At 45.8% G+C, this 144179-nt stretch overlaps 2 protein-coding genes, 2 long non-coding RNA genes and 1 pseudogene across 6 annotated transcripts; 4 read left to right on the top strand and 1 right to left on the bottom strand.

Annotated features, from left to right (window-relative positions):
- The first annotated feature begins 11100 nt into the window (after window positions 1–11100).
- On the top strand, window positions 11101–37891 carry FAM174B (family with sequence similarity 174 member B). The gene is made up of 3 exons (XM_084641876.1): window positions 11101–11451; window positions 24122–24253; window positions 33058–37891. The coding sequence occupies exons 1-3, from the start codon at window positions 11156–11158 to the stop codon at window positions 33059–33061; spliced, it is 432 nt and encodes a 143-aa protein (XP_084498002.1). The 5' UTR covers window positions 11101–11155; the 3' UTR covers window positions 33062–37891.
- A 27399-nt stretch (window positions 37892–65290) lies between these two features.
- LOC311527229 (F-actin-capping protein subunit alpha-1 pseudogene) lies at window positions 65291–66408 on the top strand (annotated as a pseudogene). The gene has a single exon. The product of its transcript is annotated as an F-actin-capping protein subunit alpha-1 pseudogene (transcript).
- A 7754-nt stretch (window positions 66409–74162) lies between these two features.
- ST8SIA2 (ST8 alpha-N-acetyl-neuraminide alpha-2,8-sialyltransferase 2) lies at window positions 74163–114850 on the bottom strand. 2 transcript variants are annotated; one of them, XM_084641204.1, is made up of 7 exons: window positions 114521–114850; window positions 99055–99117; window positions 96729–96854; window positions 95879–96136; window positions 89077–89370; window positions 78509–78551; window positions 74163–76797 (listed from the first exon to the last, which is right to left on the bottom strand). In XM_084641204.1, the coding sequence occupies exons 1-7, from the start codon at window positions 114619–114621 to the stop codon at window positions 76642–76644; spliced, it is 1041 nt and encodes a 346-aa protein (XP_084497330.1). In that variant the 5' UTR covers window positions 114622–114850; the 3' UTR covers window positions 74163–76641. The 2 variants fall into 2 exon arrangements, with proteins under 2 accessions (XP_084497330.1, XP_084497329.1); XM_084641203.1 differs by lacking the exon at window positions 78509–78551.
- Window positions 114340–126803, top strand: LOC311527335. Its single transcript, XR_014713312.1, has 3 exons — window positions 114340–114580; window positions 123158–123246; window positions 125012–126803. It is a non-coding gene; the product is annotated as an uncharacterized lncRNA (long non-coding RNA).
- A 153-nt stretch (window positions 126804–126956) lies between these two features.
- Window positions 126957–136261, top strand: LOC311527336. The gene is made up of 3 exons (XR_014713313.1): window positions 126957–127700; window positions 134823–135598; window positions 135991–136261. It is a non-coding gene; the product is annotated as an uncharacterized lncRNA (long non-coding RNA).
- The last annotated feature ends 7918 nt before the right edge of the window (window positions 136262–144179 follow it).

Below are 144179 nucleotides of genomic sequence, written 5' to 3'. Positions count from 1 at the left end.
AGGCTAAGGATAGGAACAGCAAGGGATACTGAAGGTCAGGATTGAGAAGTATGGGCAGATCTGGGCAGGATCTAAAGGTTGAGACTGAGGTGCGTTAGCACAACTGTGGGGAGGAAGCTTGCTTTATGCTTGGCTCTAAGAAGAACCATTAGTCCTTCGCTTTCATGAGCATTAAAATCACCCTCAAACATATTTTGGAGGGAGGAAGGGAAAAGACCAGTAAAGTCTTATGGACGAGACATCTTTCATCTCTAATGCTCCGGCTGCAATAAATCTGTTATCAGTGCAGCACCGCAAAACCATTCTTGCCTGTGGGATGCGAGCTATGGTGACAGCAGGTGTTTAGCACCAGGCAGGCAAGCTCTTTAGAACAAACCTTATTTGAAGTGCTTCCTTCTGGAAATCATCAGCTGTAGTGGGTTTGATGCTGAAAATGTTTTAGCTGGCATTTCAGACAACAAAAATAACGGGTAGGCAGAAACTGCAGCCACCAGAGGATGGTGTAAGTGGCAATTTGTGTAGTGAAAAGCTACATTTATGTAGCTGATTTAAAGGTGACCTGTTTGTGCCCCTCATTTTTGTAGTGGTTAAAGGAAACCTGAAAGTTTAGTAAGAAAAGAAAGTCTGTCTCTTATATTAGGACTATCAAGACTTGTCTCCCTTATTTTTGCTACAAAGCTTTAGAACGGAAGTGGGAGCTTTCTTAGAGCTTAAGTGAGGAAGACTTGAATCTTCCACAAAGAAAGTTTTTCTCCCAAGCGTTTGCCAGTTTTTTGAGTTAAATAGAAGCTAACAATGAGTTTTAAGCAGTCTAACTAAAAATCCTTTCCCAGTGGGTCACTTTTTATTCCCTTGATTCTGGTGATGTCATAATACCACTAGATCTCCATCCATCCATAGAGATGTCCAGCAATAAGCAGATTGAGCAAGACTTGATATTTCTAATATCAAAGCAGACAAATCCGTCTCCCCACTTTAAAACAAAAAAATCAACAACAAACCACAGTGCAGGCCTCTCTTTGCTGCAATGAGGTAATATTAAGCCTTGTGCACACTGGGGATTTCAGCTATTGGTGGCTGGCCACAGGTGCAAATTGTGGCTCATAGCACTTTCCGCTATCTATCCTAGGGGTGGGCATTTGTGCAGCTATGCTGGTGTCTATCCAACAATGGCTGACATTGGGACAAATCTGTAGACAAGCCCTCAGAGCCCATTAACTTTAATCTCCTGAGTGTCCCCAGGTCCTGTATGGGGGGGGGGGGAGAGGGGCATGCACCTGGAGTGCTGTGCCAGGTGGTTTAGAGGCCCTGCCACTCTAGTGAAATATCAGCACATCATAGTGATGCCATTGCTTGAGTGGCATCTGTACACATGGTTTGATTAACAAAGGGCTAAACAGTATGCCACTACTGTTAAAGGGGAGAACCCTGATGGCCCAGTGCCTGTCACAGGCCTTCCTGTCTCACCCTGTGCCCAGTTAGTCTGGTACTGGGGGTCCTGCTAGCTGTATGGGATGAGGTGCTGGCAGGTTCCTATTTATTATAATAATACCTAGCTCATACATAGCACTTAAGAACATAAGAACAGCCATACTGGGTCAGACCAATCGTCCTTCTAGCCCAGTATCCTGTCTTCCAACAGTGGGCTGGTGCCACATGCTTCAGAGAGAGTGAACAGAACAGGGCAATTTATCAAAGCCATCCCCTATCATCCAGTCCCAATTTCTAGCAGTCAGAGGTGTGAGGACACTCAGATCATGGGGTTGTGTCCCTGACCATCTTGGTTTATAGCCATGGATGGACCTACCCTCTATGAACATATCTAATAATTTTGTGAACCCAGTTACACTTTTGACCTTCACAACATCCCCTGACAATGAATTCCACAGGTCGACTGTGCATTGCATGAAGAGGTGCTTCCTTATATTTATTTTAAACCTGCTGCCTATTAATTTAACTGGGTGACCCACGGTTCATGTGAAGGGGTAAATAACACTTAATTAGTCACTTTCTCCACACCATTCATGATTTTATAGACCTCTATCATATGCCTTCGTAGTTGTCTCTTTTCCAAGATGAACAATCCCAGTCTTTCTAATCTCTCCTCATATGGAAGCTGTTCCATCCTCATAATTATTTTTGTTGCCCTTCTCTGTCCTTTTTCCAATTCTATCTCTTTTGAGATAGGGCAACCAGAATTGCATGCAGTATTCAAAGTGTGGGCGTACCATAGCTTTATTTAGTGGCATTAGCTTTGGACTTAACTATCTTCAGTAATTTTGTATCGTCTGAAAATTTTGCCACCTCACTGTTTACCCCTTTTTCTAAATCATTGGTGAAGATGTAGAACAGCACGAGTCCAAGTAGAAATCCTTGGGGGAATCCAACTAGTTACTTCTCTCAACCATGAAAACTGACCGTTTATTTCTACCCTTTGTTTCCTATCTTTTAACCAATTATAGATCCATGAGAGGACTTTCCCTCTTATCCCATGACAGCTTACTTTGCTTAAGAGCCTTTGGTGCAGGACCTTGTCAAAGGCTTTCTGAAAGTCCAGTGGATCACCCTTGTTGACAAGTTTGTTGACCCCCTCAAAGAATTCTAGTAGGTTCATAAGGCATGGTTTCTGCTTACAAAAGCCGTGTTGACTCTTCCCTAGCATATCATGTTTATCTGGGTGTCTGATAATTCGCATACAAAAACCCAGCACTCTGTAACTAACATATCCTGGAGCAGGTACAGTCTCAGAGGGAAGAGCACCACCTATTGTGTCAGAAGCACCACTGCCTGCAGCTCATAGTTGTTCCACTATGTTCTTGTTCAAAACACTGCTTTGCCCTGACTCTGTTTAGTTCAGAACAAGATGACATGGCAGCAGATCAAGTATTAGTTCAGCTAATCCAACAGTCAGTACAAAAATAGGGTTAAAATGCAATTCTGTTCTTCATATCCAGGTCGTTTGTAATTCTGGATAGAGTCCTGCTACTTGGCAGTCACTATACCATCATCAATAAACTGTCAAGCCATCCGAGGCTGCAAGATTAGCAGCTATGGTGCTGGTTCGTTTATTCTATGCAGCTGAGATGAAGAAAAACAGTCTAAGGACACGATCTGCAAATTATCTAAAACATGATGTGAATTATTTGTCAGTTTCATTCAGGTGGCACTTAACCAGGCCAGACTGTACTTACTGCATGAATAGCCAGAGAAGCAGTGGAAAGGAAAGTCATAATCGGTTTTTGTGTTCTTAGATTATTGTTATCCAGACTAAACAAAGATTTCTGCTTTTATTGGTGTTCTCCCTTTGCCTGCATTTTAGGCTTGACTATTACACTGTGACGTTGTCTCCACAGAAGGAACCTGTCAAAGAGAGACTCTCTGTACCCCTAAATTTTAATGCTCCTCCTGACCTTTATTGAAGAGAAACCTGCCATTCTATTTTATTATCGACTTTGGTTGCAAGACTTTTGCGGGCTGCAACACAGGCTGTAAAGAGCGAGGCATGCTTATGGGGTTATATAAAACTATAATACCAAAATACTATGTTAACTTGGAATGTATGAAGGATTAAACTCTTCCAAATCTAGCTGGAGTTGCAGATTGCACTGTTTCATTGCCAAGGACGCTGGCCCAGATCCTTAAAGGTATCTAGGCTCCTAGCTTACATTCCAGTTAGGAAGTTAGGAGTCTAAATACCTTTGAGGATCTGGGCCATTGACCCCAGGTTAGCAACAAGATCTCACAATGGACCTCAGGTCACATCTGAGCTATCAGTCTGGATGGACTCTTACTTGACTCTTAGTTGAAGATCATGCTGTATGTAATTGGAAAGAGGATTAATCTCTAAATTTGCAATATGGTCTCTGATGTGGCCTGTGTGAACTCAGTGTCCTGACAATTTGACCATCTTTGATATGCTCATTCCTTGGATTTGTACCAATGTGGAGTTTGATCCGGTCCTCGTTTAACAAAGCTGGTCTTCCCATAGCTCTATTACATTTTACTGCCTGGTGCACTGGAAGACTGGTCTTTGAACAGATTTCTTCTTTTGTAAGGGCTTCACTGCACTTCTGCATTGATTTCCGTTTGCTGCACAGAAATGAGTACTCATTGAACAACAGTGGACTTGTTTTCCCCACTTTGAGAAGGGGGATGATAATGGTGCCCTAGCTCACAATGGGCTTCTGAGGATTGATTAGTTGAGGGCTGCAAAGCCTTTTGAACATGAAAAGTGCTTCCACCCTATGGGAACCAAATCCTCCAACCAACCCTCATCTCAACTAGCTGTTCAGGGCATGGGGCTGGCGTGTAGGAGGAAGGCTGAGAGGGAAAAGTCTACCCACAGAACATGGTGCTCCACGGCTGAAGTAGCACTGTGGAGATCCACCCAGCCTTGACTCTGGGGATTCAGCCAGTTGTGGATCCTCTGTCCTTTCTCTGCACGGCCCCCTCCAAATCCTGCCCCACCCTGGGCAGCAGCATTGTCGCAGTGGTGCCGCCAGGGAGCCATCGGAGGGCCTGGAGCAGTGGGCAGGGTTAGTTCTGTGTATCTCAAACGACATTGCTTTTTCTGTACAGGATGTGCCAGCTTTCCATCAATATGGAAATCTCCTGTTCTCAGAAGTAATCCCATATGTAATTATGTTATCGTTATTTAACTTCTTTCGATAGCCTCAGAGTGTGTGTGGTGCTTTACAGAAGGCACAATAGCTAGGTTTTTAAATGATGCTGAACAGGTGTGCACTGGTAGAACAGCTCAGCAGGGAGGGGAAAAAAACCCTGTAATCAGCAAGGTCTTTTCTTCATGGGTTAGTGTTTATAACAAGAAAGTAAAGTAAGTAAAGTATCCTCAGAAAGGAAACCAAGAACTTTCCATATGGTCTGATGAGTATAGAGACCTTCCTTCCTAATAGCATTTTCCCCTGCTGTCTCCAAAGCAGCCACTTTATAACCCTTCCCCTCAGCACCTGTAAGGGGGAAATTAAACTGGGATTATTAACCCCTTGTTCACTGAAGACAAGTTAGCAGCCCTGTGCCCTGTTAGAACATGGAAAGCCATTTATTAGTTAAAATTGAAAATAAGAAACAATTTGCCCATTCTTCTCTTTGACGAGCTGAACCCAGATAGCACTACTGAGCTGGAGACAGATTCTTCAGACAAGATGTTTATTTCAGAAGGGCTCAGACTCCCACTGGCTCTTATTTATTTCTGTTCCCTTCAGAACAGACCATGTGACGTCATTGATGGCAATTGCGAAATCACAAATTCCAGAACAGGAACCAGGAACACTTTCCAAATGAGGCGAATGGTATTTGAAATAGCAGCAAATCAGCCATGAGAAAAAAACCTTGGAAGCTGCATAAAATAAATGAGGGAGCTTTCCAAAGCTGTCTTGTATTAATGATTCTTCATTGCAAAGGCACTTACCCCCAAATTGCCCAGCATCCTGCAAACAAAGAGCTAGGATTGCAAAGCCAATTCAAAATTCAGGGACGGTATTTTCAGTTTGTTTATATGGCACCAATCCATAAAGATTTGCTAGGCAGCTTATAATACAATACAGTTGTAAAACACTTGTTACATTCAGAACATGAAATAATCAATAAAAGGCCTTCTGAAATAAAAGCACTTGCCCCCACCCCCGCACAGTTGCTGATCTGTAGGAGGGGAAAGGGAAAGAGTATAAAAAGGCCATTTTGGTACAAGCAAGTGCTTTCCCAGCAAAGGACCATCAGCTCATTTCACACACAACCCAGAGTTGGAAGGATGGTCCAATAGTTACGGTACCAGACCAGAACACCCAGATTTAATTCCATACCTCACTACACACTGCCTTTGTGACCTGGCAAAATTACTTTATCTCTTAGTTCCCCACATGTAAAGTAAGGATAGCAATTCTCTACAGGGTTATTGGTTTGGCTTTTTAGCCATCCAGTGAGCAAGATGTTACATTAAATACCTTGTGTCAGCTCATAACAAAAATGGAGCTGGGTTTAGATATTATTTCTCTTAAGATTCAGTCACTTGAGATTTCTGTGGAACAGACAGGGAAACAACCCAACCTGTCCTAATGAAGGAATAAGATCAAATTCAATTGGAATTGGAATAGTTCCTTTGCATTATCCAATATGCTGGCACAGAATAACGTCCTACTGCTTTGCAGAATGGAGACCCTGGAGAATAAACATTGGGCCACCAGGCACCAAATAACATGCTTAAAGGCAGCACAGAGGGAGATGATCCTCTTCTTTCTACTTTGTCAAAACAACTAGTGGAATTACTGAGTGAGAAATTCAACCTCATATTATCCATCCAAAGGATGTGCAGTCATGGAGTGCTGGGTTCAAGCCCTGCCCCATCTGCTTGAGGCTAGTGTCTGGCAGCAGGCACAAGGAAGCACATGCTGATTTCCTCATGGCAACATGAAGGGCCTGATCCAGCGTCCATTGACGTCTGTGGAAAGATTCCTGTTGACCTCAGTGGCCTTTGGATCAGACTCTAAGCCCAGTTCCTGCACATTCTCTACAAGCACTCCAAAGCTTTCTGCACTGGCCCAGCTCTGCATGTCTGCCCACCTCCCAGAGCTCTTTCCAAAAGCTACAGTCTGACCTATGTGTTCCTTGTGGTTCATGGGGCTGAGATGACTGGACAAATGAATTACCTCTCCTCTACCAGGACTCATTTCCAGACTCAATTGGTGGTGTGGGTTTCCAGGCAGGACTGGATCAGAGATTCACTGGGTGCAAGGAAAGAATATACAACAAATCACAAGAAACCAGCCGACTGCAAAATGAGCACTGGAAACGGAGGCCAGTGAGTCCCAGCTAGATATGGAAGCTGATCATTGGGGGGACATGAAAGAGATCATTGGAAGGACAAAGGTAAAATGGAGTTAACTACATTCCACAACCGGATAACAACTTCATTGTCTTCATTCTACAGCAAGATCCCACTTCAATCGCGTCAGCACAGCCCAACAACAAAAAATTACTTCATAAAACTGCCAAAAGCAAACAAGGAGAATCTCAAGCTACATCTTTTCCATGCCGCCTGCAATACATTTAACACTACATGCATGGGCATGACTGTGCCTTGTCTAACAGAGGAACTCAGTGGTGACATTGTGTATTAATGTGCCCTACTGGCTTTAAGCTCAGGTTTTAGGAGATGGAAGCATCTGGCAGGTGAACAGTAAAAGGAACGAAAATTAAACAATAGCAACAAAAAACAAACAGGGGAACAGGTGGCAGAGGCATTGTCAATATCATGGGACAGATCCTGGATCTCCAGCTGGCTGCTTTATTGTTCTCAGGTAGCAGAAAACTGGAGGTGACAGTAGCACAAGAATGGATGATACAGAGGAACCTAGATCAATGCCCTAGCACCATACTACAAACCCTGCAGCAAATCTGCAGAAGAATATTTCAGGAATAAACCTGCTTCAATTGCAATTGGTTTGCAAGCAATTTTGTAATTTGTTATATTCTTTAATCTTAGGTTTTCTATTACATTTGTTTTTACAAAAGCTAAATTGCTGCTGACAGTGCCCCTTTAAACTTCTGCACCAGGACAGCAGTAGCAATAGAAGAGTGAAATGGAGGGTAAGGACTTATGTACAATGCTACCCTGTCCCTGTGGTCTAGAGATGTTTGCCCGGCCCACCCTGTCTTACTCCACCTAAAAGCAGGAATGACTGTGGTTCAGTATGGTTAACCTTTCCTTTCAAAGCTATTCACATAAGCCAGAAACACTGGGGATAAATTCAATGTGACGCATCCGCTGGTCCCATCATTGCTCCCACTTCTTTGTCTGAGTGTTGTGCACTTCGGCCCCAGTCCTGCCCTTGACTCTGCCTGGGCGCAGGGATCCACGTCTATGGAATCATTGCAGGATCAAGGCCTGAGTTTATGAGCACTTACGAGCAGGAACCCATCTAACTGTAGGTTTGTAAAACACCTAGCACGATTTTGGGCGTTGAATAAACAAGGACTATTAGCGTAGATTCTTCAGGTCAGGGCCTGTCTCTTACTGTGTGTAGGTCCAGTGCTCAGCACCACTGGCCTCTGATCGCAGCTGTATAATGAATAATATAAAAATAGTCAATAGAGATTTTTAAAAGGAATTTACTACCTAACCCCTGGGTTATGCTTCTACTGGCTTGTTTTACTGAATGAAGCTGTTGTTTGTGATGGTGACAGTCCCCCTCTTACCCGCTTGTCCTTCCCCAAAAGCCCAGTGTGGCAGTGACCCATACTCTGCTAGAATCATTGGATACAGCTTCTTGAAGAGTCCACCAGGAAGAGCCAGCTGAAGGAGAAAAACATGCCATACTCCCGTCCCTCTAGATGAGCATGGTACATCGAACCCAGGCGTAGAGCTGCTGCTGTTGCATAAAGAACAGGGTGTGTAGCTTGACAGTTTAAGTGAACAGCATTGAAACTTTAATGTAACAATGCCGTGGGGCAGTTTGCTCTGACAGAACCCAGCTAACATAGTAGGGGATGGGGCACTTCTTTGTCATGAGATACAGTTTGGTACTCTGCATCCTGTGATACAAGCTAGAGGCTGTCACACTGGAAACCCCACATCCCTTACTCTTGCCTATAGAGGAGCACTGCATTTCATGAAAAACAACAGTATCAGACAAAGGGAAATCTGAGGTGGGGCAGCAGCTGGGCTGGGCCCAGCCCTGGGGTCATTGTTTACAAACAATAAATCGTGCAAGGGCTGCTCACACAAACGTTTCGGAAAAGTCTGCATCACCATTTTGACCTCCTGTCCAGATGGTTTGTTTTTTTGGCTACAGAGAGACAAACTGGGGCCCCACATCAGAAACTGAGAAATTGTTACAAAGGCAAGTAGCGAGAAGCAGATGGAACAATGACCAATTCAAACAATTCGGGGGCCTTTTGCCCATTACATACGTCAGTACTTCCTCATCCTGCAGAAATTCCCATAAAAACACAATGTGTCTTTATCATAGAGTGGGTGGCATTTGATACAGCATTCTGATTGGCTGGAAAGGTCTATAAAAACAGGCATTATTTCATTGCTGCATCTCAGCTGTAACCCCTGTGGGATACTGCATAGGGTTAAAGATCAGTATCTCTGTTTGGCACAGTGCCGTGACACCCACTTTTAAATATTACACTGACACACTAACCTTAGAAAGTTGTCATGGCATCATAAAGCCTAATAGGAAAAGTCTCTCTTTTCTTCATTCAGTGACAGCTCCCTCCCTCCTTCCCAAACATATGACATGTACAGAAAATGTACATGTCATAAACAGGATGTTTTTCGATGCGGCCCAAGCTTTTAGGAAACCTGCCCAGCTGCTGTGAATGGTGAATTGCAAAACATTTGAAATAATAATGATAACAGAAACAGTTTCAAGGGCTAGCTCCTGCACCCGCCCAGAGCTCCACGAAGTACATGGGTGCTGTGGCTCGCCTGCACAGAATCATTTGCAGGATCGAGCCTCATGATTCCAAATGAGAATGCGAAGATGTGCCTTTAAAAAACCCTACGCATGTACTGAAAATCATCTTGTCCCTCATTTACTTGCAATGGCGTGACCTGCAGCTGTTGCTGAGGAAGTACAGGCATTCCGAACTCCACACTTAGCAAGTAGTGGTTCCCCGGTATGTGTATGTACTAGTGGTTACTATCACAGCCTTTAACCCACTAAACCTTGCCAGGCAGGAAGTGCTTTTGGCACTCTCTAAACAATTAAGCATGTGAGTAACTTTATTCTCATAAGCAGGTCCAGATGGTTCAATACCTCCATTCTGCAAGCAGCCCCCCTTTCCCCCCATACTTATTAGGTGGGTAAGCAAGTAGACATGGCAGACTCCCACAATATCTTCCTCCCATTATACAGAGCGGTTCTGGAACAATTTTTAGTGTGGGGTGCTGAGAGCCACTGAACCAAACTGTAAATTCTGTATATAAGGGAAATCACTTCAAGTCAGGGGGTGCTGCAGCACCCCCAGTACCCATAATTCCAGCACCTATGACTATACTTCCTTGGTCTTTTCTCCCTTTGAGAGAGACAGAGCACGAATTGGAAGAGCAACTAGAAAGGAGAAAATGGGAGGGAGTCTTGGTCAGTCCAGTGGCTTCTGCAAAAATATCCTGTGAACCCCCTGCCAACCTTGGAATTGAGGCCATGAAAAGGGAACCCGGAGTGGGGCAGGGTCCAGCAAACAGACAAAGGTATTTGGGGGCAAAGGAGGTACACAGGAGAGCTCAAAGGGGTATGGGGTGTACAGGACAGGAAAGATCTGCATGGCAGTCTGTACTATTTCTTTAAAACTGAACCAGGAGGCCAAGCAGGTGGGTTGCAGGAGGCTCTAAGCAGCTCTGCACAGACTGGGTAGTTTAAGGATAATTCTATTCTTAATGCTAAGTTCCTTGTTCAGTGTTAGAAAAAAGTGGCTGTCTCTGGGATGTGTTACTATTGGCACGTGACAGGATGCCAGGCGCTGACCCAGCATCAATAAGAGAACAACTCTTCCCCAGGGAGAGAAGGCACGTGTGAGAGGTGTTACTCACTGGGGGCCTGGCTTATTACAAGCCCCCGTAGCTATTGTTTTAGCTTGGGAAGGTGCTGGGATAACAGGAGCACATTATATAGGGCTGCCAACCCTCCAGGACTGTGCTGGACTCTCCAGGAATTACAGATTAATCTTTAATGGAAGATTATGTCATGTCATGAAACCTCCAGGAATAGGTGCAACCAAAACTGGCACCCCAAACTTTACACCAAAGGCCCCTGTAGCCCGGTGGTGGGGGCAGGCCTGAGCCTGGGGCTCCCTGCAGCTGATGGGGGTGGATGTGAGGGGTCAGTCTGCAGTTTGGCTGGGAGCTGTAGAACCGGGGTCAGGGGTCCCTCCCAGGGCAGTGTCTATGCTGGGGGGGTGTAGGCACGCGGGGGGGGTCCCCCCAAGGCTGGTTCTCTCTCTCCCCTCCCCGGGCTGTATAGCCGCCCCCTTTCACCCGGGCCCTGCGAGGGCTGTGAGTGTAGGAGGCAGGGCGGGGGCTGGCCGTGCAGGGCGGGGGCGGACCCGGCCGGGAGGCGGCGTCGTCGCGGCTCCCAGAGCCGAGGGCCGGGCGCGGTGTCGCAGGCGGAGTGGAGCCCGGAGCCCGGGCAGGATGCGCCTCGCCGGCCCGCCGCCGCCGCTGCTGCTGCTGCTGCTGCTCCTGGCCGCGCTCCCCGTCCGGGGCCGCCGGGAGCCCCCCGCGCCGGGGCCGCCACGGGCCGCGCCGGGCCCCGCCAACGCCACCCGGCCGCCGCCGGAGCCGCTGGGCGCCCCCGGGAACCACAGCGGCGCCCAGGTCAGCCTGCTGCCCGCGCTGCTCCGGGACCTGTCCGCGCTCAAGGCCGCCGTGATCGGGGCGTGTGTCCTCAGCGCCGGCCTCATCGGCTGCCTGCTGCTGCGGGTCTGCAGGTACCGGCCGGGGGGAGGAGGGACCCTGGCTGGGGGGCGCTGCCCGCTGTACCCCCCAAGGTGGGCGGGGGCTCTCCCCCATGGAGAGCGGGGGGGGCGCTGCTCTCTGTACACCCCCCGGTGGGGCGGGGGCTCTCCCCCATGGAGAGCGGGGGGGGGCGCTGCTCTCTGTACACCCCCCGGTGGGGCGGGGGCTCTCCCCCATGGAGACCGGGGGGGGCGCTGCTCTTTGTACACCCCCCGGTGGGGCGGGGACTCTCCCCCATGGAGACCGGGGGGGGCGCTGCTCTCTGTACACCTCCCGGTGGGGCGGGGGCTCTCCCCATGGAGACCGGGGGGGGGCGCTGCTCTCTGTACACCCCCTGGTGGGGCGGGGGCTTTCCCCCATGGAGACCGGGGGGGGGCACTGCTCTTTGTACACCCCCTGGTGGGGCGGGGGCTTTCCCCCATGGAGACCGGGGGGGGGCGCTGCTCTTTGTACACCCCCCGGTGGGGCGGGGACTCTCCCCCATGGAGACCGGGGGGGGGCGCTGCTCTCTGTACACCCCCCGGTGGGGCGGGGGCTCTCCCCCATGGAGACCGGGGGGGGGGCGCTGCTCTTTGTACACCCCCCGGTGGGGCGGGGGCTTTCCCCCATGGAGACCGGGGGGGCACTGCTCTTTGTACACCCCCCGGTGGGGCGGGGGCTCTCCCCCATGGAGACCGGGGGGGGGCGCGCTGCTCTCTGTACACCCCCCGGTCGGGGGCTCCTCTTTGTCCCCATCCCAACAGTAGCGCTAACACAGTGTCTCTCTGCTGATGGTTTCCAGAGGTTTCCTTAGGCCGTATTTGCATGTGACTAGTAAGGTGAATCAGTGCTGGGCTACCATATGCCCTGAAAGCCCTTGATCACAGCAGCGCTATCACCTTTCTGGGTTGTGGGTGCGGTTCTCTGGGATGTGACCTGAAAAAGTGAGTCCCTGACCAGTCCATGTAAAAGTTGACGCTCTCATGGCCTTTTCTCTTAGGCCAGGGGTTCTCAAACTGGGGGTCGGGACCCTTCAGGGGGTCGTGAGGTTATTATATGAGGGGTCACGAGCTGTCAGCCTCCACTCCAAACCCTGCTTTGCCTCCAGTATTTATAATGGTGTTAAATATATAAAAAAAAGATTTTAATTTATAAGGGGGGTTGCACTCAGAGGCTTGCTATGTGAACGGGGTCATGAGTACAAAACTTTGAGAAGTACTGTCTTAGGCCATGTCTACCCGTACGGCGGCGCAGCTGTACCGATATAGCTGCATCACATCTGGTGAAGACACTATCTCAGGAGAGAGACATAAAAAACCCACCCCCTGTGAACAGCAAAAGCTATGTTGGCGGGAGAAGCTCTCCTGCTGCCATAGCGCTGTGCCCACGAACACTTATGCCGACGTAACTTATGTTGCTCGGGGGGTAGAATATTCACACTCTTGAGCGACGTAAGTTTTGCCGATGTAGGTGGCAAAGTAGACATAGCCTAAAGCCAGAAAAGCTGAAATGCATCTTCCTCTGGAGTAAAGGCACTTGGCACAGAGGGGATGGAAGTGGGTGAGAAGGCAAATTTTGGCCAGCCCCTGGCCGATTGTATGTCATTTGTAAAATGTCCTAGATGCGCTGGTCAGAAAGGGGTGGTTAAAATGGAAAATAGAATGCTTATACTTTTGAATTGTTTGTTCCCATCCCTTTCCAGAGCATTCTGTATTTGTAAGGAAAAAGTATTGTTCTGTTTCATTAGCTAAAACATGAATAAGCTCTCTTGAAATAATTGCCATAATATGAATGTTTATGTGCTGTAAAGCATAGTGTCCAGGTGGGCAGAGCAAAGCCTTGAGTTTTGACTTGAAAATAATTTCCCAGTAGTCCTCAATAATCTCTAAGTATGAACTGCTAACTCCCTGCCTTCCACTGCCTGGTATACACCTGGCATCCTGATTTTTCCTTTGTGATTTTGGTAGACTGAACATCACAGGGTTATGTCAGTGTAGGTGCTAGAGTGAAGGAAATGTAGGGAAGCATATAAAAATGTGCAACTGTTTAACTGGGGGTAACTTATTTCATCCAGTGTTCATCAGGAATAAAACCCCTTCATTTATAGCATGTTTACCTATTTGTGTGTATGTTGTCCAGTATTGATGATTAGAGAAGTGACAGGAGAGTCTTGTCTCTAGGTTTTGAAACTCCAGCCCATATCAGACTTGATCTCTCCCATTTGACTCTGTTGACATCCCTTCTTGAACACCGTACTTTGGATAAAACATCTTTTTTATCAGGTTGTGGTGTTAGGAAACTGCTATGATTTTGGAAGAGATACTGGAGGCGTCATTAAAAACCCCAAACTTCCCTGAGTGTGTTTTCCACCCCAATTTTAAAATAAACTCAAAGCAGGAAAATGGGGTGAAAACTTTCTAGAGTAGTAATTTAGGTTGGGAGTAGGTTTCCTCTGGTGCAGCAGGGATTAGGCTCATTCTGTCAAGTTTTCAAAGGGTGTGTCTCTTGCATGTGTGTGCAGATGGTGCATTGTGGGCAGTTGTGGTGCAATTACCCAACTGGAGTGTACAAATGAGAGAAGTCTTTGCTTAATGCTGAGGCCAGAGTTCAGCCCTAGGATAAAGCCCAAATAAATGGGCTGGGTCCCCAAGAATTAGGATTAGATGGAATTCTGGGCCATGGAACCACTCTGTGGCCGCTTGTGCAGCTGGAGCCCTGCACAGTGTGGTTGGATGGCCTGGAGGGAATGGGGGATTGGTTTGTGGATCCAGCCCCTCCTCTCCCCAAAATCCATGTTATGTTGGATTGATGGAAGCCTTGGCAGAACACAGCTCTGCAGCGTGTAAGAAGTCTGCATCTGCCTGGTGGGATCCTGGTATTTTTTTTTCTCTCTGCAGCGTAACTACAGCAAGTATATTGCATTCACCCTCCTCCTCTCCTGTAGAAAGTGGGTTGGAACCAGGATGTGCTGAGTAACATTGTAATACTTGAAATCTTTGTATGATTTTATGCTGGGAAGAACACAAGCAAATCAAAGTCAGTCACGTTAGAAAACTGATCTCTCTTTTGGCTTGTTGCTGAGTTAGGACAAAATAAACTTACCAGTGTCAAACTGAGTTTCATATCAGTGTTCATAAATTATTGTTTCTGTTGTGGTAGCAGCTAGAGGTTCAGTTCTGCTTGGCACTCTGTGGACATAAAGTAAACGGTCTCAAAGAGCTGACCATCTAAGAGTGTTTAGCTCTGGTTTGTTCGCTCCTGACTTCATGGTGGAAAACTACAAAACCTTCAGTAGTTAACAGGAATTCTTTCTTACAGGTGTGTGCAAAAGAAAACAACCTGCAGGGTTGAGTCATATAACTTGTTCTCTGGGAAGCTGTGGTTGGTTGTTGCTTGTAGAAGGAAGAAGTTGAGCAATGGAGGTATTTGAACAGGTGTATTTTGTGAATTCTTCCTCCACCTACTCGCAAACAGCTCTTCTGCAGTTACGTGGCTGTTCCAGCTAACTGTTCCTGTTCTTCCCTGTTTCTGAGGTCTTAATAACCTTAATTTATTCATGCTGATGAGCAGAGTCTACATGAGTTCTGTTCTTAAAGGGTTGCCTTCTATAAGAGAACCCTTAGAAACTGGGACATCTCATAAGTCTGTCCCAGTGAACAAACTGCAAAAGATTTGCTGATGCGTGTCAGTGACTAGCACAGCCTAGCAAGATTCAATTTACCATGGCAAGTAATTTGGTTTAGGGACAAGCAAATAAAACATTGCTTTTTAAAATAATTCTTCTCATCACTATCATCTACTCATCCAGGTTTGCAAAGTTGTCGTGGGATTATACATCAGAAGGCTATTAGACACTTGGGTGGGTCAGACTAAAGGCAGCATAGTCTACTAGTAAAATCAGTATAAGGTGATCTAAATAGCTCTTTTAATAACTGGCCTTGGGCAAGTTCAGCTTCCCTGCCTCGGTTTCTCCATATGTAAAAAGAGAAAGCAGGGTTGGCATTCTTGATATTTTCCAAAGTAAAAAACCAAGCAGCAGAAAACCCAGCCTTTTGAGTCTTCTTTCCACATCGTACAGAAGCCAAAGGGGACACAAACCCAATTATTTTAGAAAATTCTTTGTAGTCACCTTTACCAGCAAGCGCTGCTGAGCTCTCCCATGCCAAACTCATTTAATCTGTTAAAACACGACTGCTTATAGTTAAAGCACATTTCATGTATGTGAGAGATTCCTGCTGTTCTTGTAATAAACACAGTGGCTCCCCTAGAAAATGGAGCTTTCGACTTCTATGTGCAATAGTTTGTTTATCTGACACAGCCTCTAGTGTGTAAGCAAAGATTGATCTGAGTTACAAAATAAGACAGGCAAAACAACAAGCATGTTGTGTACCATTTCCAGTTTACAGCTGGCAAAATAGTTTGGAGAGGAGTTCTCATTTCTGTTGCAGAAGAAAGATCACATTTGCTCAAATGAAATGCATTTCTTGATCAAAATAAGAGTTTTGTTCATGCCCGTTTTTAAAAAACAAAAAAACCCCCAAAACAAAGAACCTTGCAGAGACTAGTATTGTAAATTGCTGTTAAGCAGAATTTGTTGAAATCCAATATTTGATTAAACTATCACTATGAAATTACACTGGTTTTCTGCAAGTAAACTATCCCTTTAGATACGGATTGTTGAGATGGAGTTTTTTTTTTTTTTTTTCCATTTGAACAATTTATTAGTTTTAGAAAAAGAATCCCAGGATTTTGCTCCTGTGTGTTTTTGCCTTGCTTCCTCATGGTCCGTGATGCCAGCGGAAGTTGTCAGCACTATGTACCCAAACTGACGTGAAGGCAAAAGGTTGTTCTGCCACTTTTCCAGGTCCTTCAACTGAACATCAAGCAGGCAGATATTTTATCACAGCCACCGGCTTGTGATACTTACATTCTTGCTTTTTTCCCAACTCACTGTTTTTTTTGTTTTTTTTTGTTTTTTTTTTATGGATGCTTTCAAAGATGACCTGTTCTTCTTCCTCCGTAGAAGTGTTTTGATCTGAGTGGACTTGGGGGGGCCCAGTGGAGTAGAGCTTGGCACCGCCATAAGGAATTTGAATTCCAGATCCCTCTCCCCTGGGCTGCTCAAGAGTGCGCAGGCTGTGAAAGTTGCATGGTCCACAGTAGCAGGAGGCAGCACCTAATTAGCAATAGCAACCTTTCCTGGCTGACTCAGAGATGCGCCTGGAAAGGATGCTCAACCACTTCCAATGGCAGGGTGAATGGAGTATTTTCTCAGCATCGTGTATGTGCTGAGTACCTCCTTCTCTCCCACCCGTAAGCCAAAATATCCTCCACAACTTGCCAAATACTTGCTACTTCAGCAAGTGCTTTTGTCTATGTTTTGATTCTGCCTTTTTGAATCCATATTTTGCAACTCTTTCCCTCCTCTCCGTTGATGTCCGTGCAGTTACTCCAGAGGTGAATTAGGCCCCTAGTTTACTAAGTAAACTGTGAGGGTTAACAACACTCAAAAAAGAAATGAAAGGTTGGAAACTTGGTTGTCTGTGTTGCTTGATGCGGAAGCCACTGGGACATTAGATAAATCTGTCAAGTATTTTTTTTTTTAATTAGCAAACTGCAACTGCAGTGTCACAGTGGGGCAATAGGCGTTATCAGCCATGGTCAGTAGTGTTTGCTGTGACCTGCTGTAAAAATGTGGAAATGATTAAGACTCAAGCTGGATGTGAGCACTATTTACAAGGTACAGGTCTGCCTGTTGAGAGACACACTACTCACTTATATAACAATAATGTTTTGACCAAAAGAACCTTTGGTCACATCACTCCTGTCTGAGCCTCAGATTTCTCTACCAAATCCCATTCTTTTTAGATAGCTTTCCCTCGGGCCTACCTCTTTAATAGCTACAAAACTGGTTACATTGCAATGCTTTAGGGGAGAGATTTAAGTACAGTGACTCATCATCTAGTCATAGGTTACAGGACCTGCTTATCCTACCTAGCTGGGTGGTGCTTTGTACACCTAAGGCTCACCTACGCTAGAAGGCCGAGTTGACTAAGTGTAAATTGTTTTATAACTAGTTACTGTACTGCAACAATACAAAAACCCCCTTTCTGCAATCTGCAGGCAGCCAGCTGCCAGCTACTGGAGGGAGATAGATCACTTTGAAAGCAGGCTGGATAAAAATCAAGGATTTAAAAAAAAAATTGTCAAAAAAAATCACTTTTTATTTAAATACAAGTTTATTCTTTCAAAAAACCCAATTTAAAATTAAATTTGAAATTGACAACCTATGTTGAAGCCTAAACTTATTATCTATTAAAAATCATTTCAATTAAATAAAAATTAATTAAATAAATTAAATCAATTAAATAAAATTTAATACACATTTGCTGCTGAGCTTTGAAGAAAGTCAGACCACTGAAATGGTGGAAGTCCCTGGTAAAACACCTGGAATCAGAGATTTAATGCTAGACCAGCTTTTGACAGCAGTCGCCTCTTCTGCAAAGAAAATATTTTCTTCATTTCAGTTTATTCAACTTCAGTGCAGTTCAATGACAAGTTCATAGTTAAGAAACCAATTGGGAATTGAAAAAGCTGGAAAGCTTGTTTTCCTCTGCCAATCTGAATATAAACTAGGTGTGATAGGGTGAGATCTACTAGTTCTAAAACTGTTTCTGGTCACTATGCCCTTTACTATCAGTTCAATTCACTATCTATGGATAATATTGCCTTTGTTTAATAAATCAGTTAGTTCTAAATACAAAACATGTTTTGATGAACTTCATCTTTTTTTTTCTTACATAGGCAGCAATTTAAGGCTTTTTAAAATTTGATTTAAAAAAATGTCACTTGTGCATTTTTAACTGAATTTGAATTTCCATCCAAATAGAGCTTGGCATATATCACAAGTTTAAAAAAAAATCAAATAAGAAATGTATCATTCACGATTTTCTAAGATAATAAAAATGTAAACATTAAGAATCTGAATAAATGTAAGTTAAATGTGTACAGATACGGTGTATCCTCCTGGTTAGCAAGGAGCAGTCCCAAACTTAGAGTAAAGGCTATATTTAGTTGCAGATGAACATGTTTTACTGGTTACCATTCAAAGACAATGAACCACTTTCTTTAAGAAAACAGCTAAGATGTACAAAAAACAATTCAGATCAGTAATTTAAATCAAGGCTTCCAGTCCACCCTGTTTGAGAGTTTATTATATGGACCACCCCCCCCCCCCCCAATAAAAAGCCAACTATGACCCCTGCTGGAAACCTCTCTTCAGATGTGTGTGTTTTATTGGTCAAAGTAGGAGTTTGAGTGCCCTATTTCTGGCTTCCCTGCTCTCTTGCTTTACGAATTTAGATAAGTCACTTAAATTCTCCACGCCACCGTATCTGTAAAATGGGGATAATAGAGAGATAGTTGGTCTTATGAGACTAATGTTTGAAAGTGCATATTGGTCTTAGTACTATAGACTGGATTTGCATACGGTATTATTTTAGTTACTTTCAGGTACTACCTTTTAATTGAATCATGCCAAGGCCTCATTCAGATGTTCCTGAAGTTTTTCACAACTGTCTTCCCAGCCTCCAAACCTCTTATTAACAGTTAGTGCAGTTGAACAAGCATATGTTTCTGTTCTCCGTGGTTGAGTATGTTCCATCTCAAAAAGCCGGTTGTTAGAGAAATGTGGCGTGTCATGACGTTCATTACAGCAAAATGAATGCCTGCCTGAAAGCATGCAGGAGAACTCATCTTAATGGCTTCTGGTTTAATTTCGGGGTTTAAAATGATCATGTGAGCAAAGAAGCATGGTTCAATAGAAAATGGTAAAATGTCAGCGGTATTAATGAAGCTCGCATTCAGTGACTTGTTACGAGTCTGGAGTTTTCCTAGGTTTATTATCTGGAATCTTGTAAATGTTGCAGGAACCAATTATTGCTAAATATGTTGGGCCCAATTCATTCCTAGTAGCACTTAATTGGAGCTTCAACAGGAATGGATTTAGTCTATTGTTTTTGGTGGAATTACAAATGAGAAACACGCTTATTGGAAGGGATAATTTAATCTCCCCTCCTACCTCCTCATGGCTGTCTTCAGGAGGTGTTAATGCTGGATTGAAAGCTCTGAGATGATTCTCTGTGGGGTCAAGAGAAGTGTTACTTCTGAGCATCAGGGTTGTTGACTAAAATAAATTGGAGGCTTAAAGTATATAATGAACTAGTGAGTTGACTAATGCATTTCTCCCACCACATGATGCTTCAGTAAGGAGCATGAAGTGCTACACATGACTAGAGTTTGACGAAAACAGCCCCTGGTCAAAAGACTGACATGAGTCATAAACTTTCTCCTTCTCTCCAAGCCAAATTTTCATACGCTATGTTTCAATATTGAACACCCCTTCCCCGAGCTGTACTGAAATGTGCAGGCGGTGCATCCTTGTTCTTATGGAGTTGAGAGCACTGTCATGGAGGGTGGTATCTTGTGCGTTTAACTCGTAAAGAAATATGGTTGCACGGGGATAGGACTGACATGCTCAGTAACTCATGAGCTCAAGGAGCTGGATCCTCCTGAGTGGGTCCAGTTGGTCTTCCCATTATTCTCCTTGTTTTATATACATTTAATGCCCCCCAATCCTGCTCTTGTTAAAGCTAGTGAGTTTCTTGTTGGCTTTAACAGGATCAATAGTGGGCCCAAAAGGAGAAGGTTACTGGCACTGGCTACAGTTGTTTGGAGCTTGTGAAGATGCTGGGCATGCTTCCTAGATTGGTAAATGTTAAATCCAGAAAGGACCATTATGATCATCTAGTCTGACCTCCTTCCTAACACAGAACAATGAATTTTGCCCACCCCTCCAAAGCTCTGCCCATGCATTTCAGTCTAGATCTGCAGTGGCACCTTCTGCTGTTGTAGTCCTTGGACATCCCCCCAGCTCTGCTGGTGTACTCCTGTTATAACTGGAACACCTGCTATCCCTTGGTATGTCCCACAGCACCTGCTCAGCACTGTAGTGAGTGCATCTCCATCCCAACCACAGCATCTTCTGATCAGGCCTGCTAACTTTAGGGGAAGCACTTTGAGGTGTAGGGACTAAGCATGAAAGCATTAATCACTTTTAACTTTTCATTGGAAGCCAGATCTCCTGCGCTGAAAGCCTTGTGCACGAATACCCTTTACCACGGGGTCTTTTGTGCAAGGGGTATTTGATTTTATCAGTGTGCAAGGAGCATGCTCTAATTGCTGCCCCAACATCCTTTCTTGTTAGTTTAATAAAACAAATGTGTTTGGGTGACTAAGCTATGGTCTGTTATCACACATGAGGCCTTAATGTGTTCTGGCCCTGTGGAACAGGTCTACAAAGGTCGTGAAATGTTTACATTCCCTAGTTTCTGTCTTGTGCTACTGTGCTCATACATACAGTTGATATGTGGTACCTTGTCCCACCCAGTGTGTCGTGTTTGTTTTTTCTTTTGTCTCGTTATTGCCGCTGATTAACGAGATACTATCAGGGATAAGTATGTCTATTGCCACAGGAAGCAGATTGGGCAAAAATCCATCTGAAGAAATCAATTAGGATGTGGGTGGGAAACTTGAAAGGTTTCCATTTAAAGATGGTTTGTCTCCATGTTTTTTGTCCAGACAAAAAAAAAATCCCCTAGGTTTCATAAAAAAGTGTGAGTGTGTGTGTGTACTGGCTGTTGGGTCTGTAGGTTAACAATAATGATGTTAACCAAATAAATAGGAATTAATTGAAAGAAGAGAGAATCAAAGAGCCTTTGCCTGCTCCATGACAAGGTATTCACACCTACATCTCAGCTAAGTCAAAAGATTTCTACAAAACTTGTTTTCCATTTTCCATCCAGCATTTTCCATCCAGCTTACTGTTAAGTGACTATTGTCATATTAGTGACAATGACTTTGAAAGTTCTCTTTAAATGGTAAGTAAATAGAGAAATAGAAAACTAGGACAACTCAGCCACTGGCAATTAACTGTCTTTAAATAATACAATGTTCTTTCAGTAGTTGCCCGAAATAATCTGTATCTGCCTCTGTAGGAAATGAGAACTGATGTCTTGCAGCAAAAGTAGATCTGATTGCAGACAGAAAAATGACCTGTTCTTTTAATATGCAATCCAGCATAGCCTTGCTAATTCATGCGCACACATGGGAGATTCATTGCAGGTTGTTTTGTCATGGCTGTTCACTTCCTAATTCAACTGTAGAATGTGCCTCATTCACCTTGAGGAATGTTCAGTTTAGTTTTAATGATGATGACATTTCATATTGTCTGAGTAAATGTTCTCTTGTATAAGCAAAGCTTTCCTTGTAAGATGAGATCTCAACACATCACTTTTCTCACTGCATCACTTTGCTGTTAGGTCTTGGCTGAAAAGTGGAGTGAGACTGCCAGGTGTTTTTGTGAGGATTATCAGGTGTTTGGTTAATAAGGCCCTACTGGGTGGGGTCTGAAACGACTTGTTTTAACTGCTAGGATAATACAGGAGTTTTCAAACTGGGGGTCAGGACCCCTCAGGGATTCACAAGGTTATTACATGTGGGGTCGCGAACTATCAGCCTCCACCCTAAACCCTGCTTTGCCTCCAGCATTTGTAATGGTATTAAATATATTTGAAAGTGTTTTAAATTTATAAGTGGGGGGTCGCACTCAGAGGCTTGTTATGTGAAAGGAGGCCCCAGTACAAAAGTTTGATTACCACTGGGATAATAGAACAAAACACACTGTGCTCTGCTTGATGTGATACGGCACAGATTGTTACAGTGTAGCTTGGACCATGAGAGTTTCTTGACATTTTTGTTGCAAATTAGTCCATAGAATGCTCAGGAAATGAAAATTGCATTGCCCCAAGGCCTGGGGCTTGCGTTACTTAGTCCTGGACCAATGCCCCAAAACAGTGCTATCTTCAGAGGCCAGTGACAACTTTTACATCTGATATTTCTTGAACGTGCATAGAGTTCAAGGCCAGAAGGGACCCTATGATGATCTTATCTGACCTGCATAACACAGGGCAAAGGATATTCCCCAATAATTCCTGCTTCAAGTTTATATCTCTTGTTTGAGCTGTAGCATATCTTTTAGAAAAATATCCAGCCTTGGATTAGAGATTTCAGGTGATGGTAGCCCCAACCCATCTTGTGTGATTTGTCAGGGTGAGACTTCTGGACAGCAGGAATGTTTTCATGACCCGTTAATGCTCCTGAACTGCTAGTTGGAAATTCTCCAGACATTTGGCTGTCCTCTGTTATCCTACAGATTTTCAATCTGATTTATTTTTAACTAAGAGTTTAAGGAGAAACAGTCTGCATTGTGTTGGATAAACCATTTCCAGAGTGCAAGCAATTATGCTAAGCTCTTCGTTTCTTCCCCATATCCCCAAAAAGATGGTCATATTGCAGCTTCTTTATTTAAATGCAATATAACTGAAGCACAAACCAGTGTAACCAGCATAAACCTAGGCTTATGTCTGAGCAGTGTGAGGTAGCTCAAGACCTTGGGTTAATGGATATTAATCTGAGGAATAAAAAGAGCCTGTAGAATACAGGTGCTTTGAGTTAAATAGTGTCAAGCTGAGTACCATATTCTGTATCATTTTGTTTTTTTATGTCAATTATTTTAATGTAAGTAGATTCTGGAAAATGAGTCTAACAAGAGTAAAGGGTGCACAGGTGTATAAGCATCCTTGCTGCAAAAGAAATAGAGCATTATGCTAAGGGGAAGGACATTGGCTACACCTAAATCTTAAAACGTGGCCAGTGATTTTTTTCATGATGCTTGCACAGGAGTGAGTATAAAATTCATAGAATATCAGGATTGGAAGGGACCTCAGGAGGTCATCTAGTCCAACCCCCTGCTCAAAGCAGGACCAATCCCCAACTAAATCATCCCAGCCAGGGCTTTGTCAAGCCTGACCTTAAAAACTTCAAAGGAAGACTATTCTACCACTTCCCTAGGTAACACATTCCAGTGCTTCACCACCCTCCTAGTGAAAAAGTTTTTCCTAATATACAACCTAAACTTCCCCCACTGCAACTTGAGACCATTACTCCTCGTTCTGTCATCTGCTACCACTGAGAACAGTCTAGATCCATCCTCTTTGCTCAAGTGAAACCACTGGCTGTATTGGGGAATGTTTGGAAACTTCACTCTGGTGTCCAAAAAAGGTAGAAGAAGTTGTCCATTCGTAAATATTACCTCAGATGCCCAGTCCTCTTATAACTCTTCTCTGAACCCCTGTCAGCTTGGTAGACATTGACTCAGCCGGATTGCCGTGATTTTCTCTTCTAAAGATGTTAGTTAACCTGTCGGCTGCCTCCTCTGATTAAGCCTCTGTCTGACTTATTGAGCATGGCAGCAGGGGGACTCTGAGCTGCTGTGCCAGCGATTTGCCCTGCACACCAAAGGATCAATGGCTGTGCCTCCGAAACGAAAAGACTGACACTGATCTGGATTACAGCTGACAGGAAATTGAGCTCTTCAGTGATGGGTACAAGTGGTGGAGAGGAGGAGGGGCTGGCTCCACAGACTTTGCATCAGGATAGGTCTTAGCAGTCTGGGCTGTATATAGAATGGGTGGGTAACAGCCCACCCCAGCCCTTCCTGTAGGGAACACTTTCAGAATGAACCACCCCCTTTCTTTGTTTCAGGTCTGGCAAGAGGATTAAAAAGACACGGAAGTATGACATAATCACGACCCCGGCTGAGCGAGTAGAAATGGCCCCTCTGAACGAAGATGATGATGATGATGAAGACTCGACAGTGTTTGATGTGAAATACAGGTACTGACCCATGGGTGGGTCTTGGTTAAAGGCTGCCTCCTGGGTTCTGTTAGCTGGGTGGATGGCTCTTCCTTTCTGCACACTCACAAAGCCTTGTCAAGGCTTAGCTCCGTCTCTGCTCTTCCCTTCAATCCACAAAAGCTTCACCACTCTCCTCTCCATGGCCCCTGCACCTGAAACCTAGTCTGCTATGCATCCAACCTCTCCTCCTTAAAGCATGTAATTTCCAACAAGCCTAAAAGCCCTAGTCCTCCCTGCAGTGAAGTGCCAACAGAAGAGATGTGCTCAAACAAAAAACTGTATAGAACTGACAAAGGTTAATGGGCTGAACTTCCCTGCTCAATCCTTTGCTGCTTGTTGCATCCCATCCCTGATCCTTCCTCTGTATGTTACATTCTTCCTGTACTTGTATTTGTGTTGAGATACAGCATGGCTAGAGGGCAGCAGGAGAGTGTTAGAAGGGAGCCTTATTCCCTGTAGAGGGAAGAAAGTTTGCTATAGATTAATTAAAGCACCTGAAGCCAGTCACATGATAAAACCCCCCTGCTTCAATCAGACAAGAGGAGGAGTTGAAGCAGAGTGGATTGGCACTGGAGCAAAGAGCAGTTTGGAGGGAAGCAGAGGAGAGTTTGGAGAAGTGCTGCGGTGGGCTAAGAAGACCAAGACCCTAGGTAAAGGGACACCTGGTTTGTGCAGAGGGAGGGCAGGAAGCCCCACAAGCTGAAAGGCAGGAGAGGGAAGTAGCCCAGGGGAAGGAACCGCTAGTTCAAGCGGTTTACCGCTATCCCTAGGGCCCCTGGGCTGGGACCCGGAGTAGACGGCGGGCCCAGGTCCCTCCCTCTCCACTTCCCTGCTCTAGGACACTAGTGGGGCAGTTAATACCCCAGTTCAGGGGCAAGAAATGGTGCCCTGAACAACCCCCCCCACCCCACAAGAAGAAAAAGCGCGAGACCCATCATAGTAGTGCCGGCAATTTGCCACAGTGTGTAAAGCGCTTAGCTCACATCTGGTGCTCTTCATAAACAATATGTGTAGGGTCAGGCCCTACCAGTCTAGAGCTGCTTCTCTCCACAGCCGCTGTTGTGACCACGTGGGGGAAAAGCTGACAAGCTTTCACAAATGGTCTCTTGATTTGGGCGTCTCTGGGTCTGAGGCACGCTGGTGGGACTTTGTGTTGGGGAAGCTTGCTTTGCAGATGCCTTTGCTGTATCTGCTCTGTGATAAACAGAGGGCTTCTGTCGCCAGGGCTGTCAATCAGGCCCCACTCAGCAGCATAAAATCATTACCCCCCTTTTTTTTTTTAAGCGTTTGACAGCCCAAAGTTTCAGTTCCTGTCCTGTTAGAGAATTTATAGCAGCCTCTCAATGCAGGTGGGCTCTTGGGCTCTCTGATTTCTGGCATCAGTGTATTTGAATCTCTTATTTTTATTTGCCTCAGAGTGGTGACAGCAAAAGGGTCAGGTTTCTCATCCAAACAAAGACAGCCAAGATCCCTGGTGCTTCGGCTAGGAAAAGCTCTGCTAATGATAAGGCTGCATCTGAATCCAGGCAACTCATAATTAGGAGCTTGTCAGAGACTTGCTCATGTTTCCCCCCCAGGCACAAATGCCCACCCACACACTCCTAGTTCTGGAGGTGCGGGAAGCAGTGCATTCATTCCAAGGGGCACTCAGTGGGCACTTAAGCATATGGTGCTGTGTTTTGCTTTGGTAATTTTCAAAATAACGAAATACATCTCCCCCTAAAAGAGTTAGTCAGGAATAGGGAGCTGGTGAAGAATGACGGTGAGTCAGTCGTTTTGAGATTTGTAAATAAATAGCTCCCAAACCAGAATAGTCTCTTCTTCCCCTGGCCAGCTGTCGGAGCTCCATGTAGACTCTCTGTATTGGTGCTCATCCCCGATTAATCATCGGCTGCTCTCTTGGGAGAGCTGCTGTTGCCACTCCTACAGGGCTTTCACCACTGCAGCTGTGAGCGGTGTAGCGCAAGCTGGCACTAGATCAGGACCATGAGGACCTGTTTGCCGTTGACAAAACCTTTGAGGGGCATGCAGGGTCACTGAAGTAGAATGTGTTTTGGATACTTAAAATGAGAAATGCAGCATTGTTGGAGGGAAACCCAGTGCCTTAGATTTAGAGCTCTGTTACTATGTTTGTGTTGCAGTTATGCCTGAAGACCCCAGTTGGAGATCAAGTCCCGTTGTAATAGGCACTGTGCGTACGCACACCCCTCAAAGATGGTCCCTCCCCCAGAATGCTTACAGTCTAAGCATCTGAGGAAAGGCAATAGATGGATACAACAGACAGACAGGGAATCACAAGGTAACAGCAAGGCCCTGATGATTAAAGTAAAAAAGCAGCATTCAGGATTTCTTTAATATAAGCATACAAGTTGGAGTTACTCAAGTCTGGAAGATATGCTTTTTTTCCCTCTTGTACCATTCAGGTCTTAGACCGACACTTGGATAGTGTTAGTATATAAGAGAATTAGGTGAAGTTTTGCATGGGGAAAATTTTGACTTCTGTTTCTGGCTCTGCTGCTAACTTGCTGCATGATCCTGGGCCTCTCTCTGCCTCTATTTACCTTTGTGTAAAATGGGGGTAATTGCCTATCCTTCAGGGACCTGTAGTGCTAACTGCTTGGAAAAGTGGCTTCAAATGATCAGGCAAAGGGTGCCTTAGAAGTGAAGGTATCAGAGGGGTAGCCGTGTTAGTCTGGCTCTGTAAAAGCGGCAAAGAGTCCTGTGGCGCCTTATAGACTAACAGACTTATTGGAGCATAAGCTTTTGTGGGTGAATACCCACTTCGTCGAATGCATGTCAAGTCTGCATGCATCCGACGAAGTGGGTATTAACCCACGAAAGCTTATGCTCCAATATGTCTGTTAGTCTATAAGGTGCCACAGGACCTTTTGCTGCTTTTCGAAGTGCAGGGCATTGTTCCAATAAGCAGGATATGCTTTACACCTGGGTGTAGTTCTGACAAACCACCTCCTTGTGCCATTCAAATCCCTCCTGAGATGTGCTGGTTTTGCAGCTTTCCAGTGAATTCTGCAGCACAGGGCACACTCTTGGTGCTTAATAAATAATATAGACAGCATGTTGCACTGTCTCTTGAGCAGCCTCGAGTGTTGGCTTATGCATTGGAATTGCTTGAGCCTGAATTGGGGAGTGAACTGTCTGAACTTGACCTACTTCTGCTCTGACCGCTTCTACTGCTCTTCCACTCTCTTCCATGAGTTCCAGAGAACTTCCTTTGCAGGCATTTTGGGGCAAGGTTGAAGAGATTTTTCTTAACACAGTGAAAAGGAAAATCTCAGGAAACAGTAGTGCTGTGGGAAAATGCATCCAGTAATGAAACATTAGGCAAGCCCATTGGAAACAATCCGACTTGAGAGTCGTAGCCATGTTTTCTACTATTTTTTTTTTTCTTCTCCAGAGCATGTTGTACTGCTGCTTTTGCAGAAATGAACTCAATCTTCTTGGGTTCCTTACAAGTGCAAATGGGCCTTCACTAGTCATAGATACATGTACACATACACACCCCCCTCCACTTTGTGTGATACTTACAGTATTACCACCAACGGGATACAGCGACCATAGATATTGTTCACCATCCTATACCTCAGCTTTCTTTATTCTCGAGGAAATTCTAGTACAACAGATATCAAATTCTGCATTTTGAAAATGCTTAGCTACTTTAGGGATGTGGTTCCTGTTCTCCAGCAGTACAGCCCTAGTTTATGGGGAGTTACCATCAATCCCCTAGCAGAATTGAGATGGGGAGAGGTTCTCTGAGGATTTGAATGCTATAAAAAGTAACAAGGTCTCTGAATTGTGTGTGTTTAGATAGAGCAGCCTTCTAGGCAGATCACTGATCTGTTAGACCCTCATCAAAGATTGTATCACATCCCAAAACAGTTTCTACCTTTTCACCAGCACTAAAGTCACAAAGAGGTTTCTTTTTGAAGCACTGGGTTTGTCTTGGGCGTTTTCAGCACGTGTCCCACCATGAAGAGGAAGGATTCCTCAGCAGGATCCATTGTCTGAAAAGAACCTTTCTCCAGTTAACCATGTTTCATTAGCAAAAGAAGGAGAAATGGGGATGGATCTCCAGAAAGAGCTGGCTGGGTGCCCTACCTCCGTGATTCCAGTTAGAAGACATCACTAATGCAGCTACTCTTGGGATTCCAAGCGCCATGTCCAGCATCTTGTTCCTTCAGTGAACGGTTGCCTTGTGCTGTTTGCTGCCTAAAGTGCAGACGGCAGCTGACGTGCATGCCAGGAACAGAATAAAATGAAGATCTGACACTTGAACAAATTGGACAACTATACTTTGATGCTTCCAACGTTTTACTGTTGCTCTACAAATAAAGAGGCTGTTCTGAATATTTAGCCAGTATGTATGGTTTGTAACGAGGCTTCATTAACTGCTGCTTTAGCAAGGTTTTATTTTTCTCCCCACCTCCACAAAATCTTGTGGACGCTATAACACTGACATGTTAAGTGAAGCTGCAGCCGTTCTTCAGGGCTGATGAACTAGGGAAGGGACGAGACTGCTGTTTCAGCTCATTAGCTAACGAAATTGAGAAATAATGAACCGCCATGAGTGGGACTGAAGACTGGTGGATAACCTCACATGAGAAGTGCCTTCCATGGGCAGGAAGATCCCTGCTCCCCTCCTTTTTATTTTTCTTCTAAGATTTTTAAATAAATTGAATGCTGACGGGAGAGTGCCTTTCATTATCAGCCATGGCAGTGCTACAGCTTTACTCCACTCGTCTCTGATTATCTTATCATGAAGCATTTCCTTTTCCTGAGCAGCTTTTCCCCTCCTCATACAGTCTCTAGCACATGGGGATATGTCGGCTTTGTCTGCAGTAAAGACTCTTGGTCTACTGATCACTGATTGGATTCCCCGTGCATCCTATGATATATCACCTGTCCAGACACAAGCATTCCCAACAGTGTGTGGGCGAGCATGCCACCATTTGGACTAGAATGGCTTCAAGCAAGGCTAGCCACCATATGGTCTTCAACTCGATGGGAATCACTGCTGTAATTGCCTCAGTGGTGTAAAGGGTACTCTATCCACTGCTCTGCAGTGCACTGGTCTCCAGGACCCAGAGGTGGCTAATGTGTGCGTGCTGCACTGATGATACTTACACTGATGCAGTGCTACTTCTTGAACTGCCAATGGTTTGGTTCTCTAATGCAGGCCTGGCCATATTGTCACCCTCTGCTATAGTGAAGTCCCATGCGGGAAGGAGAAATCCAGTAATGTTCTGCCATCGCCAGGGAGCCTAGAAATCCATTTGCCACGGAAAAACATGGAATTTGTGTTTTTACAGTGAATCTTTAGTTTTTAAATTTTGTGAAAAATAAAAACATATACAGTAGAACTCTGTTTATCCAAGGAGCCTCCATTATCCAGATCTCCTTATTAACCAAACCACCACTGCCTGGGGCTGACAGTGGCTGGGGCTCAGAAGGGCAGCTGGTGGTTTGGTTAATATGGAGAACAGATAATGGAGGCTCCTTGGATAAACAGGGTTCTACTGTATATCAGTAAACATTGTGTTCAGCTGTTACCTATATATAATGTACCTTGGGAAACTAAAGTTCAACGTTTCATTTTAATTGTGGAAAAACACAATTTTTTATTTTTTTCATTGGAGAATTTTGGTTTTTTTATCATGGAAAACTAGGATCTCTGGTCATCAGTAACCTTCTTACAGAGGTAGCCCACAAACCTCCAAAAATTCCTTCTGGTTTCAAAGTAGCACGTGAAATTATCTGTCTGCTGGCTTCCTCGATTCAAACTTGCATCCAGGATGTTGAACTGCAGAGGCCTAACCATGTACATTGGAAAAGGAGAGAGGAATGATTCATTTGATCTTGCTTTTCTTTAGTACGTCTGTTGAGAAGGATTTCAAAGCATTTCGCATAGACGGAAATCCCTGCACAAAGGGTCAGAATGCAAAAGGAGAGAGAACTTGTTTTACAGGCAGTAATATAGAATGGCATATTGGCTTGTATGTACCAGCAAGGTATACCGCTGGTATCCCTACATGTTACTGGGATGTGCCAAAGCAAGACCATAGCTTTCAAATATCTGGTGCTCTCATTAAGATGGCAACTGAGCAGATCTCTCCAGCTGGCTTGGAATATCTTTCTGAGTGAGTCCTGGCACTCTTCTTGTTAACAATCTTAATGGCATTCATGCTGTGTGTGAATACGAAATAACTCTTCTGATTTACCTGATGTTCTGAAGCCCTAAATAACTAGCCTCATATTTTGGGTTCAAAAACTAAATCTGTATTTAACATGTAGGCAAGATCTGTTTTTACATCTCTTCTTCACTTGCTTCTATATTTTGGAGCATAATTGAGATTGTTCTCCCCTTCCCCCATGCAAACAGCATTCTAACTGCAAGCCAATTGCTGCTTAGCTGTGTAGCATCGGCAGCAGGGGAGAAGTAGCACTGATGGATTGTAAGTCTGATTGTTTTCATGCAGTTCATTTTCTTCGTTTGATGCTTCGTCCCCATGTGCAGTGGTTTCTAGCCCTGTACGTGCCATTGAGAAGCAGCAGATGGTGTAAATTGGGCTGCTGTCTGAAAGTTACTTTAGGATTCCGCTGCATCTTTAACATCTTGCCACAGCGGATGTGTTGGTAAAATCCACCCCCTCAGGCTGTGCAACAGTGAACAATAACCACCTTTCATCTGCATAGCTGGCTAATTAGACCACGAAAAATCTTAGCTAAACAAAATCCTGTCTGTGGCTGCTAAAGCCACTGACTGCCTGTGACAAATACAGAAGCATACCTGTATTGGATTAGATTCTCCTGCAATCTCAGGATCAGGGAAGTGGTTCTGTCAACATCTTCTCTCATCCAGAGAGCGCAGTTTCTTGTGTGACAATAGTCTGAAACGTGTAACACAAAGGCTGCCATAAAGCAGAGATGCAAAACCACTTAGGAAATAACACATGCTTGAAAGCCTCATGAAAACAATTACTAATCTGGAGTTGCATTTTTGTATATTTTTTTTTAATAAAATAAATTACACTAAAAATTCAAGAATTGACTGACCGGTCTGTGAGGATGGATAATGAATATGGAACCTTTTGTTTCATGATCACTGATGGGTACCATGTAAGAAGCCAGGATAGAATAACGGGAGGGATGGAAGGGGACTTGAAGAGGCAGAATGTAAAAGCCAGAGATGGAATTTTGAGGCCAGGTGTCTGAGATCCCCTAAATAAATATTTAAAACTACAAACATTTCCTGGGTCTGATCAAACCCTCCACCCCTCCCCTAAAATTAGATGATATTCTTCAGTTTTTGAGTACAGATGCTCATTTTTCCTTTTAACAGCAGCAGTGAAAATGAGAGGTGTTTTAGAAATGTGGTATCTTCCAAAGTATTGACTGGTGGTGGTGTTGCAGTTACATATCTGGGGTGCTACAGTGAGTAAGTGGGGCTTTTGTTCAACTGTCAGTATAATTAGCTTCAACCAGAGCGCAATGGTGTAAGCACAGGCTTCTTTACTGGATAGGTAAAGCATAAGTTAAGGTGTCCAGTACAACCTGCACCTTGGTGTCAGGGAGTCTGTAGGACTTGGTACTAAAAAGGTTAGTGCCACATTAGGAGGCCTGGACTTACCACCCTCTGCAAAATGTTCCTTTCATGAGGCAATTTAAAACATCTGCATCAAAATTCTAGGGCCCAGAGTCCTTGCTGTGGCTGAGATGTATGGGGCCTTCTTCTCTGTAAATAATGCAGAGTATATTATATTAATCGCTCTCCACGGAACATATCCCTGCCAGAGCTTAAATGGCATGTGCAGCCTTGACTGGAGTGCTGTACTGTGTGCTTGTTACAGCAAGGTGTTTGGTCTCCGGAGAGTGGCTATAACAGATTTCTTGCAAGTGAAAGCTGGAGGCCTCTTCTGTATGATGCTAGGCTGTTTAAATGTGTGCGGTTTTTTTTCCAGTAGGCAGAGTGGGGAAAGGCTCTGTATAAATGGAGGGTATCTTTTATTCTCATGTGAAGGGGTGAAAATCACAGTAACTCATTCAGTCACTTACTATAAATACAACAAATTGCCTGGAGCATTGGTGCTGCTGTTAAGGGTTTCCTGGCCAGGTGCTGCTGTGGATTGCCAGCGCCAAGGGGCCAAAAGGCATTTTTGAAGCCTGTGTTCTTTCCCCGTTAGGCTAGATGTGCTATGAAAATTAGTGCTGAGCACAGAGGCTCCCTGGTGGCTCCTTGGCTTAATATGCATAAGTGCTGCGGTTGTACCTAAAAGTTCTCCTGACTCCTGTCTGCTGTAACTGCCCCTGCCGAGGCAGCTGCATCTCTTCTCTGGTTTTTACCTTGTGGGTGCGTGGTGGAGGGAGGGGAAATGAGGGCTCCAAGAAGAAAATGGTCTGTGTAGCAAGCAGAAGGACCCCAAGTGAACCAGTTGCCTGGGGAAAACTTCCTTTCTCGGGGGGTGCTCAAAGCTGTCCCATTCCAGGAGAGCAGCCACAGACTGTGGCTGTGATTGATTTAATTCTTATCCCTGAGCTTTGCCTGTTGCTCAGAGTGCTCTGGCTAATTTCCATATGCAGAAAATCAAGTCAGTGACCAAAATCACCACAGAAATCAACCCCTGCTTGAGGGACCCAGTGGTGGATAGTATTGTTGTTCCTTTTGTTTTCCCCCTTGTACATAGATTCCCATAGTTGCATATGATCTATTTAATAACAAAGCTTCTCTGACCATACTAATTCTTTTCCCTGGCTGTCTTCCTTGCCAGGTAAAGCTGTTGCATGGAGCACCGGTTCCCTGTGAGAAGTCAGTCAGCTGTCGAGAGCCCTGCTGAAGCTTAACTGTGAAGGAGAAGCTTTCATCTCTGCAATATTGAAACCAAAACAAACATTGCTGCCTCCGTGATGTTATTTATACAGCACACAGCAGCAGGGTGTTTGATTCTCTGCCCAAAATGTCACCATTAAACTCCTGGTTTCCAAACTTCCACAGTAGAATGACCTGAGATCCTCCTCGTAGACTCTGCTCTGTTGCTTGAAGAGGCTGTGGGGTTGCTAAAGCATATGGGGTGGATACAGCACTGTGTATAGACTTTCTGCACTCACTGGTCCAAATAAATTTTTGTAAAAGGTGGGGGAAAAACCCAAAATTAGACCCCAAAAGACTTTTTCCTCTAAAAGCTGAATCAGATACTTTTGGTCTCTGTTAAACAGATCTTGTGTTTTAAAGACTTGGAATTGTATGATCCTGGGCCTAGAGAAATACTTGCCCATCTGATGAAGGCTGGTGGCTGAAACTGTGCTGAAATGTTACAGTGTGCGTGGTGTAGGGTTCTTTATTTTTTTAATTTTGTGACTGTTGTAAAAAATTGTAATGACTTGCTACTGATTTTAACAATTGCACTAAACCCTCCTATAATGATGTACTCGTTTTCCAACAGAGCTCTGGTCAGACTTAGTTAAATAACATGAGACCATAGGGAAGCAGAAAAACTAGGCAAATACCGTACTACAGGAATCTTGGATTAGAGGAAATAGATGTCTATTTTTGTAATTCCCCGCCCTTCATAGGAAGTAAGACGACATTTTTTGCCATCTTGTGTCCTCTCCTGGCTGTAACTCCTCTGCTACTCAAATTTTTAATCAATCTTTTTATGAAAGATCTGATACGCGGTTGTTAAATTTCAGGAAGAGAACACTGGTTCTTCCTGCCCCCTTCTCCTTGGAAGCATTCGTGCAAAGAATCCTTTCTGCACCACCCTGGAAATCTGCCCGCCGGCTGGCTGCCAAATCCCATATTACACTAAGATATGTTTTTCCCCTTGCTATCTACAATGCTTCACACTGGTAGAGCTGTCGGATTGCTATTTTAAAAAAACTAGAATATCTGTAATCTAGGCTGATTAAGATCCATAGCCTATGAGTTCTGTGCATAAATTCAGTGCCATTCTTTGAAAGCTCTGAGTTCAAAGTTATTGGCATGGTTGTTCTGTTTTACGGTGTTCTTGAAAAGCAGCTACAGTTCTGATGAGCTTTGCTTGACATATTGACACTCTTATTGTGTGTTCTGCCAATATTTATGTCAAATACCCTTTTACTTTAGGATTTTAACCCATTTGGAGCCTCTCTTGCCTTTATGATGTTAAAATTACCTCCTGTTTTTGGAACGTACCAACATTTGCTTGACTCTTTTGGTAAATTCTGCAATTTGCTTGGTGGGTTGTGACTGCTAAGAGTCTGTTGCAAAGCTGCCTCTCTGTAATGACTGCTCAAAGGCTGCTCATGGAATTCTTGATTTGTTATCATGACAGTAGGTTATACTACTCTCACTTGTTCGGAGCACTCCCAAGGCTTGCACCCTGAAACAGCCTGGTATAGATGCTGCACTCTTTCTTCACTCCACTTTGGCTCTTTGCAAGAAGGCCTCCGTGTTCTGCAATAGCAGTTTGCATTGACAAAAGCAAAATTGTAGTAGTCTTCTGATGAGCATACAGTGCAGTTTGGTGGTGTCCCTCTGAGTCCTTGCCTGATGTAGCCCCTACATTCTAAATTCCTTTCCCCTTACCTGCTAAATGAGAGTGTTCTGTCACTCCATGTTTCCTCTTTAAAGTGTAGCAATGGTCAGAAAAGTGACAGAGTAAAAAGTTCACCTTCATATTCAACAGATCAACTTCCTGTGTGTCTGATTTCATACCTGCTTGCTTTATTGGCCTGTGCATTTTTATTCATAGTGACTATGCGGAGCTTACACAGCTCTGGAGGAGCGAACTGGATTCCATTCTGCTTTATGAATCTTTAGCTAAACTTTTGAGTTCCAATGGTGGAATTGTTATTGCTGGTGACAACATGATAGGCAGAACCCAGCTGTGTTTTCATATCCCAGGTGGCGTTTCCAGCACTGGCAGTTAGCAAAACCGGCCTCTGTAGACTTGGAGTACATTTGCTGTGGGAGACCGAGAATGCAAAGGAAGCTCCTGATGGGATTTCTGCTGTTACTTTTCAGACTGTTAATACACTTTTAAAGTGGATCATTTGTTGGGAGAGAATCCCATTCTGTACAGAGCAATGTGGCGAATAGTATCGTGCATTAAAAGAGGGAGCCAAAGCAGTTGGAAGTCAATAAAAGGTGGTGGTGGAAAATTCTTTGATACAATTGTGCTTTCATCTGAACTCTACCACGAGAGTATTCAGCAAAGGCTTCACAGCTGGACCATGTTGGAAAATTCCCAAAGCAGAACTAATATTAGATACCCAGGCAATATCAATATACTATTTTTATCCTTTATCATGGAGTAAATTCAAGTCACTCCATAGTGCTGTTATTAAGCAATATTTAATGTGTCAGCTAAGAGGTAAAAGGTGGAGCAATTGATATGGGTAGGTCCAAGCGCACTGACCTCCGGATTGCAGGAACCGCAAGAGGCCCATAGGCTAGGATAACACGCTATGGCTTGGGAACACTTTCAAGACGGCATGTTACAGAAATGGACTAGGTGGCTCTCAGTAGGCAACGTGATGTCCCTTTGGAGTTGGTAAAGCACTATGAAGAAGAGCTGAGTTATGGGAAGTTCTTGGACAGGTTGAGTCCTGAAGTGAAAAATGGCAATGCTGGGTAGAAGGATGGGTTAAAGCTTCAATTACCTTGTTGCTGAAGAGGGAAAAGAGGGTGGCATGGCTACTCTCTCAATGAAAGAGCCATCATGGCATTGTGTTTGGACATCCCTTTCAGAGGAGAATTTATGAAGAGCATCTGGAGCTCCAGAGGACATGTCCTTGGTCTGCCATGACTTGTCTGGAGTATCCTGAACTTTTTCTGGGACCGAGGGCACTTTTTACTGCTGAAGACCAGATCCAGGTTCTGCAGATGTAGAGAGAGGAGGAAATAAGGCCAGTTTCAGTTTACCTAGTCTTTCAGATGGTCTGAGCTAACTCTTGCTGAATTCAGTGGGAGTCTGTCACTGGGATTTGTCAGGCTCTATGAGCACTGCTGAGTTTAAGTAGGTCAGAGGCAGTCTGCCTGACTTGCCTATTGCTAACAACCAAGGTTGTTTCTGTAGTCCTCCAGTGAACCTTTTGGTGGGGAACAATGTGATTGTTTTTGTTTTTTTTCTCCCCGCCCTCCCCCCCTTCGCCCCAAAGGCACCAAGGATGTAGGTGCCCAACTCTCTTTGGAATAAGGACAACTAACTCCCTGGGGCTCCTTTGGTAAAACCCAACCCTTGTATATAAACTAATGGAGGCCGGAGGAGAAATGGCTGCCTGATGAAGGAAATCAGGACACCTTTACTAGTGTCAGTCAAGGTCATGTCAATGAACCTAAATGCTTGCCTGATGTTAAATTACTATTGTAAACATGGGACGATATTTACCTCTTTCTAAAGGTCACTATATGTGATTTCAGATGTTTGTCTAACTAAATATTTATATAGGTTTATTTCAGTTAAGACTTTAAGAGAACTTGATGTAACTCATCTCTATAGTGTGTGTGTGTGTGTATGTATATATATATAAAAATTGTGTAGGTGGTAATTAGTTACAACATAGCTTAAATGATTTTGGACTATCTCATTTTAGGTTTCTGTTGAAGCACGGCTAGCCATTAACCACTACATTAAAGTAATACATGTTGTGTGTGTCTTACACTGTAGAGTTCCAGTCTGGTTGCTGTTGTAACCTGGTCAGTGTTTGCAGCTCTTTGTGTTGCATAGTCTTAAAGTTGCTTTGGCAGAGAATGGTTTTTAAAGGCCCATTTTTGTTTTATAGAAAATGGAGAAACACTACTATAGAACATTCATGTTAAATTTAACTTACTACTCAGCAAAATACACTTTAAGTACCAGTTTAATCAAACCAATAGAGAGCAAGTAAACTAAAGGCATTTTTACTGGAACATGCCACAACGCGGAGAAATACCTTGCTTGTGACAAATTACAGTCTCCTTACTCTGCTGACCATAATTCTTTTTGGGGAGGTTCCATTTGAGAACCCACAAAGCTCAGCTGATCAAAGGCTGTCCCCAGCTCCTTTCTCCCTCTGGGTCTGCTCTTCTGAGAGAGAGGAATCACTTGGGTAGAACTACATGCCTATATGGCCCTCTCAGCAAGCTGAACAAGGGACAAGGTCCATCTCACCAGAAGGAGTAAGTTGGAACTGGATGTGACTTTTTCAGCAAAAGGCTGAAATGATTGCAGACCCTTTTTATAATCCTTTCTAGTTTATAACACTAAGTTGCATACATCAGACTTTATTCCAAGCACAAACTGACTTAATGTCAGTAAATGCGAGCACAAGCTGGAGTGTATTTGGAGAGCCAGTTTTGTAAGTATATCCTCTGAATTACTGTTGATAATGTAATTTCATCAGGGTGGAGATTGTGGATTTAAGATTTCTCTTTTCAGTTTCTGCTTCTGCCGGTTTTGTATGTGGCTTTGTAAGAACCATGCAATCACCAGGCCATTGATGAAAATGTTGATTTAGAATTTGCCCTTGTGACCAAAAGCTTCCATTAAAAAAAAATGGTAACGCAAGTTTGGATGGACAATAGGAACTGTTACATGTTACAATAGGAACTGTTGCTATTAAATATGTTCTTGTATAAATCCACCCCTGAGAGCTCTGTTTGGGAAGAGGGCAGGGGTGATAGGCCTTTCTTGATAAACTAAACAGTAATAAGTCACCAGGACCAGGTGGTATTCATCTCAAGGAACTCCAATGTGAAATTGCATGCCTACTAACTGTAATCCGTAATCTATCATTTAAATCAGCTTCTGTACCAAATGACTGGAGGATAGCTAATGTGACTCCAATTTTTAAAAAGGGCTCCAGAGGCGATCCTGGCAATTACAGACAAGCCTGACTTCAGTACTGGGCAAACTGGTTGAAACAATAGTAAAGAACAAAATTGTCAGATACATGGATGAACATAATTTGGGGAATAGTCAACATGGTTTTTGTAAAGGGAAATCATGTGTCTCCAATCTACTAGAATTCTTTGAGGGGGTCAACAAGCATGTGGACAAGGGGGATCCAGTGGATACAGTGTACTTAAATTTTCAGAAAGCCTTTGACAGGGTCCCTCACCAAAGGCGCTTAAGTAAAATAATTCATCATGGGATAAGAGGGAGGGTCCTCTCATGGATTGGTAACTGGTTAAAAGATAGGAAACAAAGGGTAGGAATAAATGGTCAGTTTTCAGAATGGAGAGAGGTAAATAGTGCTGTCCCCCAGGGGTCTGTACTGGGCTCAGCCCTATTTAACGTATTCATAGATGATCTGGAAAAAGGGGTAAACAATGCGGTGGCAAAATTTGCAGATGATAAACTACTCAAGATAGTTAAGTCCCAGGCAGACCGAAGAGCTACAAAAGGATCTCTCTGAACTGGGTGACCGGGCAACAAAATGGCAGATGAAATTCAATGTTGTTAAATGCAAAGTAATGCACATTGGAAAGCATAATCCCAACTATACATATAAAATGATGGGGTCTAAATTAGCTATTACCACTCAAGAAGAGATCTCGGGAGTCATGGATAGTTCTCTGAAAACATCTACTCAATGTGCAGCGGCAGTCAAAACCGTGAACGATGTTGGGAATCATTAAGAAAGGGATAGACAATAATAGGACAGAAAATATCATATTGCCTCTATATAAATCCATGGTACACCCACATCTTGAATACTGCGTGCAGATGTGGTCACCCCATCTCAAAAAAAAAAAATTTTGGAATTGGAAAAGTTTCAGAAAAGAGCAACAAAAATGATTAGGGGTATGGAACTGCTGCGGTATGAGGAGAGATTAGGAAGACTGGGACTTTTCAGCTTGGAAAAGAGATGTCTAAGGGGAGGGATGTGATAGAAGTCTATAAAATCATGACGGGTGTGGAGAAAGTAAAGAAGGAAGTGTCATTTATTCCTCATAACACAAACTGGGGGCCACCAAATGAAATTAATTGGCAACAGGTTTAAAACAAAGGGAAGTATTTTTTTCACGCAACGCACAGTCAACTTGTGGAACTCCTTGCCAGAGGATGTTTGTGAAGGCCAAGACTAAAACAGGGTTCAAACAATAACTAGATAAATTCAGGGAGCATAGGTCCATCAATGGCTATTAGCCAGGATGAGCAGGGATGGTGTCCCTAGCCTCTGTTTGCCAGAAGCTGGGAATGGGTGACGGGATAGATCACTTGATGATTACCTGTTCTGTTCATTCCCTCTGAGGAACTTGGCATTGGCCACTGTCGGAAGACAGGATACTGGGCTAGATGGACCTGACCCAGTATGGCTGTTCTTATGCTCTTAAGAGAGAAGGTGTCACTGGTGAAGTTCAGTCAATATAAAGGGGAATCTTGCTTTGTCCCCCAATAATGATGACTCCCAGAATCTAATGTGCAAGCCCCTTTGTCCAGAGGTCCAAAGTAGACAGATACAAGGAGGGCAACACAGGCAACATGGCGCAGTGACCGGCTGTCTCAGGGAAGAAAATGAATCAACACAATCCAGGTTGGTCCTCACCACAACTCAACTCAACAGCCTGGAATCATGCAGACAAAAGTCACTGAGTTTTCTTCAGCTCCTAGACAATAGGATGAACATTTTGCAGCTCACTGAATCCACCTTTGCTACCCTGGAGCCTGCATACCTGGCTGCCCCAAGCTTCCAAGCTTTTTTGCCTTTGAAAGCCTTTGAGCTGGGCCTTTTTCACCCCACCCACTGGGAACACGGCAGCCTGTGGTTTCCCTGAGCGGGATGCAGACTAACCTAATTGCAGGCAGCTTTTAGGATAGTCTCTTTTGTTTCCCATTTTTAAAGGGAAGCCCACAGGTTTCCCGTTTGTGAAGCCAGGATCCAGCCTACCCGACACGACTGGATTGGGTGTTCGTGAAGGGCTCAGGTGTTTAGGTGCAATCACTCTGGCAGTGCAAAGTATCCTTGTTATGCTGGATAATAAAGCTGTGGTTCAAGACAGCTTAAGGGGTTTATGTCAGATACATGCTTTCTATCGATGCTACTGTCATGGAGGCGATAGTCTGCTTAGGCTCTTCATGGGCCAGTCCTCTTCTCGTACAACCCTTATTTCAAGTACAGTCTTATACCTTTCTAGACCCTGGAGTAGTGTGAAGAGAGCCTGCCAACAAAGGATTATTGTATGCATCATCCCTTGCATGAGCCAGTTCGCTGTCTCTCCCTGTTGCATCAGATTGTCTTGGTCCTGACATTTTCATTTCTCACTTGATAACAATTGCAGTAATAGTCTAAAGGTAATTCTGTGCTGCAGACAAAGAGCAGCTGCTGTCCAGTTGGTGTCTCTTAAATTATGTCCTGCTGCCTGCAAAGTGAATTTAAACATCCTGATTCATAATAAACCTATTAAAATGCCATCAGGATTCAGCCACCAACCACAACAGATCAGCTGTTTTGCAGCTCTTTGTGGGGAGGTGAAGGCCATCTTTGTTATACTTGTTATATATATTGTTATACTTTTCTAAGGTATTTAATTCACTCCTGGTGGAGCAGGGCATGAAGCCTAGAGGTTTGTGACAGAAGCAGCAAGATACTAAATTGAATATTTTCATGCAGTTTGCACTGTGCTCTCAGGAAAGCTACAGAGCTGGGAGGATCTCTCTCCCAGTTTTGGGCTGCAGACATAAGGAGACCATGTAATGAGAGCAGGTAGCTAATACTGTTTCTGGGTTGACTTGTGAATACTGAATTCATTTCCAGGCAACTTCTCATTAGAAAGATGGGGACAAATGGGAAGGAGCTTGGAGAAGAGAAGCTAAAATGATCATGGACCTGGAGAAAGTGATGTGTGAGGAAAGATTGAGAGTTTAAAACATACAGCTTGGCAAAGAGACTCCAAAGGCTGGGGCTGTAGGTGGGAAGGGAAGGCAGGCATAATACCACAAATATTTGAACTCTACAAATACCATGGAGTCAGCTTGACTTATTTGGGGTGTATAAGTAGGAGTAATGGGATAAATGTGAAAGGGTATTACCAAGTTGTTTGATTAATTATTAAAAGCTAAGTTTTCTGACGGAGCTTGCCCTGCCTTTTTGTTTAGATGTTTTAAAAATAACTTTTCTCCTCTGATGTTTAGAAGGATTTTGCATGGTGCTGAGGGTAATGCCAAATGCACTTCAGCCCTCTCCCTTTCTCAATGTGCATGTGTTTGCCTGCTGCCTTTTTGGTTTCAGCTCTGCTGCTGTAGCTGGTAACCACACTTGTGCTGTGCCTAGGACAGGGCTTGCATTGTCAATGCTGACTTGGATGCAAAGTGGACAAACTGAAAAAAAAAAAAAGTTTTTTCTCTCATACAGTGGTGGTGATCGTAGGGATACCAATAACAGCAATAAGAACAAAACTTGGGTGGCAGTGGTTTGTGATGCCCTTCTTAAAAAGGGTTGAATATTGAAGAGCTGACTCATTCCTGACAGGGAGATCTATTAGAGTATGAAACTGTTTCCAAGGAAAATAGTGGAAACCCTAATTTGCTTGGGACACTGATAGCTCAGCTGGATTAGTAAAGTTAAAAGCATAATAGTGACTTGGCAGGGGGATGTACTGAATGACCTGATACAAGAGGTCTCTAATTTCTAGCATGAATGTTCTCCCTCTGCAGTTGTTTGACAGTATCTCATAAGGGCTTAGTTTCCCAGTGACTACTAAATGAGCTGAACGTGCTTAAAAGATTTATCTCCTCACTGTATTTTCCACTGAATGCATCTGATGAAGTGAGCTGTAGCTCACGAAAGCTTATGCTCAAATAAATTGGTTAATCTCTAAGGTGCCACAAGTCCTCCTTTTCTATTTGCCACTTAGTTTTCCTGAAGCAGTTGTTTTTGAAGCTGAAAGGCAAAATAAAAAATAGATAAGGTCCTTTATTGCTTACAATGTGTAAGGTTGATTTCTAGGCTTTTTCTGTCCTGCTTGTGTGTGTGGTTTTCTGGTTATTTACATGAGCTCTAACTCCTCGTTCCTGTTTGCTGGACGACTTTGGAGGACTTGAATGGTGCATGAGGCTCTGTTGAGTGCTGTGGCTCATGATCCCCTCACCCAGTCCAGAGATCTACTTAATCACTGGCCGAACCCCTCCCAGCTTGGTATCATCTGCAAACTTTGGCCAGGACAAGCACCTGTCTGGGATGGTGACTCTAGGTAACACTTAGTCCTGCTTCAGTGCAGGGGACCGGACTAGGTGACCTGTCGGGATCCTGTCAGTCCTACATTTCTATGATATTTCTGGTGTAGTGGAAGGCTAACCCTGAAGGAGTTAAACTACGTTACTCTAACAGGAGAACACAAGTAAATTCTTAATGTTCCAGTTCTGTCCTAATTACTGCCATTTTAGAGGAGACACCACAAAGCATCCGAAAATCTAAGCTGCAGATTCTTACACATAACAGGAATTTTATGGTAGGGTGAGGAGTATCTCAGAACTTCAACCACAGAATGGGAAATAAACTAGATGACCTACTGTTAGAGCTCCATTTCTACCTACAACCGTCCATGTTTCAAACGGTGTTAGCCTTGCTTCTACATATTCTACATCTATGGCCCCCAGCATTGTCTTATTTGAGCACCTTTCTGACTCTTCTTGGTTTGTATTACCTGTCTCTCTTTAAATATGTAACTTCAATTTATATTATTACACAATCCTAAAGTTTATTGTTCATCAACTACCTTCCACTCAGAACCACTTTGTTGTTTCATAGATTCTTAAAGCTAGAACCGCCTTTGTGACCATCTAGATTCCTGCACCAAGACCAGTGATTTGTAGCTGAAATAATAATGATGGCAGTATTCCCATTTTATAGATGGCACAGAGATGACAGTGACTGGCCTAAGGTCATAAGAAGTCCGTGATTGAGGCAGGGATGGAACCTTTTTCTCTCAGCTCCTAGTTCTAAGGCTGGACCACGTTAAATCTTTGAGCTGAAACTTGCATGCAAAGAGCAGGCATCTCTTCTGGCTGTGGGAGGAGATGAGAAGGGGCATACATTTGCTTGTGTATCTCATATCAACCTTGAATCTTGTATCAGCCTCAAATAATCACTGTGCTGATGACAAGTGGAAAATGCTTCATCCATCTTAGCTCTTTCAGTCAGTGCCCCTGCAGCCTTTGCCACTGAGTTCATGGGCTGCCCCTGCTTCCTGGAATAAGTAATTTTTTACTGTATGTGGCCTTTTCTCCAACAGGCTGCTGCCCTGACATACATTTAGTTGGAGAAAAGGTTATTTTATTTTTTTAAAAAGACACCACCTTTCTCCTCATTAGCTTTGGATTTGTAAAGGTTTAGATCAGGTTAACAACATTTGACATCTTCCTACTTCATTTCTGCTGGCACATGCCTGCAAGAGTCTGTTACAGCAGTGCCCCTTGGGCAGTGTCAGAAAGGATTGGTCTTTCTCTCTACTGTTTTATGTACCGCTGAAGAGACGGATTATCCACCATAGTATCCAAGGGCTTCCCAAGTGAATTAGAATGGCATAGAGGGTGTGTAGGGGATTTAATGAATTTTTTTCACTATTGTCCCTTCCGTGGTTACACAACCCAAGCAGGGTCTTCTGTATGAAAGCCTCAATCCTGTTGGTTATGATGGAAAAGCTTTACCAATGAGGGCCATTCAGCATGTCCTGAAGGTGGTCACTCTTCCTTGCCCTCAGACAGAGTGAGAGACTCTCGAATGCAGTCAGTCAACTTGTGATGAAACTTCTGTCACTAGCACTCAAGCTGTCTCCCCTCCAGTTGTTATGGGGTCAGCCATGAATTAGCCTCACCTGTGTGGACAAGGCTGGTGCAAAGGAGGTCTAAGGGCCATTTCTTTGATAGCTGAGTACCAAAAGATTGTTATAAGGTCCTACTAAACCAATGACAGATTGGTCTTGTCAGAAAAGCATTATTCACTACCAGAGCTTTTGGGGAATGCTCAGGCTCCATTAACCTCCGGGGTCTGCCCATCATATCAAATCAGTCATCCCAACAGGAGCAGAATGCCTAGCCTGGAATCACAGGAAGTGATGGTCAGCCCATGGGACAGGTGAAATTTCCAATTGCCCAAGCTCAAACTATCCCAGATATTAGATCAAAAGTGTATTCCAGATGTCCTGCTACTGAATATGGAGGTCTGGCATCCTGAGACTACATATCCCAGCATGCACTGCCCTCTCGATCTATGAGAGCACATTCCGAGACCTGTATTGAGGCTGTTTGAAAGCCAAATATATTGTAGTAGGATTAGCACTCCCAAATCCTGCTGAACTTAAATAAAATGATGATTAGTAACACTCAAGCTATTTAAGGAATTGGCGTGGTTGGCACTAAACAGCTGCTTTTTATTGACCTGTTCAAGTCGACAAATAATGTTGTCCCTGCATGGCTATGTAATCATTTTAAATCACCTATTTACTGCACATTGTTTGTTCATGTTTAAAGAAACAAATGGTTTGTTCTTTACTTCTGATAGTGGGTATGTTAATTATTCAGCGTTTGTTATTTGTGGGCTATAAAGGCAATCTGAATTTATTTTCATTTCTTCTATGTATAAAAGCTGCAGGGTGTACTTTTATGTTCCCGCAGCCAAGAATTTGTGGAATTGACTAATAGTCTATGTTGCATATTTATAAACACGATTATTATTTATTAATGGAGCATTTCAGGAGTAAGTTTATAATCCTGCCACATAATACCAGCCTTTCAAAATGAAACATTCATGTAAAAGAGTCAAACTAGAGCTGGTGTAACAAAGGAATGAGTGAGAATAACTCATCAGTGCGAAAGCACAAGGGGGGGAAAAGAGCTTCTTGCAAGGATGTATATGTTTTAAAAAAGACATGAGAAGTTAACAATAGAACTGTGTCCCTGGAGACTGATTCTGGGACTTTTGTGGGGGTGTAACGCTCTCTTTCACAGTGTGGCCCTTTGGCCCCCTCGAGTGGCCAGACTGTGTATTTGCACTAAAGCATTTAAACCTGGGGCACCAAACCTTCGGCCAGCGGCCAGCGGAGGAGTGCATTGGCTGCTCATCCAGGTGCAGAGAGTTCTATTAAGTTTGAGTGGAAGGAAAAAAGTGGAAGCAGCACTTGTCTTTAACAGAGGGGGGAACTGTTGAGATGACCATTCCTAGCACGCGATGCTGGGTTTTAATACAAGCAATCACGGGGATCAAGACGGAACATTGCATTTGGGGAATAATCTTAATTTAAGGGTTTATCCTGCTGCCCGGTGCTGTAGCAGGAGTTCCTTCCATATAAGATGAGTTCAGATCTGGCCACCATTTGTATAAACCAGTACGGTACGTTAAAACAGCTAGACCTATAGAACACTGGTTCTCAAACTTATTTGATCGCACCCCCCTTCTGTGTGTCTGGAGTAGTTTATGCCTCTCCCCACTGCACAAGTACCTCTACCAATTTAAAAAAATCAACTTGCAACTCGCTCTAAATATTAAGCTATCTTGTGCAAGCATTTCTGAGCATAAAACACAGTGGTTGCTCCATATTTTCAGTCCTCAAGTAGCGAAGCAGTATTGTATGTCTTCCTCTTGCTAATTCCTCCATTTGACTTTATGCTGTGTCATGGCCTTATCTTCACTGTTTGTGTGGCTTGCTTCTCAATATCTCCCACCTGTGGTGGTGTGTCACTAGACTCAGTTTTGGCTTCTTTGTTTTTCACTTGAGGGTTTTTTGTTTTTTTTTCCTTTCTGTTGCATGAATGAGCCGATGATCCATGGTAATAAGAGCAAAAGCAAAACTGTGGTTGTGATTGATGCTTACAATCAAATGTTCACACTGTATCGTAGCAAACAGATGAAAGTACAGGATTTGTCTCCACTTATCGTGGATGGATGCTCGATTTAGCATGTCTAGTGAAGACCCTCTAAATTGACTGCCAATCGCTCTCCTGTCGACTCTGGTACTCCACCAGAACGAGAAGCATAAGGTAAGTTGATGGGAGAATTTCTCCAGTCGACCCAGTGTGGCTTAGATACTGCAATAAGTCAACCTAAGATACGTCTACTCCTGCTACGTTATTCATGTAGCCAAACTGAAAAATCCTAAATTTACTAAATCTACTCCAGCTACGTTATTCATGTAGCTGGAGTTGCGTAACTTAAGTCGACTTAATCCTGTAGTGTAGACCTGCCCACTGACACCAACAACTTTGTATAATGCTATAATGTCAATATGCACAGTGCCACCTAGAGTCGCATGCACAGCACCATCCGAAATGTCCTGGAGGAATCAGCTTTGCTGGTTAATCATTGCTGTGGGTAAAATGTAGCTTTTCTGCTATGGAAGATTCATGCACCTGTTGGTTAAACTCCCTGCTGACCAGTTATCAATATGGGTGACTAGAGGACATGCTATTTCACTGGGCGCTTCGTTTGAGTAAACATAGGTCTAGTGAGGTCTGGGTTTGTCTGAAAGGCAGTGGATACTGGCTGTGCCTGGGCAAAATAAGTCTGCTTCTTGGTGGAACATTTGCCAGAAACAGGCAGTCTAGCGGAGGTGCTGCTGAACGAGCAGATGGCATGCGTGGGGACGTTAGATTTAACATTCTATTAATTTCTGGCCAATGAATCCTTAAGATGCACAAGGTGTTCTTCATACTTACTGTGCTAATTGCTTTTCCCCGTTTGCCTGAGTGGGAATAAAAATCATTGGGCCAGATCCTGCTTTGCTACGCTGGTGTAAATGTGGAGTTATTCCATTGATTTCAGTGACAGCAAGACCCTGGTCTGTATTTTCTATGCCTGGATAAAACACAATCTAGTCATCTTTTCATACAGCTGTACACGAGACTATAAACAGACACCATGCTGGCAACTGTAGGAAGGATGGTCCAGCAATCGAGTACTCAGGCTCAGGACTTAGTTCCCAGCTCTGTCACAGATTTCCTGGGGGACCTTGGGAAAGTCATTTAACCTCTGTTTCCCATGTGTAAACTAGGGATAGCACTTGCCTACCAACTAGGGATGTTTTCAAAGTAATTACAATGAAGAGGCCCAGTACAGTAATGGGGGCCATATAAGAACCTTAGAGACCGAGAGCTTATATAACATGCTCCAGCTGACTTTAAAAAAAACAAAACAAAAAAACTGGCATCAAGCCTCCAAAAACGGGACTGCATGAGGTCCTCCCTGAACAGATCAGACAGGAGGCTCATGGACATACTTTGTGGGCTACATAGACGGTGATGGATCAACTTCCTTCCCTACCAGAAAGAGGGGTTCATGTAAAGATCCCGTGACCTTCTGCAGAGTTCTGCAGCATGGGCTTGTCACTCCAAAGTCAGTGTTTACAGTTGCTTTGGGGAAAGTGGACTCATTGAGGGGAACTAGATCTCGCAGAGGCAGCCTGGAGCTGTAGGAGGTGAGAAAACCCTCTTTTACATCAAACAAGAGGCTAAAGTGACATTTCATGATCTGTTAGGACATGGGTCCTGCAGTGACCTACAGACAATATGGGACCAAAACTGTGTCCTGGGAGAAGCTGTGCAGAATTTCAAGCTAGCTGTCATGTCAAGGCACCTCTGTCTGTCCAAGTCTGACCCCTAAAGAGTGAACGGGACCCTTACGCCGGACTGGCTCACCAAGAGCATTCTTCACTGAGGCAAACTGAAGCTGGATTGAACCACTTTCCTTCAGCTGACGGAAAGAGGGAGCTAATTACAACTTGTACAAAGAGGAAAGAACTCTGCGTTGGGAGGAGACCTCCCCAACAAGCGTGCCTGGCTTTATCCGTGATGTGATTTCTCTCTTTTGGATCCTCAGTCCTGAATCACTGGTCAGAACAGAGCTTGTCATTTTGATTTCGCCCAGCTGTGCAAGCAGGAATAATACTGACGTCAGCAGCCTGTCCCTGAGGCTTTGCTATCTCCTGCTACACTACCAAATACTCAGAGGAGAATTTTAGAAGCCCTGGTTTTGATCATAGCATGGCTCTAGAAGAGTAACTTAACAAGCTGGATGACCTGATCTGGCTGCTCTGATCTGCTGTGTGCACATCACCGTGGTGTCTGAGCACTCGGAATATTTGCATAACATTCAATCCAAAGGGATGTGGCTTCTCCATTTCTTCTCTGATGGTGCTGTTTGAAGGTACAGAATATTTTTTCCTCTTCGTCTTCTCCTTCTTTCTGCTTAACTCCTGGGCGGTGATGTTTATAATCAATGTACTAGTGTCATTTCAGACATCCTGCTAATTCTGAGAGGGGCTGCTGGCCTGGGTTCTCTTCTTGAGGGTGTTTGACTGGGCTTGCATATTTGAACCATTCTGAACAACAAAAGCTATTCCAGGAGTTGGGGTGGCATGGAGGTAGGTGTGGAGACAAGAGGTGGTGGGTAGACTGAAGGGAGTGGTGTGGCTGGCATCACGGGTGGCAGAAGAACAAAGCAGCGTGGCATAGCAAGCATGGTCTTCAAGGAAACCAGCCTGCTCGCCCTGTGCCCCAGTGTGGAATGAAATCCTCACTCCACTGAAGTCCATGGCAAAACTCCCATTGACTTGGATGGAACCAGAATGTCACCCCGGAGCCTCTGATACTAGCATGCTCACACCTCTTCTAGATTGATGCACCAGTAGCCAGATCGCTATCCCTTCCACGACTGCCAATTGGTCCCAAGCATGGAGCTGGGTCTCTCCCCATCCAGGGAGCTGCGTTTGTGTGTCTGATTCCTGAGCTCACCGAATACTCCATTGCTGCCAAAGAAGGCACTCCAGGAAACCTGAGCTGTTGGCATTACTGAGCTGCCATGATGGGGTCACCCATCTGCCCTACCTTTGTCCATGCCCTCCACTTAGGCTACTTTTAGAAAGAGCCAGCACTCATTATAAAAAATCCATCCACTGTAGCATTTCAATTCTATCCCGATTTTATTATGAAAAAATATGCACATGCAAATAGAACTCCCTGTGCGTATCTCATATCTATAGATCAAGGTCGTGTTTGTGTCTGTCAAAGTAATGTGTAAGCACACAGCGCTTTATAGAAATATCTGTACAGTGTTTCGTTAAGGAGATGGTCATGTCCATCTATTTGAATATAAAGGGAAGCTGGAACTTTCAAGCGTGTGCTTCAGATTATTTTTGGACCGAGAGAACCTCGATCTGGGAAAGTTTCTATTTGAGGCTGTGAAACTAGGCCACCTCTAAGATCAGTGACCTACATTTCCCAGGTTTGGGACTGCAGGCTAATGTAGCAATTGTCGTGCTCCGAGACTCTTCTACTAATGTCCCTAAGCAGGGATGGGAGTGGGGGAAATCAGTCTTAAAGGTATGACTTAGTGGGCATATTGGGATGTGTTTAACTGGCTAGTGAAAAATGATGAATTTCTCCTGCTGCAGTTCTGTAGCTCCTCTGTGCTCCCCCCGCCCCGGTTGAGTGTGAATGCACAGAGGTAGTGGAGGATGTCCTGTGTGGGTGATGAGTTGAAAAGGAGACAGTACCATGCCTGGGTCTTGCCAGTATCGCACTGCCCCAACTCCTCAGTATTGCCAGCCCCAAGTATTCAAAGATTATGAGATTGCCTTAAAAAAATAAACGTGTTTTAACAATAAATGCATTTGGGATTTTTTTTTAATTTGGCAACTGTTTTTGGAGCACTTGGGGTGGGGGGGGGTCACATTTTCAGACGTTTCTCTACAGCCATGAGGGCTAGACGCCTACTTCAAAGAAACCTGAGATTCTCTCATAATCACTTGACTCCAGTAGCTGGGTGGGGCTGTAGGGGGAAAAACCCATCCAAGAGCATGAGACTCACAAAAAAACTGCGAGATTTGGCAGTGCTGCCTAGCTTCTGCTGACTGTTACACTTAGCTTTAAGCTCAGTGCTTCTGCCTTCCTGGATCTGCTATTCACACAGAAGTCCAGGAGTAAGTTGTGCAGCTGCAGGACAGCCACTCTATTCAAGCAGCTCTATAGTGGCCCCATTCAGTCTCTGCTCCTGAAGGTGCCAATTCCCAGAGTGAGCATCTCTTTCTGGGGCAAGTTTACAGCAATTTGAATATTGAAGAGAGAGTTCAGGGTGGGATTATTAACTCTGTTTTCAAGCTGCATAGAGGTTTAATATCAGGACATGTACTGCTTTATCGGATGCCTGTGCAATTAGCATCCATTTTAAATGTCCAACCAATGCAGGTGCTGCTGCTTCAGGGTGACCATGTAGCCTTTTGTGGGGTCTCCTTAAAGTTGCCGAGGTTATAAGGGGGAACCAGTGCTAAAAACTCCATTTGCCTCCACTGATGTTATCTGAGTGACTAGTGATGATAATTCAATCACATTTTGTACTCCTTAGTGTAAAGTGCTTTATAGAGTTTGGGCCTGAATCCCCTCTGCCCTGAATCCCCTCTGCCCTGCATCCTGTGAAGTCATTTACACAAGAACACAGCAGGTGTCAAATGCAACCATTCTGATGGGCTGGCATTTTTGCACAGATGTAAATGACCAGGCAAGGGAAGGGCAATGGAGAATCAGTCCATCCTGTACAGGGATCACTTTACCAGCCACTGAAATGCAGTCACCTCTGGGGTGGAACTCGGGTGCTATTTTTTTCAGCCTGGACTCTACAGACCAGGGTCTGTAGGCAAAGAAGGGAAGACTAATGCATGCAGTTGACACTATAGAAGGGCAATCAATGTAGGCAGAATAATTACTAGACTAGGAATCGACCCTGGCCCCCTGCCTTAATGATTCCTATACCACAGGTTTGTATTAATATTTGTGCAATCTAGTCCAGCTATTCTGTTAAAACACCAGACTCAAACAAACACAACCTGCACGTGATTTATCCCCTGCCTGGGTTATTCATTTACTTTGCAAATGCCTCCTCTCTTGCTGTTCGGGGTGAAGTCCTAGCTCCCAGCATTAAAATCCGTTTTAAAACACTGAACCCCCTGCAGATTAACACTCACGTGATTATCACCGTGTCTTTGGTACAGCACTGATTTAATCAGATCAATTAGAGTGCATCTTTAATGCCACAAGGGGACCTGCAAGATTCTGGTACAATTACCTGTAAAAGAATAAGAGCTAGTTCTTATTTTGTGCTTTCCAGCCATTGATTTCAAGTGCATTAAAAAACTAGACAAGCATCACGGTGTCCCCATTTAACACACAGTGGAACAGCAGCACCGAGATGTTAACTGCCCAAGGTTACGTGACGTGTATTTAAGGACCAGCTAATAGAGGCGGTCAGGAATTTGCCATCAAATTTTTTTTCTATGGAAAAATGCAGTTTTTGCAAAATTGACATTGTCTGCAAGAAGACTTTCGGGTTGGCCAAAATTTTCCGACTGTCCATCAAGAAAATAAAAATATTTTATTTCAAGTCAGGTTGACTCAAATTCAAATGTTTTGTTTCAGGTGTGTTCAGCTGAGACGCCATGTGCTCATGGCTTTTGGGTGGGGGGGGTTGAACCACAGAAGTGCATCATGGGAGTCACATGACCACAGTGTATCCTGGGAGATGTAGTCCAGCTGGGGAACCTGGCCAATAGAGGAGAATGGGAACATGAGGCATCTGAACTACAAATCCCATGAGGCATCACACCAACTCGAAGGGACATAAATTAGTGTCAAACCTAGCCAAAATAAAGCATTCTGACATTTCTGGAATATTTTTTGGAACTTTTCTGTTGTATGAAAAATTGATACTTTTGTCCTGATTCTGGATTAAAAGAGATGTTAAAAGAGCAGAATTTCCTGTAGGATGAAAAATCCAATTTTGTCTTGAAAGCACATGTTGAAACATCAGATTTTCCTGCAGGATGGCAATTCTGATTTTTGAGGAGCTCTACTGGCCAGACTAGGTGTTGCACAGCCTTCTACTGGGTGGAATTGGAACTGCACACATGCTGTGTACTGCTAACAACGCCTGTCTCTCCAGTGGCTCTTTCAGCAGTAAGGTCTCCACTGTTGCCCTGAAGTTCTGAGTGGCCAAACTATGCAGCCTAATGACTACTGGTTGGATTCACAGGAGGATACAGATTTTCTTACAGTGCATGTGTGGTAGATGCTTGCTAATGCAAACTGTCATTTTGCATGAATCTCAAACTGTCTCCCCGCTCCTCACCTATGGCTTAGTAGTAGGCTTGGAAGGCTTTGATATTTACAAATGCTTGCTGATAAAAATCAATTTCACTGTGTGTACACACAAACTGGTGAAAACCATATTTCTGTCCATAATTGAAATGTACAGATAGGCAAAGTAAGGGAAATGCTGCTTGAGAACTTATGAGAGTTTGGTTTAAGGCTGTTTACTTTTGTATATTTTGATAATTATTGACTCATCCACATCCGCATTGCTGGTCCCCTCCATAAATTTCCCACAACTATGAAAATTTAAATCAACTGGGAAAAAAACCCACAACCCTTTAACTGCTTCATTTTGTGCAACAGTGAAAATTGAAAACTGGAAAAGGGAAAAAAAAAAAGCTTAAATAAACATTGATATTATGTTGAAATTATAAAAAAATTGAATTCTGCCAAGCCTACTTAATGAGATGAGACCAGTCCAAGACTTCATTATTTTTTCTCAGTGCATTATGAAATATTATAATAAATAATTAAAATGACTGCTGTCAAAACAAATGGCCCAAGTCCACTTTGGCAATGCTGTGAAACGTTATCCTTCTGGTCTTGTGGTTTGTTTATTATTGTGTATTGCATACTACTCAGCAACTTACAGTGTCGAGTAATTGGCAACGAGTTTCCCAGTTGTTAGTTCAAATTAGTGAGGCCGTGATGACACAGAAGAATGGCGACACCTGGCTGTGGAGAAAGTTTCAGTCTGACCCTTGATGCAGTCAGAACAGTGGTTCACTTTATTCATATTTTTCGGAAAGCGATCCACAGACAGAACAGTTACATAACAGTATCAACTCCATGTGACTGTGTCTTTTGCAATCAGAGAATGTTCTTTTCATTTGGATCTACAGCTTCCTATTGATGGAATATAGTGATATTTTAAATCACCTTGACTTTCTTTAGCCTTTTGCTCTCTTGAGCCATGTGTCGCACCTTAAATCCTAGACACTGCTCTCTTTGTGCGGGTCCCAGCCATTTCTTTTGCTCCACTTGGGCTTGGTGCAGTGGGTGTTCGGGATCACTGGCTCCATTGTTGACACAGTTTCACCAGAAACGTGGGAGTCAGGGGACTGAGTCAACAGCAGCAAACAAAACTTAGTGTCGGAAACGCAAAGCAAAACGTCATATTGGTCCAGGGAACATGAGGGGCTAGAAGCAATTAAAAGGCTCTTGTTGGGAAAGCAGCAGGTGTCTCTGACAAGACCTGTCAGCCCTTGCAGAGCTTGCTCTCTCCCTCCCTTTTCACACCATTGTTTCTCCATCTTTCATCCCACGTAGAAGTTACCTGGCATCAGCACTTGGCAGCTGCGGCCATTTCACCGCTATTCCCCTTCATTTCAGACCCATCGCTTCATGACACCACCTTGATCGTAGGACTCCCAGTTTCTCCTCATCACTGCAGGCAAACATGAAGAGGCAGAACTGATGAGAACAATGGGGCAAAGGGAATAGCCGCCAGCCAAGCTGCAACTCATTAGGACAGCAGTTTTCCCCCAAGCCAGGTACTTTTCCCCTGAGAGGCATCTCACTTTCCCATGCTGAAATGGTTTCGGAGGGTGAGGGCCCAGAGCCAGGAGCTGTGTCAGAGGATTTGTTTTGTGGGGGAGGGAGAAGACTTATGGCCTCACCCATGCCTTCAGGAGGCTCCTTCTCTTACACCATGCAGATAGTCTGAGTCATAAGCAGAGCTCAGCAGTGATCAGGAAGGCCCAGCAATGTTGCCAACTCTCACAATTGTATTGTCAGTCTCCTGGAATCATGGAAATGTAGGATTGGAAGGGACCTTGATAGGTCTTCTAGCCCTGCCTCCTGCATTGAGACAGGACGAAGTATTATCTCCTAGACCAGCGTTTCTCAAACTGGGGTCTCCCAGGGTATGCCCCGGGGGTCCATGGGCCCTGCTGATCAACTCCTCCCCCTCCCTCCCAGTGCCTCCTGCATGCTGGGGAACAGCTGTTCAGCAGCCTGCAGGAGGTGCTGGCAGGGAGGGGGAGAAGTGAGGATGGGGTGCGCTTGGGGGAGAGGGTGGAAAGAGGCGGGGAAGAGGAGGGGCAGGGCTGGAGTAGGGAGTGGAGCCTTAGGGGAAAAGGGTGGAGTGGGGGCAGGGCCTGGAGCTGAGTGGGAGGGTTGAGGGGTCCACAACAAATTTTAAATCAAAATGAGGGTCCTCGGGTTGCTAAAGTTTGAGAACCACTGTTCTAGACCATCCCTGACAGGTGTTTGTCTAACCTGTTTTTAAAAACCTCCAATAATAGATACTTCTCTAAGTAATTTGTTCCAGTGCTTAACTACCCTGACAGAAAGTTCTCCTTAATGTCTAATCTAAATCTCCCTTGCTGCAGTTTAAGCCCATTACTTCTTGTCCTATCCTCAGTGGTTAAGGAGAACAATTTATCACCCTCTTCTTTATAATAACCTTTTACGTACTTAAAGACTATTATCAGGGCTCATCTCCAGACTAAACAAACCCATTTTTTCCCAATCTTCTCTCATATGTCATGTTTTCTAGACCTTTAATCATTTTTGTTGCTGTCCTCTGGACTTCCTCCAGTCTGTGTACCTCTTTTCCTGAAGTCTGGTGTCCAGAACTGGGCACCACATCCCAGCTGAGGCCTTACCAGCACGGAGTTGAGCGGAAGAATTACTTCTCCTGGGTTGCTTACAACACTCCTGCTACTACATCCCAGATTGATGTTTGCTTTCTTTGCACCAGTGTTACACTGTTGACTCGTTAGTTTATAATCCACTATAACCCCCAGATCCTTTTCTGCAGTATGCCGTCCTTTCCCACTTTGTATTTGTACAATTGATTAATCCTTTGTAAGTGATGTGTAGTACTTTGCATTTGTCCTTATTGAATTTCTCCAGTCTGCTAAGACCACTTTGAATTCTAATCATGTCCTCCAGCTTGCATCCTCTCCCAGCTTGGTATCCTCTGCAAACAGTGTACTTTCTATGCCATTATACACAATTTCTGAAGATATTGAATAGAATTGGACCCAGGCCAGATCCCTGCACATCCCCACTTGATATGCCCTTCCAGCTTGACTGAGAATCATTGATGATTACTCTGTGTCTGGTTTTCCAACCAATCATGCACCCACCTTATGCTAGGTTAGTCTAGGCCATTTTCCCTAGTTTGTTTATGAGAAGGTCATGTGAGACTATCAAACGCCTTACTAAAGTTGAGATATACTACTTTTATTTTGGGTGTGTTTCTTAAAGCCCCAGCTCCTGGAGCCATGTGATTATGTGAGACTTTTGGGGGGGTGTCAAAAAAGCTGACAAAGTAAGTTCCTCATGGTTGCAGGAAAAGGCTTGAAAATCTGGCTCTGAAAGGTGAAAAAGAACCAACATTTAAAAAAAAAATCTCATGATTTTTAAGCCACTCCTATGATTTTGTGGGGGGGTCAGACTCCTGGCTTTTGAATGCATGGGGTTGGCAATACCACAGTCTTAATAAGGGACAGATGTGCAGCTTTCCCCTGGTCATCTTCCCTGCTGATTGAGAGGAGCTCTGAAATGGTTTGGGCAACAGGTGCATTCTGGGATACAGTGGGAGGGACCATGGGATTTTGATCTTTCCTCTAGCCTCTGGGATGTATCCCACAATCCACTGGGAAAACTGGCTCGCATGCCAGGAGCCTGGAAGCAGAGCCAAGAGTTCTGGGATACCTGTCCACATTACAGTTGATGCAAGACATAGCTTAGAGCACACACAATGGGCTGGGTTACATTGATGTAAGCTGTATCAGGGCAATTTTTGTGCCTAGCTGAGTCCTCCCCACTTGGACTAGGACTAGGAGTGGGGGAGGATTTGTCTTCAGCTGATACGTCATGTGAAGTATTGGCTGCTGTGGAAGGCAGGATGCCAGTCTGGACATCCCAATGGTCGATGACCACTCCTAAGCTCCTGTGTTTAGTGCTTTTAATTTGAGCTGGTTTGTGGATTGTGTAGCTTGGGCCAATCTCCGCTGTTCACTGCAATGCTACAGCTAGCTTGGGGCTGAGCCCAGCTGCTCTCAGCATTGGGTGTTCTATGAATATCACCCTCTCTCTACCATGGGAAAGGGCCAGCAGTGGTCGTAACATAGGCCAGGGAGTAGGGCACAGGTAGGGGAGCCAGCAGGCCTGGGTTCAATTTCTGGCTCGGCCACTAACTTGCTGTGTGACCTGGGGCCAGTCACTTAGGATGAAATGTTCAAACTCGGGTGCCTGACTTTAGGCACCCAACTCAGTATTTTGACACTTAAATAAGTCGTTCTCAGAGGTGCAGAGCACCTGCAGCTCCCACTGAAAATCAGGCTCTATATTTAGGCCTCTCTATATGGATTTGGGTGCTTTAAGAATGAAAATTTTGGCTAAAACCCCACTGGGCCTCAGCGTCTTCCAGCTGCACAATGAGGGTAATGCTATTGACCCTCCCCCCCGTAGAGTGCTCGGAAATCTATGTCTGAGAAGCACCGTGCACGTTCCAAGGGTAGTGTATATGGCATTTAGGAGCCCAAGTCCCATGGACGGTCAGTAGGACTTCCACTATTAAATGCCTGAGGTGCTTTTGAAAGTCTCTAAAGAGACTAGTTTCAGGCCTTGTACCTCATTGCCATAGCAGCAGTGACAGCGCTTTGCTGGGATGCCAGCCTGACGCTCCCCCCAATCAGTAAATAAGCAGGAGTTCTCCAGCCCAGGCTGCAAGCTGCCAATGAAACTTGGCCTCCCTCAGCTCCGGTGCTCTCCATGCATAAGGCAGGGTGATTCTCTCTTCCAGAATTAGCATGACTTCGGGGAGGGCATCCTATCACGTGAGTGGCTGATTGAACTCATTTCTGTGTGGAGGTGAGTGGCGGATCCCGCTGGCTTCTCTTCAAGGAACATCCCAACAGAGTGCCTTGTTCCGTTTCCTTTCCCTTCAAGGAGCCGGCTGAGCCTGTCAGGTAGCTTTCAAATGCTAGGTCCTCCGGGACTTGTTAAAATACTTCATCGATGCCCCTCTTTCTCTGCAGGGCTGCCCTTTTGCTCATCTGTTCTGTCGCTACCTGACTCGGATCGCTTCGGCAGAAAGGTTTCCATAGTGATCTGAGATTCAGCTCAGCCGCCCCGCTCAATAAACAAATAAATTCCAGCTGCTGTATCTTATTAAGTGTTCCTTTTAAAGGACCCAATGCGAGGCCAGCCAAGGCCAGGGGTCACCCACATTCAGCGAGGCAGGTCTGTGTCCCCAAGACAGTTCGGTTGTCTGAGGGCCATCTGCCAACTCATGCTGCTTCCTTGCTTCTCCTTACCCCTTCACTGCGCCCTTTATGCCCAGGTAAAATGGCCAGGTGTTAGTGGTGGTAGCAGTATTAAAAACACCTCTCTGCAAAATGTCAGTCTGCCTTGCCCAAGGGATTTTTTTGCAGTGCTAATCTAAACTGTGCTGTCCAGTGTCAGAAGTGGCTGTATAATGAGGATCTGTCAGAAGCCCTAATTGGATGGGTATTCAATGCAGGGGTGGGGTGGGGGGGTTGGTTGTTGTTATATCCTCGGGACTCTGTTTTCGCAGCGATTCTCATTAGCTTTGAAAATTTAATCTTCTTTTAAAGTACCACCTTAGTGCCCCTCGCTCCTCAAGAGCTGCTCAGAGGCACACCAGCGACTGGTGCCTTGCATGATAGCTCTTTGAATTCCCCCTGCAGTTAGAGAGCAGATCCACAGGCAGGATCTCAGCAGGAGCAATGAATGCAATTTCTGTCTGTATCCAGGGCTCTCGCTACTAAAGGGAAGTCTAAATATCATAGGGAAACCAAACCAAACCAAACCTCTCTGAAGAAGCAAATTGCAGTCCTGACTCTACCGCCTGCAGAGCAGCAGCCAGACCCTCTCTCCAGTGGGGCATAAATGCATGTGATGCTGCCATGTTTTGTATTCATTTCATTGAGAGGGAATGGAAAGTGATTTCTCAGTACTCAAAGTCAAAGCTAAGGTTTGGTCCCATCGTCAAGGCCAACAGGGTAGGTATGGCGGTGGGGAGAGATGGTGGATGGTCAGGAGGAAGGCGCCCTCTCACGAGACCCTGGAGCACAGAACATGCCATGCACATCAGGCTTCCGATGCATATTTCTAAGACTCCCATCGGTAAAGTATTTGGCCATCACGAGGGAAAGGTGAAGATAAAAGGGTCATTCCCAGATGGGCAGCAGCTATTTACCCTCCTGCACTATTTACTATGCCATTGTTATAAGAGAGCCGGAGTCTGCAACAATCACAATAATATAATAGTTGTTAATAAATGGCAAAGACCTGGCAACCTCACCATGCTGTACAACTCTCCTTGTCTCTTCCAAATGGGCAAAGATCCCTCCTCTGCTTTCTGAAACAGCCTCTCTGGGCCTCATTAGCTTCCTGATTTTGATCAAACCCTCTCTCTTCCCTCGGGACTGGGACAACTTCTACCTCCCGTGTCTACGCTCTGGGAAGTATCTGTGGCTGAGAATGGGTGCAGAAGAACAGGGTTTAAATGCAGAGGTGGCCACAGACAAACATGAAATGCCATTTCATTTCAGAAATCAGAGCTGAGCAATCCATAAACCAACCCAACCCAAATCATACCCCCTGTTGTCCATCAGACATATCCACTGCATTGCTGGCTGTCTCAGCCCCATCTCAATCCCAGATCCTCCCTCCAGCACATAGCACAACCTGCATTACGTTGCTGGTATAGACGGACCCAGAATGTAATTGGTTATAAAGCCTTCAAATTATTGTCTCTGATGGGCTGTACAGACAGGATCCTGCATGCCACTCCATTGTGCACCAAATGGTTTGTAACAGAAAGACCTCTCAGAAAAGGTGTCTGTCTCCGTATGAAATAATATCAAGTGCTGTATAAATGAGCCCTCTTTGATGTTCTTGCCTAAAAAAACGGACAGCAGATGATTTTTTAAAAACATTCTGGTTTTCCAAACCAGCTTTTTATTGCATTTTTTTAATTGAAATCTCAAGAGTGCCATAAAAAAACCACATCACAGATGCAATTGTTTCCATTACCTATTTCACAATTAAAAACCCACCGATAAATGGAACAGACCCCCTACTCCCGATCAGCCTCCTTTGCCCCCTCCCTCACACAGGCTAATAAAGGACCCACAGTGTTAATAAATCCATTAGCCAAGAAATGGTTTCTGTTCTGACACCCATGTAACACCTTCTCTTCCCCGTCTCTATCCCTAATTGCGTTTCGTTTAAACACACATAATTACTGAAATGACTTCTTCCAAAAATAAACGGTGGGGTATTCAGAGCTGCCTCGCTTCTCAGCATTAGGGTTGTTTTCAGCCAAGAAATCTATGCCTTTCAGCTCTCTCTTGGCAAGGTCAGGTGCAGGCCAAAGCACTTGTGATTCTTCCCCACCAATACAGTCCTAGAAAAAGAGCTAGAAAACCGGGAGCTTGAGAGACACAATGGTCACAAACCATGATGCTTGCTCAGTCATTAAGCATTTGTTGTGGTGCCTTAAATCAGCAACCTCAACAATTCATCGGGTCTCAAGCCAGAAATAAGGGTGCTGGAGGAAATCAGACCAGAGTAATTTCCCCAAACTAAAGAGCTAACATATATGACAATGAATTAGGTGGATTGAGGTTTACCAGCTGGCTATGAAAGTGCGTGGGGGCTGGCACAACAGTCCTCAGACCTAGGGGTGGCCCAGATGGCCACCCATGGACTTCAATCAGTTGTCCCCTGCAATTCTACAAAGACCCCTTCAATGAAAATTTTCCAACCTGGATTTCTAAAAATCAGGCTCCAAATGCCCCCCCCCCCCCAGTCTTTCAAGTGGCGGTGCAATCTTCACAGACTGTGGGTGAAATCCACGCTCCATTGTAATCAATGGGAGCTTCATCACTGAGTTTGATGGGGCGAGGATTTCACCCTGTGTCCCAGTATGGACTGGCTTCTCAGTGCAAGATGCTGCACTGCATGCTGGGACCTGTAGTCTTTGTAGCCTCTGCATTAAAGGTAAGAGTGGCTGCAACCTGGTCCACTGTTTTGCACACTGGGCATACCTGTAAGGCTCCTGGCCAGCAGGCTCCTCAGTTGAACAAAATTTGTCTGCCCTCGAGTATGTCCAGAAACAGAGGAGCTTCAAGAATGCCCTGCTCAACTCTCCTCTTGAATTTGCGATTGAAGCCTTCCCGACTGGTGCTTGAAAGCCTCTGTAACTCTGATCACAGATGGAGCTGACATGCCACATTATTGAAGTTGAAGGTCACAGCTTAGTTTCTGGGGAATAATAGAGTGAAATAATTTGATAGAGACCACCTAGATTTTTATTTTTTAAATGTTCTATTCCTTCAAGGGTGCTGTTGAACATACAACATCCAGCCACCCCCATAACTAATTCATTATTATGTGCCAAGCGGGTGCCTCTAAAATCAAATAGGGTACAAACGATGGGTGTTTAGTGCCATTACTTTCAATAGTTTTACACAATATTTAAATCATTGGCTCTCCCCTCTTGTTTTGGAGGAATACCAAAGCTAGATGAATGTATTAGCATTAAAAGCCATTCATGGGGCCTGGCCAGGCCCGTCTAGCAGATGGAGGCCCTCATGTTTTGGCATTGCACCCATATGGAAGACTAATATGCAGTCCAGGAATAGAATGTGTTATTTCTCCTCTTCCTAGCAACTGCCAATCCAAAGGCTCTTTCAAGTCAAGCAAGTTCATCTGGACCTTGTACAGCAGGATGCTGCAAGACTGAGGGTTCAGGCATCATATTTTTCTTTTTTGTGGTTGATATTAAACTGGAAGCCTAAATTGCAACACTTCCTTGAACACAGCATGTCAGGTTTTCATCGTGCCATTTGAAAAGCTATAACAGGGCATGGGTGGGCAAACTTTTTGGCCCGAGGGCCACATCTGGGTATGGCAATTGTATGGCGGGCCATGAATGCTCATGAAATAGGTGGTTGGGGTGCGGGAGGGAGTGAGGGCTCCAGCTAGGGGGTGCGAGCTCTGGGGTGGGACCAGAAATGAGGAGTTCAGGGTGCAGGAGGGGGCTCCAGGCTGGGGTGTGTGTGTGTGAGGGCTCCGGCTGGGGGTGTGGGCTTTGGGGTGGGGTTGGGGGTGCAGGAGGGTGCTCTTGAAGCACCGGCACATTCCCTCTCTGACTCCTATGCGGAGGCGCGGCGAGGTGGCTCTGCACTCTGACCCGTCTGCAGGCGCCATCCCTGCAGCTCCCATGGGCCTCTGTTCCCAGCCAATGGGAGCTGCAAGGGTGGTGCTTGGGGCAGGGGCAACGTGCAGAGCCCCTTGGCTGCCCCTATGTGTAGGAGCTAGAGAGGGGACATGCCGCTGTTTCCGGGAGCCACGCGGAGCCATGCCATTCGCAGAGTAGAGCGAGCCCCAGATCCCATTCCCCAGCGGGAGCTTGAGGACTGGATTAAAATGTCTGAAGGGCCGGATGCGGCCCCCAGGCTGTAGTTTGCCCACTCCTGAGCCAGGGGTTCAAATCAGCCAGAGGCCACATAGGAACATAGAGTGTTCTTTCAGCCCCATCTCGAGTGGGACCTTCTCCAAACAACCCTGCAGCTGGATACATACCACTGTGACCAGCAGGCTTTAGTCACTGGAGACTCAGAACTGGCATAGCAGGGGGTGTTGCATGTCTGTCCATTCCCTGTCTGTACCTAGCTCTATCAGGCCTTATTATTCATGATCACTTCAAATGATAGGGCCAGCTCCTGAGCTGGTGTGAATTCACTGGTGCTATGTCTGGTTGCACCAGCTGAGAATCTGGTCCATACACTGTTCTTTTTTGCTGAATGCAGTGACTGAATTGTGTCTGTTACTGTACGGTTCATGGAAAAGGAAGAGGTGGAGGTTTCTGCAGACAAGTTTTAACGAGTACAGTATTTTAATCTCAGGGCATGAAAACCCTTATGACTGTACTCAGCCAAAACTCTGCTCCCACTGACACCAAGTAAGGATTGCTGCATGTGGCCCATTAACTCATATGCTGCACCGTACATTAGGGTCCAGGAAATGTTACCCTAAAGATGTGTCTAATAGTGAAATTGCTCCCAGGTACCTGCCTTCATGAAACAAGGACCAAGAAGCCCGCTGGTCTAACCAGCCCCCAGGAACCACGGTGGTGGTGGAAAACTCCTTCCATGCTGGCTGGGTGTATGGGCTGCGAGGGGGCAGGGGTAGGGATGAGACTGGGTTGCTCACACTCCCTGCAGGCTCACTCCCAGGGTGCATGCTCTGGATGATGTCATCCTGTTTCCCTCATAGAGCGCAGGTTGGTGTCTCCCCGTTGCCATGGGAACCTGCTGTTTTGAAATCCTGCTTCCAGAGGGGCAGCAGCAGGAGCTGAGCAGGTAACGGTTCAGGCTGCGCCCCCCCGATCTGCCGCACCCTGCTGCCCCGCGCCAGGGTGGGAAGGGGGCGGCCTGCGGGTCAGGGTCACCGTAGCCAGTCTGTGGAGAAGGGGATGGTTTAGGGAACGGAGGATTTCTTGCCCTGTTGTCCTTTGTTCTGTATTGCGGGGGTTAGCACTGGCTGGGAAGGCGGGGGCAGTTGGGAGGCCTGGAGGGTGCTGCTGCTGTTTCCGGGCTGGCCGTGCGCTCGGGAAGGAGCTCAGTCAAAGCTCACTCTTATCTTCCACAAGGTGAGCTTTATTATTGTCACCCTTGGGAAGGGCCAAGGTGGAGATCATGCCCAGAGAAGATCTCTCAATACTGTGGCCCTGCAGTGTCCTATGGGAAGCTAAGCGACAGGAAGGCCAATAGGGTAAGGTAGCCACTGAGAAGTTCCCAAGGTGAGAAAACAAGATTGAAAAGCAAGATTTTATGGTGCGGGGAGGGAAGGAAGGTGAGATTACTGGGGAATCCTGCCATGTTTGGCCAGAGACAAGTGCAGATGATTTGCCCTTGTGCTGGACCTTCTTTGACCCTACATGGTACAAGGTACTGGTACCGTGTTCTATGAGTAACAAAGCTTTGGAGTGCTGCAGTTACTAGATGGGCAAACAAACCACGGAGAAAACCCTCACTCAAAGCTGTGGCAATGCTGGAAAAGGCAGCAGCGGGGAGAGAGTTTCATGAATGGTTGGTGTGGCATGTACAGAACCCAGACTTCAGAAGCAAGATGTTCAATGTTGGCTGTAAGGATAAGCTCACTTCTGTCAGTCACACATTTATCGCCAGCTAGAGAAGCTCGTTGGGAATGTATGCAACCCGGCTGCTTGCTACCAGGACCTGCTGGCGATACAGTCACAGAAACAACTTTGTCACCTAACAGCAGCCAAGAACAGCCAGAAACCAAATCCCATAGAAAATGGTTTCAAGCATTGGAGGCCACATGATCACTGTGAGTGTTATTGGAGCAGAATATGTGGTCACTTGACCAAAGCCTAGGAGGGTTCACAGACAAGAAACAGGTTCAGCAACCTAGAGGATTGGTACAGCTTCCAGTGAACTGCAGCCAATATTTGGACACACCGGTTGGTGGAGGAAGCAAGGCTGTGCCAGGAGCACAGGGCCAATTCTGTAAGGAACTGGTTTTGCCTCATGTCCATGAACCCAGGGCTCTGTGCAGGCTTCCTAGGAACAGGGTCAAATCCTTGGAATGACTGTGAACCCTGGTGGGTTTTTACTCAGTGGTGCCCTGTATTATGTTGTTTCTGGCCTGAAACCTGCCATGTACAGTGCCGGTAGTGGCTGCTTTGTAGAACTGCCTAGGACACATGGTTAAAGCCTATTGGAGCTGCCAGGAAGCAGGATAAATACAGGTGACTGCAAATTCAAAGAACCCTCCACACAGTCCTGTACTGGCTTCACAGGGGAAGGTTTCATCCAAAAATCGGCATTTCCTTCAGGGTGCTGCATTACTTTAGTCATTGCCTGATGGCATAAGGTATTACACTATCATCAAAAATATTAAGGGAGGGTACCAAGGAGCAGTGCTCCAGGTCCCCCTCACACCTTAATAAAGCTAAAGCATTTTTGTTCCTGATAAATTACACTAGTTTTGCACTCAGTCAGTGCTCTTGCTGCAGTCCATGTGAGAATCATTGTGGAAAGGGACTTTCTTGGGAGCAAGCTACTGCAGACATCTCTAGTAGCCAGTTAAGCAGCTAAACACGGTTTTCCACCCCAGTCTTCACTTCTTAAGGCCCTATATTGCAGTTATATTGGCATCTTATGGCTCAGCTGTTGGGTCAGGGACCGAAATAACTCTTAAAATGAGATCGATCTGACCAGCAGTTATTCTCAGGTGGAAAAGGAGCTTATTTTTGGAATCATTAAATGTCATGATTGCCCCAGTTCATCCTGGTCAGGGATTACATCACTTTTTTTGGTTACAATTTGGGGGCTCCTGAAAAAGAAGGGCTGCTTCTGACCACAGCCTCCCTCCATTGTTGGGCACTGTTGCTGGTAGCACAGGGTTGTGATATGTGCTATCAGAGAGGAGAAGGCAGATGCAAGTATGGTTATTTGGGCTCCCCCAATGGAATAACCCCACTCAGTGGATAGCCCTCAGGATACATCTGTAACAGTTGCAGAGATTTCCTAAGCCCGCATCTCAAGATATGGTGGGATCCACAGTGAAAAACTGATTGAGGACGGCTGGATTCATGAGACTCCCTTGTGAGCCTACTGGAATTGTGGAAGCCCAGGTCTCTTTGCTGTAGATAAGAGATCTTCAGTATGGGTTGGAGATGGGAATTGTAGGCCATGTCGCGACCTGTGGGCTGTACCTGAGGTAAGGATGGCTGTAGCCTGCTCCATTATGTGTGGCAAATTGCCTGTGTAGCCTTCAGCTGGGCAAAATTTGGATGCCCTTGGTGTATTGCCTGGAAAGCTAATAATTGTCATGTCCTTTTACTTTTCCTTCAGGTGAGGTGGATCCAGTATCCTCGAGCCCTGCAACCATGGACATAATGACTAGGGAACGACCCCTGACCAGACAAGAGAAGTTGAAGATTGTGAGCAGTCTCTTGAAGCAGGCTCTGCCTGATGAATTCTGTGAGGCCTTCAGTGATCTGCGCCTGCTGGTGGGCGACGACAGCCTGATGTGCCAGGAAGCTGCCTCCCTCTGTGCCCTGCACAACAAGCTCTACTTCACCCCGGTCATGAGGAAGGAGTGTGAGGTGCTCCTGACCCGCCACAATGAGCTGGAGGAAAAACACTTCCTTGACTCCCAGAGACAAGTCTCTTTCAAATTTGACCACATGAGGAAAGAGGCAAGCGAGTTTCAGGCTCACCCACAGGAAGATGAGAAAGGTGAGGCATGGAGAAGGGCCCTCTATGAGGGCCTGAAAGCATACGTCAGCAGCCACTATACTGGGGGGATTTGCAGTGTCTTCATCAAGGATACAGCCATCCGGAAAATCCTCATCGCCTGCATTGCGGGTCGTCTGCACCGGCCCTCCGCCTTCTGGAATGGCCTGTGGAAATCAGAGTGGACTTTCACCCTGACTCCCACTTCCACTTTCACCCAGGTGGCCGGGACCATCATGGTCCAGGCTCACTACTTTGAGGACGGCAACATCCACTTGACAGTGTGCAAGGATGTGGCAGAGAGTCTGCCTGTCACCACTGAGACCCAGACCTCCCAGGACTTTGTGAAACTGCTGGAGCAGGCAGACAACCAGTTCCAGAATGGGCTGATGGAAGAATACCAGAGGATGAGCAATACCCACTTGAAGGCTTTCCGAAGACAGCTGCCCATCACCCACAACACGATTGACTGGGGGAAAATAGTGACAGCTAAGATAGTGGCAGCACCTGCTGTCCAATGAAAGGCCAGTTTGTATGGGATGTCTGAATAAAGTGTCCAGGGAAGGAAGAAAGTACTAAATACCCAATAAAATAAACAGAGAAAAGAAAAATTGAAAAAAAAATCAGAGAAAATGAAGGACAGGAAGAGTTCCGTGGTGTCAGTATATGGGGCGCTCTCCTGGGAGGTTGGGACAGCCAAGTGGAGGTGTTCTGCTGACCAGTGCTGAGCACAGGATAAGCGCTCACACAGATCAATAAACAGTCACATTGTGTTGATAAAGTTGATAAAGTTGATAAAGTGGAGTGACCAAATTTATGAGTGGGCTGTAGACAGAGTGTGATTTAATGATAGCGGGTAGGTGCTGTCCAGTGCTCTGTCTCCCCACCTCTCAGGCCTCTTCAGTACATAAGACCATAGTTATATAGTACACCCATTCTCAGTGACTAACTTATTAGCATATCATAACTTAAACAATCTCTCTTCCCAATCCCTCAGTGGGACATGGTTCTTCCTTTCTGTGGTCTGGCTGCTTTGCCCTTTCAAGCCATCTTTCTCTTCTCAGCCTCCTTCCGGACAAATACAGTTTCTCAGTCTCCCATTAGACAAACACAATTCCTCCTTCACAAAGTCTGGTCTTCAGTCATCCACAGCCGAACATACAACCTCAGGTTCTCCAGCTAGTCTCTCAACTCTTGTCCCTTTAGAGAGTCATGGAGTTTCCCAGGACTCTTTTCAGGCTGCTCCTAGAAGCAGGTTGGTAAGCCTTCACTCAGGATCTCGGTCCCAGCTCACTCCCCCAGCTGCTCCTGACTGCCAGTTCTCACGTCTTCCTCCTGGTGAAGCAGGCTTAACTTCTGAGTCTATAATCACTATCTATTATATTCCTTATACACTCATATATACACTCTCCACCTACTATATTCCTCATACACCCTAACCCTGTTCTATATCCGTAGACATTAGTTGGGCTTTTTTAATGTTACCCCATGTCCCAGCACTCTCCCTAACCCCTTCATAGTGTATTCTGTCACCTTAAAGCATTTAAATTCTTCGTCAAAATCCTTTTCTGGGAACACGCCCTGCATTCCCCTATCTGGTGATCAACTGTTTCTTTAACATTCCATATGTTATATAACCCCTTTTTGTGTCTAGTCAGTAACTATAAATCATCATCAAACCACATTCTTCCTTTTAGTCCTTTGGAGTAGCACATTATCCTCTGTTTTGGGGCATACTTCATAAAATCTTCCTCTTTTCTCCTTGGTCCACAATTCTTGCTATTCCTTTTTTAACTAAACTTTTAAATTCCTGCTTACTCAAAGGAATCTTTAGATCAATTTCTCAATTTTTAAAGCATTTTTTCTCTTCCATTTCATTGCCAGGTATCCCAGCGTGTGCTGGAATCCATGCTAGTATTATGTTCACACTCAAGCATGCTAGCATTGTTGTCAACAACATTTCATTTATTAGCTCACTTCTGCTTTCTGAGACACCTCTTTTAATTGCCAGTATACCTGATAATGCATCTGAAAAGATAACAGCAGTGGTAGGTCATATGTCCCTTATGTTAGTATTGCTATCATCATCAATCATCATCATCATCAATTCAACTGTCATCATGGCTACAAAATTAGATAGGTTTTTAGATTTCTTAGCTCCAGTCTCAGGGATTCAAAAGGCTATTCCCACTCTGTTTTTTCCCATCTTTAGATCCGTCAGTGTATATATTCAGCAATGGTGACCCCACTTTGAGTGTAAGTCAGACTTTATCAGTCATACAGGAAGACTCTCTCTTTATTTTATTATATAATTCTAAATCCACATCCAGAGAGATGATTTTTCCTGGTATGCTTTACTTTTGAATAACTATTGATTTTAATCTCTTCTAGCCCTTCCTTTTCACCTAACTCTTCTACCCACATTTTAACCCTAAAAGTATAAGGGAATTTATTGTGTCAGGCTACATTTTGTCTGCTTAAATCCCAACATTCAATTGCCCAGTTATCTTTTGTGTGAGGTTTCCCTTGACTTTAGCCCAAAATATCAGATCTAACATTTCATTCTTAAATTGATAGGCATTTCTCCACGAGTGACACAGGACATATCATAAGCACCACATGCAGATTTACAGTGCTTGAGCTTGAACTGATTCTAACTTTTTAAGCTTCAACACATATGCAGAGTTTACGGCTCGACATCCACAATCTATGACTGATCTTATAATCACTCTATACAGCATAGCCACCACTGCCTTATCTGCTCCCCAATTAATCCCAGCAATACTTTAAAGTAGATTAATCCTACCTTTTGTTTGTTTGTAACATTTTCTATATGGCCCTCCCAAGTTTGATGATAAACTAACAGTACATCCATAAACTTCAATGGTTAACTACATGCACCTTCATAAAATATAAATTACACTCATCTTTCATTTTTCTTCTAGAGAAGATCATTCCCTTTGTTTTAATGATTGTAATTTTAAATCCCCAAGCATCTCCCCAGCTTGAGACCTCCCTGAGGGCTTCATTGGATTCTTTCTCCAGTCACTTTAATTCTCCTGTTTAACCATATAGCACAATCGTCTACAAATAAGATAATACCCATTCCTGTCCTTACACTTTTTGGGAGATCATTTATCATAATGTTAAGCAAGGTAGGGTTGGCAACACTCTACTGAGCGGTGCCATTGGCAATACTATAGATACCTGATAAGACTTTCTTTACTCTAACCTGTAGGGTCCTCTCACTCAAAAAACCCAACCAACCAACCAAAAAACCAACACAACAACAACAACAAAAAACCTTATTCACCAAAATATTCTTCCTTTTATCCCTACCTTGACCAACTTATACAATAAACCCTCTCTTCATGACATATCACATGCTTTTTCAATGTCCACACAAAACCCACACAGTTATATACTCTCTTTGTTCCTCATACTTTTTTGTATTTCTGTTTCTAATTTGACAATATGATCAATCATGGATCTCCCTCCCCTAAAACCACTTTGCACATTATTTCAGATGTCATTTTTTCCAACTATGCAACTAGCCTCTCATTTATCATTCTCTTCTCATAACTTTACCCACACAAGATATGATAACAATTGGTCTATAAGCATCAATTCTCATAAGTAACTTGGCTGGCTTCCTTATTGGTACTGTCCCCAGATGCTTCCATTCTACTGGAATTACTCCTTTTCTTATATACTATTATATAATTTTAATAAAATCCTGAAACTCCCTGCAGGTCAGTATTCGAGAAAGCATCATATTACATTTCAAAAATAGTCTTCTTTAGTTCCTGACTATGTGGTATTAAGCGTTGTGCATTCCCACAATTTATTTAAGCACCATATTAGTTAAACTGCAGCATTGCCCTCACACAAAATTGCATTAACATGCAAATACTTTTCTGCAGCTTTTATTATCTGTATTCTTTCTGTTCCTTTCTGTTTGTGAAGCGCAGTTTATTACTTCTACCCTAAATGCTACAAATGCCATCTTCTCTGCAAATATGGCTTCCCCTACTGCTCTTATATTATTTACCATATCCTTTATAACACTGTGTTGTAGCAATGGTTCCTTTCCCTTACTGGTTTTCTCCTTCTTCCCCACCTGTCGCTTTGAATGCCTTTTAGCAGCTTCTGCATAAGATAGCTTGTTGGTAATCCTGGTTCTTTGTATCTCCCTAGCCTGTTTAGCTTATGGAGAATTCATGGTAGCTACTGTTCTTATCCCCACAGGTTTCATATGAATGCTCCTCTACACATTTACCACATCTTGTGTTTCCCCTTTATACACATCTGTCACATGGCCAAATTTTTGGCACTTGTAACATCTCAAAGGGTGAGGAATGTATGGGTTAGTCCAAAATATAGGGTATCCTAGCTTTACCCAGTCAGGTAAAACCCTTCCTCTAAGTGTTGTTTGCACACCTGTTGATGGTTTGTTTTCTCCCCCTCTAATTAATTGCTTGATGAATAGCACCTGGGCCTACCTGTACCTTTTTAAATTTTATCCTCAATCATTTCTAGTGGGATCCCATATATTACCCCGGTTGTTTCTGTCAGAAATTTGGGGGGCTGGCAAGCCATTTTTATTTTCCCAAGAATTTTAGTTTTAAGCAGTTTCTCAGCCTGTTCTTCACCCATACACTCCACCAATAAATCTCCACCCCGTAATAGTCTAGCTCTTGATATAGACCTAACATTTTCCCTAATCCATGTAGCTATTTGCAAAGGATTAATGTTGCTTATCTTCACTTCCTCACCCAGCAATTTGACAATTGCAATATTTTGGCATTCCATCCTACTCTTTGTTCCCCTCCCCTGCTGCTTCTTCTGATATTTCTCATCTTTCCCCAACTTTGCAGCCATTCTTCATTCCTAGCTTCTTCTCCCTCATTGTCCAGAGTGACTTCTGTACTATTCAGCCTATTTTTGCCTTCAGCCCTCCAAAACACCTGTCTCCCCAGCCCGTCTCCCACTTGGTGGGGACAGGCATTTGGCTTGGCCTTCTGCTAAGGCTTGCAAACTTTCCCCACCTCTGCAGTGAATTCTCAGCTCTGCTTATATAGTCCTTCCTTAACTCTTTCCCCTGAAACACCAGCTAGGGTCAATTATCACTTGGTTGCTAGGTCACAGGCCAGGCTGAGTCCAGCTTGCCTTAAAGGCCCAGGCAGCCTGTGATAGGGACCAACAGGCCTGAAAGACAAATATGTGGAGAGGGAAAAGGTCTTTGTGGTCCCTCTTCCAAATCCCTACAGTCCTTGTCTGAGACGCAGATGACAGAGGAAACGGGAACCACGAAGTATGGAACAAGAGGAAAAATCAGCAAGACACACAATAATGTTCATGATACAACACCCATCCACATGGTTGGTTTTGCAGTTCCCAGAAGGAACCGTTGCTTTGGATGGTGACACACCATCAGACCATGAAATGGGCTGGCTGCACAGTCTCTCTTGTAGACCAGTGCATGTTCCACGGCTCCCACATCTTGCAGTGACTAGCATGGGGTGCAGTGTTAGATGGAAGCCTGCACAGCTGGCATGCCAGAGTCCTCTTTAAGGGTGCCTGGATGACTCAAGCGTGTAGTTAAATGATATGGAGCCTTTCACCTCTATATCACAAGTTCAAATCCAGCCTAGATCAGGAGTGCCCAAAAGTTGTTACCATTTGCTGGCCTTTTGGCAGTCTATGTAAAACCATTTTGATGGTGTGAGTTCAATTCCTCGTACCACCACAGCTGGCTCTGATTGGCTGTCTTGTGGGGCATCAACTCAGACACCAAGGACTGGAACGAGTATAGAGAATGAAGTCTCCTCTCATTGCTAGAGGTTAGGGCTAGGATAGTTCTGGCCTTGTGTTGCTGCACTCTCGCGGTGACTGAGAACTTCCTGCTCCAGCACTCGGAGGCTGACACCATTCACTGATACGTGTGAGAGTATCTCTTCTGTACCATTAAGGCCCTGCTCCATCTAAACTGGGAGACTAGCTCATTACTAAGAGCTGATCTCAGCAATTCACCCCGAGGCTGAGAAATGTTTCTAGTGCAGGTGGAACCAACACTCAGCTGAGCTTTCTGTAACAGTGCTGAAAATGATTTAGTCCTGGCTACACAAGCAGTGTGTGAAATTGCTTTTATAGGCTATCATAGAGGTCTATAAAATCATGACTCGAGCGGAGAAAGTAAATAAGAAAGTGTTATTTACGCCTTCTCATAACACAAGAACTAGGGGCCACCAAATGAAATTAACAGGCAGCAGGTTTAAAACAAACAAAAGGAAGTATTTTTTCACACAACGCACCGTCAACCTGTGGAACTCCTTGCCAGAGGATGTTGTGAAGGCCAAGACTATAACAGGGTTCAAAAAAGATCTATATAAATTCAGGGAGCATAGGTCCATCAATGGCTATTAGCCAGGTTGGGCGGGGATGGTGTCCCTAGCCTGTGTTTGCCAGAAGCTGGGAATGGGCAACAGGGGATAGATCACGTGATGATTATCTGTTCTGTTCATTCCCTCTGGGGCACCTGGCATTGACCACTGTCAGAAGACAGGAAACTGGGCTAGATGGACCTTTGGTCTGACCCAGTATGACCATTCTTATGTTCTTAAGCCTTCAGCACCAGTTCAAGGCGAGCCACCAGTTCCATTTCCCAGCATAGAGAAAGAGTAACAAACTCTCCACTCTGCATCTGCCATTTCCGTTCCATTTTAACAGCTGTTCTGCATTTTTTATTTTGGTCCATAGAAAGCATGTTCGGTTTTACACTAGCAATAGTAAGAAGCCCACTCCAGGTTACTATAGGGCAGGGATCGGCAACCTTTGGCATGTGGCCCATCAGGGAAAGCTGCTGGCGGGCTGGGACAGTTTGTTTATCTGCGGCATCTGCAGGTTCAGCTGATCGCGTCTCCCACTGGCCGTGGTTCGCTGTCCCAGGCCAATGGAGACTGTGGGAAGTGGCATGGGCTGAGGGATGTGCTGGCTGCCCTTCCCACAGCCCCGATTGGCCTGGGATGGTGAACCGCGGTCAGTGGGATCTGCGATCGGCCGAACCTGCAGACTCGGCAGGTAAACAAACCAGCCCGGCCTGTCAGTGGCTTTCCCTGACAGGCTGCGTGCCAAAGGTTGCCAATCACTGCTATAGGAAATGCTGGTATAAGTTGCAGTGAGGTTTGAAATGTCCTTTTTAATGTGGGGGGGAGGGGGAGATAAAAGGGGGCCAGACCCACATATGGAACCAGACAGAGATGGAGAGCAAGAGAGGAAGAGAGTAAAAGGGAAAAGACAGGCAGGAGTAGAATGAGAGCGTGTGCCAACCTGTGTGGGAAGCTGCTGCTGTCAGTTGGGGGGTTATTAAAGACATTCATAGTGCAATACATGTGCTTGAATTCCCATTTGAGCAGCATCAATAAACTTTGTGTTTCATTCTCTTTGGAAGAGGAGCCTTAATTAGGCATGAAGAAATGTATCAAGCAGCAGCCTCCTGGAGCAGGTCGGTCCCAGTGACATCTGGTGTGATGGCTTCCTGCACAGTTCCAGACAGCAGCAGCAAGAATTTATTAAGATCCTCCCCCCCCACCTCCATTTGACTGAGAAATCCAAACTGCATCCATCTAATAGCAGCCATTACAGAGGGGAAGGAAAATGTGAAATTCAGCAGCTCCCGTATCCTCTAACAAAAAACCAACCCGCTGTATTGGCTTGTCTAGGCTCAGATGCTGGGTTAGTGCTGGGGTGTATTGTGCCAGTTGGCCTAGCCCTTTAGGTAAAGCAGGGATGGTAATGTAGATTTTCAGTGAGTTTTTCAACTCATTGGCTACCGCTGTCCATTGGAGCAGGCCTGGCAGCTGTCCAGATGTCATGTGAGAGCTGCCTAGAGGTGGCAACATGCTGAGTAATGTTTCACAGGATGGGGCTTTAGGGCCAAACCTAGTAAAGCTAATGGGATTCTTTCCAGATGCTTTTGTGCACACAAATAACTTATAACTGGCAGATCCTAAATATGATTTTTGCAGGTGATTATTGTGTAAAGCAGAGTCATTGTTTTAAACCACCAAACCTGATCCCACTGAAGAGAATGGAGGGATTTGCCATTGAGTAAATCATCCCTGGTTTAATGCATTTTGTTTCAAGAGTGAATGCCTGGGGTCCATTCCAGGAGCAGCAGTGTCACTGGGATACTATGCCTGCTGAGTTGCTTTGTGTACAGCTGGCATGTGTTTTGATTCAATCAAACAGCAAGCCCAGGAGCTGGCACATGTGAACCAGGGAAACAAAAATGCATTTTTTTTTTAAGGGAAAAAGCTGCCTGTTACGTAATGCCCTTGGCTAGAACTCATGAGGCTTTGCAGGTGTTTTAAAATATCTTGCAGGAAGACCTTTAAGTAATAGCCACACCTCCCTTTTAGCAAGGCAAGCAATCGCTTTCTCTTCTGAGGCCCCCAATCTCCGCCGCAAGGAAACTAGGCTGTGCTCCTGCCACGGACATGGAACGTGCAAGGGTACCAGCTATGGCCCTGTAGTAGCTTTTTATTTTCTAATCGGTTTACAAATAAAAGTCACACCATTTATTTTATTTCTGAAAAAAGTTATGGTCATAGAAATCGCTCCCTGGTCTAGGGCCACTCGCTAAAGGTAAGGAGTTGAGGTCAAGAATCCAGTGGCTTCACCTTTAGCCACCACCGCCTCCTAGCTGGGCATGAATGGCGGAGAAGATGGTCTGTCTTGAATGACCATTCATTACTCAATTGAGTAAAGCCTCTCATGATCATAAAACAGATTTGGTTTTTGATGCTTCTTTCTTTTTAATCTCTTCCCATCTCTCAAAAATTACAAGTAATTATATCAAGGTCCAAGGTAGGATGTATACTCAGAAAATCAAGATGAATTTAAAAACTTGGGCTAAAAAATAAAATAAGGGATATAATTTCCTTGGGTTAGGAAGAAACTTCTCCTACAGGCAGGTTAATCCATAATGGTTACCTGCTCCTTAATGTGAATCAGGTTGAACACTAATTATTAGATTAGACGGTCTTACAGGCATGGCAATTTTTTGTTCATAAACATGACATACAGTTTTACCTTTTAAAAGTTATGGAGGCCGGCACTCAGATTTCAAAGGATCAGTCTCAAGTAGTTTAACCCCACAATGTAGGCATGTAGATAACAAAAAACTAATACTAAGAGGACCTCTTTCACAATTAAAGACAAAATTCTGTAATGCCATTTGTTGCGGTTGTAGTTTAAATTAAACTTTCTGCACTCTTTGTAACCCAAACCCAACTGCGTTCTGCTGACAAATGAGAGATAGGAAAGGAAACTGGAATAGAAACAGGAAGTGAAATTGACTAACCAGATCAATCTAGTCTCACTGACAAACAAACAAACAAGAAAAGTGGAAAGCAAATTTGTTTTTTTAAGAACGACTTCACTCTTTTTACTGTAAGTTGTAATAGTAATGCAGGGAAGGGACTGATTTATTTAAACTCTGAGTGAAATTCACCCGTGTGTGGAGGGCCAGCTTGATATCTATATACAGTACCACTTAAGTCCTACCTAAGTCTTCAACATAAAGATTAGCTAGGTCTTAAGTAGTGCACAGGCTTCACGGTGGTTCTCTGCTCAGACGTGAATGTCACCTGTATGATTTAATTTTGACAGGGTCCTGTTACACCCTCACTTTTGAGATTTCTGCTTAGCTGAGACTTAGGCCCGTTACTAATTTTGGAGTAGGGAGAAGAAAGGGCTGTTTAGCAGGCAGTGATCGGGAAGCAGGAGTTACAATGTGCTTATGGTTTTCATAAGTTCTGGCAGATGCTGAGTGCCTTTGACAGTGTAAGACTTAGCACTGACTGCACTGGTTTCAGCAGCCCACCTGCTACGTTCCAGTGTTTTTGCTTTTTCTGTTAGTTCTTTAGGAGAGGAATAAAAAAACATAAACACAGCGTCCTTCTGAGACCGTCAGCCCAGTCTGATCTTCACTAGCCCCTGTGTTGTCTCCCGCTCCCGGAAGGTCCTGTGTCTCCTTTGACAGCAAACTTCATTCAAATCAGCCTGCTTTTGAGGGCCCTGTCCGGTGTCTCCTGGAGTCACAGTCACTAGGGTGAGTCTCACGCTGCATCTCAAGGGCTCTGTCCAGAGTCCGGCAGCCTTTCCAAACAGGCTGCTCTGACGGTGGCACCCTTCTCACCAAACCACGTGGGATAGCTCTGAACTGGTAACCATCTGGACGATGTTGTGTGCCATTCACCGGGAGAGAGTATGGTTGTCCTGCTGCGGAGAAGGGACCACGGTGCTCAGCTGGGTCCTGCTGCGTTTCTCAGTTCCTGTCCAGTCATTCAGGCAACCTCTCAGCTCTTTAGCCACAAACAAAGGCTCCCTCTCCGCTCCCCCCACAACCCCATTATTAGCACTAAGCCAAGAACGCTATATACTGGGAAGTGCCAGCACGTGGGTTCTTGGCCAAACAGACCCTAACTACCCGCCTTGGACCAGTCACACACATGGCCTAACATTTACCTGTCACCCTAAAGTACTCTGAAAAACCAAGGTGACCTTCAAGCATTTTTGACGTTGTAGAACTAACTTCTTTCTGAGCCTAACCAGCCCAAGGCAAAGCCTTGAGCCCGGGCAGCAGCTTCAGACTCTTCTGCAATTCGTCTGTCCTTCCCTTGGGGAACACCAAACAGTTATACTACTCAGGCCAATATATATAGGCACCATGTATATATATGTTTTTGTCACTGTTCTGCACGTTAACAAAGAAAACCAACCCCACTAGCCACTGCTCAGCCTTTTCTCCCGCTCCCCCATCCTCCCATGGCGTGTAGCCTGCAGGAACGTGAGCCACAGAAGCCTGTCTTACGTGGCCCGATCGCACTCTCCGACAGTCAGTTTCAAGGCTCCTTCCTGGTGCAGCGTCTTTAGGGCTTTGAACTCCAATGGCATGGTGTGGGGGCTGGCCTGGGAGGTGTAGCCGTACTTCAGGCTGTCATAGTAGTGGTATTTGACGGGGTTCTGGTTCTGATCCCGGGGAAAAGGCCAGAAGCCATAGAGATAGATCCTGTTGCAGAAGCGGGTGGCCAGGGTGTACATGAGCAGGCCGGTGGTTGGTCGTTTTATGTGCACTTTGTTTGTTAGCCAGTACCTGGAAAGGGGGAGAAAAACAAATCCTGTTATTCATGCCATAGCAAGACTCGCCATGCGCAGCCTTCATGTCACATACTGTCCCCTTCCCTTCCTCTGCCCTCGCTACATCAAAGACAGATTCAGTAGTGAGAGATGGCTGATTGATGTAGCAGTTCTGCTGGCTAAGAAATAACTACTGCTGCATTTGGTTCATGACTGAGCAGCTGTCTCTCTGTCTAGGAATTTACAGCACACTTGTCACTGAGGTATCTGAGTGCTTTACCGTTCTTCAATCCCTTATGAAAAAAAACTCCTACAGTAGTGGCCCACAGTATTTCAGTCCATAAACATCTTCCTTACAGCAGAGAAGACCAACACTAGAGACAGGTCAAGTAGTCTCTGTCAACCTCTCAAAACACACACTCCCACGTACATTATATAAGCAGCTCATTGTTATCACTGATGCATGATGTCTTGACTCTCTAGTAACTGTAATGGGGTTGTGAACATTTTTGACTTTGAATAAGGGGTCGCTGAGTTGAAAAGCTGGAGAAACACCGAACTGCAGACTATTAAAGCCAGTGCTCACCTCTGTGGTCCCTTGTCAGAACATACCACAGCATTTTGGAGTAACCGTGCATAGAGCAGGAGCAAGCACTAGTGTTACTGAGATGGTTTGGGGCCAGCACTGTTAAATACTATATTATTTTTCATGAAGGATGACAGAGAAGATGGGTGGAAGTTGCATCCTGTTGCAATGGGTCAAGATACAACAGAAGCCCTATTGAAAGTGGGAGTGTTTTGGGCTGTGACTAGAAAATACTGCAGTAATATTGTATTGTCACAAAGAATGTTACTAGCTCCTGGAGTTTGACAGCACAGAGCATCTGTCTGCCTTCCTGAGCAGAGAGCACTGTAATGGGGGGAGGGTGGAAAATCTCCCCCAGGTGTATCCTTTCCCTACCGAATCACATTTGATATTGTCCATGTTCTACACCTGACATCCCTGGCTGTAGACTGAACTGCCTGTAGTGCCCGCAGCTGCTGCTTGCCTGTGATCATGCTTGGCTTGCACTTCCCCAGAGTCAGCCTGTTCAAACGCCTGCCATGGGGTATGTTCACGTTAGATGCCCATGGATTATGGTTAATTGGGATTTCAAAGAGCCTCGTTTCAGACTCTGCAAGGCTGACTGGGCTTTCGATAGGAAATGCAGAGCAGGGTTTGGCGGCTCTGTGCAGCATTTCTGGGAGGTTGCTCAGCATTCTGAACTTCGATTTTGCCCTCACAGGTCCCACTCCACAGTGCAGGCCTTTACACTTGCGTGCATTCCCACTGACTTCTGTGGGACTCCTTGCAGGTGTCCACTCAGCGGAATCCCTGTGCAGGAGCTGAGCCTCAACCCTGCAAATTAGCTTTGCTGAGGAGCCATGAACATTTAGTAGCCCAGGTATAAAACCTACTTGTCTGCCTTCGATTAGATGGGGGGAAAATGACACTCCCCGAGTGAGCTGGTGAGTAGAAGTTTGTAAGTGTAGCTAAGTTGGAGTAGAACTCTCAGGACATGCTAGGAACACAGTCCTGCTTTCCTGTAGGTTAGTGGTGGTGACTGCTGGCTGCTAAGCATTCACATCACCTGCTATCTGAGCGCCTGTGGCTACGGCAAAGCACTCTGCTGTGACCTTTCTGGAAGGAATGTCTTGGTAAGATGGTGCTCCTTCGAATGGCTCACCTGCTCGCCAGACAGCATTTGAGAGGGGTGATGCTTCCAGGGTCTGCCAGGGAAAGAAACATGGTGATGTGCAGCTGCCTCTGAAAATCCCTGCTCAGAGGCCTTATCCCTGCAGCTTCAGCCCGGCCCCATATGTTGTCGTAAGAGAAAAGCAAACTTTGCTATTGTAAAGCCGCACAGGGTTATCCCACAGGTGGCCGCGAAACAGCTGTGCCTGTGTATGTCACACGGCAGCCCAGAGGGCAGCCATTAGACCAATACAGCCAGCGAGAGACATGGGCTATTATTACAGCCATTTAATACTGAGAAGCCAGGGAAAGTCCTTCAGCAGGGAAGTTACTGTAATCCAGCTGCACTGGAGATACCTGTAAAGCCAAATTCATTCGTTCGTGCTGGTGGAGTTACACCAGGGATGAATTTATCCCATAAAGTTTAACAGCCTCAAAATTCCCTCTGCTACCGCTGCCAGTCTAGCACCGGCATTTTAACAGTATCTTATATTGTGCCACACCTTGGGCCGTCATACAACCCCACAAAGCAGAACACTGGCTGCATCGCAACCTATCAGAGGTATTTTTTTCAGGGGTTGTTTGTTTATAGATACCAGGAAACCTATGTATGGACCACAGCCTTGTTCAAGTTCCACTGCAAAGAATGGGAGGCCCGAAAGGATACCCAATGTCCCAGTCATAGAGACAGCTGAACCGTTAACGGTAAGTCTACATTGCAGTCAGAGATGTGACCGCAATACATGGAGATGTAGCTGAGCTTGCTTTGATCTAGGTAGCTCGAATGACAACAGCAGTGAACCCATGGCAGCATGGGCTGTCCAAGCCCACCCAGGACCCTGGGTATGTCCTCCAGCAGCTAGTCAGAGCTGCCATGTCTTCACTGCTGTTAGGTGAGCTAGCTAGATGCATGCTAGCACAGGTAAATGGACACGTGCGGAAGTCCCACTTCTGACTGCAGTGTAGACAGACTCGATCTGTCTCCACTGCAAAACAAACCCCACGGCAGCACATCTGAGTGCCCAGGTCAACTGACTTGGGTATGTGGGGCTCATGCTACTGAGCTAAAATTAGCAGTGCAGATGTTCTCACTCAGGCTGGAGCCTGGGGTCTGAGACCTTCCCCCTTGCTGGGTTTTGGAGCCTGGGCTCCAGCGCCAGGGAACGTCTATGCTCTATTTTCAGCCCTATAGCTTGAGTCCCCACAAGCTGGAGCCAGTTGACCCTAGGCTTGGAGACTTGCTGCTTTGAGGTTCTTTTTGCATTGTGGCTATACCATAAGGGTTTTAGTAATTGGGGCCTTAGGGCTGGAGTACCCAGTAGCAGGAGGGCATGAGCTTCCCTGCACTTCAGCTGCATTTCCTGGAAGGGGAGATCGGACAACCCTGCAGGCAAGGGGTGAACGACTATTTGTAAAGCCCCTGCCCTGAGGGGAGAAGGCCTGGCATGTGTGGTTTCTGGTTTGCACTTTTGGGTACCCTGGAAAGGGAGAGCTTTTGATTTGGCTGGCAAGCCAAATTGCCCAACTGCTAGGAAACGGAGGTACTGAAATGGGGGAAAGACATGGCTGCACCTGGATGCCAGACAGATACGGCCACTCTCTTGCAGTCCCTCCTTGCATCTATGTACAAAGTCTGAGTAATGCTTGATGTTTCATGTCATTTTAAAAAATGTTTTAATGGTAGAAAAAAAACCCAGTGCCAGCAAGAGGAGCAACCCTACAAAAACAAACTTATGCATGCAGCCCAATATTCACGAGTAACCCTACAATAAAAATCCATGCATCTTTCTCCTGTATTTCCTTGTATTGCAGATATGAAATTCTGACACCGAACACTGAGCCAGAAGTACTTCTGGGCGGCACATGGGCAAAACATTTTCCCTTCTCAACATCCAGGGATCTGCTAGTGCCAGTTGGCAAAGGTGCCTCCCGCCTTAGTGCTGAAGACTTGGGATGAGGTGGGAGGGAGGGAGGCTCCAACTCTGGGCCCTTCTGGAGACAGAGAAGATGGATGTGTGAAAGGAAAGAGCTCAAGGGTTGTAAAGCGCTCGAGCTATGGCGCCGGCTCGACTGTGGTGAATGCATCTCGTCCTCGCTTTGCGGGAACCGAGAGCTCCTCCGGTGATGTCTGGAAAGGACACAGGGGGCGCTATTTAATGGGCAGCTTGTCATAGAGTATCAGGGTTGGAAGGGACCTCAGGAGGTCATCTAGTCCAACCCCCTGCTCAAAGCAGGGCCAATCTCCAATTTTTGCCCTAGATCTCTAAGTGGCCCCCTCAAGGATTGAACTCACAACCCTGGGTTTAGCAGGCCAATGCTCAAACCACTGAGCTATGCGGCCACATGAGTTATGCAGGAACAAATCACTCTCTTGTCGCTTTCACTGCTCTGATCAATTTAGACAGCATCCACATTGCCAGCGCATGTGCTGTTCCCAATTCGGGAGAACAGCTGGGGACTGAAACAAACACTAATTAATTTTGCAAACCCAAATGAGGCTGTCTGGGTGCACATGGGATGCTGTGTCAATAGCACACCTTTACTATGCAAGGTCCGGGATTTTAATTAGGAGGCAAGGTAATCTTGAGGAAGGCAGTAATTATTTTTCAAATTGGCTACTCCAATCACCATAACTATTAAGTGTAATGTTTTATGGAAGCAGACAGCAATTAAAGGAGACAGTTAAGAGGAAACTCTGCAACTTGAGACTCCCCTTTCCTGAGCTATTCTGGCAGTCTGGACCTTCTTCAGAAGGTAGCTGTATGGCATTTATGTAAATAAATCGTCAGAGGCTGAAGCAGCCACAGAGAAACGGGCTGATGTCTAGGTGGGCCTGGGTGAGTAATAGAAACTGTAATACCATCAGGCAAAAGCTGTCTGAAACAATTCTTGTACAGGATCCACAATAGTTACCAATGAAAAACCCAGTTAGATCATCATGTCTGTCCCCTGTAAGGACAGGATGCAGCTGCTTATGATGGACCTGTTCCCTATTAAACGATTGTAATAAAAAAGGCAATAGCTTCAAGAAATAAAGCCCCAGCAGTCTTGTGCTGCTTGGGACACATTGTTCCTGTGTAGCATTGCTAGAGGGACTATCTTTCGTAGATGACTTAAAACAGAGATCCTGAGCCCTGTGGTCACTGGAAGGTCCCATGGAACTGGTTTTTCCCTAAAAGTAGACCAGATATAACTGCCCCAGTTAGAAGCTGACCAGGACACTGGGCTGATGTCAATTTCCAATACAATTCCCAGTGGCTCAGTATTCCTTTTCACCTTGTCTTTTAAAGTGTTGCATAGCATTAGTGTGTGCTGTTCAACGCTTGGTATGTTCCACTCCAGAAGTGGTTGTATCCTAATCCTGGAGGAAGTGATCTCTGTGCAGTACCTCTGTATTGTAAAGTAAGTCCTGTGAGCCTCCAGGATGAAAAACACGCTGTCATTCTCCTTCGTGAAACTGTAGCCTCCACCGAGGATGGTGGCGGTTCCTCCACCCTGCACATCAATAAGATTCACAAGTCTCCCTTCCACTCATCTCTGCTTAGCATCACTCTGCATAGAGCCTGTCCGTAATTTGTGTGGAAAAGTTCAGTGTGCGGAAAAGTTCTGCACAGCCAGACAACATTGTGGGACTGCCAGCTGTTCGTTTCAATAACAGGGAGAGCTGATTTGCAGCTAAACATCACGTCTGATCCCCATGCTGATGGGTCCTACAAAAGCCTGGGTTGGATTGCATGTACCCTTTGAGTTGAACAGAAAAATCCTGTAATAGGAGAATGCCACTAGTGTGAGTATAAGAAACCCAGGTCAGCCAAGAAATCAGGTTATAGGAGCATCAGCTGCTGTTTTTCAGCAATGAACGTCACAATAAATAAATGTATTTATGTATGTATGTATGTAACTCCAGGCTTTTTTAAACCAACTTATTCATAAAAGTGAGATAAAAAATCAAACACACTCTTCTGGAGAAGCTGGTCCCTCACTGGCAGAAACATGCTATAGGTCTGCCCTCTATACAGCAGTCAGATCAGTGGGTCAAATTCTACTCCCAGTTACATTAGTAGAAACCTGGAGTAAATCTATTGCAGTTACTCCAGATTGACGTTGGTGTAACTGAGAACAGAATCTGGCCCATTATCTGTTAAGCGCCTAGCATGCTGTGGCTGCTATACATAATCAGAATGCACCTAAAATATAGGGACGATCATCCTTCCACCAGGCTAGCATCTGGCAGACCTATTCTGTCGGTCAATCTAGGTTCTTAATCTACCACGCTTAACTATGTAATAACTGAACGCCATATAAAACAATCAAACTTGCATTAGTCAATGTAGAAATGGGACCAGATCACCTTAACGCCCCTTTAACTTTGGCAGGAATTTAGATTCCAAAGCTGGATCAAGATCTGAATTTTACAGTTGGCCCTTACTGTATAACAAGCCAGATCAAACCCCTGCACTGTGCAGAGTTTGGAATCCACAACGACATTCAAAGTGTGTGGCTTAGGCCCATCTCTAACGATCAGACATAAAATCAAGTTGAGGGGAGAGAAGCCTTCACACATCACCAGTGTCTCTTGCTTTGAAAGTAAACAGCGCAGCCTTTACTGTACACAGAAGCTGTTATGTGCCATTCAGCCGCTCTCTCTTCATTCCCAATTCAGATCCTTTCTTACAGCTCACTCCTTGTGGTCTAACTTCTCCTTTGAAACTCACCTTAGCCCTTTGCAGTGACAGCTGTGTACTTTTCACAACATAAAGAGGAGAGAGCGTGAAAGTGACTCTCAAGAGAGCTATATGCCTGCCTGCCTTTTCCTCGCACTCCAAGCAGGAAGACATGTCCCTCTGGGCATATCCCCCTCCTATTACTTTCCTTTGCCTCTCCACTCCCCCACACCTGTCTGTTTCTTTTGTCATTTGTTGACTCTATCTTCACCTTGTAAGCTGGGACCTCACCTGTAAAGCCTCAGGCTACGGGTGGGACAGCGCAAACCCTAGGCCCCACTTCCAGTAGGTTCAGGCTAACATTGATTTATCCATTTTTTTAACAGAGGGTGTTAATAAAAAGCCAATAAAATTAGAAATGGTCCAGCGCCTGGAGGCCATGGTGAGGGGTATAGTGACAATGCCAGAATAGACAATGGAAGGCAGACTGAAACGTGTGCATGAAGTTTCTATACAAACACTTACACTCAAACCTCCACATACACAGCCATTTAAATTTCACCCCCCATTCTTTTCTCCTACCTCCTGCAAATGTACGTCTCTAACACAAGCTGCTTGGCAATGAGATTACAGGGCTCTTAGGAGCCACTCACAGCTGCCTTGTCAGGTGGCTTGCTTGCTTTCCAGCCTGTGAGGGAACCTCTCAATTCTGCAAGCCCCTTGCCAGCTTGTTCAGGGGGCATTTTACAGAATCACTCAGAAGTGCTTGTGCATTCCAGGAACCTCATGGCCCCAGGGCTGCCCTGGAGTGCTGGCTGCAGGTGTGATGAGATATTAAACCCCATGTTTTTAGGTGCGGCTATTCTTATTCCTAGGTAGAAATACCATTTTAGAACTGCGATAGTCTCTCCCCCCTTCCCTGTGTCCCTCATGTCAAGATGTTCATGCTCCTTTGGCCTCCTGCCTTAGAATAGGATGACCAGACGTCCCAATTTTATAGGGACAGTCCCAATTTTTCGGTCTTTTTCTTATATAAGCTCCTATTACCCCCCACCCCCCATCCCGATTTTTCACACTTGCTGTCTGGTCACCCTAAGGAATCCCATCCACACCATAGGGATGCACAGCTTGTCGTGTCTGACTGCATAAAGACGCCCTCTTTGCCTGTTCCACAAATCATCTGGAATTTCCGATACCCTACTCCACAGCATGGCCCTCAGGGTGCCTATTTAAAGTGCATTCCTAGCCAGAGAAGCGATGTTTCGGCTGCCATCAGGGTGGACAATAATAACCAATATTTTACATTTACAACAGCGCCTTTCCTTCCAAAGGATTCCAAAGTGCTTTCTGAACAACCCGGCGAGATCTTGTTCCAGCCACCACTGAAATGCAGCCGTCTCTGGGTGGAAGACAGCCACATTCTAGCGATGGTAAATAAATTCCTACTCTGGTTCCACCAGATCCTCACTTCTGATCCTACCCAGTGCACAGCTAAACAGCTTGTAAGACACAACTTTCTCTCTCCAAAGAGTGCTGTGGAATCTTTAGTAACTCCAAGCGTCAGGGCTGCTTGGCTGGCAGACAATCCCCGGCCCTGTCTTGATGACATTCAGCTCAAGCTGGCTTAAAGCTCACAAGTCCAAAGATATTTCCCCCTAACAGCCAGTTCTGAACATTCCTCCAGAACGGTCACTACATTCCTGCTATCCTGCGCAGACCCCGGCCCTGCGAAGGTTTAAGCACGAGCGCAGTCTCAGCCGTGCTCCTGGGCTAGTGCAGCTGCATAAGCAGCTCACCTCTCACCCAGCCTCAGTGCAGCGATTGTCGTCATACTGGAAATTCACCCGCCAGCTTCTCTCCAGATGCTCTCCAAGCCAGCTAGTGGCTAACCCTCCGAAGTGCCCATACCCAGCCCTGTGTCCCTGAGGGTGACCTGGAGTCAGGATTGCAATGATGCACCGCTAGTCATTCATTAGCTCTCAGTTTGTGAGCTTGTTCTCCTGCCACTGGACTGATAGGGACGAGAGCCAGAGCGGGAGGGCAGGTCAGTCTGTCGCCTTCATGGCTGCAGGGCTGATCCTCTTGGTGGGGTTGAGCTCACTCTGTGCCTGTAATTGAATTAGCTCTGTTCTGTACCAGCTGCCAGCTCTCCTCGTCCCCTCTCCTCGCTGCCATGCTCATTACAGACGTGACTAGTCTCGGGAAGAGCCAGCAATTCTGCCCTTGTGCCGCTCACTTCACTGGCTGCGTGTCCTGGCCCCTGAAGCCTTTAACTAGCCCAGTGGCCTCTGCTGTAGCTGTGACCAGTCATGCCACATGAGCCTGCCTGAAACTGGAAGGGGAGACCAGTCTGCCTTGAGTTTAATGGCAGCCCAGAGCCTCACTGAATGGGAGCCAACGTGGTACTTAGGATCTGTAGTCTATGCCTGGTCAACATATATCCAGCTTCCATTTGTAAGCAAGCCACCTGTGCACCAGTGCTCTGGCCTTCTTGGGCACCCATCCTAGCTCTGGGCAATGCATCAGTGCCATGGCCTTACTGGGCACCCATCCTAGCACCGGGCAGTGCACCAGTGCCATGGCCTTACTGGGCATCTGTCCTCGCACTGGGCAGTGTACCTGCCTCCTGGTTTGACTGGTGCTGTCTGGCTGGGCACCCTCGCTCACAGGAAACATTGTCAGAAGGCTGAGAGAAGGATGTCCCTTCCTAGCGTCCCAGTGTGGTTCCCTCTTGCTAGCAGATCCCATCAGATTCTTTACACTGTCACTTTCCGTGTCCTGAATAGTCACCGAGATCTGCTGATAGGGAACTCGATCCCAGAGCAAGGGAGCATGCACGGAAAGAGGCCCTGGGAATGCATCCCCAATTGCACCGAGAGACGCCACCTAGGGGCTGCCCGTAGCACTTCTGAGCCTGGCACTTCCAAGGCCCCAGGGTTCTGGGACGTTCACGCTTTGTGGCTCCTCCATCCCCTCATTCACTCAGGATCGCCAGCCCCGCTTCTCTAGCAGCTGCACTATACAGGCCGCATGCAGCTCCTCTTGCCAGCCTTGCATCTGGTTTATTTCGGGAGACACTCGGGAGAGTACAATATCCATCAGCTCCCTGTCAAGCCCTGACAGGCCTCCATTTGGCTTGCTCTGTGTGCCCGAGGCCTCCAGCCTGGCTTGATAGGCTGCTGCCGCAGGGAGCCGTTCTGCAGGGCCCGGCCAATCAGCGAAGGAGCTGCAGCATCAGTAGTCATGATCCATTACCAGACTGGCCCATGGAGCCCCTCCTTCGCCCTGCTCTCCTCCCACCGGGAGACATCACGAGGACCTTGCCAATATCTCATGCAGCGTCTCCTGTGGGGAGTTTCTTGCACAGGGACGTGCTGCAATCATAGGATTAGCAGCCTGTTGATTTAAAGGGCTTATTACAGGAGCTTAATTTTATTTTGACAGATGAAAGTAAGTCAATTACAGCTGGAAATAGCTCAAGGTTTGGGCTATATTTTGTGCTTCCTGTGTCCTGTAGGATCCTTCCCCCACTTCCTTGGATAGTGACTCTCCTGCCTGAGAGTCCTCTGACCCAAAGGAAACCACCACCCTGCCAAGGGAAAACAGGTATTAATTTTGAGCCCAATTTCTGGTTCGTCCAGACAACAGGATCCCCCTGCTGTCTGCTCAGGTGGCCGTGCTCTGAGTCAGACACTTGTGCAAACGTGTGCTCAATAGTCCTTTGGGTTTGTTTCTGCTGAAAACCAGCCCCTGCTCCCTTCACATACACACCGGCCCTCAGGTGTGTTCCCAGGAGCTGCCCTGAGTGTACACTTGGTGGTGACCATTCTGCCCCGCCCAGGCTGGGATAAGGCTCTACGCAGCGCAGATCAATGGATCAAATGTACAGAAACTGACAACAACGCTCTGGGAGGAAAAACAACGTTCGTGGGGGAGGCAAAGCCACAAAGCGGCAGTGGGAGGGGAGTGCACGTGCAGACAGGTGTGTGCACAATTCACATCCCAGGGGAAAAACACCTCTGCAAGGAAGGGGTTGCTGCTGACCCCCCTTCAGAGAGCAAAGCTTGAATCATCTCTAATAGTCCAAGCTGACAGATCATGGCTCAGCTGCCCATTACCCAGTGGATTCTCCTTTTCTCCCTCTTTGGTTTACATGACACCTCAACCCTGCATTAATAAACCCCTTTCTCTTGGTGCCTAAACCACTACTCATCTGACCTGAACAACACATACATCTCACGGCTAACCCCCACTCACCTGAGGCTCCGCTGTCAAAGTGGGCAACACCTTCTCCTCCATTCCATCCATCCATCCATCCATCCATCCATCCATCCATCCATCCATCCATCCATCCATCCATCATTAAGCTAATCTATACACCTGGCCCTCAGCACCGGAGCACCTTGTACAAACGACGCGACTGACCACCTCCAGCCTTCTCTTTGGCTTCCTCTGCCAGAGCAGTAGGATCAACGCCAAGTCCACACAACAGTGCTGAATTTCATAGCCGTGCCAACGACCGACCACCCCGTCCCAGCCTGCAGGACAATTACCAATTCCTCAGCGTTGCCACAACCTGACGATGTTGCATCTCCATGCAGTGTTACAATGGTAGACGAGGACAGTCCTCAGCTGTTACGCCAGCTCCCTCCTGGTTCTGTGAAGAAGAAAGCCAGTTCTAGGGAAGTTCTTGTTTATCTCCTGTGAGCCTGTGATCTCAGGAGTCTTTAGTAGAAGCCCTCAGACTTTCAACTTCAGTTTTGGATCTGATGCAATTAAAACAGGGAGCAGAAGAACTTCATCGCATCCTCACCACTCTTAAGCCTGCAGTGTTTCCAGGGGGAGGAGGATGTAATAGAGAGAGTCAGAAATAAAAGGGGAGAAGGATTCTGTATTGTTAACCCTGGGGAGAAGAACCAGACTGACAGCCTGCGAGTCTCTCTAGTCACAGAGAAGGTAGACCAGAAGCTCCCCTCACCTAGACGTAACCCCCTGAGGCGTAAAAGGAAGTTAAAGCCCATAAAGCTAGTCTCAAGCAATGAAGTTGCCACTTACGGTGATGGGGTTTTATGAGGTGAATGCATACCCACCAAGAAGGGGGCTGAAACCACCAAAGTCATTTCACACGGGCTACTCTGGAACAGCCATCAGATGGTAGCAACTTTCCTTCATTCCTGACCCAGGCTAGATTGGAATCAATAAAAGGCTTTGTAGCCCATTCCCAATCTCCTGATCCAACTAGCTCCGCAAGGACCATGCCTGTGACTGAGACAGAAGAATGGGGAAGGAGCAAGAAGATTAATCACTAGCTAAGCTGACCACAGCACAAATTCCTCACAGGGAAACAACAAATACGCCAGTCAAACTGCAGGTCTGAAAGTTACGCTGATCGGAAATCCAAGCCTAGAGCCAACAAAGCATTCACAGCCTGAGGGACACGGTGTAAGGTTTGCTATCACCCCAAATTCCAGGGCTATACACAAACACTTCCTGCAATGGGACCAGAGCTGGGAGCCTCAGCTTGCAAATGATCTAAAGCGAGGGTTCTCCATCTCTGGTCTATGGACCATCCATTGCACACCCAGCCCTTCCTGGTGGTCTGCAGAATGAAACACCGGGAGACTTGTAGTGGGTTTGGCTCAAGCCAGCTCCAGCACAAAGCGCTCTCACTCGAGAGGTTCATGAGATACCCGCTACTAAAACAATATCAGGAACATTCTGCTTTGTTGGGCCTGCAGCCCATCTGTGTCCAACTGCCAAAAACTGGTAGTAGATTAGCCAAAAAAACCCCACAGGTCCCCATAACCCATCCTTGTCACTGAGAAGCACCTGCCTAGTCCCCAGCGCAGTGTCCCGGCCCAGCAAGAGGGATGGGGAGCCAGGCAGGAATTCTCACCCTCGGACGGCGTGCAGCAGGCGCAGCGAGGGGTAGGCGGTGCGGACGTTGACGCGGTGCTTGAGGATGAGCTCGTTGACCCATTCCACGCGCTCCTTGCCCCCTTTGGCCATGAATGCCGGGATCCAGAGGATGCTGCCATTCAGGCTGTGGAGGTGCTGTAGCAGCTTCTCCCGCCAGGTCTCGTTCACCAGGTCCTCGAAGGCCCGTTGGATGACAGACGGATTCATAGTCACAAGGTCTGTCTTCATCCCCACGTCCCAGGCATAGTCCTGAACTGGGGCCAGATTACACCTGCAACACAGGAGAGAGCATCACAGGGTGCTCCAGGGAAGGGGAAGGACACACATTAGTCGGTGAATGTTAGCACTGGGGAAAGGTGCCTGATTGCCAGGCCTGGGGCTGCACAGCTATGGCACAGGCAATGCCAGGGCAAGCTCCCTTGCAACGCCCCGTGGCAGCGTGCTGCCATCCTGCCCCGGAAGGACGAAAGCGGAGCTCCGTCAGCCTTTGCCCTCTCTTCGCAGCGACCACCAGCAAAGGGGCCAAACAGCGTGGTGGTGACGCGGCAGCCTCGGGTGGTGGCGGAACACAGTTCTAGGGACCAGGAATGCCTCACTTTGACTCCTGGCTCTGCCACTGACTTCCTGTGTGACCCTGGGCAAATCCCGTAGACCGTGTCCCCTGCCTGAACGTCGGGATAGCAACCCCAGAGGGATGTTATGAGGATTGCTTAATGTTTTATAAAGAGCAGGGGAATGTTAATGTGATGAGGACACCTGCCTATTGGCGGAGTCTGTTCAGCGAGCTACATGAAATGCCTTTCAGTCACTACAACCCCAGGTCAGACTCATAGCAGATACTTTGAGGAAAGACCTTCTGCATCCCATTACCAATTCCCTAGAACATGACCTATCAAGAGCCTGCTAGGAATATTAGTGACTAACTAATGGCCCCTGGGCACCTGACTATGTTGCGAATGTGACTTCAGAGCACACAGTACTAGAATGTTATAGTAGTCATTCAGGTCAAGGCGATGGTTTTAATACAGAAAAAAAACGCTATGATCAGAGCAAACTCAGGAAGTGTGTGTGTACCAGGCCAGAATGTGGGGCGTGTGTCTGCCTGCATGTATGCGTCTGTGTGCATGGGTCTACATTTGCACAGCTGGGTGAACGGCTACATCTGTGCATATACAGGCCTACATTGGCTTTTGAATGTGCGAATGCGTGTGTGAGTATGTCCGTCAGTTTGCATGCGTGTCTCTGCGTGGATGTTCAGAAATGTCAGGGCATGAATTTTTGGTACACATGTATGCTTGTACCGACATGTATCTGTACATGTGCACAGTTAACAAACACAAGGTAACAAAATACCTATGGTTACTGCTATGACAAATTTGAATCAAAGTGATTCTTCCAGAGCCGGGAAACCCGCTCTGCAATAGAGGTCTTGTGTGTCTCATTGTACCAGTATCACAACAGCCGGTTCTGACTGTCAAGTGGTGTGAGGGGCACAGAGTCCACTGTTACCTCTCATGATGGTATGTGCACCAGGGGGAAGGGGAGACACACAAAGCCTGCAGCTTGCAGGAGCAGCGCCCATGGGGGGGAGAGAAGAGCTGGTCGTGTAGCCTCAGGAAAGCCGCAGTGGCTGAGGAGCAGAGTGGGCCAAGGCTGGCTCTTTCCAGTGAGCCCTCCTGCTGGAGCAGAACCTGACCGAAAACAGAGGGTGCACCAGGGGGCTGGGCATGCTTGTGAGTGTGTGCATTGAGACACCCATCTCTAGTGACTCGGCAAGTCACGCCAAGGAACTTACCGCACCGGAGCATGCAGAGAGCTGCTCTAATTGGAAGGGCTAGTGATATCCTGTGAGAGAGTTTCCGTCTCGCCCGGAATGACAGTGTGACACCTGCGGTCCTTAAGTCTAGCCTGGCTGGAGTAATATTATCCCGAGTCCCTTCTTCCCTGCCCGGCAACTGTGTGTTAAACAGCAGACCCCACAGTACCAGCAATGATAGCGATAGCAGCAGGAGGTGGAAGCCAGGGATATCTGCGATTGTGGGCTCCAGAGGGCCAGGCTGCTTATGGGCTGCGACTTTGGGAAACCTTTGTGCAATGCAAGAATGGGACGTATGCACGTGCGCACACACAAAAGGAATTCACTCCTGGTGCTCTGGAAACTCCTCACACTCACTCTGTCTGTGATTCCAGCCCACGTGCAAGGGCACGGAAAGCCGTGAGGCACTGTGACTGAGGGCTGCATTTGCATTGAGCTGGGACAAGATCACCCCCTTTCCCTGTTGCTCCTGATGGTGGAATCCAAGTCACTTATTTCTGTCGCTTTGGGTGTTGGACAGATGACTCTGCTGAACTATACTGTGCACCAGAGCCTGGTGCTGGCAGAATGGAGTGTGTGAGCAGCTGATGTGGCCTCACAGGGCCCTGAAAGGTTGCTATGCTCCTGACAATGTGCCGAAAACCCCAGAGCACCCCTACGCTGCCTATCACATGCATTTCTGTCTGCCTGTCAACTGAAGGTCTCAAAGCACGTATTGAACATAGATGAATTAATCCTCCCAACTATCCCTACAGCACATCATTATCCCCATTTTACAGAGGGGGAAACTGAGGCACAGATAGATTAAGTGAAAGCAGAAAGCCTGCAAGGAATGGAAGCCGGCAGGGATCAGCAAGGAATGCTATCTTTTGGAGGTCAGACGGTGTAGGGATAAAGTGAGAACTGCCAAAAGCCAAGCAGAGTTGGATCTTGCAAAGGGAATTAAAACCAACAGTAAAGAATTCTATAGCCATATCAATAAGAAGAAAGCAAGGAAAGAAGAAGTGGGACCACTAAACCCTGAGGATGGGGTGGAGATTAAGGATTATCTAGGCATGGCCCAACACCTAAACAAATACTTTGCCTCAGTTTTTAACGAAGCTAATGAAGAACTTAGGGGTAGTGGCAGGGTAGCTAATGGCAACGAAGATATAGAGGTAGAAATTACCACATCCGAGGTGGAAGTCAAACTCAAACAGCTCAATGGGACTAAATTGGGGGTGGGGAGGCAGATAATCTCCATCCTAGAATATTAAAGGAACTGGCACATGAAATTGCAAGCCAAGTAGCATGGATTTTTAATGAAGCTGTAAACACGGCGGTTGTACCCTATGCCTGGAGAATTGCTAATATAGTTCCTATTTTTAAGAAAGGGGAAAAAAGTGATCAAGGAAACCACAGGCCTGTTAATTTGACCTCAATTGTATGCAAGGTCTTGGAACAAATTTTGAAAGAGAAAGTAGTTAAGGACATAGAGGTGCACGGTAACTGGGATAAAATACAACATGGTTTTACAAAAGGTAGATCATGCCAGACCAACCTGATCTCCTACTTTGAGAAGATTGATATTTTTGGACAAAGGAAATGCAGTACATCTAATCTAATTGGATTTCAGTAAGGCATTTGATACAGTTCCACATGGAAAATTAGTTAAATTGGAGAAGATGGGGATTACTATGAGAATTGAAAGGTGGATAAAGAATTGGTTAAAGGGGAGACTACAACAGGTTGACTTGAAAGGTGAACTGTCTGGCTGGAGAGAGGTTACTAGTGGAGTCTTGGGACCAGTTTTATTTAACATTTTTATTACTGACCTTGGCACATAAAGTTGGAGTGTGCTAATAAAATTTGCGCATGACACAAAGTTGGGAGATATTGCCAGTACGGAAGAGGACCGGAATATCATACAAGAAGATCTGAATGACCTTGTAAACTAGAGTAATAGAAATGGGATGAAATTTAATAGTGCAAAGTGCAAGGTCATGCATTTAGGGATTAACAACAAGAATTTTACTATAACCTAGGGACTTATCAGTTGGGAGTGACAGAGGAGGAGAAAGACCTGGGTGTATTGATTGATCACAGGATGACTATGAGCTGTCAATGTGATGTGGCCGTGAAAAAGGCTATATAGTCCTAGGATGCATCAGGTGAAGTATTTCCAGAAGAGATAGTGAAATGTTAGTACCATTATCCGAGGCATTGGTGAGACCTCATCTGGAATACTGTGTGCAATTCTAATCTATGTTTAAGAAAGATGAATTCAAACTGGAACAGGTGCAGAGAAGGGCTACTAGGATGATCTGAGGAATTGGAAACCTACCTTATGAAAGGAGACTCAATGAGCTTGTCTTGTTTAGCCTACCCAAAAGGAGGCTGAGGGGAGAAATTATTGCTCTCTATAAATATATCAGCAGGATAAATACAAGGGAGGGAGAGGAGTTATTTAAGTTAAGTGCCAATGTGGACACAAGAACAAATACTTATAAACTGGCCATCAACAAGGTTAGGCCGGAAATTAGGGGAAGGTTTGTAACCATCAGAGGAGTGAAGTTCTGGAACAGGTTTCCAAGGGGAGCAGTGGGGCAAAAAACCTAACTGGCTTCAAGAATGAGCTTGATAAATTCATGGAGAGACTGGAATGATGGAACTGCCTACAATGGCATGTGTCCCATTAGCAACTACCAGTAGCAAAAATCCCCAATGGCTGAAGACAGGACACTAGATGGGGAGGGCTCTGAGTTACTACAGAGAATTCTTTCCCAGGTATCTGCCTGGTGGGTCTTACCCACGTGCTCCCTGTCTAATTGATCACTAGATTTGGACTTGGTAAGGAATTTCTCCCTGGGTCAGATTGGCAGAGACCCTGTGTTTTTGTTGCTTTCCTCTGCAGTATGGGGTACAAGTCACTTCCAGTTTAAACTAGTGTAAGTGGTGAATTCTCTGTAACTTAAGGTCTTTAAACCATGATTTGAGGACTGCACTAACTCAGTCAGAGGTTAGGGGTCTATTACAGGAGTAGGTGAGCGAGGTTCTGTGGCCTGCAATGTGCAGGAGGTCAGACTAGATGATCACAATGGTCCCTTCTGACCTTAAAGTCTATCAGTCTAAGTGACTTACTCAAGGGTATGCATAGTGAGAAATAGGATACAAGGGTCCTGATTCCTAGGTCCTTGCTCTAATCGTTAGGACATGCTGCCTTAATGGCTAATAAACTCAAAGGAAATACAGGGACTGAAAGCCAAAGACATGGCAATCTGTGTGCCCAGGAATGCAGGAGCCAGCTCTCCTTGTCACCATCTCTGCTGACGCCTAGTCTACATTGAAAACGGCTGGCTGGCATGGTTATGCCGGTTTAGTTGTACCGGCAAACCCTCCTAGTGTACATTCAGTTCGTTCCAGCGAAAAGAGCTTTTGCCAGTAGAGTTTATTCTGGTTCCCTGAGCAAAATAAGTTATGCGGCAAAAGCACTTTTATGTAACTGCGTCTACACTAGGACTTTAGTCATAGAAATGTTGCAAAAAAATCACCCCATCAGTCAACCTTACTATACTCGTTCCTAGTGTAGACCTTGCCTAGGACAGTTGTCACCATCACTGCCATAAGACCACTGGCCTAACCCTTACTGTGACCACGACGGCCTTTGTTTTCTAGGCTGGCTTTTGTTTCATTTCAAGCTGCAAGCAAACTACCCGGGGACCATTCCCCAAAGATCAGAGAGAGGCCCTGGGTTCCACTCTGACCCACAGAAAGGTTGGGTTGGCTGTGTTCATCCAGAGGGCAGAGGTGGCATTATCTTCATTCCCACGCCTTTATAAGCCACTGACAGATTGGGCTGTCTCCATAATAGACTTGCCAGAAAGCAAATGTCTGCACAGACATAAATCACCAGCAGACATGCACAGCTCCTCAGCTAACACATCTGCATAGGCTTGAGGGATAAAGAGGCAGGATCTTTTCCTTCTCTCTCTTTGCTACTGCAGGTGTTATTTTGACAATTTAGTGTGTGTGTGTGAGAGGCGAGGGTATGGTAAATGTTTGGTTTGTGTAGGGATGGTATGAGTTTCTGGAGGGGCAGAGGGAGTGGTACATCTGTGTGCACATGGTAGCTTGTGTATGTGTGAGTGTGTTTATGCGTAAGAACAGAGTGTGTATTGGGGTGGGAGTGATGCATGTGAGGAAGGATTGAGTTGAGGTGTCTGTGGAGAGTGTGAAGGTGACAGCTGGAGAAGGTAGAGGGTGTTTGTATAGGAATTATGTATGTGTCTGTAGGGGTGTGTAGGATAGGGTTTGCTTGCATCCAGGCGGTTTGGCAGGGGTGTGTGTCATCAGTGCTCTGCCAAGGAGTGGGGGCAGAGCGTGTTGTGGGAAGAGAGTGGTGTATATGAGAAGATGTGTGGGTTTGTAGGGTGGCCGGGGCACAGTGTGTGTAGGGTGTGAGTGGTGGGTGTGTGAGAAGGACGTGTGTGTCTGTGGGGGTATGGGAGGGTGATGGTGGAGGTGTTCATGACTTGAAGGGCGTTTATGTGGATGGAGTGTGTGTGTGACAGTGCGTGCTTGTGGAGTGCGTCAGGTTGTGGCGGGCAGGCTTGTGATGTTGTGCAAGGCCCCCTTCTGAAGTACTCTGGGTACATCACAGCTCTGGCTCCTTTGCCGACTGTTTCCAGCTCTTTGAACTCATATTAAACACTCCCCGTTGGATTTTGTTCAGTGCCCATCCTTCCCGTCCTGACAAGGGGGCTCCCTGCACTCCTTAGGGCACACCGTAGAAAGGGGAAGTGAGGGTGGAGGAGCGGGGGTCGGAATACGCGGCACTCTGTCAGTCCCCCAGTGACAGGAAAGGCTCTGGCCCAGTTGCCTGGCTTGGAGCCTGGGGGTCCCATCCCTGGATCCCTGTGTGTTTTGTGGGAGGGAGTACGAGCCCTGCTGTATGGGAGGCTTGGCCTCTCTGACCCCTCACTACCTGATTACGAAGCTGTGAGCATCGATTTCTCTCCCGCAGCCACTGTTCAACAGGATCCCTGAGTTGCCCACTATGGCGCAGGTCCGGAAGTGCTTGCCCTTCAGGGGCGAGGTCCTTGGCAGCAGCTCATAGAGGTTCTGTGAGACATTCATAGTGCTGTCCCGGTCAAAGACGTAGTGGATGACGTCCCCGGGCTTCAGGGTCCCCTTCAGCACTGAGATGTCTTTCTCCGCATCCAGGAACTTCAAGATCTGTTTCCTTGGGAAAGGAAATAAAACAGATATAGGGAAAGCTTGCAGCACGACCTATGACTGCAAAGCTCCCTCCTCCTGCCTGTTTATGCTCCACAGCCTGGCTGCAGAGAGACTGACAGCCTTCAGGAGCAACTCAGACTTTGGCACCTTTTCCCACCTGCTACCGCATGTGTGCTATAAAATGGTGCCCCATCTTAATGTCTGCATCTCCCATGCCCCCCTTTCCATCGGAGGAGGTCCTTAACAAGCCCATCACTGCCGGTCTCCTCTCCGCCAGCAGGGGTCACTGTATTTATGCACAAGGTGGCAGATTTCCTTCCCCCCATGAGTGGCTGATCATGGTGAATCTGCAGCGCCCTCTGGCCTCTGCTTGTCTCCAAGAGCGGAGGCTCAAGCGTGTGTTGCTCTGTTAACGCGACGTGGCTGAGCTGGGAATTCGTTTCCAAGTGATCGCTTACAGGTATGAAGGCTAGCCCAGCAGGAGATAAACATTTTATTTCTTTCTTGACTTCTTTAGATGATATACAGAGGCAATTTGCCAGCTTGCACTGGGGAGGACCAAATCTGTCTCTTGTCCTATAGGTAATTACCAGTACCTGATCTTCAAAGAGAGTGTCTGGTTGTGTCTCCATCGGAATGAAGCTGGTTTAATGTGCTTAATGCTTTCATTACTTCTGTCAACAACAGCTGGAGATGAAGAGCCATTTATTACTACTTCAGCTCTAGAGAAAAGAGAGACAGAGAGAGGGGGAGAGACATGATCCGTTAGCTTCCCAATGGCATCTCTAATCGCTCTGAGGTGGCTGGGATTCAAACTTCTGTAGAAAAGCAAAATTGCGGTTATTACCTGAGCAGGGAAGGAAAGCCTATTTATTCTCTGCTACACACACACACAAACACAGACACAGACTTACACAAATACACACAGATTTACAGACAGACACACAAACACAGACAGACTGATACACACACAGACTCAACAGGCAGACACACAGATATACAGGCTCTCACACAAACAAAAAACACACAGAGATTCTCAGAGAGACTTAGACAGCCACAGGCACGGATTCACACGCGGAGATTCTATACACAGACAGCAAACACAGTCATGCTTACAGATGATGACACAACCAGATACACATCCACCCACACGCATGCCCGTCTCACAAATGACAAATCAGATCCACCCCTTGTGGTGGGTTAAATTCACATCAGAAAAACGTGCTCTTTACTTCACCCCAGCAAGAGAAATGAATTTAGCTGAGATGCTGGGGATCGGTACTACTGGCAAATGCCCCATTACAAACAGCAGGGCTCTTTGATAACTTTTGTTTCCTTCAGAGGAGAACAATGAAATTTCATGGCATCTACTTTGTGCTAGGGCACCAGACCCTGGCAAATGACTGGTCGGGGAGGGCCAGAGAGCAGTCAGGTACCCAGGTGTTGCAGCTCTGGAGATGATCATTGTGAGACCCCAAATTTAATCACTGAATCAGCAAAACAATCAAGGCCCCAACATTTCAATTCAATTTGCATCAAGTGGCCTAAATGATGGGAACCGCTGCATGCTTTATGTCTGCGAACCTCCCTCCAAAAAGAATAACCGAGAGGCTTCTCAGGAAGCAGAGCATGTGTGTGCAGCCCAGAAAAACCCTTCACACTCCAGAGTACACTGAAAAATTCACAGCCAGAGTGTTTGCTGCCAGCTAAGCAGAATGTCCCTCCTCATTGCAAGAGGCCACTCTCAGCAGGGAGAGAGTTGGCAAATAAAGAGATTTACACCAGGCAGATAAACACCCCAGAGGGAGAGGAATTACCTCTAGAGAGCACCTCTAGGAGACATGGGGTGAGAGTAGAAAGGGATGCTTTTGAATGTACCATGTAAAACTGTCCTGACAGTGAGCTACGGCTGCTGAGGGCATCATGACATAAGGCTGTGTCCATTCACAATGGTGCAATGTGTGGTACAGCAGTGCTGTGTTGATTCCATTCCTCCTGGAATGATGGCTGCTCTCCGTGGGCCACCTTGGCAATTCACTGCCAGTTGAGAGGAGGCTTGTTTGCTTCAGGTACAGATGGGGAATGATTGACGGGAGATCTCAGGCACATGTGAGGATATTTTGGGACTCCTGCTACTTAATATTTAGGGAGGCAAGCTGAATATATTTCTAGATGCTAGTTGTCACTGTGTGTGTATATACAAAATAGCAAAGTATGATCTGCGGAGACTGCCAACAAGGCTAGCTATCAATCTTGCACTTCACCACATAATCTGATCTCCTGCAAGGCAAATTTAGAAAATGCAAAAAATGCCAAAGTTAACTGAGTGGAGAAAACCTTCCTAGCAATAACTGATTTTTTTTTGTGCTTGATGCTTTTCGTATTTTGATGAAGTGTGTGGCATCGCCATGTCACAATGCAGTGCGATGACACCCAAGCTACCCAATTATAGCACATAACAATATTGTGATGACATGGGATGATCTTGCAAATGACCTAGAAGGCACTGAATGCCTGTAGTGTCACAGAATGACTTTGTGATGGAGTGATGTCTCCGTGTCATTGAGTGCCATTATGATGCAACAGAATGACAGTCTGATGTCATAGAAAGAAATCCCTTTTGTAATACCATGGTGGAAAATTGCAAAGGTGGCAACTTTCCCGCTGACTTATTCTGTACAATAAGTAACTCTCTTCCATATTCTCAATCACTGCAACTTGCAGATCCTTGGTCATTTTTGCAAATAATTATTGCATTGAATAGAGGGGGGAGAATGATTAAGAAATGTAAAGCAGAAGGGAAAAGAAACAGATACATTTGCTAAATAGGAAGAGTACCATGCAGCAAAGAAGAAGAAGAAGAAGAAGATTAATAGCTGCCTTAGAGCAAAAACAAATGAACACAAAATCTAATTTACAAACCTATTAGATTTGCTATGTAAGCTGTTCACAGCTGATCTGATTGTACCTCTGCCTCCAGAATTCCTGCAAGACAAAGGAAATGCATTATTTATAAACCCAGCTCCTCTTTGCAAAGCATTGTTCAACAATCAAGAGATCCTCAAAGCTGCTACAACACTCACACTTCACACCATCCAAAATGGCAACATCTAGGGGCGCTTGGGAAGGGGTTCTCATGCCCTTCTTCAGAGTGGTGCCCCATTGTGACTAAACCAAAAGTGGGGAGCAACCCTCTTCTGGTAGTCCAAAGAATCAGTTAAAAGTCATGTGCATTAACCACTTCAGAGTGCCATAGGCTTCAAATAAAGGGCCTGATCCTCTCACCCTGACAAGCTGCACGTGGAGCAAGACAGGGATGGGCAGCACAGGATCTTTAAACCACCTTTATGCTACCCTGATCCTAAGGTAGGCCACGGGTCAGTCCAGCCCAGTTCCCAGCATGCCCCTCTAACTTACACTTGACTGGCCCAATGTGGCAGCTGCGGATCAGAGGGGAGCAAGGATTCCCTAGCCACACCCTTTTTCACCTGGCCATGCTCATATAACAGTGACTAGAAGTGAGAGTCACATAGGAGCTAAATTTCCAGCCAATGGTCATATGTAGTAACAAAAAATCCTCAGATGGGCTGGAATCCCAGACCCAAACAGCTTCATAGAGAGGAAATTTGGATCCGAATCCTGATCTGAATATCATGGTTTGGGCCAGTCTCCAAATAGAAGTGTGTGTCTGTAGATGCCCCTTTCACCGGAGGATTTCATAGTACTTCATGTTAGTCCAGTTTTACAGGTGGGATCCAGAGGCTGAGAACGTACACTGGAGTCCTCTTTTTCCTCAGTCCCCATCCCATCCTGTCCTGTCCCTAGAATGTTGTCAGCGTGGGCAAGGGGAAGGACTAGTTTAATGGAGGAGGGTGCTTTTTTGGTTGTTTGTTTCTGTGGGTTCATACTCTGAGTTTCAAACTAACATCAAAACAGCCCAGAGCGCTAGGTTTTTGCATGGTGTCTGCCACTGCCACAAATAATTCACAAAAATAGCTTTGGTGACCCTGATGGATGACCATCCCATGGCAATGGATACAGGCCGAATCTCAGCCTTTGACAGTGGATCCCAAGGGCCCACTGACTCATTTACAAGCCCTGGCTGGGGTGGACAGCATGGCTCCAACCTGGTCCTGATCATTTCTCTCCAGCAGATTCCAGTTGAGTGATGAGTAACTGCTCTTTATCCTCCCCAGCCCTCAGAGGCTAAGTGCCTCAGTGGTCAGCCCTGGCCCCCATCCTTTACAATGTACAGAAGAGCACTTCAGCAGAAATGGTCAGATTCCATGGCCTGCTCTGCTACCAGCATGTTGACTAGACCCCTGGCTAGATTACACCTCCCATCATGCACCTACAATGTGCCACACAGCTTAGTCAGAGGGAGGACTGCACTGCATCATGGAAGCTGTAGTCTGGCCAGAGAGCCCAGCCCACTGGACAGAATGGTGTTATCAAGCAATGCAAATTTCAGCTCCCATGAGGCACCATGCCACAATAGAGAAATGCAGTTTAATGTTAAACTGACTCAAAATAAATGTTTTGGGTCAGTACAACAATCCAAAATATTACATTACCATTCAAACTGACCTGAAAGGAAATATGTCATGTCAGTTTTCCCAATGGAAAATCAAAAATTTGCAGCAAAATCATAATTTGTCCCCAGAAAATTCTGATTTTTCCAAAACTCCATTTTCCATCAGAAAAATTCCCAACCAGCTCTATTAATAATAACCTCACCCACCATCACAGGTGTCTGGCTCCCAGATCATCAAAGCTGTGCACAGCCTAAGGGTCACACTAAATACATCTCTGCTTCTCAAGAACTAGGTAGCAGCGGTGGCTAGGAATGCCTTCCTCTATCTCCAGGTCGCCAGGAGACTTCACGCTTCACTCTCCGAAGAGGATGTGGCTAACAAGATCCACTTATAGACTTGACTTCTGCAACTGCTTTTATCTTGTGCTGTCAGTTAAGGCCAACCAAAAGTCTCCATCCTGTCCAACAGACAGCAGCCCACCTCCTGGGCGAGTCACGGAGAACACATCACACCAGTACAGTCTCCACTGGCTTCCTGTGCCCAAGGCTGGCTCCAATTCAAGGTCCTGGTATTAGTCTATGAAAACCTTCAGGTCAGACTGTGGTACCTTACCACAAATAGTCTCAATGAAATCATGGGGACTATTTGGTACAGCCTATTATGGGCTGGACTAGATTACCCAAATTAAGCCTTGTCAATCACAATCCTGAGACCACTGCACTCACCAGAGACACAGAAACTAGATCTTCCCAAAGTCAGACTCTTGGGAGCCGGAGATAAGACATTTCTCATGCTGGGTCCTAGGCGAATGCAACATTCTACCAGGGGAGAGGGCGAAAAAACAGGACAAGTGTCCAATCTGCTGACTGCCGAGCTCACTCCTTCTTTAGCCTGGCATTCTCAGGGAATTGGCCCCCAGTTCCTACTGATGCTCAACAGGAGTTGGGCATGTAACTCTCTTAGACCTATTGCAAAATAACAGCTTTACATCTTTTGTCCTTAGTTTTCTGTGCCCATGGCCTAGGTACTAGATGATTGTGCTCTATAAGTACTAAAGCTGCTCAAAAGATTTGTTTGAAATGTTCAGCTTTTCAACTGGACATTTTTTTTTAATGAAAAATTCCCTTACGGGCCTCTTTTCTCCCACAGCCCAGCTGCACCAGTCCCAAGGGGATAAGCAACAGAAAAGAAAAGTGTACTGTACCTCCAGAAATAATTTAAGTTGGGAGTGAAAACTCAGGGAACTGGGAGACAGGTTCCTTGTTTTATCTGAGCTGGATCCTTACCCCCTCTTAATATCAAATCCTCTGAGCAGCTCATCTGGGACATGTTGCTTTGGAGCATGCCACCATATGCAGTTTCCTGCTTCCCATAGGACACTGTATATTATCAGACTGGAGGGATCCCTCCTGTAACAGCTTTTTCATTCCTTTGACAAGTCTGAGAATCAACTGCTATTTCATCTCGTCAAGGGGTTGGCAGGGCTGATTCATTCAGAGAGCATTTATCAAGCATCCATTTTAATAGGGTTCATCGCAGGGTGTGAGAGCAGTCTAGATTAGTGTGCAATCTGTGCATTCTTTTCAAACACTTGTCCTTTGAAGAAACCGCCCAAATGGGATTCACGCTCCCTCACACTCTCTGTAATACAGATAGGAACTGGATTAAGGGCTTAGAAAGGGAAACAAATAAATGGTTGCCCAAAATCTCTGCAACACACAGGAAAGGGGAATCCTGAGAAATTAGGAGAGGGAGAAGACCCTTGTGGCTGCGGCTGTGTCAAGCTGAGAAGATGGTTAATCAGTGGGAATGATGTCAGTGGAAGAACCCAGCTCCCTAAGGACAAAGCTGTATTGACCCTACAGTCATGTGACAAGAGGGAATGTAAAATGTGATCCATGGCAGATGATCACCCCGAGCCACTTGTGCAGAGTTCTATTTCCAGTGCTCGCTGGTTAATAACCTAATAGAATAACTTCAGGAGAAAACAAACAACGGTTCTGCCTGTAAATATTTCTTGTACTTGCTTTCCCCTTTTTCTCATCAGCGTTTGTCAAGTTTTTCTCCCGAGGGTGGATTTAAAGCTCATAGTCTGGAGGGTATGTGAATGCCAGTCATCCAAGCCCATCCGGGGTTGGAGAGGTATCCTCCCATTTACATCTCTAGCCTGAGGGTATCTAAACCAGTTCTGGTGACTGCTCTCACATAAGGGAATCGCAGAAGAACTCTATGCCCTATGTCTCCAACCTGGTGGCATCTCAAATGAGGGACAAGGTGTGGCCTGATGGAAGGAGTTCAGGCAAATGTTTCATTTCCCCAGCTGAAACATGCAGCAGATACCCAACTTGAGGACATCTGCAATGCTAGTCATGGTCACTGCAGCAGGCACACAGCTGGCATAAAGGATTCTGGGTGGCACTCTCTTGAACTAGGCGGGCAGCTGAAATGCTGCCCAGGGTGACTGCGCCAGGCCCTGAGCTGATTTCATTTATTCTTCACCATCACCTAAAGCCTCAGGTGTTGACCACTGGTTTGGCATGACATCAGGCTTGATGGATCAATGGTGTGAGCTGGGGAATCTTGTTTCTCTCCAGTGAATAAATACTAAAAATATGATTGGACTCTGCACCTTTTCCTCTTTGCACTCTAACATTTGGATACTTTCCCCACATCTCCTCTCAGTGTACAGTTCAAGTCGTCATGCAGCATGAACATGGTCTGCAGGGCTGCTTGTCTCTTCCCAGTTGGGTCACTGGGCAGCTCTCCAGTGGTGACTGTCCAAGCAAATCTACTGTTTAGACACTGTGATCCTGACAGGAAAAAGATTTTTCCAGGTTTGTCATGCTCACAGACAACACATGCAGGGCAATACCCCTGGGCCACTCCACTTCACTGCCCTGCAGAGAGGAAAATACTAAAAGGTGGGCAGTGCTAATTAAAAGGAATAATCAGAAATTCAGCCCATTTTACTCTTGCTCAGTTGATCCAGACTTAAATCTCTCAGCCTCACATGGTAAAGACCAACCACTATTAAAGTTATACGGACAGACGTTGATGTAAAAAGCTTCCTAATGCTGCATCGCTGTATTCACTTATTGATCTAAGTGTTATCAGTTTGATCTTACTGTCAGCCCCACAGCACACTAACCTGCTTCCCAATTCCATTCTCATAGCTCAGGTTCTTTGACTTCTGTTTGGAGAGGTTTCCCAGTGACCAAGTAGCATAGCTGTATGGTAGTTCTATATCATGGATGAGTACTCTAGGCCCTTTTATTTTCGCTTTGAGGTGGTGGAGCTGAATTTGGGCTATGGAAGGTGTTATGTTGGTCAAGAAGTGCTGTATAGAAATGTAAGGTGACATGATTTATATATCACAGGATGGGGAGGAAAGATTGTCCCATAGTTCAGACTCTAGAGTAGAATGAATCGTTTATGATGAATAATTTATTTGAAGAATTTTCTATTCACAACTTGTTTGTGACCAGCCTGTGATTTTTCTCAAAGGCACTTTTTTTTCTGAAATGATTTATTTACTCTTCTTTGGGAACGATTCTTAGTCTGTAGCTTATTCACAAGCCATGTGTTGTGAGTTTTCAATATGCGAGTTCCAGTCTGCTTTGATTGGACAACTAGGTCACGTTGCATATTAGGATGAGTGGAACTCTGGAGGCAGTTTTCTGGACCAAATTCTCAGGATTACGAATTTGAAATATACTCCAATATCCACTTACAATTCACAGTTGCCATAAACATCCTTGCCAGTCAGCTCATTCACTAGAATATTCATGGAAAATGAATACAAAAAGGGCACAGTAAAAGCGAACTGGCTGAAAAATTACAAACAAAGCTCAATGATCGTTTTTGCAATATTCACCTCGTTTTAGTGGCTCTATAGCTAGTTCTGCCACAGACTTCCTGAGTGACCTTGGGCAAGTCATTTTAGCTCTGTCCCTCAGTTTCTTCCCTTTGGAAAATGGAGACAATCATAGCTACATAGTCCATGGCGGTAGGGGACTGTTAAACTAAATTCAAGCCCTTTGATATTCCCAGAAAACAGGTTCTATCAAGGTACAATGTATCATGGTTATAAGTGATGATCTCAAATACTGATTCATTAAGTTCCACCACCCTCCTTTGAGCCAAGTACATTTGATCATCTCCCTATGACAGATAGGGCAGGGAAGGTAAGTGACTTGGCCATGGTCACCCAAGAAGACAGTGTAAGAAGCAGGAACAGAAACTCACACACACTTATACACACAAACACTCAGGCACAGATTTACACAAACAGAGCCATAAACTCATACACAGACACACAGCCTTACAGACAGACACACAAACACATGCATACACAGACACACCTACACACACACACACACACACACACAGAGACTCAATATGCAGACACATAGATATACACACACAGACAGAAAACACACAGATTCTCAGACAGACACAGGCACAGGTTCACACAGAGATTTTATACAGACAGCAAACACAGTCCTGCTCACAGTTGCTAACACAACCAGATACCACCCCCCACCCCGACATACCCCATCACAAAATGACAAATCAGATCCACCTGTTGGAATGGGTTGAATCCACATCAGAAAAAAAATGGCCTTTCTGTTACCCCAGAGAATGAAATTAATTTAGCTGAGATGCTGGGCATTGCATACAGGAATTGGTACTAGTGGTAAACACCCCATTATGAATAGCAGGGTTCTTTGATAAGTTTTCATTGAAATCAGACCATCTTTGCAAAGCCTTTTGATATTGGTGAATTGGCAAATTCCTACCAAAAATGTTTCACTGATGTTTTTCTGACTAGCTGTAGATTTGGGGTTTTGGCTTGGCTCTTTACAGAGATAGGAGCCAACTGTAAGATTTGGGTTTAAAGTATGAAATCCCCATCTGCACCCCAAAATGCGTAGGTGCTTGGATCTGTGATTTTGCGTTGGGACAATGCCCAGGTGTGATGCTGTTTGGTGAAAGTTCGGCTTGAGTCCAGCAAGCCTGACTGTGGATGGTTCAGCTGGGCTTCAGTTTATACATGAACCTTTCTTCTGGACATGTGATTCTGGCTTGAAAATTAATTTGGTTTGTCTCACCCTGTTCTCCATTGGAGCATATCGCAATACAGCACAGCTGGCTCAAGACAAGGCGAGCTGTGGAACAGCAGTGGGTGCTGTGCATGAGGAGTGAACCGAATGGACCGAACAATGGGGGAGCCAGGAATGGACTAGCAGTGGGCATCAGAAGTGAAGTGAGGTGCACTGGCAGAATTGTGCGTAGCCTAGGACTGGGACAGCAGCGGGTTCTGCAGGTCAGGCTGGTTGAGGTGATTTGCAGAGCTTGTTGGGTGCTGGCCTGCAGTATGCCTGGTTCTCATAGGGTGACCAGACAGCAAATGTGAAAAATCGGGACGGGGGTGGGGGGTAATGGGAGCTGAAATAAGAAAAAGACCCAAAAATCGGGACTGTTCCTATAAAATCGGGACATCTGGTCATCCTAGGCTCTCACCACCTGTCTTAGTCCTATATTTCCGTAAGTACTAACCTGACTCACAAGTCAGAAATAAAATCCAAAGTCAGTGGAGAAGTGAGGGGATCAGAGAAATAGTTTTGACGCTTGAGGTCAGATACTTAAAGGCCTCCTCTGACGCCACTCCTCCCAAAGCCCAGATTTGTCACTACCATAGACACATCTTGCTCGAACGTATCCCATTTCACAACCCACTGTAAGGAGTCAGAACATTTGATAGTGGCAGATTGTCCATCTCCCCCTGCCCAACTTTTCAGCAGTGGCCTTTGCACTTGTCACTGCAGGGTATGAAAAAGACCAAGATTGAGAGGACATTGGAGTGGGGGCCATTAGAGAGACCTGTCAACTCCCACTCTCATGGCAAGTGAGGTTCTCTCTTTTGGGATTAGGAAATTGTGAATGCATTTCTCTGCTGGGATGAAGGACCTGGCAATGTGTCTCAATGAAACATTTGAAATCTTGCTTACAAATGTTTAAAATCTCACTTGTTTGCGTTGTCACAGCTTGACAGCCTCAGTGTTAAAACCTTCCTAAATATCAGATGCTATTTTTATAGCTGTGAGCTTAATTCCTGCTAATGTCATGAGACTGAATTCTAGAGACCGCGTCCATGCTGAGCATTTCAGGGAAATTCCCTCACCCTTGCTGTAGGGCTGATGCAGCTCCAACAGGGCTAGCACCAAGGGGAGTGCTGGTGGAGATGAGCCACTGATGAGGTCTAGAGCAGGTCTACAAGACACAGTGGTAAAAATGCTGACTTCTGAACTATGCTATATCTCCCAACTTTGCTTGCATCAATGGAGGTGCACTGGTGCTAGACCAGTGGTGGGAGAATGCTCTACAAGTCTCCATGCAGACATGGCTACGCCATTCAGATACTGACTTCAGTGGAGCCACTCCAATCTGCCTCAGTGTAAACGAGAGCAGAATTTGGCCCTCAGTTTTCTGCCTTGTCACAAATACGTGTTTGTCTCATTGCAAGTGTAACCTGAAGACACAGGAACCGAGACCTTGGCCTAGTGCCTGGGAGAGGAAAAGCGAATTATGTTGAAGTGCTGACATGGGAAAATCAGTGAAGAATCAGTATGAAAGGAACAAATCTAAACACAGAAGTGCAGCTGAGGTAGCTTAAAGTGAGGCAATGAGAGGGAATCGTCAAACTGCCTTTCACAAGGACATGATGCTGGGATCTATTTTCACTGATGGTGATGGGAAACCCCTTTCCGTTGCTTTCAAACATGCAACCCAAAGAACCAACAGATGGGAAAATGGCACTTGGTGCAACCAGATCAGCACTTGTCATGTGTTATCTCAGTCTCCTTTGGTATCTGTCTTGCTGTTTATGGGTAAGGTTACCAGGTAGCAACTGTGAAAAAATGGGACAGGGAGTGGGGGTAAAAAGGTGCCAATATAAGAAAAAGTCCCAAAAACCAGGATTGTCCCTTTAAAAATTGGATGGATGGTCACCCTGTTTATTGAGCACCCAGCCCCAGGTGATCTTGGTTCTAGGTTTTTGACTCTTTCTCTTTCTAAAACTATCTTACTGTCTCTTTAACTTGTCTTAAAACAATGAGCTAGATGGATAAAAAAGGAGGCATCTCTGAAGTGTCAGGTTTCAGATCCACACACGCCCAATATAACGGCAATGGGGCATGACTTATCAGTCATTATTACTCTTGTTTTACAGTAAAAACAGTAGCATGTGTCAGGAAGTGGGATTATCCACACATTTCACATCACCATGCATCTATGTGTACAGCCAAAGGGGTATTCCTCATTTATCCTACAGCAGCTCTTTCAATGGTAGCATTGGCTCCTTTTGGCGCAGAACACCTCTGCCTGCAACCCCCCCCCCCCATTTGCTCTTACTTCATCACAGCTGAATTTACACTAATGAAACACCCAGCAAAGGAAGACAAGAAGCAGCCACACAGAGTTCAGAGAGAGACTCGGGTTATTTTGGATTTTTTTTAGTTTACTTGGGTAAAAAATCCCCTGAAAACCCTAAGAGAGACTTGGACAGGACTGGAAGAAAAATCACTCTAAAACTGACAGGTGCTTCACCTCTGAGACAGAAGCCGCAGATCAGAGTGCCTGAAAGACGTAAGCAGACCATGAGTGCTCCGTGGACCACAGGGAGAGATCCTCTGGGCCAGAAGTGTTATAAATTCAAGTTGTCACTCCAGACTTGTCAACACAATCAAGTTAAAGCATACAAGCATTCAGCCATCATAACTGACCCCCGAAGCCACCCCCTGTTGTTTCTTCTGCCTCACAGCCGCAAACTGGAAACAAAAGCAAAAGCACTGACAAAGCACCAGCTAATGCTCAGTGAGCACTCAGAAGCCAGACACAGCCCTGCAGTGGGATCTGAAGCTGGCCAGGCTGAGGATCTGTTGCACTGTGAGGGGGACTCTCAACTGAGAACCGTCTGCCACTGAACCGGGAAAGCTGAGTTCTAGACAGTGGCAGCAGACACACGTCTGCCTATAAGGAGACAGTAACGGGGTCCCAGGGTTCAAACATTTTCACCCGCAACACCTTGCGTTGCACTTTCAACTGAAGAAGTAGCCAAGAGAGAGTACAGACCTGGTGAGTGACCATAGAAACCCACACCACTCGAAGGGTGAGGTGCCACTGTGTTCTGCAGCCCCTACAGCTTTCAGAAGCTGGATCAAGGGCAGGTTTACAATAATCCAGCCAGGAGGCATGGCTGGGAGAGGCCAGCTTTATGCCTGAGAGGAAAGGCCACAGTCTCCTGGAAATGGGCACCACAGGCTGTTGTTATTCTGTGCACATCCAGATGAAGTGAGGGATTCAATGGGACTTTTAAGCCACACTAGCAAAGGGTAGCATGCCATCCCCAGTTTTCCAAGCTGGCCAAAAATCACAGGCAATACCATTCATTTGAAAGAGCAGTATATATTTTCTCTAGAACGGAGGCTGAGAGGCATGCAGTCTAGTCCAGCAGAGAAAGCGTTAATACATATTAAGCATGACTCAATGTCAAGTGTGCACCAGGATGGCTTACTGACGAAGTCACCTGGTGACAGCAAGGGCACGGGCTCCCTTAATGTCTGTGATGGATCATCAGGGTAGGGAGGGATCCCTGCAGAACTTGCTAGGGGACGCTGTCCCTTTAAACTTCACAAAGAGAACCACATTTTTACTCTCAGTAACTGACAATAGTTATTCCCCCAGTCACTGCAGCCTTAGTCTCTCCCTGCAGTGAGAGGCAGAGGGGCAGGGCAATTATTTCCCATTACGCTACACTGGCTAAGGTGAATAAGAAAACAGCCACGCTCATGTCACAGCTTCCCCAAGGTGTGTTCTAGAGGGAAGCCTTACAAGGGAACTTTGCTCTGAGTATTTCAGGGGAAACAAAGGACACAGCATAGAGGGACCTACGCAGAGGAAGTCTCCACAAGATTAAAGTTCCAGTAGCCTGGAATCAGGCGAGTCTTTGAAAACTAAGTACCAATGTCATTCGAAATGCCAGTGCAACATACCAGAGAGAGGTGAATGGACTTGCCTACCCACACTTCTTTTACGATGCCCATACAGCCAAAGTGGGACAACCCATCTAATGTGGACACTATAAAGGCGTAGCTTATTCACATACAAGAAGGGAAACTATTATAACTCACTAAATAGATGATCTGGTGTCCACGGTAGGGGTTGAATCAAAATAACTTGTTGGCACAAATCCTACCCCTAATGGACATAGTTATACAGCTACAAAAACAGTTCACAGGTCACGCGGAGCAGAAAGAGAGGGCTGGGGTGGAGGTCAGAGCACAGCCCTGGCAGTGAGTAGTTCTTGAATTCTAAAGCTGGCCTCTGTTTTAATTCTTTGCCTCAGTTTGCCCCCATCTGCAGCAAAGTTGCAGTGGGGGAGGTTTAGATTGGATATTAGGAAAAACTTTTTCACTAAGAGGGTGGTGAAACACTGGAATGCGTTACCTAGGGAGGTGGTAGAATTTCCTTCCTTAGAGGTTTTTAAGGTCAGGCTTGACAAAGCCCTGGCTGGGATGATTTAACTGGGAATTGGTCCTGCTTTGAGCAGGGGGTTGGACTAGATGGCCTTCTGGGGTCCCTTCCAACCCTGATATTCTATGATTCTATGATTCTAAGTGGGGGCGGCTAATAATACGTGGAGCAGCAAGAAGGATTGCTTGAGAAACAAACAAACTAAATGACTGGCTTTCTCTGAAACATCTGTCACACTTCAGTAGCTACAGCCACCCCTGCTCCTTAGCTCTCACTATAGAGACTGGGAGTGGCTAAGTCATTATGCAAGGTAACCTATTTCCCCTTGTTTTTTCCTACCCCCCCTCCCCCCACTGTTCCTCAGACGTTCTTGTTAAACACTGGATTTGTGCTGGAAATGGCCCACCTTGATTATCATACACATTGTAAGGAGAGTGATCACTTTGGATAAGCTATTACCAGCAGCAGAGTGGGGTGGGGGGAGAGAAAATCTTTTGAAGTGATAAACACCCATTTTTTCATGGTCTGTGTATATAAAACATCCTCACTGCATTTTCCACTTTATGCATCCGACGAACTGAGCTGTAGCTCACCAAAGCTTATGCTCAAATAAATTGGTGAGTCTCTAAGGTGCCACAAGTCCTCCTCTTCGTTTTTGCGGATACAGACTAACCCGGCTGCTCCTCTGAAACCACTCTTTAGACTGTGATGCTGAGGACTTATTGTCCTTGAAAACAGCCTGATTGTTTTTGACACCCGGCCAATTATATTCACACCCTTCACTTTGCATTTAATGAGCATTTTATCCATTTGTGCTTTTACTGGGATGCTTGAGACTTCCCGGTGTTTGAGGGTGAGAAAAGCAGGTTGTTCCCCTCCCATCCAACCCCCTTCGCATACGAGCCATCTTCTTCTGGACAGGATGCATGGCCCCAGTGTCCGACTCCAGAGCTGGGGGGAAGGGCATGTGTAAAAGTGGGCAAGCTGTTCTTCTCCTTACAATAACCAAGGGGCATGTCTGAGCCAAGGAAAGACATGAGGGGAATAGAGCCAGTCCTGATTCCCAGCCCCGGTTGGTTACTTGGTCCTTCCAGAGGACACATGACAGACTGTGCTTTCATTTCAATAGGCCAAGAAAGCTGAGCAAAGAGAAAGGAGGGGATTGAGAGCAGAGAAGGGGGGCTGAAACATAACCTGGGATCTGAGCATTCTTGAATTTGGGGGGCTGAAATGCAGATCTGGATGCAAATCCAGCTTCCTGCCATCTCTAATTTAGAGCGACTTTGCTCTCAAAGATACATTAAGAACTGTTGGAAAACTTTGAAAAGTTCTGTTTCTCTATGCTGTCCCCCTTCTCTTTTGCACATTATGCAGCTACTTTCTCCTGTTCATAAGCATTTAGGGTATGTCTACAGTGCAATTAAACACCTGCAGCTGGCCCATGTCAGCTGACTCAGGCTTGTGGGGCTCAGGCTATGGGGCTGTTTAATTGCTGTGTAGACATTCAAGCTTAGGCTCTGGGACCCTCCTCAAGGGCACCTCCTCCGAAGCCTGAATGTTTACACCAGTGGTTCTCAAACTTTTGTACTGGTGACCCCTTTCACACAGCAAGCCTCTGAGCATGATCCCCATTCTAAATTAAAAACACATTTTTAAATATTTAACCCTATTGTAAATGCTGGAGGCGAAGCGAGGTTGGGGGTGTAGGCTAACAGCTCACGACCCACATGTAATAACCTCGTGACCCCCTAGAAGGGTCACGACTCCCAGATGAGAACTCCTGGTCTACACCATAATTAAACAGCCCCATAGCCCAAGCCCTGCGAGCCTGAGCCAGTTGACATGGGCCAGCCATGGGTGTTTAATTGAAAGGTAGAAATACCCATAGTGTCTCCAAAAGATGCTGGAATCACACAGCCCCGAGTCCAAAAGCCAAGATTATATCCCCAGAACAGGTGCAGAAAAGACAGTAGCAACTTGGCTCCATTGCCCCACCAATGCCCCTTAACCCTAACAAGGAGGCACCCCTGAGTAGATTATTATTCCTATTTATTTGTATTGTGGTAGCATCTCGGGGCAACAATCAGGGATCAGGACCTCTTTGCACAAGGCACTGTACAAACATGTAACAAAGAGCCGGTTCCTGCCCTGTAGCATTTACAGTCTAAGGACAACTGTGCAGCTGAACCTCCAAGGGCCATTAGAGCTGTCTGACTGATGGAAATGGGGCAGGGAAGAGAAGCCACCTTTTAAATACATTGTAACAGCTTTATTATTTCATAGGAGCTGCCAAACCAGACCAGAGCAATGGTCCACCTAGGTCAGTGTCCCTGTCTCTTGGTGATTCAAAGGAAAGTTATTGCCCTCTGTAACCCCTCCTGCCCTCAGCACCAGGAAATGCACCCAGTATAATGTAATAATAAAACCATGAAGAGGATTAATGAATTTATTTTATGGTGCCAGCTGTGTGCTAGGCACTCATTTTGCTGGGAAGGAGGAGGGGAAATCTTTCCCTGCTCTTAACAGGAGTGAGGGGACCCTTGTCGTTTTAGCCTGGATGGTGTTAGCGCGACTCTGATTCATAGAAACGTCAGATCTTTTGCCTCCATGCTGCCTGCAGCAGTGAGTTCCGCAGGTTAACAGAAATCCCGCGCTGTTTATAACGTGCCCCGTCCATCCCCACTCTGTGCCCCTATAGAATGCTTGGCCTTTTAATGCCAAGCGGCCCCTAGGAGTAGGTTATTATGGGATGGAGTCATGCCCAGCCCCACCGCAGATAGCTGCTAGGCTTGGCTCAGCCTGGGGCTGGAGTAGAGGAGGTAGGAGCCTTCGGAGCAAGACACAGAGGGCTCCAGGGGAGGAGGGAGGGCCAAGCGCAGCAGAAGGGGGAGCTGGGGACAGGGGGGGGCGGAATGGGGCGCACAGGGAGTTAATCACAGAACCCCAGCCCCACCTCGTGGAAACCCCTGCACATTTCAGACTGGGCTCTCTCCACTCCCATCCCATCCCATCCGGACCGGTACCGGCTCCCCGCATCTCCACCCGGACCGGTACGAGTTTCCCGTCCCCATCCGGGCCGGTACCGGCTCCCTCTATCCCCATCCGGACCGGAACCTGCTCCTCCATATCCATCCGGACCGGTACCTGCCACTGCTATCCCCACCCGGACCGGCATCTGCTCCTCCCATCACATCGGGATCGTACCTGCTCCCCATCCCGCCGGGACCGGGACCGGGACCGGGACCGGTGCCGGCTTCCCCCATCGCTAGTCGGGCCTGTTCCTGCTCCCCGCACCCCCTGTTCGCCTCTCAGAGACCCTCGTTCCCCACTTGCTCAATGCTCAGTCCCTGAGCGGAGAGAGCGAAACACGCCCCCTTCCCACACCGGCAAAGGCAAGAGACCCGGAGAGCCAGACAAAGAAACTCTCCTGAACCCCCCGCCCCTCCTTCCTCTCTCCTCCATCATCTCCTTTCCCCGGCACCCACCCCCCAGCACCCACCCCAACACCCCTCTCCTCCCCCAGCACCCACCTCTCTCCTCCCTACAGCACCCACCACCCACCCCGGAACCCCTCTCCTCCCCCAGCACCCACCTCTCTCCTCCCTACAGCACCCACCACCCACCCCGGAACCCCTCTCCTCCCCCAGCACCCACCTCTCTCCTCCCCCAGCACCCACCTCTCTCCTCCCCACAGCACCCACCACCCACCACCGGAACCCCTCTCCTCCCCCAGCACCCACCTCTCTCCTCCCCACAGCACCCACCTCTCTCCTCCCCACAGCACCCACCCCGGAACCCCTCTCCTCCCCCAGCACCCACCTCTCTCCTCCCCCAGCACCCACCTCTCTCCTCCCCACAGCACCCACCACCCACCCCGGAACCCCTCTCCTCCCCCAGCACCCACCCCGGCACCCCTCTCCTCCCCCAGCACCCACCTCTCTCCTCCCCCAGCACCCACCTCTCTCCTCCCCCCAGCACCCACCACCCACCCCGGAACCCCTCTCCCCCCCCAGCACCCACCCCGGCACCCCTCTCCTCCCCCAGCACCCACCTCTCTCCTCCCCACAGCACCCACCACCCACCCCGAACCCCTCTCCTCCCCCAGCACCCACCCCCAGCACCCACCCTGGCACCCCTCTCCACCCCTAGCACCCACCCCGGCACCCTGTCCCCTCCAGCAAGGAGCACCCCCTTTCCGCCGGGCAGTCGACGCCCCTGCAAGCAGCCCAGCGCCCACCCGTGCCTCCCGAGCGCCCGTCCCGGAGCCCGCTCCCCGGCGGCAGGCGGCGGGGAGCCGGGCAGGGCGCGGAGCTGCTTACCCGGTCTCCTCCTCCTCGAGCTCCGAGATGTCCACGAAGATGAGGAAGCCCACGAGCAGGGTGAGTAGCGCCAGCGCCCAGCTCCGGCACGGCAGCTGCATGGCTCCTGGCCGGGGGCGGGGGGCGGCTGGCTGGGGAGCCGCGCTGGGGTCCTGGGCGGAGCCCCCCGGGAGGGCCAGCAGCTCGGGGGCTCGCCCGAGAAACGCCCTCACCCGCTGCCCGACTCGCCGGGTTCGCTCCTTCTTCGCCCTTCCCCGCAGCCCGGGGGTGGGCAGGGGCTGCTGGCAGAGCCCGGTCCCCTCTTTGCAAAGGAGCAGGAGAGAGCTTTTTCCACCCTCCCTGACACTGATAGAGGGAGGGAGGGAAGGAGACAGAGGCTGGGAAATGTATCCCCCTCCTCCCTCCCTCCCCCCCTCAAAGTTTGTCTGACACACAGACCGGCACCTGGGGACAGCAGTGGGAGCAGCTCCTGCCTGCACTCCCCTCACACAGACAAGGGCAGGTGGGCAGAGGCAAATGCTTTGTAACATCCCCCCCTTCTCAAGTGTGGGGCAGATCCATTGCCAGCACTGGGCACACTCCTCCTATGACATCGGAGGTGCTATACCCTGGCATAGGCAGAACCTTTGGCCTCTCCTTATGGACCCATGTGAGATCTACCATGTGCAGCAGATGGACTTAGTATGATTAAAACTTACCCCTGCCCAGGGGGTGTGGTGAACCTTCATTCATTAATGTCTGCTAAGCGCTAGGAGATCCTCAGATGAAAGGCGCTATATGTCATGGACCAGCACCCCATTGCACAGGGGTCCAAATTTTATAGCCAAGCCCTCTAGATTTGTACTGGCAAAAATGCCCATGGAAGTATTTTGCACCTACAAAATGATGTGTGCCCCAGCCTTCCTGTGTACACAATCTGCACACGTAAATACAGGTGTTGGAGGAATTTTTGCAGGTCAATTGCTTATGCATGTATTGGAGGGAGTGCCAGCTGGTAGCAGGTTTGTCCCTCTACGAACAAAACATACTCTTAATAATGATGATTATTATAATCACATTGCTTACAGTAGTGATGGTACCTTTCCACTTCTTGTATAATGTATACATTAAATGGGGTCCTTTGGGGTAGAAAGCACTATATAAAAATAAATAATATAAGATTAATTGTTAACATTCCTTATTATATAACATGGGGAAAATAAGTATTTGAAAATTGGGATGCTGCTTTTGTAATAATAAAATATTGTCCTGCTGTGACTCAATCTCACTAGAGTTACATCAGGGATTAATTTGGCCCATTGTGTTTACCAGCAAAGGCACACAATAGTCTTACTTCCCAGAGACCTGTCACACTCCTAGCCCCAGTAACTTGCTGCGAGCTACAGCCAGAATCTTAGTTTCTATGCTGGAGAGAAATGGCTGCTGGGGTCAGAGCTGCAATTTCTTTCACTGGCAGGGTTGTGATGGTGTGTGTGTGTGTGACAGGGTGGGAGGAGGGAAAAAGGAGGAGGGGTTGGACCAGAGAATGACCCAGGAGGTTCTTGCCTTCTAGCCTTATCATTGATGAGGCTATGATTCCAGGATGGATCCTGCCATGGAGATAAAGGGCCAATAATGCAATGGGGTTAGCCAAGGCCAAGCTGGCCTGCTGTGTCCAAACCCAGGCTTGTTACAATTGAGCTAAAGGTTGCTGGACAGAACAGTGAATTATCTGGTGTAATACATGCCACCAAACTGGAGAGGTATGCAGTGGATTATAATGCAGCAGATAGGAGAGGCACAGATGGGATGGGAGGGGAAGGGAGGGAGAGAGAGAGACTAATTGCTTACATATTTAAAACAGCATCTTTAGCCTGAATAGGCGGACTATTAAGCAAAACAGGGCTATTAAATGGGCCACTTGGAGAACTGCCATTTTCTATTCTACACTCAGTTTTGTACTGGTATAGCTATGTTGAGTAGGGGTGTGATTTTTTATTATTATAGATATTCTGGTACAAATCCAGATGTGGATGTAGTTATATGGGACTGAGATACACTGATAAAACACGTCTACCACTATAAGTGCACCCACACTGAGTGTATGTGGAGGGTTGTACCAATATAACTACACCAGTATAGTTAAAGTGGCACAATATTTTGTGGGTAGCCAGGGGTGTAGTGTGGTGTGTTCCCCTAGTACTAGATGCCAGTATGAAAGAGGTGCGGGGGTCTTTTGTACCTGTTGCCCTTTCATAGCCTCCTGTGGGAGCTGGGTTTTTGAAATTTAATATAATTGTAAATAGGGGAAACAAACCATCAGGTACTGTGAATTTATAGGTTAAAATACAGCATAGGCCAGTCCAGTACAATTACACTGTGCCTCTGTATATACTAGAGCATATCCAGTAGATTTAGAGTCTGTATACAGTATTCAGAATGGAGCATAGCAAGAGCTTTGGGTTTAATTAGATATTGTGGAAGTGGAAACAGCTCCATAATTTCCCCTCTGCAGTAATCCAGAAAAAAAGGCTTGTTTTCCTTCCAATTTCCATTTCCTCAGCTTCTCTGCTCACCACATCTTGAGGCTCCACAGGAAATGGGCAGCGTGGCCAGCCTCACGAATAGGCTGTAGAGTGTGCGGTGAGGAAGGGCTTTGAGAAGGAGGCTGGATAGTGTGATGGCTGGCATCTGGGATTCCTAGGAGGAAGAGGAGTGGCGCTCTCATCCTGTGACTCTTGGGAACACCACACAATCGGCACTTTCCCCTGCTATGTGAATCTCTAGTGGTACAGAAGTTCTGCTCCTCAGGGTCCCTGCCTGCTCCACCCCAGATGGTGCTTCAGTCCCTTCTGTCTGATCCTTCTGTTTAGAGTGTGCCAGCCACATTGGCTAAATATCAGAACAGCCTCAGAGCGGTCTGGGCAGGAGGGCAGGATTCTATGCTCTGCCTGTGGCAGGAGTCATACTCCATAGGCTGTTTGTCTGTCCGGGTGAGGACTTTATTAGGAAATGGGGCTTGTTGGCTGGAGAGTCATCCCTTCTGCTAAGGAGAGACTTGTGTAAATAGATGCCTGCTCTGGGTCTTGATCCACCTGCCATTAAGTCCGTCAGTGGGAGCCCTGCCATTGACTGCAATGGAAACAAGATCAGGCCCTGAAGGAGGCACGCCGTGAGTTGAGTTTGATGTCCTATACCAGAGAGCTCCATAGTTAGGTTCTTCCACAGAGAACACTGTAGAATCTTGCTCTTGGTGCCATCAGCTGCCTCATGCCTATTGGTGGAGTGTTCTTGGAGCACTGCAGAGGGAAAGACCTTATATAGGTGATCAGGCATTGGCTATGAGGACCAGAACCTTGAATTTGATCCAGTATTGGAGGGGGAGCCAATGTCCTGGGTGAAGGATGGTGTCTGGCTCCCTGGATTCCCATGGGTTAAGGAATCAGGCAATTTACTGACTTGTTTTGTAACTGATTAACATAGTCACAAAATGTCACATAACTCCATGCAGCTCTGTGACATAAATCTGGGGAACTTACTGCATCAGTTACGTCTAAGTGTCTAGTACAGCAGCCTTGAATATAGGCACAAAATCAGTATAACACATACAGACCATAGTACAATATATTTCAGCCTGCACACAGTCCTTCTGGAGGAGTCTGAGACTCTCCCATAAAGGATGGTGCAAGATTTGGGTTTAACACACCCTATTTTGCTAATATGCTATTTATCCCAAAGTGCGTCACAAACAATGGGCCTGATTCTGCAGCTCTTGGTCACACTGTATATTGAAGCCACTGGGACTATTCCCCACTTAAAATTAAACAGGTGCACAAATGTGGCAGGGCCTCAATTTTATATCTCCTCTACAAGACAGGTTGCAGGAAGATTAGAGTAAACTGTGGAAACAGTCCGTAAAGGAAGAGTAATATGTTCTGAAATAGAATAAAAGACTATTATATCGTCTTGCCTCTGGTAATTTGGAGAATAATTCTCCACCCATAGAATTCTGCACTAAATACTGGGAGTACTGAAAAAAAAATCTTTGCATAGTGGCAAAAGCAAGTTCTTTATGCAATGTTGCATTCTCTGCTTTGAAGGCAAGGAAAAGAAAGGAAAGACACTTTTACATTTCCTTTTGACCTTTTATAAATATCAGTTTGTACTAACCAAATTCCCATACAATAGCTCCAAGGATTCAAGAAATAACAGTTAACTCTCTAGGGACATTAGAATCATAGAATATCAGGGTTGGAAGGGACCTCAGGAGGTCATCTAGTCCAACCCCATGCTCAAAGCAGGACCAATCCCCAACTAAATCATCCCAGCCAGGACTTTGTCAAGCCTGACCTTAAAAACCTTTAAGGAAGGAGATTCCACCACCTCTCTAGGTAACCCATTCCAGGGCTTCACCACCCTCCTAGTGAAAAAGTTTTTCCTAATATTCAATCTAAACCTCCCCCACTGCAACTTGAGACCATTACTCCTTGTTCTGTCATCTGCTACCACTGAGAACAGTCTAGAGCCATCCTATTTGGAACCCCCTTTCAGGTAGTTGAAGGCAGCTATCAAATCCCCCCCTCATTCTTCTCTTCTGCAGACTAAATAATCCCAGTTCCCTCAGCCACTCCTCATAAGTCATGTGCTCCAGCCCCCTCATCATTTTTTTGCCCTCCGCTGGACGCGTTCCAATTTTTCCACATCCTTCTTGTAGTGTGGGGCCCAAAACTGGACACAGTACTCCAGATGAGGCCTCACCAATTCCAAATAGAGGGGAATGATCATGTCCCTCGATCTGCTGGCAATGCTCCTACTTATACAGCCCAAAATGCCGTTAGCCTTCTTGGCAACAAGGGCACACTGTTGACCCATATCCAGCTTCTTGTCCACTCTAACCCCTAGATCCTTTTCTGCAGAACTGCTGCCTAGCTGCTCGGTCCCTAGTCTGTAATGGTGCATGGGATTCTTCCGTCCTAAATGCAGGACTCTGCACTTGTCCTTGTTGAACCTCATCAGATTTCTTTTGGCGCAATCCTCTAATTTGTCTAGGTCCTTTTTTATCCTATCCCTACCCTCCAGTGTATCTACCACTCCTCCCAGTTTAGTGTCATCTGCAAACTTGCTGAGGGTGCAATCCACAACTTGAGGAGGCATGGTGGATTTAGAATGCAGATATTAAATGACAACTTGAGGAGAGAGAGTGGATTTAGAATGCAGATATGAAAGACACAGATGTGTAGAGAGAGCAGAAGTTCTACATATTTAAAACCAAGTCTTTAACCTGAGCAGGAGGCACCATTAAGCCAAGCAGTGGCATCCTGAACTGGCAGGGGAGGGACAGACAAAATGATCTAATAGTGTCTTCTGCGATATGATGAATGATAAGTCCTTGTGCAGTGAGACCTTTCTCCTTCAAATTTGCAAAGCTGTAAAATGCACATAACCTTTATCACAGCTGTCAGTCCCAAATGAACAAAGTTTACAGTCCATTTTATACAGCTAAACAGTGTGGTGACATGACAAACAGGCGTGACAAATGGAAGCCTATATTAACCACGGCCACAACCTTTCATAGCCTCATTATCAACACTATAACCTGCCTACAGGCGCTTCCTCCAGTGAAAGCCTCAGGCCTCCTGAAAAAGTGAAACATCTCCCACAGGCCAGGAAGTGTCTGTTCCTCCTCAGCAAGTTCATTAGCAGGAAGCAGCATTGCAGATTTGGCAAGGTTCAGTGTCCCCAATCTTCTCCTGAAGGCTCTTGTCATACATAGCAGAGCCCACTTCTGCATAAACCCCACTCTTGCAGAATTGCAGCCGTGTAGTCTGTATCCGCAAAAAGAAAAGGAGTACTTGTGGCACCTTAGCGACTAACAAATTTATTTGAGCATGAGCTTTCGTGAGCTACAGTTCACTTCATCGATGCAGAAAGAATCCATTGCATCTTTGGTTGGCGAATGGATCTACATCTAATTATGCCTAAGCAGCCCTACAGTGAGCAGAGCAAGGCACTGGGAACCAGGACACCTCGGTTCTTTTCCCAGATCTGTTTGACTTTAGACAAAGTCACTCAAACTGTGCCTCAGTTTAACTATATGCAAAACAACACTTACCTACCTCACAGAGATACTGTGCTGCTTGCAAAGTGCTTTGAGATCATTGGATGACTTGGCTCATGGGTCTAGAAGTGTGTTTTTCACTTAAGAGGCAAGACATATCGAGCCAGATTCTCAGTTGGGGTAATCTGATGTAGGTTAAAATCAAGGGAACAGGGTTGATTTATTCCAGTTTAGGATCTGGCCCTCTAAATTCCACTTTTTGGATGAACCATTCAAGAGAGAAATATTTATATCTGGTTCACTGGGCTGGAGCAAATGATCCTCACTGTCTTGGGATGGAGAGTGTAAAGTATCAATGTACTCCTCTTCCCAGTGTTTATTGTCCTCAGGAGTCGACCTCTGCCATATTCTGTATACCTAGAGCTGTGCAACAGCAGCGAAGATCCTCATTTTGGCACAAAATAAATGGAGAGCACAAAATTAAATTGTATTAATTTCAAGCTCTATTAGGATTTTCTGGAAGTAAAAATCAATAGCAAAGGACGGAATCAGTAGGGAATGTGACATGATTTTCCCAGCTTCTGAGAGGGAATTGTAAACAATGAAGAGACAACAAAATACACAACTATAAAAATGTACCAATTTCTCTGATGGGGAAAAAGAGAAAATAAAAAGCCTGCATAAACAGCCACTTGACTGTTGTTTGGCATGAATGTCCAAAACAGATAATTGTCCATTATTCTCCTTTGTTTTTTCTCTCCCATAGGAAATTGCAAAATGGGGTGATCCATCCCAACATTTCATTGTGTACAACTCACTATTGTCAGAGTGAAATGTTTGATATAAAACAAGAATAATCTTTCTTTTTATTATTATTTTTTTTCTGGTCAGATAAACTGTTTTAGATGAATAAAAAAGCTACGTTGCAATGATATTGACAATTTGCATGTGAAAAGCTTTCCACCTGGTAACAAAAACAATTTTTTCAGTTGTGCCACCACTAGTCACAAGAGATAAGGTCCTTCCTCCTCCCCCTCAATTAGACACGCACAAAAAACTGAAAAGGTAGAAAACGTGTGACAATTGTACCTCCTGTTATCTGAGACTGGTGCTAATGTAGTGATATTTCCAAATGCATCTGCACAGCTGGCACTGTATCCAATCCGTTATAGCCTGGCAGTTTGTGCATCTCTAACAGAGCACCTCCAATTTGGGAAGGTGGAACATAGCTGAGTACTGTCGGATGTCAAGTTTTTAAATGCAGCGTTAATGGCATTTGGCTGAAATCCCCAGATTTGCATTGCCCCTCTTCGTTGCTGTCAAGCTTTGGTGGATTATCAAACCACTAGGTGGCAGTGTGTGTATGTAGCGGGCGGGGAGCATTCTCTCAGGGGGGCCATGCACTTGGGAATGTTTTGATCATGCTTGATGAGCACAGGGTCACAGAGGTGCCCAAGGCAGTGAGAAAGAGAAGGAAACAAGCGGGAGGAGGCTTTAACTTTAAAGAATGTTGGTTCATGGGCCTCGTGGGCCTCCCTGTGGAATTTTGGACACTGATGCTCATCGACTTTATAGACATCTCTAAACTATCTGGGGAAAAGTCTCTGTTGGGCGCAAGAGCCCTGAAAGAGGCATTTCACAATGAATTGCAGTCTCTGGAGCATGGCCTGGGGCCCAGTGAAGGAAGAATTACAGAGGATGAGTCTAAGGCACAGTACAAGAAAGGCACGAATCAATGTTTAATGGCATCAGTGGCAGATAAGACTTCTTTAGCCTGGAAATTTCTACTGAAGCTGGATGGAGAAGCAGACTGTACTAACTGCAGAGATATATTCACCAAGAAGCTAAGAAACCAATCCTGTGAGGGGCTGAACTCCCATATCTCCATAGGAGGGCATGTTATACTGGAGATATTGTACTGTTGTTGCTCTGGTGTAGCTAGCCACCAGTGTAAACACATTATACCAGAATTGCTCACCCCAGTTTCAAACTAGAGTAAGCCACACCAATTCCAGCCCTATATTACACCAGAGCTGCAACTGCACATCTGTATTTGGGGCTTGCACTGATGTAGCGCCATTCAGGCTTCCTGGACGGCTCTCAGCACTGACAGGTTTATTTGCATTCTGGCCTTCCAAGGAGTCTAGGTGGCTGTGCTCATCCAGGGGGGTGCCCCAACCTCATAATGATGCATCTGTGATTAAGGGTCTCTCAGGTGTGGAAGAAGGAAGTGAACTCCCACACAAACTTTCTGTGTTTGCCCACCAAGTTAGAGGATCCTTCACATTGGAGGAAATCATTACTAATTGGTCTATGCTGTCTTTTCTTGGTGCATAAACTGTTCAAAGCCAACCTAGCAGATACGGGAGAGAAGCCTTGTGAAAGGTGTTGCATAAGTGTATGACACCGTGTGGCCTACAAGGATAAGGAAGGAATGAACTGATGTCTTTGGATTCTTCCTGACTTGATTGACTAGATTGTTCATCTACTGGAATCTGCCTATGGGAAGACAAGTTTTTGCTCTGATAGAATCCAGAGTCACTCCTATGGATTGTATAATCTGTGTTGGAGCCAGGACAGACTTTTCTGTGTTCACACAGATGCCAAGTGATGCCAGAAGATTGAGCAACGATTTCACTGAGGTCAGAACTTCCAGCCAGGACCTGCCCATCAAAAACCAATAATCTAGGTATGTAAAGACTGTCAAGCCATTGTGACGAACATGTGCTGCGAACTACTGAGAATATTTTTGCAAACACACTGGGTACAGTTACTAGTCTGAAGGGAAGTACCCTGTATTGGTAGTTGTTTGGACCTACGACAAACCTGAGGAACCTCCAGAGGGAGGGATGAATGTCTATGTCTGTCAAGGTTCCTCCCCCACTCTGAACTCTAGGGTACAGATGTGAGGACCTGCATGAAAAACCTCCTAAGCTTATCTTTACCAGCTTAAGTCAAAACTTCCCCAAGGTACAAAATATTCCACCCTTTGTCCTTGGATTGGCCGCTACCACCACCAAACTAATACTGGTTACTGGGGAAGAGCTGTTTGGACACGTCTTCCCCCCAAAATATTTCCCAAAACCTTGCACCCCACTTCCTGGACAAGGTTTGGTAAAAAGTCTCACCAATTTGCCTAGGTGACTACAGACCCAGACCCTTGGATCTTAAGAACAATGAACAATCCTCCCAACACTTGCACCCCCCCTTTCCTGGAAAATGTTGGATAAAAAGCCTCACCAATTTGCATAGGTGACCACAGACCCAAACCCTTGGATCTGAGAACAATGAAAAAGCATTCAGTTTTCTTACAAGAAGACTTTTAATAAAAATAGAAGTAAATAGAAATAAAGAAATCCCCCCTGTAAAATCAGGATGGTAGATACCCTACAGGGTAATTAGATTCAAAACATAGAGAACCCCTCTAGGCAAAACCTTAAGTTACAAAAAAGATACATAGGCAGAAATAGTTACTCTATTCAGCACAGTTCTTTTCTCAGCCATTTAAAGAAATCATACTCTAACACGTACCTAGCTAGATTACTTACTAAAAGTTCTAAGACTCCATTCCTGGTCTATCCCCGGCAAAGACAGAATATAGACAGACACACAGACCCTTTGTTTCTCTCCCTCCTCCCAGCTTTTGAAAGTATCTTGTCTCCTCTTTGGTCATTTTGGTCAGGTGCCAGCGAGGTTACCTTTAGCTTCTTAACCCTTTACAGGTGAGAGGAGCTTTCCCCTGGCCAGGAGGGATTTCAAAGGGGTTTACCCTTCCCTTTATATTTATGACAACGTCAAAATAGGCATCCTTCATGTCGAGAGTTATGAACCAAGTGTCTCTGTCTAGGGATGGGATTATTAATGCTAGGGTGACCATCCAAATCCTCAATTTGCAGATAAAGACATTGAGTTGCTGATGATTCAGGATGGGTCTCCATCTTCCCTTTTTTCTTGGTGATCAGGAAGTATCTGGAATGAAAACCCTTTCCTTGATGTTTATATGGCACCAGATCTACGGCTCTGCATCAGAAAAGGGAATCCACCTCTTGGATGAGTATCCCATCGTAAGAGCGGTCCCTAAAGAGGGAAGAGAGAGGAATTTGTCATGGTGCTAGCAGGCGCACTTCTCAACACCTCTGCCCAAAGCACAGGGTTGGCCTCGTTGCCCAATCCATGAAATGTTTCCTAAGCCTGAACTCCTGTGATTGCTGGGTGAGGCTGGGAAAAGAGCAGCAAATGGTACACTCCATGAAAAATGGCTTCTCCCAAGCAATAAAGGCACTGTTCGTGGTCATTGCTGACTGGAAAGGAGTAGGGGCATAATCTCTGTCCTGTATTGGGAAGGAAGGGGGTTCCCCAAGGGGAAGAGAAGTCCTCACATTCTAATTAGAAATTAATTCTAGAAAACTAGAGCTAAATCTAACTAACAATAACTCTATTTACAATATTTGCAGGTTTGAAGACAGGATCAGCTTGGGATGCTGGAGCGTTCTGATTCAGACCATGCGGCAGTAGAGGACGAATGGGAGAGGTGATCTGTTCACATCACCCCTTTATGCCTTGGGTTTGGAGCATGAGGAGGAGAAGAACACAGGCCAGACCAATGGACATTGCTAGCAAGAATCCTATGGTCTCAGATGCAAGGAGCTCATGCATACTCCACAGTGTTACACACACAAAAATCAGCACTGGAAGAAGAACTAGGGAATCCACCCATTACAATTACTTTGACTTCAACTATAAATAGTACATCCTTATCTAAGGGCCTGACCCTGCCTTCCCTGTGCACCCAAAACTCCCACTGAAGTCAACTATGGCATTTTTAAAACAAAAACTCCTTTAGTTTTTTAGAATTTCAGGACATGGGAACCCACATAATACCAAACTAACAAAAAAGCTTGGATGAAACAAACCACTAGATCGCACATAGACCTTCTCACCAGATTTCCAGCCCCGTTTTGCAAACTTGATGTCCCAATAACCTGACAAGTACTCGGAAAAATCAACGTAAAGGTCTTGACCTCAGCGAGTTTACACTGGAGCTGGATTTGATGCCTGGTCTTTGCATTCAATCAAACTCTTGAACCTTCTGAGGTTCACGCATTCCTAGTGGAAAAAAACCCCTCCATTTATACATGGAAAAGTAGTGATCAATCAACTTTTATCGCTCCAGCTTTCATTACAGCAGCTTAGAACAATAGAATAAAAGCACGTAATGAAAACATTGTAAAAATGTAATAAAAACACACAATCCTTGACTGTGCAAGCTTTGCTGTTTTAGCACATCTTGGGGAACTGCACAGGAGAGGGCAGTCCAGTCTTCTGGTGTGCTGCCAGTAACCTCCATAACACTACATCACACTCTTTCCACTCCGGGAATTGTGCCGATTTAAACCACAGGAGTTATGGGAGACTTTCACAATGTTTAGATGCAGCAAATACCTGAAAGGTCTCTGGATGGGTTTTGTCATCTTGGCATGGAAAGTTAGGTGGGAAAATCGCTTGAGAACAGCCTCTCTCGTTGTACCACGGAGCTTCCTGGAAATAGCAAGGAGAGAAAAGATAGGTTCAGTTTGGGATTTGGAAGAAAGTTAAGGGAGGTGTGGGTGGTCATGATGTTCTTAAACAATTTGACCTGTCCAGACCCATCTCTAATTTAAACTTTTTGGACCAGATTCAGCCTAGATATGAATAGACTCAACTCCCAAAGTACCTGCCAAAGGCTGGATTTGGCTCTTCGTGGCTGCCTAGTATCACAAAGGTGCCACCCTGTTTGCTTTCAAGAGATTATTTCATCTAATCTAATCTAATAATAGAATATCAGGGTTGGAAGAGACCTCAGGAGGTCATCTACTCCAACCCCCGGCTCAAAGCAGGACCAACCCCAACACCAGTCCATGAAGCACAATGGTATATGAGCACCTAACTATCCCTTCTCCGGCTCTCATTATTATAATATTCTGGTTCCAGAATTAATCCTTTCCCACATACATTTTCAGTTTGGAAAAAAAAAAGTAGGAAATATCTCCCAGGATGGGAAAATCTCATTAATTTACCCCCCCCCCCCATGTGGTGTGTTCATGCCCATGTGTCTTTTCACAGTGATAAATAAATCTAGGCAGTGATTTTACTGTCAGTTCGAAGAGGCCCAGAGAGTTTGCCTTTTATTTTAATAATTAACAATTAATGTTTTCACCTTCAAAATGTTTCACAAACATTAAAGAAGCACTATGAATTTAACAGTCACTCTCTGATTTGAATATTTTTTTGCCTGTTATTACAAGTAACACCTCAGATGACTGGACTGTAAGAGGTTAAAGAAAATATTATTCTTGATTTTGTTTGCTTTTGACAACAGTTTGAGCATAAACATTTCCACTGCTTCTGTGGAACAGTCAATCGCCGCCCCCCGCCCCTTGTTTGTGTGGCTCTTTTTAATGGAAAAAACGGAAAGAGAGAAATTTAAAACAAGTTGAAGTCACTGGAGTTGCCCCATTTACCCCAGCTCTGAATTTAGCCCGATGGAATTTTATTGTTTCTTTATCTACTGGAAAGAATGTTTAAAAGTTTAATTGGCATATAACGAGATAACTATAACAAGTTAATTAGTTCTCAATTACGTTGCATTTGCCATACGTTCTGAGCGTGCTCTTAGCAATTAAGGACACCTAATGAACTTGCTATAGTGATTGGGTTTACCATGTTAAGAAAACTAAACTAAAATACAGATATAAAAAATAACGCACACACATATTTTTATAGCACATTAGAAGCAAAGCATGGTCTAGTAAGAATGGACTTACACCTCCAGGGCTGCTGCAGATTCTATAAGGGATATGGCTCGTAAATTTACTCTGGCACACCGAGTCAAATCTGCTATGAACCAGCTGGCTTTCAAGATGGGCCTTGCTGGAAAAAGTTTTCCTGGGAGCAATATGAGAATTTCAAAGGAAGACGAGAGGAAAGGAATCAAAGTTGCATGATAATGTCAATCAGTCATTCACCATAGCTGTAAAATAACATAGTTCAGATCACTAAGGCAATTGATTGTGTTGCGGTGAACTGAAGATCTACTGTGTGACAACAGAAGCTGCAGTGGGTGAAGGAAAAGGGTTAAACGCCCTTCAAAGATCATTTAGCCAGGTGAGTACATGGAGATCAATTTCTCTCTGTGCCTAGAGTCCCACTCTTTTGAACACTCTGTGCAATTAAAGTACCACACTGAGTAGGCATTGGAAGAAAAAAAAATTTCCAAACTAATTTACATTTTAATGAATTTTTAATTGAACCAAAATCTGTTGTTTCTGTTTAAAGATGCAGTGTTGACTTTGTGGTCTATGCTGCTGAGAGCCAAGTGGGATCTTAATGTGATAAAAACAATGATAATGCAAAGCTTAATTAGGTTTGAGAGCCTGTCTGGTAAAGCAGCACGGAATATGGGAATAAAAGCGTTACCCTCTGATGATACTGAATTTAGAAAGTGGGAGGCTGGGACAGGATCTGCACTGCTGGGACTAGCTGGGATTACATGTGAAATGACAGCCAGTGTTGCTCATGTGCACTGGGATCAACAGATCTGGAGCTGGACAGAAACCTGGCCCGGGGGCTTACAGGTGTTAAGACTTTTCTGCTGTGCTTTGATCAGAGCTCATCCATTAGGGTCAAGTAGTTTTATCCCATGTGATCAGTGTCCTTTGACTGTAGGGTCTTCTGACCACCTTCAGTCAGATCCAAACATTTGGGATAGCCAGCTTCTGAACTTGAGTGTGGATTTTCAAATGGCCTCTGTTTATAACGGGCTGAACCAAAACTTGACATCCCAACATTTCCACCCTTTCCAGGCCTGGAACTGAATTTTGCAGGCATGGGACCATTTCTAGTTTCTGTGTCTTATTGGAACAATCCCCCAGAACAATAAACGCTCTTACCCCTCATATGGCTGCTGAATGGAGAAGACCCTCTGGCCTGTAGTGAAGGCCAAAGACAGACACTTGAGATGGATCTGGACTATAAAGTTTGAATCTACATCTGGAGCCAAACTTCCCCAAAATCAGGCGCTAGAGAAGAGGGCACGTGATTTCATTTTAAAAATGGCAGCATGCAGGGATTTCTACAGAGTTTCACACTGGAGATAAGCAGCCAAAACCCAATATTCAAACACTCTCAGACTTTTAGCAGGCAGGGATGTGCATACATGTATAATCAAGTTCCAGATTTCACAACTGACCCCTCTCTTTATAGTGGTATGTAAGCAGGAGACACTCCATCTCTGTTTCTGACACATACGCACATTGGGTTAGGTACAAACTTACCCCCTGCTTCAGACTTATCTTTAGTGCTATCTTAAATTACAACAGATCAACCTCACTGTTTCAATCATGGTTGCTTGCAATCTTCTGTGTTTCTGGCTCAGAAAGGGATATTTTACTCCTTTTATATGCTTGGGTTGCAGCTAATAGGACCCACCAGGACTGGTTTCCAGGTGAGTCAGCAGAATAGCTTTGCATCTCCATGGAGGATTTCTAGCACATGATACCCTGTCACCTGGATCCAGCCAAAACACTAGATCTGAATATCCCAGAATTTTGGGGTCTGAAAGTTATGACTGGGAGTCCATCTTTACTGCCAACAAAGGTGCCAATTGTGGTGGCGCTTTTTGTCATTGCAAAACATAGTAGGCGGACCACTTAGGCCTTCTCTTAAGGGCCATCCTTTATTCTAATGTCCTACATCCCTCTAGGAAGCACTCTGTCCTGCATTTAGCAACATGCTATTCTGAAGTCATCATGCAAGGGAATCATACATTATGAAATTCATACATGAGTTTGTACAGTGTATGATTCTATACTATTAACAACACATTTGTGGCTTGCCATCCTGCATTTTTCATACCATCGTCCTTTTTGCCTGAATGTTGGTGATCATTTAACATCTGATCACTAGGCACTGTACTGAGAGTCACCAAACTCATCTCACACATGCCATCAAACAGCTATCAGGTGGCAATAACTTTTGTTCACTACTCAGGAGTTGGATTCACACTCACTGCTCCAAGGCTTGTAATAAAAATATCCTTTGTTTTGTGCACACTGGGAATGAAATGGGATGCAATCACACATGCACACATTTACAGAAGCTTAAAAACCCTGCTTCATTTTAACCTGGATCAAGTCCTCCCTTCCCCCCATCAGTTTTTTATACAAGTGTTGGAGGTTTGGAGATGTTGAACTTCGTAATATTAAGGACCTACCCCCATCTCCTAGTGTGTCTGCCTGGTCTATTGCTGTCTAGATTAGGCTTTGCTGCCCCTCTCTACAGCAGGATAATTAGGTCAGAGGGATCTTCAAATCTTCTCCCACCTCCATGGATTTGGAAATTAGACCCCTCTCTGTCCTTTCCTCCTTTGCACCAGAACAAGTTTGCTATTGATCAGAGTGACAAATAAAGTGGTGTGAGCACAGCCCTTGGCCCGATCTTATCTCAGCAGAACTGGGACATTAGGAAATTAATGAAAGGGGAAAGAAATCGCTGGGAGTTTTGAATTTCAATCAGGGGCACCAAGACCCCAAAATCCGGGAGTATTAAGAGAGCTAATGTACTGAGGGCAGGAGCTCAGCTGGCTCCCACTTTCACACTAGACCTCACAGTAGGAACTTGGCTCATCTTCCTGTGCCAGACAATCAATACGCTTGTTGGGGGAGGCAGGGTGATTCTGCACTGTAGCAGGCATGCAGCAGAGAGAAACAGCTTTCCAGGATGAGTAGCTGGGGAGGGAAACATACTATGGCCTTGCTCAATTCCTTCTTGACTGGCCTGGTGAGTAGGGGGTCTGCTCCAGGCGGCCATGTGGAGATGGAAGCCAGGAGCCCTTATGCACACTGAGCCAGCAGGCCCTGTGCTTCATAGGGAATGGAGGTGTGATTGTACACTTGCACAAGCTATTCAAAGAGGGAAGAGGGCCTCCTTACATGTTTCCACCTGTCAGCCGGCTGCACAGGTGTCAAAACATCCACAGTCTTGCCCATGGGAAACAATGTCTTAAAATCCAAGAAACATCTGTTCAAAGGGTGTGAGATCTTGACACGTTTTTACAGAGATCCCCACCAGAGTCAGGGCACCTAATAGTTTCAAAATCTCCAAAGACTGGCCTGTAGTCACGTCTTACTCTTTCCTTCCTTCCTGCAAAGATGGCCCTTTAAGGAAATTTGCCCTTCTTTCTTCATCTACCTTTTCCTTCTCTTTTTCTGCCTCCTTCGCCTTCCTGGTTGATAGTGTGGGAAAGCTGCTGTCGAGTCAAAGGAGTGATTTTTTTCCATTTTGTTCTGACACTTCTGAGTTCCACGGTCATTCAGATCTCCCGAGGGAGTGAGTAGCCACAGTGAAAGCTCTGTCTCCTGCTCTCATGAGTCTCACCCTTCCAGCTGACAGGTCCTGAGGAATGTAGCAGTGAGGGGAGATCACTGTTGCAGAGGCAATTTCTTGAGTAGCTAGGGACAATTCCCTGGAAGGCTTTGAAGAATAGGACCAAGACTTTGAATTTGACCCAGTATTTTGAGGGGGCATAGTGTAGTAAGTCAAGCATCTAGATAATGCACTCCTGATGATCCATGTTACAGCTGCTCACCTTCTTTAAGGGAAGTTTATTTTCATCCCTAGCCATGAACAAGTAATCCAGCCTGGAGGTTATGAAAGCGCGAAGGGCAAAGATTTGAGCTAGGTTCACGACTCTATTTCAGAGGCAGAAAGGGCCGAACATTCATTCTCAAACTCTGCCAGTGAGGTTTCACTCGTTGAAAGACGGGAAAAAAATGTTGTTTCTTAAATGCCCGATGAGAAAAAGTGGTCTGCTCACATTTATAGCCTATTTCTGGAATTAACACTGTGTGATGTGAGCATTTGACCTGGTGCTACAGGAGAGAATGGTCACTGATCCTTTAAGTAATTGTGTGCAAGATCTCATCTCTGGGTTTCAACTTCCCCACTGCATCAAGATCAAGATTCTTGTCCTTGCCCAAAGCCCGCCAAACTCTGCTCCTCCCTATTTACTTGCCCAGGCCTCTGCTCTCTGTGCTCTGCTAATGAGACCAGCTTGGGCTCACACTCTGTTTCTCCCATAGCCAATCTTTAGGCTTTCGTCCATAATGCTCCTCATGCATGGGACAGCCTTCCTGAACTGATCTGCAAGGCCCTCTCACGTTCAGATCTGATTAACCGTCAGTGATTAAGCTGACTGATTAAGCTGTCAGTGGGAGCTGCGGCTCTGCAGCAGCACTCCCATTTTCATTCAACAGCAACCAGGTTTGAAAATTGTGGCTGAAGAGTCTTATTGACATGAACATGCCTATAGTTAGAAGAGGAAGGGCGGCCTTGTGGTTAATGCACGGCGCTAAGATTTATGGTCTCTTACGGACTTCCTGTGTGACCGTGGGAAAGTCACTTAGGCTATGTCTTCATTTGACCCAGGAGGTGTGATTACCAGCTCATGGAGACGTACCTGTTTTCATGCTGTCTGGAGTGGCTCACAAATGTGAGTACGTACCTCAGGGCAGACTGTCAAAGACAGGCCGGACACCCCAAATTGGTGGTATGTTCTATAAGCTGGGAATGGGCGACAGGGGATGGATCACTTGGTGATTACCTGTTTTGCTCATTCCCTCTGGGGCACCTGGCATTGGCCACTGACGGAAGACAGGATACTGGGCTAGATGGAACTTTGGTCTGACCCAGTATGGCTGCTCTTATGTTCTTATAATTAGATTTCACTAAGCCAGTAACAAATGTGAACTTCTGGATCACTAAACAGTCTTACCATGGGGTCACAGACAGTCCCCTGAGACTCTCCACCCTGTCTTGACACCCAAACTGTACTTGGTGATAAATGGTCACTTACACCAAAACTCACATAATATTCAGGTTGCTTCTGGGCCCAAGAGACCACTTATCCCAGATCAATTGGTACCCTAGATCTTTACACCAAAGACAACGCCTGTAGCCAATTCTGTAATAAACTATCCAAGGTTTATTAACTAGAAAAAAGGAATAATAGCGTTATTTACAGGTTAAAGCAAGCAGCTTCTGGGCCCAAGAGACCACTTATCCCAGATCAATTGGTACCCTAGATCTTTACACCAAAGACAACGCCTGTAGCCAATTCTGTAATAAACTATCCAAGGTTTATTAACTAGAAAAAAGGAATAATAGCGTTATTTACAGGTTAAAGCAAGCAAACATATACACACAAATGAGTTATCATCTAAATCCTAAGAGTGACATAGTTGTAGTGAGCTGTCAATTCAAAGTGTCTTTCAGGGCAGAGCCAGGAGATAACCCCTGGGAATCTCTGGCTTCAGTTTGGTTTCTCTGGCCCTGTGAGAATTCAAACAGCAAAGAGAAGAAAAATCTTCACATTACCTATTTTTATTTCCCTTTCCCAGCATTCAAAGCGATGGGAGGAGGCCTTTTATATGTAGTCCTCTATGGGTGTGATAGGGCCATTAACCAGTCCTTTATATTGCAACGTTCCTTCAGCTGGCCCTGATCTTGGATCGATCTACTAGATGCTACTGTGAATTAATCATTGAACTAAATAACGCAATTGGTGGAAGAACTCACACACAGCACAAATGCCTAAGGCTATGTCTACACTACAGGTTACGCTGGCATAATTTGTGTTGCTCAGGGGGGTGAATAAACCATCCTCGTGAACGACATAAAGTACGCCAGCATAAGCACTTGCCTGCACTCCCGCCATCATAGCTTCTGCTGCTCATGGCGGTGCGTCTTTGTGCCAACAGGAGAGCGGTGCTGCACATATAGACGTAGCCTCAGAGGGCAGAAATGTTTCTCCCAAGAATGGTTTTCAAGTGTTTTCCACCAGGGGTCGACAGCAGCTCTTTGAACAACAAAGCCCACGAACAAATAAAAATCGATACGTTCGAATCAAAACTTGAACTGAAACATGTCGCTGCTATACACACACACACAGATTGGCATGATAAGGCAAAGAACAAGATAGAATTATGCTTCCGAGGTGTTTAAAAGCTCGTCCCATTCAACAGGAGAGGCTCCCATTTGCAAAACATTTATTCAAGTCTTAATTGAAATAAATCCTTGAATGTAGCCACTCTATTGAGAGGCTGCACAATGGCCGTGGTCTCTTTAATCATGGTCCCATTCAGACACTAATCAGTAGAACATATGCAGGCGTGAGTGGTAGGAGTTGAGGACTTGCCCTGCCTGTGGTCTGTCTGTCTCTCTCCCTCCCTCTAATTAGATGCCCCATTCAAATGCTAATCAGCAGCAACACCATGATCAAGGAACATAAGAGGGAGCATTTGGATGTCAGATCATTGCCTTGAGTATAGATCAATGGTTTCTGCTAGTCTCCGGGTCAGAGATTGGGACACTCCTCCTTGGGGCAGCCATTTTCTTTTCTAAGCACTGTTTGACTTGTCCCAGCAGTGAGTGGGGTGTCCCTGCCCAAGAGGCTGGAGTGGCTGAGGATTATTGCTGTACGTCCATTTCCTCTTCCTTCTGAAAACCGTTTGCCTAGGCATTCACACATACATACAGGCTGTGGAGCTATAGTCGTTGCCCAATCAGCAGATCAGCCATTGGAAAACCCAGACAAAACTGCCAAGGTTTGACTGATTTTGCGTCAGAAAACTCATGCAACCACTAAAGTTCATGTGGCTTACAGCTGAAACGGTGAATGTGCCTCAGGCTTTCCCCAAAGGTTTGCACCCCTGCCCCTCTCCCCCACATATTCCCCAAAGCTTCCAGTGAACCTGATCTGAGGGTTCCAGGTTTGAAACAAAACCCCAAACCAGACAAGTTTCATCTGGTTTGGGGGTTTGTGCTGAACATTTCTTCCAGCTCTGTTACCAGCTGATAGAAAATGCTCCTCAGATATCAGTGTATGAAGTGAGGATCCATACACATTGTGTGATTTAGACCCCTCTGAGATCTGTTTAGCTAGTCACACCCTGCAGCCAAAGCATCCAGAAGCTGCATCCCTCAGAAGCAAAATGGTTCCCTCAGCTCCCAGGCCCAAACGTGCTGGTTCAGTAGGGCAGGGATGAGAGTCTCAGGAACAGCGGTAAAGAGGTATTTTGAGAACAAAGGGGATTGAAAAGAGGCTGAGGGAAGAGAGATCACCACTCCCCCCAGTTTGCTACCTTCGGTCATTCAAGGAACTATTCCACTGCCCTCAGCCCTCTCCCTTCCCAAGTTCTAGTCTAATCATCTCTATTCTGTCCTATACAGGTTCTTCGGTCAGCCTCATCTCCTTCGTCTCTGAGCACCTTTCAGTAATGCATTAAGCAACAAGACTAACATGCTGGTTCCGTACCAAGCCCTGATTCCTCCCCGTTGTGAAGAGCGGGAGGGCAGAACACAAGCTCACCCCTCTCAATACGCTGGCCTGAGCACTGAGCGTCCAACCTGTGTGGACACAGAAATGTGGTTCATGAAACTCTTCTTATGGCAAGGGAATGATGACGCTGCTGTATTGCCAACACCAAATGTTCAAAGATCATGAGTCAGACTCACCAAAAATCACAAGATTGGCTTTAAAATCACGAGATATAAAAATAATAGATTTGGTGTTTCTTTTTATTTGCCTTCTGCTTTTTGAACCTTTCGGGTGCCCTGTGGTCACATTTTGAAGTTTTCTCCACAGCCATGAGGGCTAGAAACTTACTTTTTCTTTAAGAATGAAGACTGAAGTCATCACATGTCCACTTGACTCCAGGAGCTGGGGTTTTAAGGAAAACAATAAAGATTATGATATTCATGACAAAATCATGAGAGTTGGCAACACCGTAGCTGAGAGAACCCTATGCTGTGGGGGCTACCATTGGGGAGCTGCGTTCCAGCTCATTCCTTATTTTGTAAAAAATGCCTGCAGTGGGTTCTGGGTCACAGCCTGCTCTGTATGTGGGAAGAAAGTTGCTTGGCAATATTAACCTACCTCAGCAGAGTGCTGTGAATTACAAAAACGTGTGTAAAAGCACTTTGAGCTCCTGTGATGGGGTGCTCAGGTGATGTAGAATTACAATAATATTTCCCAATAAATTAGTATTATTTGTTCTTCCAGGATAGAATCCACCCACAACCCTTTCCCTATCCAAAGATGCCCCCTCAGTTTCTCTGTCCTAAAAAGAGGGAAAGAAAAACATCACTGGCTTCTAGTGAGTGAGGGATGAAATTAACCAAAGAACATTTGGGCCAAATGTAAGGAAATAGACGGTGGAATAGCCTCCTAAAGCATGCTGTGGGGACCCCTTTTTGCATCATTTGTAACTGGGGTGGGCAAAAGCACTGGAGAACATATCATAGGCTTACTCCAGAGCTGGCAGAGATAGTATGGACTAATGACCTCATAGGCCTTTTCCATCTCTAATTTCTACGCTTTCCCTCTTTCCAAATCCAGAAGACGATTCTCTTCACCAGTGTCCTCACCTGAGATGCCTCCATCACATGATGTGCCTTGCAGAACGATGCCTACGTCACACCCACTGGCTTTCTGTGCCCAAATAGTTGGGAGAAACACAAAGCTCTCTTGTGTTCCCTGTTAGAGACAAACTAGGTTGGCAGCAGATGAAACCAGGGCTCTGTCTAATATTTGGAGCACATCCCTTTAAAGAGGCCAGGCTGGAGCTGATGAGCCCTTTAAATGTTTGAAATGATTTAATTAAAGGTGACATTTTAAAAAGCAAACTTAATAGATGTTTACCTCATTGTGGTGTCTTTTTTCCACCATCACTGAAGGTTAACAGCAGGTGAGAGCCTTTTTCCTTTTTTAAACTTTGTGAATGCAGCTAAAATCCCACCATGAAAATCACCTTCTATGAACCCATTTCATTTGCCTCACAAAAAATAAGCTGGAGGCAATCAGTCAATGTCTGGTGGAGAGCTCAGAATATATTCCCCCATCAATGTACAGCCACCAACCTACTCCTCATTAAGCTGCAATGATTCATGGCTGGCTCCTCTGTGTCAGACACCGGATGACTTCAGCCCTGAATTGTCCTTAATGTCTGCAGGCATTTAACTCTGGAGGTCACAACATATGGGCTCCACCATGGATTGCTGTAGACATTCTGAGCCTGGCTCTCTGCTCCACAATGCTAGCGTAAGTCCATTGACTTCAGCAGAGGTACGATGATGTGAAACTGGCTTAAAGGAGTAGAGAATCAGCCCCTTTCTATTTAGCCCCGCAAATCGCTTCTGGGGGAAAAACACAAATGAAAATAAAAAAAAATGAGAACAAAAAATGAACAACATCCTTCCCTCCCACAGAAGATTGAATTCTTTTCAGTAACACGCAGGGACACATAGGTGGTAGGAACAATGTATGTGTTCATACTGTACTTCTAGGCTGCATTTGTTTTTAGAGTTGAGCTAAACTGGGTCAGTGCAATGTAGGCAGGTATTTCTGAAAATAAAAGGGTTTAGCGGCCCTGTGACCTCAATATTCAAGTGCCACTAGTGATGTTCAACAACCAGCCTGAAGCTGCAAAGGTCAGCTGGGCTCCAAGTGTGCCACTTTCCATAACAATAGTAGCTACAGCACACACCAGTTTATCATAGCTTAGAAAGGAGAATGGCCTATTCGTGGGCCAAATAGCCACGTAAAAGCTCCCCTCTGATCTTAGACAGGGTCTGTCCATGGGCTTCTCTGCCCTGGGAAATTTCAGCATTTCAGAATGTAATGACAAGTCGTGGAAACTAATTAAATGCTAAATATGCTTTAGCACTCAGTGTGGATGGGAGCTATCTTGTTAAACATAATGTGAGCAGTTTGTTGGGGTTAACCGTGATCAACAGAGACAATATCTTAGTTATCTGCAGGTCATCTTCTAACATAATGTAGTTTCCCAGGGTGGACAAGCCCCATATTAGTAAGAATGACTAAGGATTTTAGGGGCCATGTAATCCGTGCACATTCTGTGCACCTGCTACACCACTCATGGTCTCTTTTCATCTTGAGTTAGCAGCCGGAGTGGAGCATAGATTCCAACCTGGTAGTGCTGGGGACTTTGAGGTATTATAGCTGTGGCTATGTCTTTTTACTGCATGGCTCTCCAGTCTTAATTCTAAGTGCATCCTGCTGCCATTGGGATGCCTGTCTCTCACTTTACATCGTACTGACACCACATAGAGAAATGACTGTAAATAAACCTTACCGTGGGTTGCCCTATGGGCATGCCAGAAAATGCACCAGCTCAACATAGTTCAACACATTCTTCGCCAGCCCCAAGGAGAGAACAAGATTCACTGAACATTACAAATCTGGAGTCAAATCATCACATGGTGTAAACTGACATAGCTCCATTGCAGCCAATGACTTTAAGAGATTGACTTCAATGCAGTGATGCCAATTTACACCAGCTGAGGATCTGGTTCACAGGGCTCTGTGTGAAATCAGCTGGTGCACTTCCTCCAGTTATAGAATTGCCACTCATCCAAATTTTATGGGGCTATATCTTAATTTCAGCAGGACAGTTTTGCTCCCTGAAACTTCTTCTTGCTGAAGCACTGACATGTCCAGAAAATTATTTCAGGGTGTAATGGCCCTATCATGGTATGTTGGCATTACATCATGAAGTTGCCAAGTTGTATTGCAATGTGATGATGGTTCTAGATAAAGTGCTGATGACGAATCATACTGTGATACAATGCAAACATCCACACATTGAGCCCTGACTAGCTGTCCCATAGGGGAGTCAAAGGCAGCAAAGCTAGGCCAATTCAGCTGACAAGTGCCCACATCCCAAAGAAACACCACCACCATTGGCTCCCTGATTAGCAGCCTCAGCAACAAGGCTAAAGAATGGATGGGCCATGGAGAATGACTACATGGTGTCCGACTAGTTCAGTACTGATGTTTATCATCAGGGCAGCATGAAGAAAGCTTGCATGGCCACTGATCCTGCTGTACCTGTTCTGTGGATGGAGATCCTGGGACAGACTCCGTAAGTGGCTCCAAGTTACCCCATTTCACAAGCCAGGGCATACGGGGGTGTGCCGGGTGGGCCCATAGTGCGCGATGCTACAGGGGATTCTGTGCTACATAGTAACATGGCCGCTGTAAATTAGGCCATGTCTACACTACGAAAGTACTCCGATTTTACAGAAGTCGATTTTTGGGAACAGATTGTATAAAGTCGAGTGCATGCATCCACACTAAGCACATTAATTCGGCGGTGTGCGTCCACAGTACCGTGGCAAGCGTCGACATCCGAGTGGTGCACTGTGGGTAGCTATCCCACAGTTCCCGCAATCCCCGCTGCCCACTGGAATTCTCGGCTGAGCTCCCAATGCCTGATGGTGCCAAAAATTTGTTGCAGGTGGTTATGGGTAAATGTCGTCAGTCAACCCTGCCTCCCTCCATGAAAGCAAGAGCAGAAAATCATTTTGTGCCCTTTTCCCTGCATTGCCCGAGGAGACACCATAGCACAGCAAGCATGGAGCCCGTTCAGCTCACTGCAGCAGCTATGAAAATTGTAAACACCTGCATTATCGTGCAGTTTATGCAGAACCAGCACCTGAAAAACCAGGCGAGGAGGCGACAGCAGCGCGGTGATGAGGTCATGAACACAGATTTCTCTAAAACCGCGGTCCCTCAGCATGGAAGCGGCATGTCTGGGGCTCTGTCCCAGAGCATCCATTTGATCCTTTGGTTTTCTGGTACGCTTGTCTGAGCTCCTTAAGTTTCATGCGGCACTGTGTTGCGTCCCTGCTGTAGCCTCTGTCCTTCATGGCCTCGGAGATTTTTTGAAATGTTTTGGCATTTCGTCTTTTGGAACGGAGTTCTGATAGCACGGATTCCTCTCCCCATACAGTGATCAGATCCAGTACCTCCCGTTCGGTCCATGCTGGAGCTCTTTTTTGAATCTGGGACTCTATCATGGTCACCTGTGCTGATAAGCCTGCCTGGCCAAACAGGAAATGAGATTCAAAAGTTCCCGGGGCTTTTCCTGTACACGTGGCCAGTGCGTCCGAGTTCAGAGCGCTGTCCAGCGCGGTCACAATGGAGCACTGTGGGATAGCTCCCGGAGGCCAATACCTTGGAATTGCGTCCACACAAACCCTAATTCGAGACGGCAATGTCGATTTCAGTGCTAATCCCCTCGTCGTGGAGGAGTACAAAAATCAGTTTTAAGAGCCCTTTATGTCGAAAAAAATGGCTTCGTTGTGTGGATGGGTGCAGGGTTAATTTGATTTAATGCTGCTAAATCTGACATAAACTCATAGTGTAGACCAGGCCTAAGGGTGCTTGAACTTACCCCGGAGGCCATTTTTGGCACAGCCCAGAAAGGGAGGTTGTAAAGGTGGCACCTCCACCTCCCCTGGTCTTTGCCTTCTGGAGGTGCAACACAGAAATCAGACCCTTCCACATTTAGGAGGCTTTCAACCGTCACCTTTTACCCGACCTAAAATTCACTGAGAACATTTAAAATGAAAAATCAGAGAAATGCAGAATGCTGCTGCTCTGTTTAGGAGGCATCAGTGCACTTGTTACATCTCCAAGAGCACATTAAAATCCTACCTGCTTGCTTCTTTCAGCTGAAAATGTCCCTGATGTGGAGTTTCCCCAACATTGACTAGTTCTTGGTTCTGCCACCAAACAAAGGTCTCAGTTGAAGACACTATCCCTTTGTGAATGTTAAAGTCCCAATTGGATCTGTATTATGCTATAGCCTGAGTAATGATCATCAAACAAACAGCCTATTTTTAGTAGAAAAGGCAGCCCACATAGCAGATCTTTCACCACAACTTGAGGTGTATGTCAGGACTGAGACTGCTGTAGTAGAGGACAAGATTCTGCACTGTCAGATGAACGCAGCTGCAGGTTCTGTTAACGTTGCAAAGAGAAAGCACTTAGGCAAGCCTGAAGACACCTCATTGGCCTTATACTTTGGAACACCTGGGTATCAGCGTGTGTGTGTGGAGGGGTGTCCATTGCTGTAGGTCATTCATTGTAAGTCTTCTATTTGGCTTGGTGTGGGATTCTTGAGTGCCGGTTGCACTGTTAAACTGACACTTTCTCATTGCACTTGTGTATCTGCCCAATCTCTGGTTGCCTTCAGTGGGGTCAGGATACTGGAGCTCACACATTGTCAGGCTGCCCACCACCCTCATCCTCTCTTGTTCACACACACGCACAAAGCAGTATTTTCAGCAAACTTCAACTCAATCTCTGATTTCAAATACCCAGGTTAGCACTCCCAATGGCTTGCTCCTGCAGAAGTGGGTGTGCATCCATTTTTTGCACATGCAAATCAGGCAGCTGGCTTCCTATCTGTCCCATTTGTCCAAATACAGTGCTGCCTGCATTGTGAAAATGGGGGGGGGGCTTGCCACTTTTGTGGGCACAATCCATTGTGGATGCAAAATGGGTGCATGATATTGGGGGCCAGAGCTGAACACTTGACCCAAGGGAGCTGCTGTTTTTCCATTGACCACTATTGTCCCTTAGCCACACAGAGTCCAGAGATGCAGAACATCCCAATCTATGTAAGTCAAACAGAATCTTGAAACTCATTCTAGATAAGGATTTTTGGTGATGGCATTGAACATTCTTCCACTGATGAAATATTTATTATGACATGTTGCCTAGCAATGACCAGATCTCCCTGAATATTCAAGAGATGAAATGTACAGTGGGGTGAGGAGAGGAGGGAGCAGTTTTTGCTATGAAATAAAATCAAATAAGAAAAACAACAGCAAGTGGACATGGATTCTGCCGTGTTTCCAACCTTTTACTGGTAATTGAGGAAGAAAAGGTTTTACTTGGTAAAGTGGCTGCACTGGCCAGAATCATTTACCAGCTGGTGGAGGACTTGAAAGAGATAAAAGCAGACAGACTGTCAGAAAGCACTTATCTGTCATGCACCAAAAAACGTTTATTTTTTGTCACTGCCTGCTGATGTGCATCCTGACAGGGTGTCCTGGGGTGTTTTCTTCTCTCTCGCTGTCAAGCTGCCAAAGCTGATTAAAGTGAACTGGGCTCATCCATGAAGTGGGTTTTACTGAAACAGACAAATCAGAAAACCACTCATAGTCAGGTGGCTCCACATTTTGGGGGAGGTGGGTCAGCTCAGGGAGGGAGGGAGATCCTGGCTTGCAGCATTTCACGGCAGACTGTGGATATTTTGTCATTTTTATGCTGGCCATTCACTCTGGTGAATATTCAGAGGGCTCTGGTTTTTCCACGTCCAGGGTGTTGCGTCTATCCCTGAATAGTCTGAGTGGTCACCATGTGAAAGTCCAAAGAACCGCTGCAAAACAGCCCCTTTACTAAAAAATATGCAGCACATTTACCCCCTGATGGAGTGCTGTACACATCAGGAGAAAGGAGATAAAAGCTCTCTTTGTGGAAGGAGATTGTCTCATCACTTCAGGCCAAGCAGCTGTTTACTGGAGTCTTTGCAGAGGGCAGCTGTTAATGAATGGGCTGCAAAAGCCTCCTCCTCGTTCAATTTACAGCCAGTCTTGTACATAATAATTCTGCTGCTTCCAAGGAGGCACACTCAATCCATCTATCTATGGTACTTATGTGGCCCTCATTACTGTAGTATCTGAGGGCCTCACAATCTTTAATGTATCCTCACAACACCCCTGCAAGGTAGGGAAATGCTATTCTTGTCATTTGCCAGATTCACAGAGTTTAAGGCCCGAAGGTCTAGTCTGATCACCTGTCTGTCACATCCGATGAAGTGAGCTGTAGCTCACGAAAGCTTATGCTCAAATAAATTTGTTAGTCTCTAAGGTGCCACAAGTCCGCCTTTTCTTTTTGCGGATACAGACTAACACGGCTGCTACTCTGAAACCTGACATTTGACTCAGTTACCCCTATGTCAAGCCCAATAACTTGTGTCAGATAAAAGCACATCTTGAAGAGAGACATCTAGTGTTGATCTGAAGACACCATGAGATGGAGAATCTCTCGTTCGTTTGCTCCAATGGTTAATCATTGCCACTGTTATGGGCTTAGTTTCTAAACTGCATTTTTCTGGCTCAGCCTCAGTGGCGTGCTGAGGGACAGGGGCTAAGTGGCTTGATCAGTGTTGCATAGGGAGTCCTTGGTAGAGCAAGGTATTGAACCCATTGAGTCCCTGGTTAGCACCCAGCCACTGCCCATTCTTCCTCGCTGAAGCAGGAGGTCTTTGAGGGTGCTCCACTTAGGAACGGTGCAATTGGTGTTAGCATGCTGGAAAGAGCAGGCCTTTTTCATATGTCTCCAAGTGATGTCTTAAGAGTGCGGAATAGCAGCTCCAACCCTCAGGTGGCAAGAGCTCTGCTGAGCACACCTGAGGAGAGGAGGGGCAAAGGTGGCTTGAAACTACCCTTCCACTCCCCTGATCCTGTGGGCATCTGGCTCAGCTCCTGGAACAGTGTAGAGCAGCCCCAGTGTTGTCACCCCAGTAGGGATCAGCAGAGAACAGCTTGCATAAGCCACACCCTGGGGTGATATAGAGTCAGCTATGCTGGATGGGAGAGTCCCCCACTACCCTGTTAGGCTAGAGAGCAGTGCAAAGTCTAGAATCTAGCCCACTGTATTTAGTCCAATACTGTGTTATTGGAAAGATATTGACAAACTGGAGGGAGTTCATTGAAGAGGAATGAAAATGATCAGGGCTCTGGAGAGAATGACTTATTATGATGGATTTAACAGAGCTAGAAACATCCAGTTTGGTTAAGGGATGATTAAGTGGGGACCTAACAAGGGTAAAACTATTTGAAGGGTGTAAACACCAAGGATGAAGATGAATTATTGAGGGTAGTGCATGGGAATAGAATAGAGAAAACCCAGGCTGCAGATGAGGAGAAGCAGCCTCAGATAGGCTGAGGAAATGTCTTCCCAGGACGCAGTGGAAGCTTTAGGCCATCATCTAGGACTTTTACAATTAAGCTGGAAAAAGACTCATATATGTGCAATAGGAAACATTCCTGCCATGGCAGGAAGATGGACAGAATGATCTAATAGGTTAATTCCACCTTTAACTTTGATCCTCGCTGTCTCTGTTCGTGTCTGTTTCATGCACTGCATTTCGCCCAGTGTATGTAGACAGCTCAAATTTCTGCCCCGGTCTCACTTTGTAAAAGCTTTCTCAGTTTCATCATTTTGACAGGCTTACTCTATTAAATCATCCATTCCCACTGGGTTTGGGAGGCAGGGGAGGCACATGCTATTAAAAAGTTCCTGACAACATCCCTCCATACAGCAAATCGAGGCAGGGCAGCAGAGTTGGTTTTAATGATGCTTGCCAACATCGTATCTTCTTTTTCCCCCCTTTATTCTGAGCAGATGTGTAACAGGGCACCCGGGGAGTAAAGGGCAACCAGACGGGAGGCACCAGGCACTTGCTCCACTGCTCATTTGTCTGATGGAAGAAAACTGTTCTCTCCAGAGTGGTGGTTTGTTTTGGAGCTCTCCAAGGTCTGTGAAGTGCTCACATTACCCTCTCTCATCAGTGGCTGGATACAGGAACAAGGTTATATCCTCTTCCCCTTCTGACTCTCACTAAGAATCAATGCAGAGGAACTAATTGTCTGCCTTGTTTAATAGATGAACCTGGGGCTGCTTAACATTTGTTGACTATGTTAAACTCT

The sequence above is a fragment of the Lepidochelys olivacea genome (assembly GCF_965140295.1).
Source record: "Lepidochelys olivacea isolate rLepOli2 genome assembly, chromosome: 10".
NCBI classification, from domain to species: domain Eukaryota; kingdom Metazoa; phylum Chordata; order Testudines; family Cheloniidae; genus Lepidochelys; species Lepidochelys olivacea.
The sequence above is the reverse complement of the archived record's forward strand: the minus strand, read 5'-3'. Positions and strand labels throughout refer to the sequence as shown.

Bases quoted from the DNA above. Each gene is read 5' to 3' on its own strand.
- FAM174B (XM_084641876.1), top strand. From the start codon at position 11,156: ATGCGCCTCGCCGGCCCGCCGCCGCCGCTGCTGCTGCTGCTGCTGCTC. The intron at 11,452-24,121 runs GTACCGGCCGGG...TCTTTGTTTCAG, and splicing joins CTGCTGCTGCGGGTCTGCAG to GTCTGGCAAGAGGATTAAAA.
- ST8SIA2 (XM_084641203.1), bottom strand. From the start codon at position 114,621: ATGCAGCTGCCGTGCCGGAGCTGGGCGCTGGCGCTACTCACCCTGCTC. The intron at 99,118-114,520 runs GTAAGCAGCTCC...TTTGTCTTGCAG, and splicing joins CTCGAGGAGGAGGAGACCGG to GAATTCTGGAGGCAGAGGTA. The intron at 96,855-99,054 runs GTTTGTAAATTA...TCTTTTCTCTAG, and splicing joins TTACATAGCAAATCTAATAG to AGCTGAAGTAGTAATAAATG.